The sequence below is a fragment of the Malus domestica genome, chromosome 15 (genome assembly GCF_042453785.1).
Source record: "Malus domestica chromosome 15, GDT2T_hap1".
NCBI lineage: Eukaryota > Viridiplantae > Streptophyta > Magnoliopsida > Rosales > Rosaceae > Malus > Malus domestica.
Window position 1 is genome coordinate 3,162,536 of NC_091675.1, and position 125,579 is coordinate 3,288,114.

The 125,579-nt window shown below is 38.4% G+C and overlaps 15 protein-coding genes and 2 long non-coding RNA genes across 19 annotated transcripts; 9 read left to right on the forward strand and 8 right to left on the reverse strand.

Moving 5' to 3' along the window:
- Positions 1-4,962: 4,962 nt before the first annotated feature.
- LOC103455749 (ubiquitin carboxyl-terminal hydrolase 18-like) lies at positions 4,963-10,224 on the forward strand. Its single transcript, XM_008395336.4, has 11 exons — positions 4,963-5,563; positions 6,180-6,384; positions 6,493-6,581; positions 6,784-6,869; positions 6,966-7,128; positions 7,254-7,377; positions 7,827-7,984; positions 8,117-8,201; positions 8,632-8,844; positions 8,984-9,045; positions 9,231-10,224. Exons 1-11 carry the CDS (start codon positions 5,304-5,306, stop codon positions 9,934-9,936), a joined length of 2,151 nt encoding a protein of 716 aa, XP_008393558.1. The 5' UTR covers positions 4,963-5,303; the 3' UTR covers positions 9,937-10,224.
- Positions 10,225-12,057: 1,833 nt separating this feature from the next.
- LOC103455746 (E3 ubiquitin-protein ligase AIP2-like) lies at positions 12,058-17,097 on the forward strand. 2 transcript variants are annotated; one of them, XM_008395334.4, is made up of 4 exons: positions 12,354-12,481; positions 13,356-16,032; positions 16,202-16,617; positions 16,733-17,097. In XM_008395334.4, exons 2-4 carry the CDS (start codon positions 15,660-15,662, stop codon positions 16,880-16,882), a joined length of 939 nt encoding a protein of 312 aa, XP_008393556.1. In that variant the 5' UTR covers positions 12,354-12,481; positions 13,356-15,659; the 3' UTR covers positions 16,883-17,097. The 2 variants fall into 2 exon arrangements, with proteins under 2 accessions (XP_008393557.1, XP_008393556.1); XM_008395335.4 differs by lacking the exons at positions 16,202-16,617; positions 16,733-17,097 and having other exon boundaries at positions 12,058-12,481; positions 13,356-14,867.
- A 1,423-nt stretch (positions 17,098-18,520) lies between these two features.
- LOC103400083 (putative disease resistance protein RGA1) lies at positions 18,521-19,971 on the reverse strand. Its single transcript, XM_008338772.1, has 3 exons — positions 19,449-19,971; positions 19,046-19,323; positions 18,521-18,925 (listed from the first exon to the last, which is right to left on the reverse strand). The coding sequence occupies exons 1-3, from the start codon at positions 19,969-19,971 to the stop codon at positions 18,521-18,523; spliced, it is 1,206 nt and encodes a 401-aa protein (XP_008336994.1).
- Positions 19,972-30,242: 10,271 nt separating this feature from the next.
- Positions 30,243-30,663, forward strand: LOC114821761 (uncharacterized). Its single transcript, XR_003769547.2, has 2 exons — positions 30,243-30,380; positions 30,472-30,663. It is a non-coding gene; the product is annotated as an uncharacterized lncRNA (long non-coding RNA).
- Positions 30,664-36,448: 5,785 nt separating this feature from the next.
- Positions 36,449-39,339, forward strand: LOC103455745 (topoisomerase I damage affected protein 11). The gene is made up of 2 exons (XM_070814831.1): positions 36,449-37,772; positions 38,996-39,339. Exons 1-2 carry the CDS (start codon positions 36,583-36,585, stop codon positions 39,042-39,044), a joined length of 1,239 nt encoding a protein of 412 aa, XP_070670932.1. The 5' UTR covers positions 36,449-36,582; the 3' UTR covers positions 39,045-39,339.
- Positions 39,340-39,551: 212 nt separating this feature from the next.
- Positions 39,552-42,655, reverse strand: LOC103400081 (probable flavin-containing monooxygenase 1). The gene is made up of 5 exons (XM_070814288.1): positions 42,107-42,655; positions 41,480-41,720; positions 40,788-40,966; positions 40,324-40,673; positions 39,552-40,008 (listed from the first exon to the last, which is right to left on the reverse strand). Exons 1-5 carry the CDS (start codon positions 42,587-42,589, stop codon positions 39,666-39,668), a joined length of 1,596 nt encoding a protein of 531 aa, XP_070670389.1. The 5' UTR covers positions 42,590-42,655; the 3' UTR covers positions 39,552-39,665.
- Positions 42,656-49,220: 6,565 nt separating this feature from the next.
- On the reverse strand, positions 49,221-52,611 carry LOC103415388 (3-ketoacyl-CoA synthase 10). The gene is made up of 3 exons (XM_008353723.4): positions 51,981-52,611; positions 50,697-51,325; positions 49,221-50,140 (listed from the first exon to the last, which is right to left on the reverse strand). The coding sequence occupies exons 1-3, from the start codon at positions 52,407-52,409 to the stop codon at positions 49,573-49,575; spliced, it is 1,626 nt and encodes a 541-aa protein (XP_008351945.3). The 5' UTR covers positions 52,410-52,611; the 3' UTR covers positions 49,221-49,572.
- A 1,169-nt stretch (positions 52,612-53,780) lies between these two features.
- Positions 53,781-57,713, reverse strand: LOC139192053 (DNA cross-link repair protein SNM1). The gene is made up of 10 exons (XM_070813168.1): positions 56,825-57,713; positions 56,599-56,742; positions 56,096-56,494; positions 55,869-55,932; positions 55,447-55,664; positions 55,237-55,350; positions 54,967-55,072; positions 54,564-54,775; positions 54,198-54,298; positions 53,781-54,083 (listed from the first exon to the last, which is right to left on the reverse strand). The coding sequence occupies exons 1-10, from the start codon at positions 57,488-57,490 to the stop codon at positions 53,939-53,941; spliced, it is 2,169 nt and encodes a 722-aa protein (XP_070669269.1). The 5' UTR covers positions 57,491-57,713; the 3' UTR covers positions 53,781-53,938.
- A 94-nt stretch (positions 57,714-57,807) lies between these two features.
- Positions 57,808-67,525, forward strand: LOC139192054 (3beta-hydroxysteroid-dehydrogenase/decarboxylase-like). Its single transcript, XM_070813169.1, has 12 exons — positions 57,808-58,177; positions 58,274-58,363; positions 58,540-58,673; positions 64,152-64,322; positions 64,444-64,569; positions 65,004-65,083; positions 65,214-65,412; positions 65,740-65,845; positions 65,993-66,167; positions 66,287-66,443; positions 66,621-66,687; positions 67,168-67,525. Exons 1-12 carry the CDS (start codon positions 57,946-57,948, stop codon positions 67,311-67,313), a joined length of 1,683 nt encoding a protein of 560 aa, XP_070669270.1. The 5' UTR covers positions 57,808-57,945; the 3' UTR covers positions 67,314-67,525.
- Positions 67,526-74,251: 6,726 nt separating this feature from the next.
- LOC139192589 (probable flavin-containing monooxygenase 1) lies at positions 74,252-77,409 on the reverse strand. The gene is made up of 5 exons (XM_070814840.1): positions 76,848-77,409; positions 76,220-76,460; positions 75,538-75,716; positions 75,075-75,424; positions 74,252-74,821 (listed from the first exon to the last, which is right to left on the reverse strand). The coding sequence occupies exons 1-5, from the start codon at positions 77,328-77,330 to the stop codon at positions 74,407-74,409; spliced, it is 1,668 nt and encodes a 555-aa protein (XP_070670941.1). The 5' UTR covers positions 77,331-77,409; the 3' UTR covers positions 74,252-74,406.
- Positions 77,410-84,896: 7,487 nt separating this feature from the next.
- Positions 84,897-88,530, forward strand: LOC103455761 (uncharacterized). The gene is made up of 10 exons (XM_008395348.4): positions 84,897-85,606; positions 85,731-85,822; positions 85,974-86,076; positions 86,209-86,480; positions 86,658-86,789; positions 86,986-87,108; positions 87,196-87,324; positions 87,467-87,684; positions 87,778-87,931; positions 88,021-88,530. Exons 1-10 carry the CDS (start codon positions 85,378-85,380, stop codon positions 88,237-88,239), a joined length of 1,671 nt encoding a protein of 556 aa, XP_008393570.1. The 5' UTR covers positions 84,897-85,377; the 3' UTR covers positions 88,240-88,530.
- On the reverse strand, positions 88,519-99,281 carry LOC103455760 (endoribonuclease Dicer homolog 3a). Its single transcript, XM_008395347.4, has 25 exons — positions 98,990-99,281; positions 98,687-98,876; positions 98,470-98,583; positions 97,834-97,968; positions 97,652-97,721; positions 97,419-97,483; positions 97,164-97,295; positions 96,909-97,061; positions 96,404-96,533; positions 95,901-96,006; positions 95,632-95,824; positions 95,380-95,540; positions 95,009-95,227; positions 94,670-94,920; positions 93,979-94,250; positions 93,341-93,870; positions 93,169-93,263; positions 92,366-92,592; positions 92,066-92,275; positions 91,483-91,959; positions 91,012-91,281; positions 90,196-90,522; positions 89,575-89,809; positions 89,054-89,165; positions 88,519-88,917 (listed from the first exon to the last, which is right to left on the reverse strand). The coding sequence occupies exons 1-25, from the start codon at positions 99,079-99,081 to the stop codon at positions 88,719-88,721; spliced, it is 4,965 nt and encodes a 1,654-aa protein (XP_008393569.2). The 5' UTR covers positions 99,082-99,281; the 3' UTR covers positions 88,519-88,718.
- A 713-nt stretch (positions 99,282-99,994) lies between these two features.
- On the reverse strand, positions 99,995-108,982 carry LOC103455759 (pentatricopeptide repeat-containing protein At4g33170-like). Its single transcript, XM_070814531.1, has 7 exons — positions 108,734-108,982; positions 107,252-108,110; positions 106,549-106,996; positions 106,380-106,450; positions 105,756-105,880; positions 104,937-105,237; positions 99,995-103,173 (listed from the first exon to the last, which is right to left on the reverse strand). The coding sequence occupies exons 2-7, from the start codon at positions 108,023-108,025 to the stop codon at positions 100,051-100,053; spliced, it is 4,842 nt and encodes a 1,613-aa protein (XP_070670632.1). The 5' UTR covers positions 108,026-108,110; positions 108,734-108,982; the 3' UTR covers positions 99,995-100,050.
- Positions 108,983-109,782: 800 nt separating this feature from the next.
- Positions 109,783-113,022, forward strand: LOC103455756 (uncharacterized). The gene has a single exon (XM_008395344.4). The coding sequence runs from the start codon at positions 112,285-112,287 to the stop codon at positions 112,699-112,701; it is 417 nt and encodes a 138-aa protein (XP_008393566.1). The 5' UTR covers positions 109,783-112,284; the 3' UTR covers positions 112,702-113,022.
- Positions 113,023-114,974: 1,952 nt separating this feature from the next.
- LOC103455755 (copper transporter 5.1) lies at positions 114,975-116,037 on the forward strand. Its single transcript, XM_008395343.4, has one exon. The coding sequence runs from the start codon at positions 115,413-115,415 to the stop codon at positions 115,869-115,871; it is 459 nt and encodes a 152-aa protein (XP_008393565.1). The 5' UTR covers positions 114,975-115,412; the 3' UTR covers positions 115,872-116,037.
- Positions 116,038-116,566: 529 nt separating this feature from the next.
- LOC103455754 (G-protein coupled receptor 1-like) lies at positions 116,567-119,870 on the reverse strand. 2 transcript variants are annotated; one of them, NM_001293831.1, is made up of 9 exons: positions 119,564-119,746; positions 119,158-119,189; positions 118,885-119,054; positions 118,585-118,679; positions 117,902-118,003; positions 117,750-117,806; positions 117,396-117,539; positions 117,169-117,239; positions 116,911-117,016 (listed from the first exon to the last, which is right to left on the reverse strand). In NM_001293831.1, the coding sequence occupies exons 1-9, from the start codon at positions 119,744-119,746 to the stop codon at positions 116,911-116,913; spliced, it is 960 nt and encodes a 319-aa protein (NP_001280760.1). The 2 variants fall into 2 exon arrangements, with proteins under 2 accessions (XP_070668718.1, NP_001280760.1); XM_070812617.1 differs by lacking the exons at positions 117,750-117,806; positions 117,902-118,003 and having other exon boundaries at positions 116,567-117,016; positions 119,564-119,870.
- On the forward strand, positions 119,108-119,743 carry LOC139192322 (uncharacterized). Its single transcript, XR_011576392.1, has 2 exons — positions 119,108-119,332; positions 119,523-119,743. It is a non-coding gene; the product is annotated as an uncharacterized lncRNA (long non-coding RNA).
- Positions 119,871-125,579: the final 5,709 nt, after the last annotated feature.

Genomic DNA, 125,579 nt, shown 5'->3' on the forward strand with positions numbered 1-125,579 from the left:
ATCAATAATATACTTCATCTGAGATAAGTAAATTCCAAAATTGCTTCTCAACACCTCAATCCCTAGAAAATATTTTAGGGATCCAAGATCTTTCATCTCAAATTTTGTAGACAAGTATCCTTGCAAGGCCGCACGTTCTTCTGGATCATTCCCTGTTACAACCATATCATCTACATACATAATGAGTGCAGTAAGCTTCCCATTTTACCATTTCAAAAAAAAAAAAATTAAACAGAGTATGATAGGAATTACTTTGTGTGTAACAAAATGCTCTTATAGATTTTGTGAATCTTCCAAACCATGCTCAAGGGGACTGCTTCAAACCATACAAGGATTTCTTCAACCTGTATACCTTTCTTTTGTATTTATCCGGAGCACTACATCCTGGTGGAAGATCTATATAATTTTCTTCTATCAAATCTCCATGCAAGAAGGCATTCTTCACATCAAACTGCTGTAAGGGCCAATTAAGATTCGCAGCCAATGACAACAAAACACGAACTGTGTTGATCTTAGCCACATGGGCAAATGTATCTGTATAATCGATTTCATATTTTTAAGTGTACCCTTTTGCTACCAGTCTTGCCTTGAAATGATCCACTGTCCTCCCATCAGCTTTGTACTTAACAATATAAACCCATTTGCATCCCACAAGTTTCTTGCCAGCTGGCAAGTCCGTGATCTCCCAGGTAGCATTCTTCTTCAACGACTTCAATTCTTCATTCATTGTTGCTTGCCAACGTGGATCAGCTAAAGCCTCATGCACACTATTAGGAATAAATGCAGTAGATAATTGAAACACAAATGACTTATTTGATTCTGATAGGTGGTTGGTAGACACATAATTATCTAATGGGTAAAACACATTAGATTCTTGGTTAGGTCTATTCACCGGGTAACTAGTTCTGCATTTAGGGTCAGCTTCGTAAGTAAGTTTAGGAATACCTTGGTTGACACGGTTAGGGAAATGACGTGGTGATGCATCTGGGATCAAAGATGATTGATTATGGTTATTGAGGCTCAAAGGTGGTGAGATTGACTGTGAGTTAGCTAGCGACAATGAGATGTCCAATGGTGAGGAGGCTGGCAGTGAGTTGTCCAACGGTGAGGAAGGCAATGAATTTTCCGACGTTGTCGGTTCATCAACATTGTTTTCATGTGAATGATCACCACTTAACTCCAATGCATTACCACTTAATTTCAAGTCATTCACATCATTATTTTCTTGTGAATCATCACCACTTGCTTCCAATACATCACCACTTAAGTCCAAATGATTCACATCATTATGTTTTTGTGAATCATCACCACTTGTTTCCAATACATCACCACTTAAACCCAAATGATTCACATCAGGAATAGTATAATCAAGAGTTTGAACTTCTGTCTGATTCTCCTCGGCAAAGTACATATCGTTTTCATGAAATGCAACATGCATAGTGACAAACAACTTTTGTGTCAGAGGATGATAACAACGATATCCTTTCTGATTAGAGGCATACCCCACAAACACGCACCGTAAAGCTCGAGGTTCAAGCTTACTCATTTGCTGTTCATGGAGATGAACAAAAACCACACAGCCAAACACGTGAGGTGGAAGATTTGGAACTGCAGGAGCATCAACATGTGAGGAAAGAGCCTGAAAAGGTGTTTGAAAATCAATTGATTGGGATGGAACGCGATTAATAAGATACGCAGCCGAGGTAAGAGCTTCTCCCCAATAGGATAACATGAGACGCCCCTCTAGTAAGGAAGCACTGACAACCTCTAGAAGATGACGATTCTTGCGCTCTGCAACCTTATTTTGTTGGGGAGTGTATGGACATGTAGTTTGATGAACAATACCATGTTGATCCAGAAAGGCACGAAGTTCAGAGTTCACATACTCGCCACCATTATCACTCCTGAAAACCTGTATTTGTGACATATATTGTACTTGCACCATTTTGTGAAATTGCCGGAATAAGGAAGTAACTTCACTTTTTGACTTCATCAAACAAACCCAAGTCATACGCGTGCAATCATCAATAAAAGTAACGAACCAATAAGCACTACTAAATGTAGCAGTTTTAGATGGTCCCCAAACATCAAAATGGATTATCATAAATGGAACATAACTTTTTGTCAAACTGGACGGAAATGAAGTACGATAACTTTTAGCTAGTTCACAAACACCACATTTAAAGCTAGAAACGTCATTCTTAACAAAAAGGCTAGGAAACAACCTTTGTAACTAACTGAAAGAAGCATGTCCAAGTCGACGATGTCACAACCAAACCTTCGAAGCTTTATTCCGCCCCTCCCGAGATCCTTTGACAGTAAGGGCTTAAGTCAACATCTGGGTATTGTTCGATGTCATCTCCAAGTAGTAAAGCCTCATTTTTCTGATACCATAACCAATAGTCTTGTGAGTTCGAATATCCTTAAAACACACAAAAAGAAGGCCAAAAAATAACAAGACAATGTAGGGCGACAGTTATTTGAGCAACCGATAATAAATTATAATCAAGAGAAGGAACAACAAGCATGATATCAAGATTAAGGGTATCTGAAAAAGAGACAGTGCCTTCCCCAATAATGGGGGCATGATTACCATTGGCAACACTTACAACAGTTTCGATGGATGGTTTTAAGGTTAGTACTTGTCTAGAATCACAGGTCATATATTCAGTAGCATTGGAATCAATTATCCATGTATTATTCGTAACAGATGCAAAAACCTTTAAAGCTTTACCATCGTTGTTTGTATGTTCAGAAGCTACCTTAGCTTTGGCAATCAATGCACATGACTCATTACAGCGGGGATGACGAGTCCAACGTGTCATTGCTCTGCGTGAGTTGAGTGCAACGTCTGAGGTGATTGATAGGGCCAAGATTCCAAACCAACTAGGTCAACAATGTGAAACCCTTGGAAAACATACAGTAGCCCAAAAAAAAGACAATCTATTTTTTTTCCCTTTTGTTTCTTTTTTCCTTTTTTTATTTCTCCTTTTTATCTTTTATCTTTATCTTTTTTTCCTTTTTCCTTTCCTTACGCCTGGTTCTTCTTTTTCCTTTCCTTACGCCTAGGGACTTCATTCGAAGCAAACTTCTTTCGAAACAAGACAAAGAAAATTGCAGATCACAAAAAAAAAAGTTTTGCAGAACACGGGTTGGGTTGCAAATTGGTAAGATGGTTAGCAACCGTTTCGCGGGTCTCGTCTCTGGTACAAATAGAATTGCAGACACATGTGGTGGTTCTCAATCGGGATTTGCAGCGATAATGGGTTTTGAACCTCGGTTAGTGGCCACGTGATGCAACAATGGGTAGTGGTGGGTGGTTGCAATGTATGCTCGGTGAACTCGGGTCAGCAACAACGACGTCGCTCGCTGGTCTGGGTGGATGCGGGAATCGGCTTGGTGAACTTAGGTCAGCAATGACGGCGTCGCTTGCTGGTCTGACGGTGTGCTGGTGGTTCTCGGTTCTGCACACAGCGCGCAACTTCTCTATTTTTTTCTAACCTAGGCTCTAATGCCAAGAAGAGAATGCTCTTTTGGAATAATTGTGTGTTCTTTTCATCTCTCAAGGAGGGGTTTATAAGATGTTACAATCCTATCAATAAGGAAAGAAATAATTTACATAAAAAACATATTAAACTAAGAATCCCAATATTACAGGAATATACACAAAAAGTCAACATATCCAACAAAAGGAAACTGGCTGGATCGATGTTTGGCGGTGGTAGCATCTATAACTTGAACCCCCAACCCAATTATTCAATCAAAGGTTTCATCATTGAACCTGACTTCTCTGCCCTCCCACTTCCCATCCACTCTCATCCCCTCCATTTGTGCGATCACGGTTAAGCTACGTCAACATTTTATATTACTATTGCTTTTTGTCTTATTATCTCTATAAAAAAATCAATATAAAATATTAACGTGATTTAACCGTGACCGCATAAAATAAGAAGAGATGAGAGTGTATGAAAAATGAAAGGGCAGAGCCGGGTCCTTCTTCATTCCCTTTTGCTTTTTGCCATATCTGTAAAAAGCTGAAAAGTAAGACAATGAATCCACGTCTTTTGCTTGATCAGTGAATACATGCCTTCAAATGGCAAGTCCCAAGACGCACCAATGTTCAAACCTAAATGTCCACGACAAGTAATCAAGTTAGAGTTTGTCTAGTTGATCGATCGAAATTCATGACCAATGAATCCTTCATCAATTGATACTTTATGGACTCAACAATCATAAATATGATCTTTGTTTTGGGCATGTTTTTATTAGAATTTTTTATTAAATTAATCAAAATATTAATAGCATTAGCATCATGAACAACATGTTAGTAGTCGCCAAGTGTTAATATGATCATAATTATTAAAAGGTTGAACACACTGCATAATTAAAATATTAAATGATCGAACAAGCTATGTGATTAAAAAGACTAATAAAATAACATATTCCAATTTTTTTTTTTTTTTAGAATTTTTTTTGCTGACACCATAATTGTAATGTATGCTCTCACCATACACCTATCCATTTGACAGTTTTCTTCTATGTTATTATTTTTAGGATTGTATTGGTGTCATAAATGGAGTGCATGTTGAGGCTTCAATACCACATCCGGATCAATTTCCATACATTGGTAGGAAAGGAATGCCGACTCAAAATGTTATGGCTGCATGTAGTTTTGACATGTAATTCACATTTGCTTATGCCGGATGGGAAGACACTGCACATGATACAAGAATTTTTCTATCTGTGCTATGGAATCCAAATTTAAACTTTTTTAAGAGTCCAAATAGTAGTCTTCATCCAAATTTAAACTTGTTTATTCTAGAAAGATGATTCAAGAAAAGAAAGAGAGAAAAATTGAAGTTTCTTAAACTTTATTCTTGATTGGGTGGAATAAATAAATAAAGTTTTCATCTTTTTAAATTTTTGAAAATTTTATAATTTTCTCCAAATTATTGTTAACGTAACCCCGAAGTTAGAAGTACAAGAAACACAGAAAGGGAAAGAAAAGCAGCTCTCTCTCTCTCTTCTCTCTCCCTCCATAAAATAAAGCAGTTGCCTTTGTCTCCTCTAAACACTCTCAAATTATCAATGATTTTAAAACCCAAATTTCTAACCCTTTCTCTCTCTCCGCTGCTCCAAAAAACAAAAACCTAATTTCCGTTCGGGCGAAGTGAGAACGAAATTGCGAGAAAATCCCCAAATCGAGCTGTGAATTCACTGAATTGCGTCGATTACTGGATAAATTATCGATGAGAAGAATTGAGGTTGCGGAGGAATCTGAGATCAAAGCTGGGGAGGCGTAGATGCATGTCGCGGGAGTGAGCTTGGATCTGAATTGGTTCCTGCACTTCATATTTACGGTGTTTATAATCGCCTTCTGTTTGCTGCACCTGGTGAAGAACACGGCCTCGAAGTACTTTGAGGTCGACGCCAGCTTCGAGGGAGGAGGTGACGGTGGTGATCGGACCCCAATTCCTGGCGCGCTCATGGAGGATCCGGTTTGTGTCGTCTGTGGGAATTCGGGTTCCAGGAGGTGCTCTCGCTGCAAGGCCGTTAGATACTGGTATTGTTCTTCAATTAACTTGTTAATTTTTGTAGTGAATTTATGTGCCGCTTTAATCATTGTATGTAAAAGTTGCGTCTTTGCACTTAATTATGGTGATTTTAGTTTCGTAAGTATTGGTAATTTAATGAATTAGGGGCGAAGTTTTAATCTTTGGTGAAATTTATACGTTGTCGAATATAATACAGTTAGTTATTTCCATTAATCATGTTGTCTCGCAACAGTTATTTCTTAACTTCTTTTTAGTTAGGCTTTGATCCCATGTATGCTATTTGATTCGTGATGTTCAGTGTTATGCTGGCAGTCAATGTGTTGCAAGCATCCTATGTTTAGGCTCGGGATTGATCCCTAACATGGATAACTTTGTTTTCGGTGTTGATACTTGCAATGATATATGGGGCTGTTTACAGGAGACACATGAAGTAACAATATTGAGATGTTAGAACTTTGCTGAATGAGTGATTTGGTGGTATCAATCTAATGTTATAAAAGTAGTGGTTTAGTATTATCAATTCAATACTTGTATGATGGTGAATGTTTTTCAGACAATGGTAGAGATTCCTATAAGCGTATATTCTTCCATAATAATTTGGTTCTAACGTTTATAATTTTTCAGCTCATCGAAATGCCAAGAAAAGCATTGGAAGTCAGGGCATAAGACTGAATGCAAGGACTTTCAACCATCTGGCAGAGTGAATTCAGCTCAGAACACATTGACTAATCGGAGATTTAAAACTTCTGGTGTTGGGGGCAAAACATTCCCTGGACTTGCTCTTGTTCCTGCTCATGGAATTTCTAAGCGTATCAAGAAGCCGAAAGAGGTGAACTTTTGTTTAGTTTTTCTTTTTCATAAGGAATGCTGCTTACAGTTTTTTTTGTAATTCTTATCTGATACATAGAAGTAGTAACAAATGCTTAATACTTTTCAGATTCTTTTTCCCTACGATGAATTTGTTGAACTTTTCAATTGGGACAAGCCAGGGTTTCCTCCTTGTGGACTCTTAAATTGTGGAAACAGGTTTTTCTTTACCTTTTTATGGTTCATTTTAATACCACTAATTGGGTGCTTCCATTTGATCAAGCGGCAAACTTGACTACAGATGTCTTCATTCTTTATACACGCCTCTAGCCCGCGAGCACTCACACTTTCACTGACGTTCCTATCATACTTGTACTACCTATGATTTTGTTTATGCTTCTAATTTCCCTTTTATTTGCAGTTGCTTTGCCAATGTGGTTCTACAGTGTCTTTCATCCACTCGACCGCTTGTTGCCTACTTGTTAGAGAAGGGCCATCAGAGAGAGTGTACAGTCTTAAAACCATTCAGTGCTACTTTTTTAGGATAAAGGTGCTTAAGCAAGTCTTGACTCATCAAACAATTATTGTCTTTTCGTTTTTCAGGCATACGTGAAGACTGGTGCTTCCTTTGTGAATTCCAAATCCATCTTCAAAGAGCAAGCCAAAGTTCGCAGTCCTTTTCACCAACCAACATTATCTCTAGATTACCAAATATTGGTGGTAATCTTGGCTATGGGAGGCAGGAGGATGCTCATGAACTCATGAGGTTTCTTTACATGCACTTGATCTAGTTTCTGTATTTATCTACTGGGTGTTCTATTGAATACATTGTTAACTATCTTTTTGAATTCTTGTGGTATATGATGGTTGTTGAATTTTATTGTTTTGTAGGTTTGCCATTGATACAATGCAGTCTGTCTGTCTTGACGAGTTTGGTGGAGAGAAAGCTGTGACTCCAAGCTCTCAAGAGACAACGTTAATTCAACATATATTTGGTGGCCAGCTACAATCTCAGGTTATGCATGTTAATGGTGAAGTGTAAATTCAGTTCTGACATCAATTATTTCTTAATTTTTGTGGCCAGCTAGACTGATGCTTACAATCATGTCAAATTACATATGTTAAATGGAATGTCATAACAGTTTTGTATTCTATATCTAGATAAGTTGTAGAGCTTTACCTTTTTGGTTCTGGTGTCGTTACTTGGAATATTTTCAACATGCCTAACCTTCAAACTTTGGCTATGGCATATGCCTGTTTTGGAATTTTACATCCCTTTTGGGGCTTTCAATAGCGAGTCTATTGAGTTTTGTTTAAGTTATTCTTTCCTTCATTGAACAACTGAGCCAATTAGCTGGTATGAATTTTTTACTTATTTTTTTTGGTAAAAGATGTTTAATACCATTCTTATTTTCCCCATCAGTTCCCTTCTAATGCATTTTCTCGTTTTGGAATATTTTTCAGGTGATTTGTACAAAATGCGAGAATATATCAAATCAATACGAAAATATGATGGATTTAACTGTTGAGATTCATGGGGATGCTTCATCATTGGAGGAGTGTCTTGATCAATTCACCATCAAGGAGTGGCTTCATGGCGATAATATGTATAAATGCGATGGGTACGATCTCTACTTTTTCTTTTTTCAATTCCATTTATTATATTTGTTGTCTTTTTCAGTTCTGGATTGTGTAGTTTCTTCTCTGTTGTATGGTCTCCTATGAGGTTTGAGATACATTGTTTCTGTTAACAGGTGCAATGACTATGTCAAGGCTTGGAAACGTCTTACTGTTAAACGGGCTCCAAACATACTCACAATTGCCTTGAAGAGATTTCAGGTTTCAACTATACTCTTTTTACATGTTGCTTTGTTAACTGGTGCTCATGTTACAGTTAAAGTGGATCCATCTGTAAATTAGAATTGTTATCAAGAGTTCTTATATCACAATAAGGAAAACCTTTTCTTCCAACTCGTTAGATGCTAGGTGTTTTCAGTTGGAATTACGTTGTGTACATATCTAGAAATTCTTTGAGTTATTTACAGATTCTTATTTATGCTGGATTACTGTATCTTTAGTGACTAATAACACATCATCTTTAAGTTGGTTCACTAACTGTTTTTGGGACCTTGTCAGATTCCTTCTTGAAAATGTATGTACACACACTCATATATTTGATATTATATTTCACGTAATTGATAATGAAGTTGTACTTATCTATCGTTACTCTGACGATTCCTGAAATTGTTATGTTGGCAAAACTTTTCAGAGTGGGCGGTTTGGGAAAATTAACAAGAGAGTAACATTTCCTGAAACATTAGATCTTAACCCCTACATGAGTGAAGTGGGAGACGGTACAAATATCTATAAGCTTTATGCCGTTGTGGTCCATATCGATATGCTAAATGCTTCATATTTTGGACACTATATCTGTTATACCAAGGATTTCAGCGGAAACTGGTACAAAATCGACGACTGTAAGGTGAGAATATCTCTCTCCCTCTCATAGTTATGGCCTTCCCTAGTGCAGACTTTTAAAATGGTTCTGCTAATTCTATTTAATATGCACATTGTAACCAAGCAACTAATTTCTTCTCCGACTTATTTTGCCATTTTCACAGGTTGGGACTGTAAATTTGGAAGAGGTACTTTCCCAGGGAGCATATATGCTATTATATAGCAGGTGCGTATATGTGTGTACTCTTACGTGTCATTCTCAAGTTTCTAAATTAAATTGTATATAGTGGCTTAGACGAATGCAATGTGTGTGACTGGACCCTAGTTCAAACTGGTTTGCACATTTTATTTTGGGCGAGAAGCATTATGTGAGATACTCTAAAATAATTTTTGTTTCCTGTTTCTGCACAGGGTGCAGCCACGAGCATCATGCCTAAGGACCGAACCTCCAAAGAAAAAGGAGGAAATGATGAATGGTGAAGTAGAGCCTTGCCAAAAGAAACAACATAAATGTTCCGTCGCTGAGTCTGCAGATCCTACACACAATTCTGGGTCTGTGCCATCTGACACAAGTTTGCCACCACAGATTCCAAGCTGTGTAACAGACTCGGCTGCTGTAATCAATGGTGAGGTTACAATTGAACATTCTGATAGTGCGGATCTCAAGCTTAAATTACTTCCAACTGTTTCAAAAGAGGTTTGCATGGTTGAAAATGGTACTGTTAATTCCCCATCTAGTCCATCTGTTTCAAGGGAGATTTCTATCTGCGAGAAGGACCCTGCTGGTGAATTGGATTTGGATACTGTAAGAGGTGATTCAACTCCAGCTCCAGCTGGTATCGATTTGTCTAATGGTGAGTCATGTTGGCCTGTTCTGGACGATGTATCAGCGCGCTGCGTGAAGGATCTCTCTTCTTCAGGTCGTGAAGCTGAAAATGGCGATTCCCAAGATATGGATATCGGTCATTGTGAGTCAAGTTCATCCCCTGCAGAGGACATTGAAATTTACCGGAGCAATGGGCCGACGACTCATGCAAATGGAACTGATTACCCGGTTGTGAATTCTGGTATTCTGAATGGGAACGGAATCCACATAATAGAAGTAGATGACGGCTAAATAATCGAAGGTGGATTTCTTAGCAATTATTATTTTGTTCATAATTCTTTAGATCCCCTCATCGTCGCCATAAGGAAAAAGATCGAGGCTGGGAATTTTGGTCCGGGGTTTCATTATTTGCAGAGACCTCCGATTAACATTTTAGTTGGGAGAGTCATTAGTAATTTAAGGTGACAGAATGTAGTCGGAAGCATAAATTCATAAGAAGAGCTGAAAGATTAGTTCTTTTCTTTGTATCCTTATTTTTCAGTTAATATTTATTATTCAAGAACCACGAATCTTGCAAAATGCCGTCTTACAGTTTTGAATTTTAGCTCATTCTGTGCTTTGAAAAAAAATTGTTTTTGCTGTGATGTGAGAATAAAATTATTTTTGTTGCTTCACGTTTTCAGCTTTTTTTTTTCACCTAAAATTGTGAAAATAAGCTGTTTTTAAGTGTTTATCAAATAACTTTTTGAGCTTAGTTTTTTTTATATCCACTTTCTATAAAAGCACGTCAGTACCAAACCAGTACTTACCATGTCAATAAGGAGAGATTTTTTCAATTTGATTGGCACACGAGGTGGTATATCATATGTCATTATACAAATAATAAAATATGTGTTAAAAAGTTAAACGAATGATGTACTATCTGTATTCTTATCATAATAAAAAATTTCTTGTCCTAAGCGCTTTTGTTAAAAACGATGTTATTTGAGAATACGTGTTTTGTGTCTTGAAGCAACTGGCAAGTGATTGACCTGTCCCACAAGCGTTTTGTTGTTGTTAAAACAATCTCGTGAACGTGCTATAAGATCGTTTCTTTAGAATATTAAGTAAGTTCATTGAAGATGCCAACTTGAATTTACCAAAACAGTGAAAGAACGACGCCAACTTGGAGACCCGAGCTTGGTGTGAAGTGATTGAATGCATCGAGATCTCTGCCATGGCAGCCGGCCTCGAAGGCCTTGGACTTCGGACGGATTTGAGAGAGAGAGAGAGAGAGAGAGTGTGGATAAAAAAGTGAAAAAAAGAACGTAATCAGCGGCTTTCTCTCTCTCTCTCTCTCTTGCTTTGTCTTTTATTCCTTGATTTCTAGTTTGGAAAAATGCTTGCTTCTGGGACTCGAAGAATGTGGTCTGGCCATTGACTTTGAAGGCTCACGAGCAGCAAGATTCCGCAACGAGGCAAATGCAGAAGCCAAAAGCATCACTAAAGTTACTGCTTTTGCTTTTGCAAACTGCAAAAGTCAGCTTCCAGCAGCAGCAGCAGAAAAATGACAAAGCCAAACTCTTTAGGCAGTTTGAGCCTTTGACAATGTCGTAATATTATTCTTGGCATATATTGTATTTCCCAACCGTGTCGTTGTCTTTCTTTGCAACCATGCTTGGATGCTCTTTTTCTTTCTTTTGTGTCTAAAATATTAAAAAAACAGACGACCAATTTAAAGTGTATTCAGTATTGCTTTGCATATATCAACGACGGAGAAAGATAAAAAAATTTGGTGTTAAAAAAGCATGTTATGGAAAAATCCAGAACATAAATTTAGCCTATTCTCAAGTCAACATCTAAATTTCACTCCATATAAATAGTTCAGTCAACCCCCTATGTAATTTCCTAGCTTCATCGTTGGTGTATACCAATGCTTGACTAACGTGGGACAACATCAAAAGAACATTTTTGACTGTCTATAAGGAAATCACACATTGATACGTTTCTTGTCACCATAAAGAGTTACTTATATTTTAAGTCAATCACGAATTGTTATACATTATATATACCTAAAATGTCATCGTGCTTATATCTCAACTTATCAAACTAATTAAAAACCGCTACGTGTACCCCGTGATTTACTTGGAACATCTTCATATAATTCTTAGGCATAGGTATGTTTGTTTTGGGAAAAGGATTCTCGATCATTTTCCTGAGGATCCAAAGGATTCCGTGATCATATTCGTTCATCGTACGTTATGTGGTCAGTTTTCTTTAAATACTATTTATATATATTTTTAAATTTTAAACGATTTTTTACCCACGATGTACGATGAACGAACATAATCACGGAATTTCTCGGATTCCCTAAAAAAGGATCCTTTTCCCTTGTTTTGTGGTCAATACCAAATCTACTCTCAAGTGCAGCCATTTTTGTTTGGGGCTCGGGAATCCAAAGCCAAGAGCTGTGAGAGCAGGGAGTCGACTACTCTCTCTACTTTCTCACTGAATATTTATTCTCTCTCTCTCTCTCTCTCTCGTTTTATACATATTGGGTTGAAAAGAAAGAAAAATTAACCACCAACCAACCCCTCGTGTGTTTGTGTGTGTTTTTGGTCGTCAACCCCTACAAAAGGAGCTTCCCACGAAGCTTCCCACCTTCCTTCCTCCATAGCTATTTTTCTCCTTCCTTTCTTTCCCTTTCTCTTTTCTCCCAAACACTGCCCAATTTAAAGACGAGGACAAAGACCCACCAACCTCACTCCGTCGCTCTCACTGTCTTCCATTCAGAGCTCACGGCAGCACCACCTTTGAAGCAGCAGCACCGCCGCTGAAGCAGCCGCAGCAGGGGAAGGTACATTTTCTTTCTGTGTTCATCTTCTCTTTTGTCTTCTTGTTGTTCATTTTTCTGCCTCAATTTTATTGGATTTTTGCTGTTAATCTGTCTAAATGTGACATTTTGATTGATGGGTACAACGTTGTTTCTACTAACTCCAAGTCCAACGATTCTTCTACTGTGATTTGGGCAAATTTTATGACTTTGTGGCGAGATCTGTTGCTTCTGGACATACCAACGGTCCAATTTCATCTTTTGGGTCTGAAAATTTTGACTACGTTTCCAAATTCTGGTTTTTTTGAGTCCCAAATTATGCATTTTCTTATGGGTGGTTTCAAATTTCAATCCTTTTTTAGCTTCAACAATCTCAGTTCATACCTTTTCCTCAATGCTTATTTGTCAGTGCTTTCGACTGAACTGTGATTTCTATCCTCGCATTTTTGTTTATAATGTCGAAAGAAAGTCAGAATCTTTACTCGATGGATTGGATTGTTTTTCAACTTCTTCGTTGCTATACGAATTGTTTGATCAACAACATAACCAGCAGATAGGAAATAGAAACGGAGGGATAGCGGCTGGGATGGCTAAAGGTGGTTTCTAAAAACCAAAAGTGCTTTTGGTCCGTAGAAACACCTTCTTCAGAACTTTTGATAAAAATTCCGACATGTTTATAAACCGTCTAGCAGAAGTACTTGTTAGACTGCTTCCTTCAAATTTAGTCCCAAACGAATCCTAAAACAGTTAAGAACAACATTTTTCGTAGATGTTTGAAGTACCAGCGTCTTTTGATGAGTATTTGATAGCTAGATTCCCATCACATTCCTCATGTATTTGTTCCGAGCTTTGATATAAATTCACAAGTAACGCCTCCTTCCCTTTTTTGTTACTACAGTTGTCTTATTACTAATTTCTAGTTGATGGAGCACAACAATTCCCCAGCTTTTAAGATGAATCGGAAGAGAAAATCCCAAGAACAAGATGATGGCATTTCAAACACATTTTATATGGATGAGGTTAACGAAGACCTTCTTGAAAGGGTACTTTCGAGGCTACCAACATCTGCATTCTTCCGCCTTACTTCGGTATGCAAAAGATGGAAATCAGTTGCATATTCTCCCAGTTTCAAGCTTGCCTGCTCTCAGATTCCTTCTCGGGATCCTTGGTTTTTCATGGTCGATCCCCTTCTTAACCGGTCAATTGTCTTTGACTCCGCTGAAAGAAGCTGGAAGAAACTCAATCATCCGCCTCTCCTCCAGACAAAATCCAACTGCAATTCCATGCCTGTTTCAGCTTCTGGTGGCTTGATCTGTTTCCGCAATTCACAGGGCAACTTCATTGTATCCAACCCTGTGACAGGGGTTTGCAATGAACACCCTCCGCTGGATCCATCCTTACAAAATCTCACATTCCATGCCATTGTGATGAGCTCAAGTCCCAAGTATGATCAATCATCTTACAAGCTTGTTGTTGTCTTTGGCGAGCTTCCAAATTTGTCCTTCCGAGTGTATAACTCAAGCACTGCCTGTTGGGAAGAAGAGACTGCCTTGCGTAAAAACTTCGAGGATGATGATTCTACAGAATCTGACTCAACCGATGACAGTGCTGTTTACTTCCTTAGCAGGGCTGGAAATGTAGTGGCAACCAACATGCAAAGAAGCCCATCCAAGCAATACTCATCCGTAATCACTTCCAAAAAGGGCGAGGAGACAGTCTATTTCCTCAGCTCATCAGGCTCAGTTGTGGCCTGCAACCTGACCACCAAGTGCTTCTCCGAGTACCCCAGGCTACTCCCTGTCTTCTTCGAGTACTCCATCGACTTGGTAGAATGCGGAGGCAGAATGCTGGTGGTTCTTCTCTCAGAATTCTTTGAAAGCGCGAACCTCAGGGTGTGGTGCTACGATGAGGAAGCTCGATCATGGCAACACATCGCAGCAATGCCTCCAGCGATGTCACACGAGTGGTATGGCAAGAATGTGGACATAAACTGTGTTGGTGCCGGTAACCAGATACTGATCTGCTTAAGCTCTGCCGAGATTTCGAGGTGTGTTCTGTGTGATTTGGCTGCCAATGATTGGATTGAATTGCCCAAATGTTTTGTGGATGGTGAATCCATCAAGTTCTTGTCTGCCTTCTCATTTGAGCCAAGGATCGAGGCTTCTGTGTGATTTGCAAATTGTGTTCTTGGATTTATTTATTTTTTGCTTCTTATTGTTTTAGCATTTGTCTTGCATTGTATTTTCTGTATTTGCATTTTTTAGAGCCAAATGGAAAATTGGCTTTGATTTTATTTTACACTGGAAATTATTTTAGATTGATGAGGTAGCACAATGTATATTGGCTTTGTAACTCTTCATGTTCTGGTGGATTTTCTCTCTTTGTTAAATAAGGCAAATGATTATGCTCACCCTTTTCTACTTTCGCAGGTCGTTTCTTGATTTTTCTTTGATTTATTCAATTTAAATGACGGATATCAACATGGTGGGTGGGAGAAGTATGAGGACTTCTTTAAATAATGTATTTTGTCTTGTGTTATATGGGTTATGTTTGGCTACTAGGATTGGATTTGATTAAGCAAGTAGGAATGTATTAAGCTCATAAGAATGGATTAAGAAGGAAAAGTCTACCTCACTAACGTCGATGTCTTAGGTTCGGATCTTGGGTCCACGATCATTGGTATGCCTCAAGCAAATTACAATAGTGATATTAAGTATCTTAACTTTTTTTATATATAGATTAAACGAGAGCAACCAAATCTGTCTAACGTAGATATGTGTAATACTCTTAACCACCTAAACTACAAACATCTTGCTACCTATCCCAACTCTTTGGTAATCTTTTGCTTCATATTAATTTTCGAGCGTCAAACATGGGATTGGATGAACCCTACCCCACTACTTATCCAACCCACCAGGCAACTCAGGCAAGCAACCAAATGTAAAACAAACGACGTTAATACTGGTGTCGTTCGTGAAGTAACGAGAAGGCGTGGGAACGCGGTGACGTGGAAAGACAGTGGGAAACAGGTAATGTATGAGCCGGCGCGCAGACGATCCGTTCCCTCCTTCGTCTCCCACGGTGACCTCCTCGCCAAGCCAAACTCCAGAAATATAACTAATCCGAAACCCAAAAACGCAGAAAAAAAAAAAACCGATACAAATCCGATACGATACAAATCTATTCAACCCGAATCCGAAAAATGGAGTTCAGTTTCAAAGACGAAAAGAAATTGGAGCAGCGATTGGAGGAGCTCCACAAGGACGTTTCGAGGAAGCAGAAATTCGAAGACGCCGTCGCCGCCTTGAATTCGCTGCTCCGCGACCACTACTCCTCCGCCTCTCCTTCGCTCCGGAAACTGTTCTACGGCGTCGTTTGCCGAGTCGCCACGGTGTTGAAGACCCGGTACACCTCGCTGGGTTTCTGGGCCGCCGGACTCGCCCTCTTTCAGCTCGCCCATTCCCTCGTCTCCGACCCCTCCGAGAAGGCCCACTTACTCGCTTGCATCGATGAGGCACGACAGGTCGTTCATCAGGAAAACGACCCCCCGCAGCCGTCGTCTTCTCCAAATCAAGGTATGAAAGATCTTCCCTTTTCTGAAAATTACAGAAACGCTTCGTTCTTTTTATTGATTTTTTGAAAATTTTATGTAATTATTTGGGAAATTTGTTTGAATTTTGGTGGAAATTCACAAAAACCCAAAATTTATTTTCTCCTATTGGAATTGAAATATTGGTTTTTTAGGATATTTGTTTGAGGGGCATTTGACGGTGGATCGGGAGCCGCCGCAGCCGCAGTGGCTGGTGCAGTCGAATCTATTGACGGCGGCCATGGCGGCGGGGTCGTCTTCTGAGTCGGGTCCCGGAAACGAAGAGAACTCGGAAAGCGCGGTGAATCTGCTTCAGTCACTCATCGACAACCTCGACAGCGTTTTGCCGCCGGGGGTTTTGGATGACGTGAGGGCGGCTCCAAGGGTCCCGCCTGCGAGCAAACAGGTGGTGGCCAATCTTCCGGTAGTCACGATCACGGAGGAAGTGTTGAAGAAGCTCGGAGAGGACGCGGACTGCTGCATTTGTAAGGAGAACTTGGTTGTCAATGACAAGATGCAGGAGTTGCCCTGCAAGCACACTTTCCACCCTCCTTGCCTAAAGCCATGGCTGGTAACTCGAATTTCTGAACATTTGCTATATTGTTATTGTGTCTCATTGGTTGCGTTCAATTAGATTTTAGAGTGACTCACCAACTGGGGTTTTTGGGTGGTATTGATTGTGGCAGGATGAGCACAATTCTTGTCCGATATGCCGGCATGAGCTGCAGACGGATGATCATGCGTACGAGAGTTGGAAGGAGAGGGAGAAGGAAGCCGAAGAAGACAGAAAAGGGGCTGCGAATGCGATTCGTGGTGGTGAATATATGTATGTTTAATGTTTACATCTTCAACAATTTGTCAAATTTGCAGCTTCATTCATAAATTCTTATTCAGTTCGTTACATTAAGCATGTCTATGAGTGTGGTTTCCTTTTCTGTAATGGCATTTTCATTTGGGAAACAGACTTTCGAGATTATGACGAAGCACATTGCAGATACCGATTCTGATCGTGTTTATGTTTATCTCCTAGAAAATAAATGTATTATAATCACATGGTATTTGCGTTCTTAACTTTGGCGGAATCAGATTAAGCGGTATGAGCCTGTTTTAAGTGCTTCTAGAATAGCTAAAAGCGTGCAGACAACGAATACTGTTTTAAGTGCGTCGGTCAGGACTATTTTGTGGAGTTTTTTGCTTGAAAATGAAGACTTGGATGCTATATTTCCCTTGAAATACTTGATTTTGTGAGTTTTGAGTGTCCGTTTCGAAAATTTTCGCGGTCTCGTATGCAAAGAGACCTTTAGACAAGGCCATAGGTGATAGAGAGCTAACCATTTTTGCAGGTTCAGGGCTTTTATTCCACGCTGGCCAACTATACTATACACCATTCTTGGTCTAAATAGTAACATTCATATTTTTCTGTACACCATTTTTCTTCCTTTATTAGAAAGAAGTACGATTTTATGAAATAATACATACAAGAGAGAATAGGGTGCACCATTGAAAGGGGTTCTGTAAAAACCTTGTCGGGAATTTTAACCTGATCAAAGGAGAGAAGAGCGCCACACATCAACTTTACACAGTATGACACCTTTCACAAGGAGATATTCTTTTTTGAACAAACGATATTACTACACTAAGGGTGGGGGAGTAAACTACATCTCACAATGGGCTAACAATTAGCTTCCCTATTCACATTATTGTATTTGAACGGTTGGAAAAAGGCCATGAAGGATCATTAAGCACATGTCCAAACAATGAGGATTCAGCAGAGGAATGCTTTGAGGAATCACTTTCCAATGCCTGCAAGTTCTCATGGCATTGTGAAGCTGATCAAATTTCAGTTGAAACTTCGGTAGGGGATGTTGATGGTCAACATCACGCTTTTTGCTTCTGCAGAATTCCTAAATTAATAGATGGAATTTTGATTCAGCAACATCTTTAAAACATTGTCTTAGAATTAAATTTTCTACGAGACAACTAATTTATATGTAGATTAAAGCCAAACAACAAACCTTACGAGAAATCTGAAGATGACGCTCCTTAATTTGGCTCACATCCATTTAGTCTCTCGTTTGCTGTGCGAAAATTTGAGCAACTAAGATTAGCGAATTCCTGCACCGTGGAAATTTACTATTGAATGTGGCACGTACATATGAATAATTATAAAAAAAACGCATCATAGATTAGCAAGATGTGTGTAAAAAGTTAAATAATCATTACTAATTTGATATATATAAAAGAAGAGAATTACCTTTCCAAAGAAGATTATTCTATACTCCTAGCTTGCAAGTCACTACTTGATCCACATTGCTCATGTCCTTTGAAGATCATTTGAATCCTGAAGAAGAAAAGAAGCAAATTAAACAAATATGATGATAGCATTTGAATTTGATACATAGATAAATGTGTAATAAGATAGAGCTCAATTACCAGGATGAGATGTTGATGTTTGGGATTTGAGAAATCTTGGGTCACTCCTCTCCACTGCCTTGTTCACAGCGCATTGAAAGTGTCGAACATTTGTAGATGGTAAGCTCCTGCAGAGGTGTTTTGCAGAGGAAGTCTGGCAGTGTTGTTAAGCTTTCGCAGTGATGGATATTTAAGGAGGAAAGGCATGGCATGATTGAAATTTCAGAATCCTCTTTGTGCCACCTTTCCACGCCTACTTCCCACTCTTTCAACGCCGGCATGTAGGCGATTTTGAGTTCTTTCAACTTCAGGAAAAATGAGGATGATGATGATTTCAATGACATTTCATCTTCTTCGTCGACTATTCCCAAAAATTCACTACCAACCTTTTTCACCTTCTCCATTCCCCATAGAGTCAGGTTTTCAAGGTATGGCAACTTCCCAAGAGGAGGCAAAAACTTGCATTCCTTCCATCCCAAAAGAAAGATGGTTCTTAAGTTGTGCAAAGACATCATCCAACTTGGGCAGGTGTTGCCTCAATGACCAAAAATGTATAAAGATTCCAGATTTTCGTGCAGTCATAAGACATTCAGTATCTCAACAGTGCTGGTTGTCTTCTTGTAACGATCATACTCACAATTAATTTCGAGATGAAAGAGTTGCTTCATGTCCCACAACTGTGCTTTCTCAATCTCCCTCTCATCTTTCACATTCCACTTCAATCTTACGCTGAGACTGCCCTGGAGGTTCAAGAATTTCAGATCTCCCAATCGTAATGTTGCTGTATCATCATCACCACCACAAACCAAAACACACTCATCAATAGTTTTCAAGTTTTTAATCTCAAAATCCCTTTTGGCAAGTACTTCAGCTTATGACAATACTTAACATAAAGGTGCTTTAAGCTAATCAACTTTCTCATGTTGTTAGGTAGTCTTTCTAGTGAAAAACAACCATAAAGGCGCAAGGTATACAAATTGTACAACTTACTGATATTGTCCGGCAATATATTCAAACCACCATTCTTTGACAAATCAATGTGCCTCAAATGTATCAAATCACCAATTTCCCTTGGGACTTTGCTTATGCCATTATTTCTCAAATTTAACGTGCTAAGACATTTCATTTGTAAAATGAAATTGAAGTCTATTGTCGTAGGACTCGATGAACAAAGAATACTGAGTGTACGCAGACTTTGGCAGTTATAATATGCATTAGAAGGTGGAAGTGGCTCACCAAGTTTCAACCTTAAGGTCAAATGGTGAATCTTTTCACCCGAAACCTCTATCTCATTGCCAATATCCTTAACGTCGATGATCGAACATTCATTCTTGGTGAGAGATTGCACAAAGTCATAGACAATATCATGCATTTTGCAACCTATAATTTTACCACTGACGCTATCTTTCTTCAAATCTTGAAAAAAAGATTGTGCTACTAAGTCATCAAAAATAGCATCACCAGTGTCGCCCTCATCCTCATTCCCTTTTGCATTAAGATAATTTTGTGTCATCCAAAGATTAATCAAACATTCTCTCTCAAACTCTTAATCTTTAGAAAAACTAGCACAATACAAAAGGCAACATTTAATGGATGGCGCCAAATCATAAAAACTTAGTAATAGCGGTTGGAAAACTTTTTGCTCCACCTCTTCTCGATCCCATATATTATTGTTCAAACACCTAACCATTCCCTTCTTGTTCTCTTATTGTGCATGAGATTGCCTATAACTTTTGCAGCAAAAGGCAAACCCTTACATTTTTCTACAATTTTATTACTAATATCTTCAAATGCCTTAGACTCCTCTATCAAAAAATGCCATGTGATTGAAGATTGACAAACAATATTTTTCACTCAAATTCTCCCAAATTAATCGTGTCACTTGTTGCTCTCATCATATCAACAACCTCATGCTTTCTTGTGGTCACCAATATTCTACCACCAAGAGCAGCATTCTGGATTAATGGTGCCCTTAATCGTTCCCACTTTTCACTGTTGTAGCTCCGCACATCATCTAGACCCTAGGGCAAGGAGAAACCTTTTTCCTTGGAAAGATCTTGACATGCACTGCAAGACACGGTCCAACTTATTTGAACTTGGAGCACCATCACTGCTTATGGATTTGGCAATCTTAACCTCATCAAAAGGGTCTGAGACACAAACCCACATTCTCTTTTCAAAATAGGCTTTAACCTTGCCATCATTATAAACTAGTTGGGCCAGGGTTGTCTTTCCCATTCCTCCCATCCCTAGAATAGGGATGATAGGGAGCCCCCTCCGAATCCGATCACTCAACAACTTTGTTATCAGAATGTCTTTTTCCCTTTCTCGACCAAATACCTTTGACATGACGGCAAAAGATGGGAGTCTTCTGTCGTTCAGGGAATTCTTGAATGCCTCTTTTTATGTGTTGAAACTCAAACCTTTTTCTTTGCTCATCAATCACACTTAACTTATCGTTCAAATCTTTTATCTTACTCGCAATGTCATGGAGAAAAATTACCTCTTTGGCTTTGTGGAAACAAAAGCAGCTAGGGAAAACAGAGAGTTACCTTCTTCTTCTTGTTAGGAACAAGAGCATTTTCACCTTCTCGTTCTTGCTTCTCAACTAGTTGTCTCAGCATGTCAGTGTTCCACTTGTCCAGCACGTCCACCATCTGGAAGGATATGCCTTTGAGCTGATCCAACCAGATCCTCACGCTGGCCTCCTTGAATTGCCTTTGCTCTGCATCTTGGAGAACGGCTTGAATAGCTTCGAGATTACCAGCAAATTCTTCAATATCTTTATTGATGTTCAAAACAAGTTTCTCCTCTCCGTCCACCTACTCATAAGTTGTTGAAGCCAGCCGATCCAGTAGCATGGAAATGATCCCGTCAGCCATTTGCCTCAAAAATTGGTTGACAGTGGAAAAGGAAATGATGAACAAGAAATGCAGATGGTTTGTGAAACTGTCTCTCTTCTGATCCAGCTTATATGATGATTCCAATTACCAAGTCAATCAATTTATTTATTTAAGTTCGGTCTAAATTTGTCGATCAGTTGCCGTCCCTTCTAAATGAGGTATCTTGTTGGCTTGGCAGAAATCGTTCCCTTCTAAAAACCGTGATTTTTGTGAAGAGCTCATACAATGTCAAACACACGCTACTGGTACGCATGATGTCCCACTATTCTGCATCATCATGCAATGAATGAAAATGCAGCTTGAAGAGACGTTAAAGCCTCGTGTGGAATGTATTGGCGGAACTAGATCTTTTCTTTCCTCAAATCTACGTCATGCTTATGGTGAATCAATTGTGATCATTGAACTGCTTACCACACCTCAAAAACAAGGCAAAGAGCCCGGGAAAACAGATCAAGGAATCACATTTGACTTGTATCTTCATCCATATCCTAATGTGAACCCCTTATCTTATAGGGACTTCATGTCCATATCGCTGCAAGCTATTAAGCAACAGTCGTTTCAGGCTTCCGGCATTACACGATCTGCATTGTCATAAGAAGTTAAGAAATATGCATCTCCTCTCTTTTTTTTTCTTTGGCCTGATCAGGAACCCAGGTGGCAAACAGGTTACTCGTACACTCCAGCAGATGCTATTGCTCGGAGTCTTAAGACGCTTTCGCTAAATGACGTTAGAGTCCTTTCGAGAACTATAAGCGAGTGGTTCAAAGGCTTTGAAGATTGAGCTGCCATGGCTTCTGTGAATTCGTGTTGTTTGCTCCAAGAGGGCACAACATTTTTTCAGCCCAATAGCTTATAGGTTGTGATGTAAAGTTTATGCTACTTTGGAATACATAATTGGGCCACCAACCAGAAGCAGCTCATGTTTTATTGGCGTCGGCTTGTTAGGAGAAACCCAAACTTTTACAAGAATGACTTGTAACATATTTTTCGTGTATCGCATTTGTATTACTTTTTTTTTTAATACAAAAACAATATAAATTTTGCATATAAAATGTGTGATCTCGCATTTTTGTATTTATAATATATTTTGGAAAAAACTATAAACCACCACCAAACCTATTTTTGTGAAATATTTTACCTCAATATAGGCCTTGTAAAATTCGTGGACACTCTAGAAATGTTCTAGCCAACGATCTCCGCTAATATTTTTAATCTAATTTTCATTTTTAGGCTTAAAAGTTCAACAAGAAATACGTTGGTGACCCAATAAGTTGTAGTCGCTTACAAATGGCAAAAAATACTCATGTGGTAATAGACTGCTTCCAAATGGTTTGTGACTTTCTTCTGGTATATTCAGCAAGAATCATGATATATAGAAGCTGCTTGCAAGATTAATATGACCAACTGTCCAACTTTAGGGCAACCTATAGTTTGATTTTGATTCTGTATGCAAATTCTGTTACCTTTTTGCATGCATGTCACCAAATTCTCATGTGCCCACATTTAATTGACTCTGAAGAACAAAAACAAGACTTTCTAGATAGATAGATAGATCATAAAAACTCATCTCAATCATCTTATATGAAAAGCGGTTAAGAAACATTTTGATGATGATAACGATCAATAATCGACGGTGGACAAGTAGATAAATATTATCATATATAAGACTAGTTTTCTCATGAGATTTTGCTCAACCAGAGCGAAAACGAGATTAAGATAATGTTCTTGCATTCACTGTTTTATAATTATTTAGTGATTGTTCAAAATTCAGTAATTTTGTCTTTTCTTTGACTCTACAGCACAAGTGTATATATGATCCTTATAGGTCACTTGTTCGGAAAATGCATTACTTGACTAATAACCAATTGACACGTAATGAACTCATTACATGAAAGAAGATCTATCCTAAAAAAAGAGCTCATATATATACGTGAGTGAATATACACATACACACACGTATGTTGGTATGGTAGGTAACATGAGGATGGAGGATTGGCTTTACTTGGTTTTTATTGGCTGCAACTTGTCGTATGAAACCTTGACTACCAAAGTTAGCTCCTTTGAATTTAGATCTTTTTTTTTTCTTCTGAAAATGGCTATCAGCTTCTCTATACCATTCTAGAACACGAGAGAGAGAGAGAGAGAGAGAGAGAGAGAGAGAGAGAGAGAGAGAGAGAGAGAGAGAGAGAGAGAGGGTGAGGGTTGTAGGTGACGACGGCAGATTAAAAATGTTATGGTCCACTGCCACCCCCACTTATAGCGGAAAGTGACCATACAATTTGGGGTTAAATGAAAATGGGAGATGAGCTGCCTGCAGCAATCTGTGTCACTCAAGAGGCTACCAACAGCAGCAGCAGCAGCAGCTACTTGCAATTGCATGCAGAACTCCTCCCACCCTCTCATCTCATGAGAGGTCCCTATCTAGCTTACCAAGTCCAATAAATGAACAGCTTTCTATTTAATTTACTACATTCAATACCATTCGGCCAATATTTTGTACTTCCCTATATAATTTTGTTATGATAAAGCAAAAATAATTAAAAATAAAATCTATTTTAAAAAATTGAAAGCAAATAAACTCCTCAAGATCACGCGATTTACATTATTTTTGTTATAATTATGACTTTTACACTAAGCCAGTGTTTACGAGTGCTGAACGGGGGTTTCAGGACGCAATAGAGGAGATTACACAAGTTCTATTGGCTTCAATAGCGTTGACGTGGAACTATGCAGATTTTTGCCACCAATTAAGTAAATTAAAGTCAATATATTCTTTTGCAAAAGACTTTTCTGAGTTGTTACACCATTAGGTGCTATTATTTATTTATGTGTTATGATAAAGAATAATATTATAAAATTAAAACATAATGTTGATACATGCACAATTGCACACAATGTGATAGCATGAAGAGATTAATAACATGGCATAGTGAATGACTATCACCATGAAATTTACTCATGGCAACAAATCCACAATCTCACCATGAACTCTTAAGTTTTCAATTATCCAGAAAAAATGATATTTAAGAGGGCTAGATGATGGTTTTGAAAGATTTACAAAAACATTTCATCAAATCACACTTAAAACGTACCGTATAAAATATTTGTCTAAAATTCGTGACGTGGTGGTTGAACAAGAATATGCCTTTTCGTTTTTTATATGGTTTTGGCAAATACCAGGACGGTAAATAAGGTTATTGATGGATGGCGCAGGCTTTTTATGGCCAGGTGGGCCAGGCTCAATTCCTGCCGATTTCATGTTCCTTTCGTTATTTCCCACGTGGCAGCCTCGCTCTGTTGGAGCCTTGGACCTCAACCCACGTGGCATCCACATGTGAGCTCCGCTAGTGGAAAGCCGTTTGATTACGATCCGTCACATCATACCCGTCAGTGCCTTCACGGGCGGTCCCACCGTTCTTTAAGCTGAGAAAAATTTCCGTAATGCGTTGTGCACCTCCACGGTTCCACACTTTCTTCGTGGAGAGGGGAAAAAGGTACAGAAAATATTGTAAATTTTGGATATACTACTAAGGAATTGAGGAGATTATTCAATTCTTTTTCATAAGTGATATTGAAGAAAGAAAAGAGCAAGAATTCTTAATGATTTGAGCTACGATTTGACTACAACCTTGTTTCTTGAACAATAATTTGAAACGACATTGATGTTTAAGAGCAATTTACGTAGAATATTATCATTCGAGCATTGCTAGTATTGTTTGTCAATTATCAAGTCCACTCCTACCGTAATTGCTCTTGCTATAATTCTAACGGTGCTTATGCACATGTGAGTGATTTTGAGAATTACTTATTCTTATGTCGCCTATATATGCACATGTGGATGACCAAGGGCAGAACTAGTCCATGGCTGGGTTGTATAACTCACGGTCACCCAAAAATTTCGTTCTCTTATGTAAATTTGAGTCTCAATTTTTTTATGTAATTGCATTGAGGTCTAGGAGATTTGGGCAAAATCAAATAATGAACTGGCTATAATAAATTAGTATTTTAATTTTTATCAACAAGAGTCGAACCTAAAGTCAAAATTAGATAATGTTAGAGAGAACAAATTTTATAAATCAAATAACGTGATTATTAATAATTAAATTAATATTTAAATGCTGATTAATGTGCTTATTACTTATCAGTGAGTTTATATTTTTTACCTCCCTGGTATTACTCATCAAAATTTACACTTTTAAAACTTATCAATAAACTGTAGAATTGAATGATATGAATTACAATCACAAAATTGCATGATGGTGATAGGGTCACACAAACTTTTTACTGTGTTCTAGGCCATGCCCAATCCATATTAAAACCCTAGTTCCATCACTGCACGGTGATTGTGACTGACATTTACCTTATACTGTTTCTACCCAATTACATGTACAGATAGATTTCTCTTTGAAATGATATTAATTTGGGTCCATTGTCGGCAAGAGTTAGGTCCTTATTTAATACTACAAGGCAGTCAAGTCCAGCGTACAGCCTACAACCCTAATTCAGACTTGAGGGGTTATATATATCTTTGTTAATAGGATAACGAGAGGGCAGAGAGAAAATGGCACGACCAGCAGGGGCCTCCAAATCAAATGCCTTTGCTGCAGTGACTGCAGTAAGGGCAGACAAAAAAAACTGAGCTACTAGTGGGTATGAATGGATTGCACAAGTGCGAGTTCTTTTTCGTGTAAAACCTAAAAGGGTAATATAAAAACTAGAGCTGATGTTACCATTTGACTCTCAAGAGATAAGAAGTTTTATTTTCTCTCAAAAACACAGCGGTGTGAAATGTGAAATGAATGGAATCCCCAGTGAGAGAGAGAGAGAGAGAGAGAGAGGTGTGAGGCGGTTGGTTAGGGTTTTGGTGGGTGAATGTGATTCGTCAAAAGCCATCTGTTTTGTGATTTTATCTCGAAGACAACTGCACCTGCTGCTACGCGAGGGGATTGGTGGAAGCTGGCTGCTTGTCTTTGATTTTATCAGAAAAAAAAAACTCATCAAGTAATCAAAAGCCCACATGTATCCATCCATCCACCCATTCAACTCTGATGTTATCCACAGAACACCGCAGAGCAAAAGGCCTGTTTCTCTCTCTCTCTCTCTCTCTCTCTCTCTCTCCCACCTTCATACCTTCTTATATATTATGCATTTTATTTTTTTATTATTCCGAATTTTTTATGCCACTCATGTCCCTGTACACTTGTAAATCATCTGATGTTGTTCTTCTAAGTTACCTTCTGATATAGTTTGCTGATCTATCTGTATCATGCGTATCTTTTTTACCATAACAATTATTGTTAATCCATCTCATTTGTTTGTGAATTAATCATCTGCTGAAGTATTTTGCTCCAAGATGATATTTAGTTTGATTTATATTTGTTAAAAGTTAGAGGTTTGACTTACTCCAAGTTTCTATTTTGTTTAGAAAAGTGGTAAACTAGCACACTTGTTGGAATTAATGATTTTTTATTTTATTTAGTGACGTTAGTGCTTGCGTAGCATATTTATATTTATTTCTATGGAAAATGCTTCTCTCTAGATTTTTTCTACCTAATCCACCAAGTTCGACGATCCGAACTATTGAAATTTGATCCAACGATTACAAACAGATGCCCGCTTTAAAAGTTATAATAATTTTAGTCGTTAGATCAAATTTCAATAGTCTGGATTCCCGAACTTAATGGATTAGGAGGAAGGGATCAGGAGAGGATCCTTTCCCATTTCTATGGCAAGATTTGCTATGTTCCAATCATGAAAACACCATGTGGAGATCAATTTTAGCCTCTGTGGCATAATTTACATTTGGAATGACCCTATAAATTTTGCTAGCTAGTCAGAAGCTTGTCAAATGATCTACTTGGATGATTGCATTTTATTTAGAACCATATATACTACTCAAAAACTGCTTTTCGTGATGGTATACATTAGAATTTTGGTGGCTATACATCATAAAATTCATGGTAACTAAGATATATAAGTATATTGAAAGAAAAAAAAAATAGCTGATTTTAAAATATTTGCAGTCTTTCAATTGGTTTTCACTCAGTTTAGATGAAAACTTGCTGCCACACCCATCTGTTTACATTGTTGCTCTTTATGCATATAGTCTGGCAGACATTTCTGACATAGTCAAACAATTTAAGGGACTATTTGAACAGATATCATATGAGGATGTCTTCCCTCTCCTTGTGGATTTAACAATTATAACTTCTAGTTTAAAAAACTTTCTCAGTCTATAGCATAGTGTTTAGAGCAGACATTGTCAGTGTAGGATTTTGAAAAGATCTATATCTACTATGTATTGTTGATTTGTTAAATTATCTATGTCGAGAATAATTTTCATACGAGATATGATATCTCAACTTATGATGTATTATTGGCATCATGATATCTCAGGTGCCTATTATGATATATTATATGACTGATATTTCAGATGTAATTAAGTTTCTATCAAACTTCATTTTCGTTGTAATATAAAGTGATTTATACACACTTTATTTCACTTTACGCATATCTCTCTTAATTTAGTCCTTAGTTCTCCTTTATTTTGTTTAATCCAAAAACTAAATAAAAAAAGATATGGGGAAAAATTATTTTTCCCCGCTGTCACGGCTATTGAAATGTAATCTTGTTCTTAGCCTAAGAATATGATCCAGCCCATAGAAAACTCATGAAATGTGCTAGAAAATGCTAGCAAAAGGTTATCGGTGAAGTGATATGCTAGAAAACTCTAGCAAAGTGCAGCAATTGGTGGTATAGTCAAGTCCACCGCCTTATGCTTAAGAAAATATAAAATGTTTTTGTTTGTGGTAGAATCTAGAAACATATTGGCTGAAATTGGAAAAGTGTGCATGATCAATGCGCTAGAAAATTCTAGTGAATGTATAAGTCGGCAAAGTATGCCTATAAATATAGGTATGTGTGTGTGTTGTGAAGTAAGAACTAAGAAGAAGTGAGAGCAAGTAAGAGAGCAAGAAGTGTGAGAGTGTTTCCTCTTGTACTAAGTTTGTGTGAGAATAAAAAATTTTGTATAACACTTTGAGTGTTCTTTCTCTTGCCTATCAATTCCGCTGCATTTCATTCTTCTTTGTGAGATAAACATCTCCAAAGTAGTGAAGCCTTTTTAAGTCCCAACAACGGCTTCTGGTAAACTCTTATATGAGATACAGCACAGCAGCCATGTCTCGTCACCACCAATTAGAGTAAAGAATGACAGTGAAAAAGTTGATTAGAAAAGGCAGTAACAAGTGAAAAGAAAGAACTAATAATTTAAGAGAAGGTTTTGAGGGAGAGATAAGAGAGAGGTATGGAGAATTTCTGTCTGTAACATGCTGTGGCATGCCTTTGCAAAAGCCAAGAGGTCCAAGTTCTTTGTTTCATAAACAGATTCAAATCAAGTTGAACAACTTGTTTAAAACAGAAAATTTATATGGTTTCCTTTCTCCACCAAAAACCAGAAATTTATAATAGGAAGGTTAGAACGGTAGTGGAGATTCTTCTGTCAATCTTTGTGTAGGCTTCTGCTGTGACGTTTTTAGAACCTGGTCCCGTTTTACTTGCAGACAAGATATACTAGAACACCATCCAATTGTTTTATGCCTAAAGTGTCTGTCCTTAATGTCTTGAGTTAATTACTAGAAAAATTACAGTACCAATGATCATCCAGTATACGTGCATTTAGACGAAGGACTTTGAAATTGTATGAAACTTCGATCAAATTGGTTAAGAATGCATTATAAAAGTTAAGATGGAGAGAACTGAAACCGGATATATGCAATACTTTTTAGGGAACTTGTAAGGTGTCATTTAGAAAGTCCTTTGTTTAGCTTCTTTGCAATGACTTTCTAGTTGTTTTTTGGAGTGCAATGTTGACAATTAAAACTATAATTTCTTAAAACTTCTAATCCAAACATAGTATATACTCTACTTACTGATTTCAATTGAATTTGAGTTCTCTTTTCTCCTTTTGCTTCTACATTTTTCTTATTTTCTCTTACGGATTATTTACTAGCATACGTTATACAACAATTGTTACGGAGGTGTCTGTCTATGGACCGTGGCTTGCATATATATATATATATATTGTGTGAATTTGTGTCCTGGTGTTGCATGCATGCATGCCAACTCCATCTGCTATCATTTTCATGGACAATCGTCCAAAATATCCAAAAATCAATTTGTGAAAAATAAACATTTTCGAGTGAGTAGGCTATATATATATTTCGAGCAATGTCCTAGTTGTGCACGGCAAATATCGCTGCATAAAGATATGGTCGAATTTATATGGCCATCGCTTTCACATCAGAATTTGTTCTGCTAGGCTTCCATCCACTGACAATAATTTGGAATAGATTTTGATTCTATCTTAGTGTTGATTTAATGAGTATTAACAAGCTTATTATTCTCATTTCTCTAAATTTATACGACGATTCCAATGTAGGATTTGTATCTTTTTCTTATTCATTTCAAGTCACTTGAGCCAAGATTCATAAACGACTTAGCACATAATTCTATATCACTTGAGGGTAAGAATTATGACCTATTTGTTGACTATAGTAGATGACTTGATGACTTGGCAGCTAACAGATGACATGGTAGATTTGCAGTTAAAGATTGATGACATGGCACCTGTGGTTATTATTGTTATAAGTGTTGGGTCAAGGTAGTTAGAATGGTTAGGATAATCTGTTAGTATTCTCAAGCTATATATATGCTGAGATAACAATGTAAGAAGTGTGGAAAATCATTTCAGAAAATAACAAACTCTCATTTCTCTTTCTCTCTCTAAGCTTTCGAGCCTTTCTTGCTTCCATTGATTTCTTCATTTGTGATTTCTTTATTGATTTCTTCATTTGTGATTTCTTTATTGATTTCTTCATTTGTGATTTCTTTAGTACTGTTATGATGGTATCATTTGCCGAGGTATGATCCTAGGATCGCTTTCCGTTGTGCTTCCTGAAAGGATTTCTGGGTGCATTCATCTCACGCGTTCAAGATTTTAGTGTTTTTGAAGTTCAAGGTTGTAGATTTTCTCAGGTTCATCAGTTCTTGTTCTCTGATTTTTATGTCTATCAAATGTTTGATTAAATGTCTAAGTGAGAAAATTTCAGGGTTTCGCATATATTTTCTTGATGAATTAAAGGCCGATGCCAAAGTTGCAAGGAACATTCAAAGGCCGAAGCCAAAGTTGCAAGGAACATTCAAAAGTTTTCTGTAGTTTTTCTAGGTTTTTCTGCATTTCATAAGGCCGAAGCTGAAGTGTAGTGTTATTCAGAAGTTTGTTTGAAGGAATTTTCTAGGAATCTCTTGTGCTTGGTTTGTAATACATTTTCTTGGTGTTCAACAATGTTTGAGTATGTGAAGATTGAAGGATTATTGGGTATGCTTATAGTGAAACTCCAAGATGATAATTTTGTTAAGTGGAGTTATCAATTCCAATCGGTGCTAAGGGGATATGATATGTTTGATTACTTTACAGGGGAATCACCTTGTCCTCCAAAGTTTGTAATCAATATAGAAACTGGTGTTACAAAAGAAATCACAGCAACATATAAGAATTGGGTAAAGAAAGATTTGGCATTGCTCAGTTTATTGATTGCAACTCTGTCTGATGATGTCATGAAGTATGTCATTAGGTGTAAGACTTCCCAAGAAGCATGAACATGCCTGTAGGACAAGTTTGCATCTATTTCTATGGTTCAAATTAATCAATTGAAGACTGAGTAAAAGGGTGGAGAATCTGTTGAGAAGTTTATGTTAAAATTGAAGGTTATAAGGGATTAGCTCATTTCTACTGGTGAAAAGGTCTATATGATTGATGTGCTATCATGACGACTTGCTGAGTTTGAGATAATCAAGACAATGATTCTTACTAGAGAAACAACTATGTCTTTGAAAGATTTTCAAGCACAACTGATTAGGGCCGAAATAAGTATTGAATCAAGAATGCATTCACTGAGTACGTCCATGTCTACAATGGTGGTATAGGGAGAATGATCTAGTTCTCAGAGATTTCAAGGGTAATATGAACATGGAGAAAGTTCTAATACTTAGAGAAGTCAACAAGATTATAATGGAGATCATTTTGGTTTTCAAGGAGGAAATGGATATGTTAGCAATGGAAATAGGTCTTATCAACAAAGAGGGAATTTCTCTGGTAACAATAGAGATTCAATAATGGGAATCCTAATTCAAAACAGTATTCTGGTAATGGAAATTTTGGCAACATAAATGGAAATATGGATGACAACAACAGTGCACATTTCTCCGGTACTGACAAACAGTCTCACAATGGCAATTCTAATTTTGGAGGTTTATACTTTGGGAATAATGGTTTTTTCTCTGGAAATGAGGGTACAAAAGGCAGTCATTGGAATGGTAACACAGGTTACAAGTCTAGAAGTTCTCTAGAATGTCAAATCTGTTCAAGAAAGGGTCACACTGCACCTAATTGTTACTATAGAACTGATAATGGTGGCTCTTCTCTAGGGTTTATAGTGTGTCAAATATGTGGAAAAAAAGAGGTTATATTGCATTGGAATGCTACCATAGGAATAATTTCATCAAGGGACTTCACCACTTCATTCATTGATTGCAATGACTACACAGGGTAATTTTGAGCAACAAGGACCTACATCAAATGGTCATGGTTTTTCTACAGCTGATACCTGGACCATGGATACATGAGCTACCCATCATATGACAGCCAATGTTAATAATCTCAATCAAGCCACCACATACAATAGGAATGAAAATATCATAATTAGAAATGGGGAAGGTTTGATAGTCAAGCATATAAGCTCCTCAATTATTTCTCCATCATCACATCATTCCTTCATATTACACAATGTTTTACATGTGCCTACAATCACTGTTAATTTACTGTCAGTTAAGAAATTATGTAAGGACAATGCTTGCTGGTTTATTTGTGATGATGTGAACTTTTTTATACAAGACAAGGCCACAAGAGTGATTTTATACCAAGGAATGAGTGATGATGGAGAATTGTTGAAGATACCAGTCAATACATTTTCAAATGGTTTTGCTGCAAAGTTGAGTAATTGTGCTGCTTTTCTGAGAAAGAAGGTTCAAGCTTCAGTTTGGCACCAGAGGCTTGGACATCCATCTGAGGAGATATTAGCTACTATGATTAAAGCTTCAAGTATATCTGTTAGTACATATCTTAGTTCAAGTATGTCTATGTGTCAATCTTGTATCAAAGGCAAAATAAGTAGACAACCATTTCCTGTAAAACATGATAAGGTTAGAAATATGTTTGATAAGATTCACTCTAATGTATGGGGTCCATCTCTAACAAAGTCTATAAAGGGGTATAGATAGTATATGAATTTTGTAGATGAATATTCAAGATTGATGTGGGTTTTTCCCATGGTTTATAAATCGCATGCTTGTTTTCCAAAAATAAATAAATAAATAAATCAGATGCTTTTGCTATTTTTGTGAAGTTTCATGCATTTGTATCAACTCAATTTAATGCATCCATTAAGTGTTTTCAATCTGATGGTGGAGGAGAGTTTATGAGTAAAATGTTTAAAGATTTCTTGGCAAATAAAGGAATTAAACACATGGTTTCATGTCCATATACCTCTCAGCAGAATGGTCTTGCTGAGAGGAAAAACAGGCATGTTATGGAAAGTGCCATCACACTTATGGCAGAAGCTAATCTAGCACCAAAGTTTTGGTATCATGCATGTGCTCATGCAACTTTGTTGATTAACAGAATGTCATGCAAAGTATTTGAAATGAAGTCTCCTTATCAGTGTTTGTTTGGAAGAGTACCTGAAGTTAATCATTTCAAAAATTTTGGAACATCTGTGTATCCATTTCTTAGACCTTTTAATGCCAACAAGTTACAATTTAGGTCAACTTAGAGTGTTTTTCTTCAATGTGCTGCTGGATATAAAGGGGTAATATGTTATAATGGGGAGAATGAGAGGCTGATATTATCTAGGCATGTGATTCATGATGAGACAGTGTGTCTATGTAAAAAGAAATCTGTTTCAGAAGCAAATAGTATGTCACATTCACAGTGTTCTAGATAACCTATGGTTATGGTTCAGTTACCAATCCCAAGTGGCAATGATGTATCCATATCATACTCTGGAATTCTCAAGAAACTCAGGCTATGATTATATCAAATGCTCAACAACAATCAAGTTCATATAGTTCTGGTTCTTCAGAAATGTAAGATTCTTTAGAAAATAGAATTCCTCATCATCATCACTCTATTCCAGATTCAACAATGTCACCCTTGATGCCTATCCATCACAGTTCCCAGTTAGAGGTAATAACTCATGATAACAATACTAGTGCTATTTCAACCTTTGTGATAAATTCTGTTTCAAATCATCCCATGACAACAAGATTGAAGAGTGGAGCAATTGAGAATAAGAATTATGTAGCTTTACTAGCTACATTTCCAGAGCTGCAATCATTACAATTAAGTGAATAAGAACTATTCACAGGGGGTTTCTCTTTTGTTACACAAAATACTGATATGGCAGAGCCATCAAGCTTTAGAAAAGCTTCTAGCATACCACAGTGACTGCAAGCTATGAAAGAGGAGTATGATTCTTTAAGAGCACAAGGGACATGGAGTTTGGTTCCTATGCCTAATGACAGAGCAATTGTGGGGAGTAAATAGGTTTATAAAGTGAAGAACCCCAATGACAGTGTTCCAAGGTTTAAGTCAAAACTAGTTGCACAAGGCTATTCACAAGAACATGGTGTGAATTATTCAGAAACCTTCAGTCCTGTTGTGAGACATACACCAGTAAGAATTATTTTAGCTATTGCTGCAACAAGTCATTGGGATTTAAAGCAACTAGACTTCAAAAATACCTTTCTCCATAGGGACTTGCAAGAGGATATTTACATGAAACAACCACAAGGGTTTGTTGATCCTAACTACCCTAATCATGTTTGTAAACTGATAAAGTCTTTATATGATTTAAAACAGGCACCAAGAGCTTGGAACTCCAAGTTCACAGGTTACCTTCTTGCAATGAGGTTTCATGCATCCTTATCTAATACAAGCTTGTTCATGAGGAATGATGGTTCATACATTGTTATATTGTTGTTATATATGGATGACATAATCCTCACAGGCTTAAATAATTTGAGGATTAATCGGGTTGTTCAAGAACTATCTGAAGGCTTTGATTTAAAGGATCTGGGAAAACTCACATTCTTTCTTGGTCTACAAATACAATACAAAGAGAATGGAGATATCTTTGTGAATCAAGCTAAATACATCAAAGATCTTATTCATAAGGCATGTTTGAAATCTTGTAAGCCTGCAACAACACCTTGCAAGCCTCATACCTCAATGCTTATGACTGAAGGCAATCCCTTACAAGATCTTAGCACTTATTAAAGTATAGTTAGATCTCTACAATACTTGACTTTCACACGACTAGATATTGCATTTGCAGTAAATTTAGTGTGTCAATTCATGACTACACCAATTGAGGTACATTTTGGGGGTAGTAAAGCAGATATTAAGATATCTTCAAGGGACAATTCAGTCTGGAATTTGTTATTCAGCAAATGTAGAAATGAATTTGAATGCATTATCAGATGCAAATTGGGCTGCAGACCTTAATACATAAAGATCAGTGACATGGTATGTTGTTTTTCTGGGAAATAACCCTATATCTTGGCAATCAAAGAAGCAAAACTCAGTTTTAAGAAGCTTAACAGAAGCCGAGTACAAAGCTCTTACACATACTGCTGCAGACATTAGTTGGGTGAGATATATTTTGAAAAACCTGGATGTATTTCTTCCTAATCATCCTCTAATTCAATGTGATAACATGTATGCAATATCACTGAGTGCAAATCCAGTGTTTCATTATAGGATAAAACATCTGGACACCAATTATCATCTCGTGCGAGAAAGAGTTCAACAAGGAGATTTGGAAGTAGTGTATGTTCCAACGGATGATCAAACAACTGATATTTGGACAAAAGGTCTACATAGTCCTTTGTTTGCTAAGCATTGTTACAATATGCAACTAGGAAATCCTAGCTGCGAGAGAGGGGTGTTGACTATAGCAAATGACTTGATGACATGGCAGATATGGTTATTACTGTTATAACTACTCTATCAAGGTAGTTAGAATGGTTAGGATAATCTGTTGTATTCTCAAGCTATATATATGCTGAGATAACAATGTAAGAAGTGTGGTAAATCATTTCAGAAAATAACAAACTCTCATTTCTCTTTCTCTCTATAAGTTTTCGAGCCTTTCTTGCTTCCATTGATTTCTTCATTTGTGATTTCTTTAGTACTGTTGTGACGATTTAGTGGTAGAGTGTGCCTTGTATTTTTATTATTATTTTTAAATATTTTAGTGTCTATTTTTATTCACATTATGTCAAGTAATAAGAAAGAAGATAATGCTAGGAGACCAAATTTATAAACCAAATGATGTGTCACTAATAAGATATAAACACGTTAATCAATACTTAACTAACAATCCAATCATCAACATCCATGTCATTTGGTTTAAAAATTTGGTATTCCTAGCATTACCCTACGAAAATAAATATACAACTTAAGATTAAAAAATTCATCTTGACCTACTAGCTTAATTTGCATTAGGGAATTATTGTACACAACTAAATTTTTGAAGTGTTAATAAAAATTACTTGCATTATATATAACTCATTTAATATTTCAGTAGTGACGAGGATAAAATTCAAAAGACCTTGAAAAAAAAAGATATCATATTTTAACTAGGGAATTGTTATTAGCACTCCAAAAATTTCATTCTACACTTCTCACAAGTGTATTTTCCTTTCTAATTATAGAAAGTTTGGAGTGCCAAATGAGATTTTTGGAGTGCTAATAACAATTACCTTTAACTAATGGGAAAAGAGAAAACGAGGATGGAACCTAATTTATCCTTAATAAAACTGTAACAAATGAGAGGTTTGCCAAATCAGAGAAAAATCCAAGAAAATTTAAAAACACTAGACTGTCCCCAGCTATTTATAACACCCAAGAGCACCTCCGGACTTCTCCGGATCAACCTGTGCTTATCTGTACAGTGTGTACTTTGTTCTTCAGAATTTAGGAAAACACCATGATTCACTCAACCCACCCACCTCCTACATTTCCCACTATTTGCAGCTAAAATTTGTGAGAGAGATGAGGCAGCTGAGTCGATCCTCAAAACTAAAAAACCAAACAATTAATGGAATTAGATAAACGCAGTAAGCTCAAAGAGGAGCCTCATAATCTCTCTGGTGCTTACATCCGTAGCCTAATGAAACAACTCACCTCTTCAAGAACCAAAGAGCCCATGAATCCCAACCAGGACATCGCACTGGGCTGCGATGGTATCTCAAGCCACAACACTGCCAAATTTGGCAACAAAAAATTTGGAGAAACCCAGAAACCCCACCAGCCTCAACAACACAAAAAACAAGTGAGGCGGAGACTCCACACCAGCAGGCCCTACCAAGAGAGGCTTTTGAACATGGCTGAGGCTAGGAGAGAGATTGTTACTGCTCTCAAGTTTCATAGGGCAGCTATGAAACAAGCCAGTGAACAACAGCAACAACAAGACCAACAAGCACTTGAGCCACAATCCCGACCTCGCTCCGAACAAGAAGCAAGGATCGAATTGAGGAGAAACCCTGGGATTTACCCGTCAAGCACGTCAAATTATCAGGAAACTCCGCCCTTCTCATCTGATTTTTCATTCCAATATCCAAACCCAAGTCAATATTCAAATCCATATTCTTGGACTCATTCCACAATTGCACCTCCACTACCTTACGAAAATTTTGATTTCACACTTCCAAACCAAACCCTTGGCCTCAACCTCAACTTCCAAGATTTCAACAACATAAACACAACCCTTTACCACAACACCAACAGCCCGTCAATTTTCTCCACCTCCGCCTCGTCTCCCTCGTCTTCTTCTTCCCCCACTCTCTCTGCTGCCACTACCGATCCTGAAATTCTCTCAGCTGCAGGAGCCTCTTCCTCTTTCCATATTGAGGCGGAGGATGCTCCTGCGGTGGCTGATGCTGTTGACTCCGCTGGGGTTATCACAATCAGTGGCGGAGATGGCATGCATGCAGCAATCGACGACGAGGAGATGGCGGAGATCAGATCGATAGGGGAGCAGCACCAGATGGAGTGGAACGACACCATGAACTTGGTCACGTCAGCATGGTGGTTTAAGTTTTTGAAGGCTGTGGAGCTCCGTGGGGGCCCACAAGTGAAGGATGAGGACGATGGCGATGGATACCACCATCCGTTTGATGAAGTCATGGAACTTCCAGCCTGGTTGAATGCAAATGAGAGCTGTTTTCAGAATGATCATTTGAATGCTTGCTACTCAGGCGACTATTTTCAAGATCCTGCCTTGCCTTGGTAAGAACCCAACAGATTTTTTGCAAACTCGGAAAACTGTTTTTATCTTTTCATCTCCATTTCTTTTTCTTTTTTTTCTTCTGAATTGAAAATATTGTGAGTGAGTGATTGTATGATTAAAATCTGTTCCATCTTGGATTTTTCTGAAAATTAGTAAATTGGATTTTTTTTTTTTTTGGATCGAAGTTGCTGTCATTCGTAGAGCTAGCCATTAAAATACGAGGGAGGCGAAGAGAACGTGTTGTTGCCACGGGTTTTGTTGTCTCTCATCAGCTTCGTTTTTTTCATTTTTCTAGTCAGCTTGATCAATTGAGAGGTTTTTTTCCCTTCTGACCAAAAAAGCTTTGCCGAGAGCTGTGTGAGTTTAATTATGAAAGTACGAGTATGTTAAGGCCTTCAGTTTGAGCGAGAAATGGTAGAAATTTTTCAAGCCACTTACTATTATGGTATAAAAGTATTAAATAAGAGGAGTTAGACTCGAATTTTGTAAATAATGAGCTTGATAATAATTTATTTTTTACTCTGTATTATAAAATATTGTTGTATAAAAAAAATGAACGTAAAGCACAAGGGCATAAAATTATCAAACTTGTGAGCCTTAGCCCAATGGAATTTTTGTTCAAGTCTACATGCCCATGTAAGCTAGTCATAGGCTTTTTCTTTGATGGCTGCATTAGTTTGACGGGTAATGCTAGGGCAATTAAATTTTTAAAGAATATTTTTATTATCATTATAACTATGGTGTATACTCATCATACACCTCATTATCTAACGTGTCTTTCCAACTAATTTTGATTAACTTTTACTATTAAATATTTATTTTCCAATTTGAAAAGAAAAAAAAAACAATGGTTAAGTAAAATGACACGTGTCAGATGATGAGGTGTATGGTGAGCATACATCATAGTTTATGGCGGTAAGCAAAAATGCACCCAATTTTAAACTAAACTTTATAAATCATTTGATGTGGTTGTTGATGATTGAATTATTACTTAAATGTTGATTAACATGCTTATTTCCTATTGACGACACATTAATTGCAAATTTAGTTTAAAATTTTAGTGTATCTAGCATTACCATTAGTTTGACTAAATTAGAGAAATTATTTTCACTTCTTTGAATAATTGGTTGTTACTTTTACTTAGTGAAATCCATATTATTACATGGCCGTACAATTAAAAAACGCAATTTGATAAGTTTAACTAATGTTCATTTTCTTGTAGCATGGACATTGGAGAAATTGAAGGTGTTGACGGGGAGTGGTTAGCCTGAGCATGACAAGGATTGATGTGTTTTTATTAATCAAATCTTTGGCTCTTTTTTTGTTTATTAATTCTTTAAATACTTTTTTTTCTTTTCGGTCTCCTTTTCACCTTTGAGTATTAAGGCTTGCAAAAAAATATATTAGGCAGGCCATAGAGTAAAATAATGGAGTAAGAAAGGAGTATGCCTTTATCTCTTTTATTGGCTTGATATATTGGAAACTTTTACAAATCTTTCCTCAATTAAATCTTCAGTTTTTGTAGGTTTCAGGGCTATTGCATCATATAATATATTTAGAAGATTTAATTTCCATGGGCTGCTCTCTGTGTGTGAGCCAATGATTTATGAGATTTTTTTTTTTTTAACAATATGAGATTTGTATATAGCAATATAATGACAAAAGCATAATTTTATTATTTTATTGAACAAACATCTAAACACAGCTTTATTATAAATAATATGAATATGAAAAAGAAATGCTTAAACCAGCATGTGGGGCGCTTAAGAGCCTAACTCCCCGAACGTACGAATAGCTGCGCTAGTTACATTAATAAAATTTGAAAGGGAGCTGATATTGACGCTTTAAAACAAACTTTGCCCACTTTGTAGTGCAAATTGCATGTTTCGGTTTTAATCTTCTTCTTCGTAGTCTCGGCTGTTATAGGGGCTAAAAGCTTCTGAAAGCCAGTTACTTTTCCGCCAAGATTTCCATCCCATCTCTTCACAAATGTCGTCGCTGTGGTTGATACTGAAAGTTGAAATGCAGTGCCTCTTGTAAAATCGGGTCGTCTTCTTCATCACTTCAGTCTCTCTGCCTATCTGTTCAAGCATTTTTTGGACAGTGGGAAGCTTGAATTTGTTGTCAACCAATCTTCCTAGCCATTTGCACCTCAACTCTGCTGTGTGCAGGTTAGAAACACTCTCTATGAATCCCACAAATGCCATGTTGGGAATCAATGGATGAATCGTACCCCTGAAATAGCATGTGCAATCATTATACAATTAGTTACATATTTTATATGTACACACTACCACTTGTGAGTAATTAGTTAAAAATATAAGGGTACCTACAACTTTGGTTTAATCTCAAAGCAGTATTTGTTCATACTACTTGACATGTTATGTAAATTGTATTGTCAATCTCAACTATTAATAAAATGGGTTTGTATCAGATTTGACAATTTGACAACATAACAATACAATCTCAATTTAAAATAAAATGGAGTGTGTCATGTTAGCGAAAAAAATATATAACATGTCAAATATTTGACGAGTAATTGGGGTTCACCTATACAAGGGCATAGTGCCAGTGGAGTCAACCATGAGGCTGCGGAAAGGCTCAGGCAATATGGATTGGAGCTTTTGCTTTCCCTCATAGCCAGTTGCAAGAATCACAACATCAGCCTGCAATTTGGTATTGTCTTCAAATTCAATTCCTCCGCTCCAAAACCACCACTTTGATGACCTTTTGAACAATATTTTTCCCTTGTCTGCCTCGGCGAAGAAATTCTCCGGTAAAATAGCCATCTGGCATGAAGCATAGTCCTCCAAAAATGGATGATCAGGCTTTAGTCCATACTTCACAAGGGGAAGCTTCCACTCCAAGTACGACTCTATGAACTTTGAAATTACCATCCTCTGGTTAAAAAAACAAGTAGCAATATAGTTAGTAAACGAATAACTAGCAGTACATATATAATTAAGAGTAGTACTAGGGTGTTAAATTAGTGTGTTGAGAAACATGGAATTTACCATAGGCGATGAAAGAAGGCAAAACAAGGCTCGGAATAAGCTCTGGTTTGGCCTTTCGTGGAGGAATTGAGAAGACCTTGTCGAAAAAAAGAGGAAAAATGGAAGCCCCCAAATCCAGTAAGATGGAACTGTCCAATGTAGAGTCCTTATCACCATTGTACATGCCTGCCCATCGGGTCCTTGAATTCACCACAATAAAAAAGAAAGCAAACCAAAATGTCACGTTTCAATGATTTAGAGCATTATATTTGAATAAGCTCACTTGATTGCATGTATGAAAAAAAATTTACCAATTAGCTCTAGTTTTGTAATATTTCTCTTTTAAATGTCGATAGATATCGCAAATTTGTATCAAGCATCCAAATATTGTTACAATGATTTTATTTTATCTGAAGTGGCCATGGTGTACTATAAATTGATGCTCATTATGGGTAAGGCTAATTAAGTAGGTGCTTAAGCCTCAAAGCAAGCTACGATCGATAAAACGGATAACGTGTGGTCAACTGAGTTTAGTACATAATCTATGTTGCTTATGTTACATTTCACACTGACAGTTCCCACTAGGCTGACCATAACTGTCTCCTGAAGTGAAGAAATATGGGGTCCGGCATCATTGTTAATTAGGTTTTGTAATGTTTTTGAAATTTAATATGATTAGGAATTCGGATCAGATTTTTCTATTTTATACATACCTTGGTTTGCCTCTGCGCACTCAACTGCCACGTCAATAGCTGACTTCTTGTAGCCAATAACTGCAACTTTCTTGCCTTTGAGGAGCTCACGAGCTGCTCGTTGGTCAAGCTTAGAGTAATCCAGGGAGTGCAAGACTTTGCCTTGAAATACTTCTTGACCCTTATTGCGCGGGAAACTCGGCATTCTTGGTATGTCTCCATATTTTCCAATGCAAACTACGATGAACTCGAATGCATACCACTGCTAGGTCCAAAATAAAGTAGGAACAATTAGCTAGTAACTAACGAATATTACCAAGACTTAATACGTAAACGTTCACATGTTTATGTGTAACATTTAGTATCATAAGGTGGATTATGTGTACAGAAAATTTTCAATGAATACTACATGAAACATGTGAGAGACGTAATCAGCAATACTATGATCAATGAATTGGATATGATAGTACAAGACTGATCACTGATAATACTAATGCTTAACTACTAAATACATATATAGAAGTTCATATTGATAGCGGATATCTTCATATTTAAGAGTCATGCTTTGTTATTACAGAATTAATCAAGGAGTATGCGTGAACAATATGACTAAAACTTGAGTAAAATCAAATCTTCAAGAAAAACAACCTGAATCATGTTTGGATTGTTGGACATCTGAACAGCGACCTCCCAAACAGGATGGCCATTCAAAAGGTTACCATACTCCCCGGAGATCGAATTCATGGGAAATTGGGTGGTGGTTTGATGGTCATCAATACCACCAACATAACGTATTTCCACCACTTTGGACTCAAACTTGACATATTTCAATAGGTCAAAGTGTGTGGCATAGCCATGCAAGTACTCCAAAACCTCTACATGAGAAGGGAAAGATGAATTGTCTCTCTCAACCCAAGGGTAGTCAGAAAACTCGAAATCGCAACGAGGGGTTTGGAGTTTGGTAGAATTGTAAGAACAGTGTTTCCAAACACCCCCGATGGAATCAGTGGCCTCAAAGACTACCGGACTGTGACCTGAAAGCTGTTTAGCGGCGGCGATTCCGCTAATACCAGCCCCTATAATCCCAATTTTTGATACTGAGTGAAGGTGGTGGGTGTTGGCAGCAGCCATTTCGTAAATTTGGTATAGCTGGCTAAGTAGGACAACAATAAGGTCGCTAGAGGAAAAAAGTATATATGAATACTTTGTAATCGATAATATGCATGTGTTATGGACTTGAGAAATGAGGCCTATTTATAGAGGGTAAGGCTGACCTTTTCTTCAACTAACCTTGTATACTACTATCGATATTGGTATTATATTATATTATAAAATGTTGTTGATGTAGATTCATTACTTAGTCCATTTCTATATCTGTATATTATTTTATATCTGTACCTTCAAACCCCAGCGGTTAAAATTTCATCTCTAGCTTTGTCTTCAATTATGAACCAATGATTTTTTTTTCTTTATTAAAAGACTACCCAGTAGTTGCACATTTGAGTTAGATTACTTGTTAAGATAGTATAGCCATTCTTTTGCATTTGAGTTCGAATTTTCTATTTATAAATAAAAATAATTTAAAATATCACTTTGGATATGATAATTCATTATCTTAAACATATTTTGAAGGAAAAATTGATGACAATGCCAATATTTTGTCTAAGTTAAAGATACTCAAGAAGAAAAAGTTATGCTTTAGTATAATTCTACTATTCTTGTGGGAAATAGTAGGAATAATTTTTTACCTTCAACTTAGACATATGGAAGTTGTTTCTTCTTTGGAAAATTCCTTTAATATAGTAGTAATCATATCCAAGCTAATTCTCTCTAACAACCACTACCTTAGTGTTAGCTCAAAAGCAAATGAAAATGTGATAAGTTATTTTGTAGCATCGTTCAACCACGAAATGAAGAATTAGAACACATACTCTTGAGTATATAAATACTACTCTTAACCACTTGACTTACGAGCCATTATTTGTCATTTCTATTTTTTTTAGGAAAAAAAAATCAATTCACTAATGGAGAAACCTAATTTTATATGGGATTAGTTAAGCATAACAGTGGTTTGACTTCCTTGTGTTCCCATGGATACAAGTTGACGATGCATGTGTGGGTGTTTGTGATGAAATGACAATCAATTTAGGTCAATGCACGTATAGTTAAATCGAGATCTGATCAGTCCACCAAATTAATTGAAATTATTTGAACTCTTCGTGTATCAGTGATTTTATGCTACAAGTGCATGCACTTATTGGCTAATAACAAATTAAGAGTTCATATTGAATGATTAATTTTTTTTTATTATTACTCAGTATAAGGCCGCGTTCACTAACCATCAGGAGTCTTAGTAGCGAGTACGAATAATTTTGCCGCGGCTTAGACCACATGCCAATATATGAGTATCGATATCTGCCATACGGATACGGGTACAGTGTTGCCTTGGCCCCACAAATCAACACTCCACTGTTGTTAGGTAAAATATATCTAAGAATGGCATGGATCTTAGACTAATCAACGGTTAATAGTTATTCATGCATATATAGAAGGTTGTTAGGAAACTCTCACTTCAAGTGCATTTTTTCCAAATTCTTCTCAATATGAGACATTTGTTCTTTTAAGCTTCGAGAAGCTCTCACTTCTACTCAAATTTTTTTTAGCTTTATACTTATTAAGGGTGTAGAATTACTATTTAGAACTTAGGTTTTAGGGATTAATCCTTCAAATTTTAAATTTCATGTCAAATTTTGGTGTACCTAATTAGAAGTAAAAGTTTAAGCTCTAAGAGTAAACTTGTATACCTTAACTAAATAGTCAACTACTTTTTGAGGAACTAGGACTCGAGAAATACAATAAAGCTGATTTCACAAAACCAAGCTACTAGCCAACCCTTGGCATAATTCAAAGGAGCAGACTTGTCCTCAAACCAAATCTGATTACGGAAAAACCAATACAAAAGTACAAACCACAATGAACCAAAGTTTCTTAGTAGAACTTGAAAAGGCTACAAGAAAATTTTTGGAAAAAAATTGTAACACCAAAAGATAGACATGATAAGTTGTAAAAGATCCGCTTGAGAAAGCATGAGACCTTTCAAATCGAGAGTTAACATTTTGCTTTATCAGCAATTTTGTCTTGAAACTTTTCAAATTTCACCATAGAGTGAAAAAAAAACTTTGTATTTCTATTCCCAAAAGATAATGACGAATCCGAAATTTGTCTCACAGACTTGTCAATGGGCTAATGTTTCTTTTGCAAACCTTTCATCAGAGAGACCGAGAGAAGCAATTTCCTCATGTACCACATCGAGTTCACACAAAGAACTATTCACAACAAAATTTACATCACTAAATAATCAACTATGTTAACAAATAAAACTGAGGTTATACAATAGTTTTATCTTATAAATACAAAAATGAGCTCAACCAAATTGGTTAGAGTAATGTGCTCTCCCATCTACACTAAGTTAAATCCTTCTCCCCATACTTAAGAGAAATTCAGTGTAAAATATTATATTGTTTGTAAAAAAGAAAACTCTTATATTAAATATAAAAAAAATCACCTAATTACATGCCATATATTATCAATCAAACAACATATAGATTTATGTAGAACATAAAACTCATCACATAACTTTTTCTTGTTTGTAAACTCAAGTCTAAACAAAAATGGCCCCTATAGTAAACCGTGGCATGGAATTTTTTCGCATAATATATAGAGTACTTTTCACTTCTTAAAAAGGGATCAGCAAGTGGTTTCGTTACGACAATCCATCTTTTCAGAAGCTGAAAAGATTCACAGAGACATTTCAATCTCCCCGACAATCATTGAGTGATTCATTAGCGCCAGAAAATTGAACTCAAGGTCTGCCGTGTGAAATAAAGGTCTGGAATTCGTCTTTAACCTAAAGCTCTATAAAGACATTATTTGGAATTACTTGACAAATCAATTGTGGCGTTCGGTGTTTCTCGTAGCTAAAAATCAACCAATCGCGTAAGAAAATTGGCAAACTTCTAGGCTTCTAGTACTCTGTCTTAAATTTTACATGTTTTTTCTCACTTTCCCATTTATTAAATTTCTAATATGAATTCATTTAACCTGGATTCTCAACAACCATATATATGGTCCTGTCCAGTACATTGCGACTGTGCGGTCAAGATTCAAGAACTTGATTTTCTTCTTTTCTTTTCTTTTTTCTTTTTTTCTTAAGATAAAATATAACCCACTAGTAAACAGGTATTTGACTTGAGAATATACGTAGAATTTGCATAAAAATATACGTAGAATTTGATAATTCTCACATAACATATTCTGGTTTGATGGCCCTTTGGGTTACCTAACTCAGTTGATCATGCAAATATTGTAATTAATTAATACTAAAGTCAGAGAAACTTAAAAAAAAACTACGTCAAAGAAACTAACGTGTTTTTATTCATAATTTTGACCTTAAACCACTTGCTAATTAAACTTCCAGGATCCCTTCCTCGGTTTAATTTTCCAAACAAGGGACCTTTGGTCTTTGTTAACAATTTCCAGATATTCAAGTCCAAGAATGTGCATGAAACACGAGGAGTAGGATCACCAGAGGATGTCTTGGGTCGGACTTGGATTGTCTGCCCTTCCCATCTCATACCCTTTCCATGCATTTCTATTTTTGTAGTCACAGTTAAGCCACGTCAACATTTTATATTTCCATTACTTTTTATTTTATTATATCTATAAAAAAATCAATACAAAATGTTAACGTGGCTTAACCGTGACCATAGAATATAAGAGGGTATGGAAAATGTATGAGATGGGAAGGGTAGACAATCCAAGTCCGTCTTGGGTCGGCTACTACAATGTTCAAAAGGTATTATTTGTTTGTTCCTTTTTCCAAGAAAATGAAGAAACGAGAAATTGTTTTTTATTGGACAAACAATAGTGGGTCAAATAAATGTTAAAGAGGGGGCGGTAGGTATCGAACCTCCAGAGTACGTATGCATTATTGTTATCCAGCATTGCGGTAAAATGTCATATACAAAAGAGAGAAGTTGTCTATCAATGTCATCATCTTTGCATCAAAGAATTTGTAACTTAGTTGGTTAAACGTATTCTCCTTTACACTTGAGATTTTGAGTTCGAATCCTCATTTTCCCGCTTGTGTATTAAAATTTGATCTTTGCTTCATGGTTTTGGCCCTTATTATAATGATTTTAGTGAAGAAAAAAACGGATTCATTGTGTAGGCTCTAGTTGGTGATCAATGATAAGTTTTTGGGGTTTAATTGCGAACTAATCAACAAAAATTGATGTCTTACTACTTAGCACCCCTACCAAAACAAGTTAACGGCTTATAACTAAGGGATTTTTTTGCTAAAAAGTGTCCAACCCTAGAACCAATCGGTAAAGGAGGGAGTGACTTATCCCTTTATAAGGTCTTACAAGGTTTTGTAGCTTTTCAGCATGAGACAATTCTTAGAATCTTTACGGCTATTAAAATCCCTTTATTTCTTTTGTGTCCTTCTTTTAACAATTATGGTAACTTTTTAACGTATGATTGCCTTGAGTTTGGTCAGTGTGGTTTTATTATCAATTTCATCACCGTACTTGATTCCGTTCACAAATCAAGTCCAAATTGACAACTTTCGTCTACCACTATGGGAGGCATATTAATGCATGATTTGTTTCCTATCGGTGCACATGCACTCTAATGTAAGATCAAGCTTGGACCGGTCTAGGGTTAAATTATAGCCCGACAGACTGTGAGCCGTACGTGAGCCTTTTCTGTAAATTGAACTCTCAACCAACGTTATGATCACAATTAATTAGGAGGACATCAGTTTATTGTATTACATAGCTGCATTACAATGATCAATTATTAAGCTTGAGTTGAGAAACCTTATGAATCACATCATCACTAAGCAGCTTGACGTCGTCAAGTTTCCGGCTCAGCATCGTCAGGATGGTCCGATCGACATCTCTCAGCGCAGCTTGGCACATATTATCGAACCTTCCAAAGTGAATCACCATATTCTTCAAAGAATTAGCATCTGTTGTGATGGATGTGTGTTTATTAAGATGTCGAAGCCTCTTAAGCACGCTTTGTGTATCACTTAAGTCGTTGATCAAGCCCACTACACAATCAACTAGCACTGGTGTGTCGATGGTTTGTAGAGTCTTGAGCCGGGGAATGGTGTTGACAAATTTTCGGGTGTTGGTAACTTCATTGACAGTTAATGTTATGGCGTCACGAGCTTCCAACCTCAGTCTCTCGCTCTTGGGGTCCTTATAGTGTGAACCTACTACACCAACTACAAAAACGGTGCTTAGAATCAAGGTGATGAGCCAAGTTTTAGTTGCCATGGTACCGTTTCAAGTGGTGGATTAAGGTTTCTGATGCAAGTGTCGGAATAGTGTAGTAAAACTCCCGTTTTATACTATGATATGTGGGAGGTGTTAGGTTGAATAGGTGCTTTTGGCATGGCCTAAGCTTGTTGAGTATGGGAACTAATCACATAGTTGCAATAAGTGCGTGGCCTAAATTTATGCTAACAAAAAGTAGAGGCTCATAATTTCGTGCCAGAAACAAAGTCCATATCAGTTTATCGTTTAAGGCTTGTTTGGTGGTTAGGATAAGTAATAGGATCAGATTAGTTTAATCCAATCCAATGTTTGGTAGTTAATTGTGAAGAGGGTCGCATTAGAACTGTTAGCCATAATTCCATTAAGTTGATATCAACCCAATTTCATTGGAATGTTTTAGGAAAAATTCACATTTTTTTACTATCTTTCTATGTTAAAAACCCTTTTTTTTGTCGAAACTTTCAATGTTAAAAACTTACCATAGTGAGATTGTGAGGTCACTTAATAGCTAGGGTTCTCATTTGTTATTTTGTTTCATGCCTATTTTACCCTCTATATTTTATTTTATTTTGTCCATCATCTTTCTAATTTAGTGTTATTTATGTGGAACAAATTAATTTTTTTAGCTTAAAATTTTTTATATTTAAATCTTATTTATGGATAATGTGGATGAGCTTAATATCAAATGTGTAGGTATATTGTCCGCAAAATACTTATTATTATTATTATTATTATCATTATTATTATTATTATTTTGTAGTGATAATGTGGATGGCTTTGATACCAAATCTATTGGTAATGTCAATATATAGGTTTTGAAACCTATCGGGGAGGTGATGTAGATAAGATTTGCTCACCTCCGTAAGGTTTCAATTGACCATGTGTTAATGATTTTTGGGTTTTGTTTTGTTTAATAGATATATTATTCCACCTCAACAATAGGTTTATGACCGATAAATTGTTTCTTATGTATTCAAGTTTTTATGACGGCCATTGCAACCTTTCAACATTAAACCCTAACATAGTAAATGCAACGGACATTATTAATTACAAAAATATTTAATTTGGGTCTTCTCTAAAATACGGGCTGTTGACTGAGTCTACATCAAAAGGCTCCTTTTATTATGTGGGTATGTTTACTTGCCGAGAATATAAATTGAGATAACTTATTTGTAATCAAATACCTTAAAATTAAAATCATATCAAGTAGAAAAACTAATTAATCTTATTCTTTTTCCTTCATCTATTTCTATGTTCTCTTATTCCTTCATTCTCCAATTTTTATTAAGCAAACATAATTTTTTTAACGGTAACGCTTTGGATGTTGAATACTTGAAAGGTGTTGACAGCTTGTTAGAAAAAGTAAGTTAATTAAATTGAAGAACTGACTATAATACTTAATGCATGCAAAAATATAACTCAGAAGGAACTTTTATCACAATAATTCAAGGTTTGCATATTCTCCAAATTACTATCTGAAAATCTTTGCAGCAGTGCAAAAATAACACTGATCCACAAAGAAATGCAGAAGTACTGCAAGCCTATAAACATTCAAATACTTACAAATTAAACACTTTACAAATTAAAAGTCCCCACTTGCCAATATCATAATTATTTTTGGTTAAAAAAAAGGTAATTTGAAAAACAAAAACAAAAGCAAATTAAAAGAAAAGGGAAACTTATAGAGTCACTCCAGCATTTTCACCAGATAAATACATTAATACAACCCTAGGCCTCCTCTCTTTAGCATGCATCTCCAAGGTTAGCTTAGAGATTCACTGGGTATTTTTCAATGCAGTCAAGCCATGGATTCCTCGAGGACTTCCTAACGCGGCGCATCGACCGCCAAACGATGCTGTTGCATTTGAATCCAGAACCAAATGACAACTGCCAAACCCTATCTCCTCTCTTCACCTTCTCTTTTGCTTCCAAATAAGCCAACTCATACCATATGCTGCTGCTCGACGTGTTTCCAAAGCGGTGTAGCGTCATCCTAGAGGCCTCCATGTTTTCCTCACTCAGCTCGAGGTTCCTCTGCAGCTCGTCGAGCACAGTCTTGCTCGCTGCATGCACGCAAAAGCGCTCGAAAGCCAGCTTGAAGTCCGGAATGTAGGGTCTCTTGCGTGACGCTAAAGATAACTCCGAAGTGCCTTCGCTGGAAAACAGGTGCCTTGAAACTAATGTGGAAAAGAAGAGGAGCTGCTCAGAGAAAGGCAGCACTAACGGCCCCAAAGTGGTGATGTTGGTTTTCAAGGCATCACCACCAATTTCAATTAGGTCTTTGCTGATCTTCAGCCCCTTCAATCTTTGTTCATCTTCCTCTTGGTACACGCACCTGTTGCATCACATGTTGTGGTTAGGTCAAAACCTAAAAAAGTTAATTCACACTTCACCTATCTAATGAAATAAATTAAGGTGTATATACGTAATTTTTATTGGGGAATACCAATTTAATTATATGTTTTTAACAGAGTCGAAATCAGCCAATACAATATTTACCAAATGTTGATCAAATCTTTATGATATATGAGTATTGTACCAATTGGTACGCGATGCCTTACATTTCTTTCTTAGTACGTCCAAAAGCGGAGTCCTCTCCTTTTGTCATGTCATCTAATTCGTACCCAAAAATGATTAATATATTGAACCAAAATATTATCTGTCATGGGCCAAGTTCAAGTTCAACGACACCTATTAATGCTAGTCCATGAACCACTTTTGTGACATGCAGATCCAAATCTCTAAACCTCTGTATCATTTCTTAGGAAAGATTAATTAGTTTATGGGACTTGGGTCCCAAATTTCAAAGCTTCTATTAAAACGTATTATGACTTGTGATGCAAGTGTAAAAACATATTAATCAGCAAGCAAGATAAATAAATTTGATAAACCTGAAGCTCCGATCATCAGCGCCTTTATGTGTCCGAACAATGTGTTCCAGCCTGTACTTGGCACGGTGATAATCGCGGCGGCGGTTGGAGAGCAACACAGCGGAGCATCCCAGTCGGAAAAAGCAATTCGGAATGAGCATCGACCTGTCACTACCAGGGTACCAATTATACCCCACACTCTCAGTACTCACCACAACAGCATAATTATTAGGGTTGGCTTGAAGCATGTCTCTAGCCAGATCAACGGCTATGATTCCGGCACTGCACCCCATTCCACCCAAATTGTAGCTCAAAATGTTGCCTCTCATTTTATAGTGATTTATGATCATTGCAGACAATGAGGGTGTGGGATTGAAGATGCTACAATTTACTACCAGGACTCCTACGTCCTTCGGACGGACCCTAGTCTTTTCGAAGAGCTCGTCGAGTGCTCCAAACATGACCATTGAGGCTTCAGCTCGGCCTTCTTTCATGGTTGCCGTGTTTTCAGTCGACATGATGACGGATTTTGGGATGTAGGTCTCGTCTCCTAAGCCTGATGAGTTTAGAATTCTCTTTTGGAATTCTAGGCTCGCCTCGTCGAATTTGCCCGATTTTCTTGCTACCTCTATGAATTGTTCCTTAGAGACCTAATTAAGAATATCACAAAGTAACATATACTTATAAATTACTTTCATTTGCAGTAATAAATAAATTGCGCGCGACCCCCTTATAATTACAATTCAATCATTTAATTTGAGATTACTTTCCAATTTACAAATGACCAAGGACATAATAAAAAAAACACCATATGCATATATCCCATGTATTTCTTTTGAAATATATAGCTACCAGCGAGAGAACATAATAGATTCATCTCAACTTCAATTACAAAACACTTTTTTTTTAAATTTATTAAGGAAAAAATAAGCTAATTATGGAAATAAAAGTTAAATATTCTGACAGGTGTAGCGAAATTTAGTATTTGCTTTAATTATTAGAGATTTAAAGTTCAAGTCTCGTGAATATGTCAAATGAAGAAAAATCAAATCCAAAAATGTTTTCCCATATCAAAAAAAAAGTTAAACCAAAAAAACATAAAATCAACAAAAAAAAACACAAATATAAGAATGTTTTAATTAATGATTATAACTTGTCACCATACATAATCAACAAAACCATGAAAGATTAGATGTTGAAATTAAGTCGTCAAAGTCATATATTATATACACACACATGGAAAACCAATGCAAATAAGTCATTGAAAAAGTTACTAATTAATCCATTAATTAAACAAAAACCTACCTTAAGATCGTCATTAGGCCGAAAACAAGCGAAATCAACGAGGTAGATGGATCGAGGGCGTGACATTAAGTAAACAGACAAAGTGAACACAAAAACACCAAAGAACCCTAGCACAGTTGCTAGGTCATAACGTGCATCATCCCAAAGCTTCTTCCACAGCTCCTCCCTACTCAAACTTCCCACCTCAGCACTAAAAACCAGCACAAGCACAGGGATGGTGGCCAAGTATATGGCATGGTTGATGAGGTGGTGGTACCCTAACTTCACATACTTTAGGTTTACGGACTGTAAAAAGTCCGGCAGCCGCCTGCGCACTCTAACGGAGAACGTGAGGGAGCCAGCATTGGGGCCGGACGACTCAACCCCACGGTTGACAATCTCGGTGGACAGGAGATCTTGCTCACTGGCCATGGTGGGTGGGATTGGCATGGACAGGATTGGATTGGTTTGTGAGAGAGATGAAAGGAGTGTTAATATATATGAGCATCAAAAGTGGTGGTTGGAAAATAGTTAATGCAAACGCCAACTAGAACCAACTCGAACAACCATTAGTTGAGAGCTTTTAAGAGCTTTGCATATTCCTTTTTTTTTTTTTTTTTTACAATAATGGAATGGAATTTTTGGAGTGTGCAATTCCAATTCTTCTTCTTCTTGGTTTACTCTATTTTGTAAAAAATTTGATTAACATTTTTTTTTTCTTTTTGTGAACATGGAAAATTAATTGGTTCTGGTTATAGATGATGCGAGTGATAGTGTCACACACTTTGTTGTGTTTCTTGTGAATATTAATGAGTCAAAAACAAAGGAAACTTAAAGAAGGTAGTTGAGGGAAGGGGGCATTTGCCCTTCAAGGCCATTAGCTGGCTTCACCAAAGGAGAAGTTTTTAAGTGTACCAGTAATCAGGCCGTGTTCTCGGTACATCGAAAAAAAAATTCAAAAGAGAGGCTTGTTATTTTATTCATCTACCATGGTCATCACCATTTAATTATATTTATCTGTGGTACGAGAAGTTAATGGAATGCTTAATTAGTGGAGTCCTCTTTACAACTGTTAATATCGGTGGGAAAAATCATAGAAAATGACTCTTCATGTATCACTTGTTAATGTCGAGTGTAATATTAATAATAGTCAGATGCAGTAACAGTTTAGTCTGGAGAATTGCATCTTCAAAATGTAGTTTTAAGAGGCTTATTCGTGAAGAATTCAATTACTAGACTCGACAAAAAAAGAAGAAGAGGAATATGGGTAAAGTTTGCTGAAGATGCTCATTCGGTTGGATAACTCACTTGTTCTTCCTTCAAATGGGGCAACGATATTAATGTGTTGATCAAAATTCATTGGTGCTGCGTCTCAATCTGTATTTAATATTGGTAGTCAATGAGCAAAGTTCTACCTTAAAAACACTTTGAGTGATACCATCACGTTATTATTTGGTGTTATTAAGTTATGTGTTACAATATAAGTTGGCAGAGAATTTATTCGAATGTGATTGTCTCACTACTATGTGATATTAATAATTTATTCATGTTATAACAAGTGAATCTATTTATTAATACTATATCCCAGGTCCAAAACATATTAAACATGTCATCCATCCATGTTATAACATTTAGATTAATAACTTGAGGTGGGAAGTGTGATTTCACGTCAAACAATTTCTCATATTTTACGTAGTATCAATATATAAAACACATTATAATACAAGTTGACTGTAACACCACGACTATGTAATTATGCGATAATCACAACAAAGACTCCAAATTATGACTTGTCTTGAATGCTAGAACTAACACCAACTCTTGGTTCCCAACTGTCAACCTCTCTTTATTACGCATGGGACCTTTGCACAACCAGAAGTTCCATTATTACAGCCCTAATACAAATCACGTTATCCATTACTATTGAGGGTAAAATTACAAAATTTGTAAAGTTAGTGGGAAATAAAATAAATAAAAATTTAAGATGACAACAGGGAAACCATGGCCTTGGCAGAATCTGGTCCGTGATTATTCACACTAGGTATTATTTCCACTGGAGAAACAAGCTTCACAAACTCTTTGAGTTCTGTAAAGCTGGAATGCTCGCTGTATGGCACCTCATACCTGCAGTGCAAGAGGAGAAAGCGGGAGTGAGAGAATCACTACTCTGTAATGTTTGATATAGTCAAAAGTTTCATCTGAGGCAATGTAGTATTGTAGCAGAGAAGGAAATGTCACCTTATAACGGTACCCTGCTGTGATCTTCTTCCTGGGGACTTCTTTCCCTTACCAAAAGTCCAACCAGTTGGAGAGAAAGCAACGATAAGGCTGAATCGACCCTGAGAGTTAAAGAACAAAGCAACTAGTTAAGCACTTCGAAACTTTAGTCTTGCCCTTGGCCTAATATGAAGTGGAATTCGAGATCATGGAAAGGGTAGCTTAATCGAGAAATGTAAGTTCATGATATGATGCTACTTCACAAATCTCAGAGTAAAAAATTTCATTATATATCTACATGAGTTACATTTATTCTTCAAAAACACATTTCTCTGGATATGTCTACATACCAAGGTAACATAATAAGGAAAAGGGTAAATCCCTCACCGAATATTGATTGGAAATATGCTTCAGTCGCTTGAAGCTTGCAAGTGTCCACATAGGGACCACATGGATATGGCTTTCCTGTTCGTTTAATGTAAACCACTGCATATCTTCTTCAGGAAAATCCAAGCATTTTAATGTATGCAGCTTTCCTGCATTAACATAAATCTTTTTCCGGAGCACACGAGCAACCTCCAAAAAAAGTCGTTCCTTTCCTGTTGCAAAATGGAGACAAAACACATGGATGGGGAGACAGAAATAAATGAGCTGGGGGTTAAAGAGATAACAGAAATGAAATACAATGACCACTTTATGGAGTCATCCAATGATATAGAGCAACACATTGGAATGGATATGTAAAAGCAAAAGGAAGGGAGATAGAAACGAGATAAGCAGTGAACTCTACCAATAGTGTAGCTGCCGATCAGAAATAGAGTTTTAGGGTTGAAAGTTTCAGCTTGAATGGCATCAATGACGAACTGTATTACAGCCTCCTGCTTTGGAAAATCATACTGCAAAGCATAATGAAATGAGAGTAAACGTCACTTCGCTTCTAAATTTGTAGTATGCAGTATATACTTTCCAACAACAAAATGACGAGCAATCTATTTTCAAAGGGGATAAAGGAAAGACATGAACTTCATAACATATGCCGTATTCTATGTGGCTGGCTCACCTGTGGATTACAATAAGTGGTATCAAGGATGAGAGTATGGATAGAACATGCTTGCAAAAAAGACATGCTTGCTGCGCTGTCGCTATAGCGAAAGTCCCCTGTATGCAGAACAGCCTAGATACACATGGAACCGGGACCATTATCCAACAAACATAGAAAAGAAAACAAGAATACCATGGAGTGAGGTTAAAAGGTAAGTTTGGACCACACCTTACTGTCGGGTGGTTCGAAAAGTATAATTATCGAACCAGGACAGTGGTTTGCATCCAAGCAGGTCACATTAATACCAGCAATATTCATCTTTTGGTTGACGGGTACAACCTGTATGCTGTCCCATGGAATGCCAATCTTCATATTTACAAGCTTAGCTGTGATGGAGGAGCAATAAATCTTTCCGTGACAGAAGGACTTCGTTAGACCTTGATAATCTGCAGTAACAAATGCAATCATATCGAACCAGATAACTTTGACCCACAAAGGTCTGCAAATAACTAGCCCTATGTAGTAGCTTCCATCATTCCAAATGGGGTACATTTCCGGACAAACATCATTCCAAATCAGGTACATTTCCGGACTAACAAGCAAGATTAAATATAAGTTTTAAATGGAAAAATTAGAAAAAGCATTCTTACGATCCATATGAAAGTGAGTTAGAAACCAATGCGAACAATCCCGTCTAAGATATTTGAAAGCGTCCTGCAAATGGGAACAAATGAACTTGTCAGAAAATCAGCCTCAGGCTTATAAATGAAGAGGATGAAAACACCATAACTTATGCTAAAGCTGAAGAACAATACATAGTACATACTAAAAAGTGTAGTACACAGTGACATTCACAATCGCCTGCAAGGCCTCTTACCACTCGAAATGGTGTTCCTGGTATGCAACACCATGAGGGAATATCCCTGAGTTTCCGATTTGTGGCATTATTGTTCGCCACACCACGTTTCTGACCAGAACCTGACACCCGTTTTTCTACCCTTTGCTGTTCTCTAGAGGTGGTGCAAACTTGCTTCCTAGCAGTTCCAAATCCCGGGAAGTAATCTGTGATCAATTTGTTTGCAGCTGTTTTACTAACATCATTAACTGGTGCTTCTGAAGCGTCATTGGGCATATCGACTCCATTGGCTCTCTTTTTTCTTGGTTGTGCTTCTGTTGAACTAGTAGTAGTAGTAGTGGCACCTTCTCTAAGTTGAGCAAGGGCATGCACAATCTTCTTCTGCGGACCAAGTGCAGTAATGCCTATGCTAAACAAATCCTTCACAGCAAATAAAAACCAACAAGAAAGAGAAATTCAATCCAAATCCAAATCAAGTAACCAAAAGGGTGAGTTAATAGGCAGACATATCCTACGTTCTATACCTCTTCTGTGAGCCATTGTAGAGTGTCCCAATCAATCTCTTCTCGAACAAAAACATCCTTGTACTTCTCTAATCCCAGGCTGCCCAGCCACTCAAGAACTTGCCCGGAATTTTGATGCTCCCTTTCCTCATCGGGACGCGGAGCCTGCTCCAAGCAAAACACTACCACAATTAGCATTCACAATCAATAGCCAAAATCTTCAAAAAGATTAATACTTTATACTTACATCTTGCGTTTGAACTTCCTCTTTGTCAAGACACTCATTGCTATGGACCTGCCTCTCTTCGTCGCTCAAATCCGAAATGTCAGCCCCACACAGAGGACACAGCACCAAACCCGCATTTTCGTCCTCCACAATTCCAAACCCTTCCTCCATTCCATTGACGCCAACACTCTCTCCTCCTTCTGCTCGATCGCACAGCTTCAGCAGCACATCGAGCTCCTCAAAATCCTGGCTTTCGCCATCACCCGAACCGAAATCCCAATCGGGTCGAGGCTTGATTAACCTAGATTCGATTGAATTGCACAGATATCCCCCTTTGGATTTCAACCCCTTTTCCTCGTCAACGCACGCAGAAGAAGAAGCGAGACCGCCACCGTCGAGCGTCCCGCAATCGAAGCTTGCGGGTATCGAATCCAAGCTGCAGTCCTCGAAAACCGAGGATTTGAAACCCTGGGTCTGCTCCAAAGTCGAGTCTTTGCTGCCTAAACAATTGGGGGGAATATTCTCCTTGCCGCGATAGACGGGTTTGGAGCGCTTCAGCTTTTTGGAAGGCTTGGGAGCTGTGGCTGTTTGGGTGAGTGGGATCTGAAAGTCGTCGTCGTCAGCGGCGGCGGCGGCGATCATGGAGTTGAACCTGGTGGAAGAGAAAGGCTGCGACTTTGAGGACATGTTTAGCTCCTCTTCTCCGTTGAGTATTCTGTGCCTATCACTGCTCTCACTCCGTCGAGAGAATGTGTGGTTCTCTGTAATCTGCCGAGTAAATGTAATGTGGAAGCAGAAAAGCTGAAAAGGAATTACTTTTGGGGGGAGCAATTTGAAATTTGTTTGGAGCAATGGAAATGGGAGGGAAAAGCAAGCAAATTTGGTTCAAAATCTATTATTGGGCCCAGCAGAAAAGCCCAATTTAATTTTTGAGCTAAGCCCAAAAAAAGCCCAAGTTTCTGTTGGGCAGATTGGCGGGTCTAACCGTCAGGTAGATTCCTCTGGTTTTCCATCTTTTACATCTCACTCCCACCGTAAATTTCTGTTCACCTTCTTTGCTGACTATCTCACACAGTGACACTTCCACTCTCTCTCCGATCCTCGTCACCTTCACCTCCACCGATCGCCGCCATCTTCCTGCCATGTCCGGCGACGAAGAATGGTGCGTGGTCACCGGAGGCCGAGGCTTCGCGGCGCGCCACTTGGTCCAGATGCTGATCCGATGCGATGTGTTCCGGGTCCGAATCGCCGACCTCGGCTCCACCGTTGATCTAGAACCTTCCGAAGAAAACGGCATTCTAGCCGAAGCCCTGAGCACCGGTCGCGCCCAGTACGTGTCCCTCGACCTCCGCAGCAAGAGCCAAGTTCTTCAAGGTCATCTTTCTTTTTCTCGCAGTCTTGAGTTTGCATCAATGGCGGCTGATTTGTGTGCGTGATTTGATTTTCTGCATTATGCATTCAATCTTGTAGCGTTACAAGGCGCGGAGGTTGTGTTCCACATGGCGGCTCCGAATTCGTCCATCAACAATTACAAGCTCCACCACTCGGTCAATGTAGAAGGTATACAATCAGAATTGTGCTTTTTTTGCTTCTTGTTTTTGATAAGTTTAGTAAATAATTTCGTAGTTCGGGTTCAGTCAATGGATATGATTGATGTTTGATCCTTGGAGTTTTTTTGGGGTTTTATGCAAAGTTTTTTTCTTTTTCTTTTGAAACTTTGCTTTGATTTTGTTCAGGAACTCAGAATGTGATTGATGCTTGTACTGAGCTCAAAGTAAAGAGACTTATATATACTAGCTCCCCTAGTGTTGTTTTTGATGGGATTCATGGCATTGTTGACGGAGATGAGTCTTTGCCATATCCACCTAAGGTACTAGTATTTCCTAATGTATTTACAGTGATGCAAGATGAGGATATCCGGGTAAAGTAGGAGTAGCCGAAATTGAAGGAAAGATGAGAGAAAATCGGTTACGGTGGTTTGGACATGTGCAAAGAAGGCCTACTGACGCTCCGATTAGAAGATGCGACTATGGGACAGAGGTTCAGGGCCGAAGGGGTAGAGGAAGACCTAGGAAAACTTTGGAAGAGACTCTAAGAAAAGACTTAGAGTACTTGGATCTAACGGAGGACATGACACAGGATCGAGCACAATGGCGTTCTAAGATTCATATAGCCGATCCCACTCAGTGACTTGGATTTTCCAAGTCTCCAATCGAGAAGTTTTCCTCACTCGGGAAATTAAGGGAACACTACCCCAACCTACATGCTCCACTCAGAAAGCTTCAACATACAAGCTTCAACAAAAGAAAATTCAAAGAACTTAGCGAAGAAGGCTTTGGTGTATTTAACACAATACGTTGAAATGAAGGAAAACTTATTTATTGATATCCCCGATCAGCTACAAATATGTACATATACATGAGTCAAAATAAACACACAAGACGGAGCCTTCACAAAGGTTGCTTAGGAGAAGTTTCAGCAGTCGGTAGAGCCCCAGAAAGAGAAGGCACCGGAGGGGGATCATTTGGAGCCTCAGTACTGGACAGAACCCTAGAAGGAGGAGGCATCAGAGGTTGATCATTCGGAGCTTCATTACGCGGTACAGCCCCAGAAGACGAAGGCAATAAATGCCTTTGGAACAAACCCACAAATCTCTGATGATCAAGTAAAACCTGACCATCAGTTTCCTTCATCTGGTCAAGCTTCCTCTTCATGTTTGTAGCATAGTCATGTGCGAGCCGGTGCAACTGTTTATTCTCATGCTTGAGCCCTCTAATCTCCTGTTTGAGACTCATCACTTCAGCCGCCAAGGATTCAACTTGGCGGGTTCGAGCAAATAGGCGTTGGGCCATATTAGACACAGAACCTGCACACTGAACACTGAGAGCCAACGAATCCTTAACAGCTAACTCATCAGACCGTTTGGAAAGTAGTCTGTTATCTTTGGGAGTGAGAAGGTTCCTGGCCACCACCGCAGCGGTCATATCATTCTTCATCACGGAATCCCCAACGGTAAGAGGACCAGTAGGGGAGACGAAGGATGGGCGCCATATGTTGTCTGGAGAAGGCGGGGCTGCCTCTTCAACAAGGTTCAAGTCAAAACGACGGTCGGAGGGGCCAGACATTTTCAAAGGTGTTGAAGAGAGAAGAGGTCGGACAAATCAAGATCTTAGAAGTGCAAGAATGAAGCTTCTACTGGTGGAGATTCAAGTGTGCTTTGGAACTTAATGTCAGCCTCTATAAAAATCTGCACTCGACGGAGCTTCGGAAATCGAAGAAGCGCCTGCTCAGAAATCGAAGAGGCGTTTGCTTTCTCAAAAGCTGGGCTGCTTAGAGATCACGAGGGTTGATCTCAGAAATCGAAGAGGCGTTTGCTTTCTCAAAAGTTGGGCTTCTCAAAGACCACGAAGGCCGATCTCAGAAATCGAAGAGGCGCTCGCTTTCTCAAAAGCTGGGCTCCCCAGAGACCACGAGGGCCGATCTCAGAAATCGAAGAGGCACCTACTTTTCCAGCCTTGTCAGCACCCGTCACACGCACACTCAGCTTTGCAGAAATTATGGGCATTCTGTCGAAGACTTCTGGGGAAGTAGAAAACACATGAATCTTACTGTTCAATCACCCACTTCCCACACGCAACAATAGCTCATGGGTACCACAGATAACTTTGCCAAAGTTCTCTGCCAAAGTTGAGCACGTGAAGCTTGCAGCTCCCACTACATCGCTCTGACCAAGAAGGGTAAAAGAATAGCAAAGAAACAGCACTAACAAAGTTTAGACCCATAAATTTTGAAGGTCTAGCTACCATATTATTACCCACAAAGGTAAAGGAACAGTACTATTGCTGGATAATTGGAAAGTCCCTGTGTGTCAACCTCTGTGCTTCGTGGCAAGGTAGACTAGCAAACATGCCCAACCTTTACTCACATTCAAGAAAACACTCCCAATAAGATTGCTTGCTCCAAAATCGAAGAGGCACCGTCCTCCGAATCTCGAGAGCCAGACTCCCAACATGACTACTTTCTTAAAAATCGAAGAGAGGGTAAAGGAACAGTACCATTGCTGGATAATTGGAAAGTCCCTGTGTGTCAACCTCTGTGCTTCGTGGCAAGGTAGACTAGCAAACATGCCCAACCTTTACTCACATTCGAGAAAACACTTCCAACAAGATTGCTTGCTCCAAAATCGAAGAGGCACCGCCCTCCGAATCTCGAGAGCCAGACTCCCAACGTGATTACTTTCTCAAAAATCGAAGAGACACTGCTCCCCGAATCCTCGAGAGCCAGACCCCCAGCATGATTGCTTTCTCAAAAATCGATGAGGCATCGTTCTCCGAATCAATCGAAGAGGCGCTCGCTTTCTCAAAAGCTGGGCTGCTCAGAGACCACGAGGGCCGATCTCAGAAATCGAAGAGGCACCTACTTTTCTAGCCTTGTCAGCACCTGTCACACGCACACTCAGCTTTGCAGAAATTATGGGCATTCTGTCGAAGACTTCTGGTGAAGTAGAAAGCACATGAATCTTACTGTTCAATCACCCACTTCCCACACGCAACAATAGCTCATGGGTACCACAGATAACTTTGCCAAAGTTCTCTGCCAAAGTTGAGCACGTGAAGCTTGCAGCTCCCACTACATCGCTCTGACCAAGAAAGGTAAAAGAATAGCAAAGAAACAGCACTAACAAAGTTTAGACACATAAATTTTGAAGGTCTAGCTACCATATTATTACCCACAAGGGTAAAGGAACAGTACCACTGCTGGATAATTGGAAAGTCCCTGTGTGTCAACCTCTGTGCTTCGTGGCAAGGTAGACTAGCAAACATGCCCAACCTTTACTCACTTTCGAGAAAACACTCCCAACAAGATTGCTTGCTCCAAAATCGAAGAGGCACCGTCCTCCGAATCTCGAGAGCCAGACTCCCAACATGACTACTTTCTCAAAAGCGAAGAGAGGGTAAAGGAACAGTACCATTGCTGGATAATTGGAAAGTCTCTGTGTGTCAACCTTTGTGCTTCGTGGCAAGGTAGACTAGCAAACATGCCCAACCTTTACTCACATTCGAGACAACACTCCCAACAGGATTGCTTGCTCCAAAATCGAAGAGGCACCGCCCTTCGAATCTCGAGAGCCAGACTCCCAACATGATTACTTCCTCAAAAATCGAAGAGACACTGCTCTACGAATCTCGAGAGCCAGACCCCCAGCATGATTGCTTTCTCAAAAATCGAAAAGGCATCGTTCTCCGAATCTCGAGAGCCAGATACCACAGACCACTTTTTCAAAGTGCTCTGACAGAGTTAAAACATGTGAAACTGGCAGCTCCCACTACCGTGCTATGACCAAGCAGGGTAAAGGAATAGCATTACTACTTGTTGTTAGGGAGACTCCTATATATGTCGACCTCCATCCCCAACGGACAGGCAGACCTGCAAAAATGCTCAACCTTTCATCATATCTGAGAGGGCACTCCCAACGAAGCCTTTCGAAATATTCAGCTTTCTTTCCCCCCGATAATACCTCTGCAAACAAGCTATACTAGAGCAAGAATATCTCATATCATCAGGGTTAAAAGCAAGAGTATCCCATATCATGCTTTTTCCCTGTCTTTTCCTTTGGCCTTGTTTTTACCTGCAAGACAAGGAGAAAGAGAGCAATCAGTCAGCACTTGGATCAAGCTTCCAGCCAGGAACTGACTGCCTGGAACCCCTTACCTGATTACTTACCTGGCATTGCTCTCGTGTACTCATCTTCAACATCTTATGTTTCCAGGGAAGATTCCGCATCTGCTTGAGGAACAGATAGGGCAAGTGCGAAGGATACAAGGAAGCATGTGGAGACAAGCGTAACAACACACGTGCCGATACACCCATTACTCTGTCAAAAGCAAAAGTATCCCATATCAGCAGGGTGGAACGTACTCTAGATTTGATGGACTTGTTTTGACCCTCAAATTCTTCAGTCGGCCTTATACTCTGGAGGAAACCAGAAAACCCTCCAGCTCAGTTCAAGAATAAGCCTGTGGAAAGTTACTTCTTCAAAAGCAAAAGTATCTCATATCATCTCTTCTCATTTTTCTTCTCTTTATCCTTCATGCTGCTGCAAGATGGGGAGAAGGTGAACAATCAGTCGGAGCTCTGATTGCTTACCTTGTCTGTCACCTCTTTCAGCAGACCCCCTAGCTCGGCGACTTGGGGGACTCCTACTACATGGTTTGTATCGCGCTTGACCAAGCCTGAGACTACAAGTAAGCTTCAAGTGAAATTGATACATTACCTTGTGCATCTCCACCAGTTAAAGATACCACCCCTGGATGGAGGAAGAGTACTTCCAGAGAAGATGCCACATCTACCTATGAGACAGATAAGGCAAGTCAAGACGACACCACACTCCGATACTTAGAAGTTTCGTGATTACGAGATCATTCTCCCACAATATTTCCTAATGTCATTTGTACTAAATCATTCACTTGTACTCACTAAAGGAGAGCTTGAACCTATGTACTTGTGTAAACCCTTCACAATTAATGAGAACTCTTCTATTCCGTGGACGTAGCCAATATGGGTGAACCACGTACATCTTGTGTTTGCTTTCCTATCTCTATCCATTTATATACTTATCCACACTAATGACCGGAGCAATCTAGCGAAGATCACAAAAAGCGACCGTTTTCGCTACCTAGGATCTATCTTGCAAGAGAACGGAGAATTAGATGGAGATCTCAACCATAGAATACGAGCTGGATGGATGAAGTGTAAGAGTGCATCCGGCGTGTTGTGTGACCGTCGTAGGCCACTGAAGCTCAAGGGAAAATTTTATAGGACGGCAATAAGGCCAGCGATGTTGTATGGCACAGAATGTTGGGCGGTGAAGCATCAACACGTACACAAAATGGGTGTAGCGGAGATGAGGATGCTTCGTGGGATGTGTGGGCACACGAGAAATGATAAGATTGGGAATGAGGATATCCGAGGTAAAGTAGGAGTAGCCGAAATTGTAGGAAAGATGAGAGAAAATCGGCTCCGATGATTTGGACATGTGCAAAGAAGGCCGACTGACGCTCCGGTTCGAAGATGTGACTACGGGACAGAGGTTCAGGGCCAAAGGGGTAGAGGAAGACCTAGGAAAACTTTGGAAGAGACTCTAAGAAAAGACTTAGAGTACTTGGATCTAACGGAGGACATGACACAAAACCGAGCGCAATGGCGTTCTAGGATTCATATAGCCGACCCCACTTAGTGGGAAAAGGCTTTGTTGTTGTTGTTGTTGTTGTTGTATTTACAGTGATGCAAGAATGTGCGCGGATGCAATTTTAAATACGGAATTGTTATGCGTTGCAACTTATTTCAGCACAATGATTTCTATTCTGCAACGAAAGCCCAAGGGGAAGAATTGGTCATCAAGGCAAATGGTGTTAAGGGGCTTCTCACTTGTTGCATTCGCCCTAGCAGCATTTTTGGACCTGGCGATAGGTTGCTGGTTCCATCATTGATTGTTAATGCCAGGACATGGAAATCCAAGGTAAGTAAGTTGGTGGTCCCTGTTGCTTTAGTCTTGCATCTCCCTTACACCATTATTAGTTAAGTCCTTCTTTCACAATATCTGATGCTCATTGTTTCTCCTCTTTATTTCAATTGAACAGTTCATCATTGGTGATGGCAACAACATTTATGATTTCACATATGTTGAAAATGTGGCACACGCGCATATATGTGCAGAGCGAGCTCTTGCATCAGAAGGGAAGGTTGCAGATAAAGCTGCGGGGCAGGTACCAATATATTATTAAGTTTTTTGACACCTGAGATAAATACAAGATAGGGTGGGTGGTGTTAAGTATAAATGTATAATAGATGATGAAATAGGATTGAATTATTCAACTGCCATGATTTATTTAGTACCACAAGAAAGATTTATTGGATACTGGTTCGATACATGTTCTGAAGTTCACGGGAGATGCAAAGGTTTCTGGGGAAATAAACTTTCAAAGATGCATTGAATAATCTGACTGTAGATGTAATAATAAGATGCATCTTTTCTACTGAGTCATTCCTTCACGTTTTGTTACCTTGAATTTGCTCTAAAACATGGGATAGTCATGCTTTTGAAACTTACTTTGCATGTCTGATTGATGTCAAGCTAAACTATACGGAGACAGATTGTGGCATTTCTAGCTAAAGGCCTAAAATGATACTGCTTTTGCAGGCATATTTTATAACCAATATGGAACCTATCAAGTTTTGGGAGTTTGTCTCACTTATTCTGGAAGGTCTTGGCTATGAAAGGTACTCACTTTTCGTAATCCTTTCGTTTTAAGCAGACCTTAAATGTAATCACTGTACTCCTCAATGCCTAATATAGTGATTGTTCAATGTCCATTCTCTTTTGTTTTCCCTGAATGAATGTTGTTTGCAGGCCAAGAATAAAAATCCCTGCCTTTGCTGTGATGCCAATTGCACATATGGTGGAGTTGACATATAAGCTGTTAGGTCCATATGGGATGAAGGTTCCACAGTTGACGCCTTCAAGAATTAGACTCCTCTCTTGCACCCGATCTTTGAAGTGTTCGAAAGCTCAGGATCGAATCGGCTACACACCCATCGTATCACTTCAGGTTCAGTATTTTTTCATAAAAAGAGTGATAAGTCCTTTGGTTAATAACTTAATACAAGAGAATTGCACTTAGCACTCCAGTTGGCAGAGCGTCCAACATTTATATTTTTCTCTTTCACAGCTTCACCGCCTTGAACATTTGAACCTGTGATTAGGATGTTGTTTGTGCTATTTTGGAATACAGAATGTGTAGTTAAACTTTATCTCTTATTGGTAAGCACTTAGGAATTAAAAAGGTCTAAGCACTCTCATCATGTCATTGTACATTTTGTGTTCAAATTCTAGATAAGGTGCTTTCTTGTGACACTGTGCTATTTACTTTCTTCAGGAGGGTCTGAAGAGGACAATTGAGGCGTACCCACATTTGAGGGCTGAACATCGACCGAAAAGAGAAGGACCATCTAAAGCGTCAATATATCTTGGAAGCGGAAGGGGTATGAATCCTCAGTTTCTACTCATCTTACTTTGATGTTTCTTATAAGTTAACTTAAATCAGGCATAATGACATCCTTATGATTGACTCAGTATGTGCGAAATAACAGTATATGTGCACTCATGTATTGCACTTGTGGTTTTGACAGTAGCTGACACATTACTATGGAAGGATAAAAAACAGACGTTGAAGGCGTTAATTGTTTTGATTGCAATCTACTACAACTTCATTGTACCTGAATCTACAATTATTACTATGCTTTCAAAGGTGCTCCTGGTAGCTTCAGTATTTGTGTTCACTCATGCCGGTTTACCTGAAAAGATGTATTGCCTATGCCCTTCTTGTATTTATATTCCTTAGCTTCTTTGTTTGAAACCTGCTGTTTTCCTCAGCTCTCATTATTAAGTGAAACTGACTACTAACAACAATTTCACTGCTCCAGATTAGGATACAAAATTGAGAAGCTTCAGTCATCACATTTCCGCTTATCAGAAGAGACGTCGCAACAAATTGCCAAGTCTCTGGCTTCATCATGGAATGCATCTGTTAAAACTTTGATATCTCTTGCCAAGGGATATGACGGGATATTGTTCCTTAAGGTATTTCTCTGCCGTTCCCATCTTCTTTTGCGCTTCCAGCTATATATTATTTTGATAGTGTATAAGTTCACGGAAGAGGTGCAGAATGCACATGCTAGCAAGTTATAGAGTTGCATCTCTCTTCCTTTGTTCTCTTCTTTTCTGATGTTTACTTAATATTTACTGTTGATGTTGTAGGTTGTTCTCACCCTATTGGTTCTTAGCTTCCTTGGAGCGTTTTCACTTCAGAACTTATATGTTATAGGTATCTTTCCTCCATTTCACTCACTCACAGAATTCAACACATCGGGAGTTCATTTGAACTTTGAATAATATTAAGATCTGACATTCTGAAAGTCTGTCCAATTTTATAGAGAAAATCATTAAAATTCATGCACAAAATAGAAGCAACTTTGGGAGTCTGAAAAATTGGTTTGGGTAATTAATGAACAAACCAATGTTTAGGACTTTTAATTTATAGTATTTAAATTTCTTCCAATTTCCTGTTTTTGGGAGAAACCGTTTGTATTGGGAGTTTTCGTTAGTTTTCCTAAAATTTTAAAGAACCCATCATTTGATATTCTTACACCCTATATTTCAGCCGTTTACGGACTTGATTGGATTGGTCACTGGGTACTCTTATTTTCCATTGGACCGGCATTACTCATTCTTTTAGTAGTTGCATCAAAAAGTTCGATTTTGCCCCACCTTGACTCTTAGTTTTTTTGTTCTCTTATTGTTCCAGGAGTTCCCACTGCCTTTATAGTTTTCTACGCGTACGAGAAGGAGCAGCAAAAAATTGATGACATGGTCCTAGAAGCTCTCTCTCGTGGATGCAAATTGAAATCTGATGTTGTCAAAAAGTTCTGTACATCCAAGAAGATTGAGTGACTGAATGCTGATAGCTACCTGCCACTGCTTGCCTGAGAATCGATATAGAATTGCGGTGTTTGATACGTTTGTTGTGCCCTGTATTCATTTCTCTTCAACCCGAACGTCCCTAAAAATATAAGAAACGAAGAAAGATCTTATTTGATTTATTTTTTGTAACTACATTGTATGATTTTGTGTATTATTGCTCTAGTTTCTCGCTATTTTTGACATATCTTGTAATTTTTAAACTTTTTAACTTGACGTTACATTTAGTTTCTCGTTCATTGTTCTCTTATTGATTATATAATGTCACTCTCCGAGCTTAAATGCTTGGGTTAGTAGCGCACGAGCCCACGGAGGTTGATCTTGGCCATTATATTTGTGGAACTTGTTGATGCACACCATATATTGGGCCTCATAAAAAAATACTTGGGGGACCTAGCCTATCATTTTTTGTATTGAAGAGCGAACTTTTATTCTATAAAAGGGACTCCTTCACCCTTAAACGCCACAAGTCGAGCCAACCAAAGCAACATAAGCCACAAACAGAGTAGCCTCGCAACATGTGCTACTTCTGGTTAAGCATCATTTCACTTTGAGCATTGTCTCATATCAAGTATTAGTTCAAGACGACATCTAGTTACTTTGGCCCACACATAGACTGAATTTCAAGTCTCCAGCCAAAAGACTCTCTTGACTGAAGACTTGGGGGACTATTGTTTGTACCATACTTAAGGTCTCCGTATAAATACTCGAGGGACTCAAATGTAATTATGTAATAATGGAAGGGGCAAATATGTAAAAAGGGGATGAGCCCTTATTCTATAAAAGGGTCTTCTCACCCTCATAAACCGAAAAGGCTCAGAAGCCTCCTCACATCCCCTAAGCTCTAAGCTCTCTGAAAGCCCTCATTCTCATATTCAGAGCTCTCTCTCCCTCAGAAATACAATATAAATGTGGACGTAGCCCAAACATTGGGGTGAACCACGATACATCTTGTGTTATTTACTTTCTTGCAGATTCACGGTCGGATTTACGTTATTCTAATACCTCCAGTTTTGTGCATCAACATTTGGCGCCGTTTGTGGGAAACGACACGAAAAGCTGTGTCGGTTTCTCTCTCACTTTTTCACCTCCGCCGTGGATCTGCAAAATCTGCAAAATCCAAGAAACTAAACACCTACAGAATGGCAGAAGAGAACCCGAATATTTAGGGGAGATAAGGACCCAGATCTGCAAATCCACCGAGACAGAACCTCTCTCTCTGTCTCTGTCTCTCTCTCTCTCTCCCCCTCGTATTAGCATATTGCAGCCACAAACCAAGTACTTCCATAATCCTGGGCCGTGACTTCACAATGGAAACCAAGTATCAGACCACAGAGGCTGACTCGGCTTCGCTATATGCGCCAAGTGCTGCGACTCCAGCTTCACCACCAAGCTCCAGAAGCCTTTCCTCCTCGACTCCCCTTCCATAGCGCTCTCATGGTCCGCCTTTAGCCAGCTAAGGCGGCTCCTGCCAGCAACGGAGGCCTCTCCGTCTCCACGTCCGCCAACGGCTTGAACTCCTCGTACGACTTGAGCGCCTTCAAGTTCGACCCCATCAAGGAATCCATCGTCTCCAGGGAGATGACTAGGCACTACATGACTGACATGATCACTTACGCTGACACCGGCATCGTCTTAGTTGGTGCTGGCTCCGCCGGGCTCTCATGCGCCTATGAGCTCAGCAAGAACCCCGACGTTCAGGTCGCCATAACAGAGCAGTCCGTCAGCCTCGGTGGCGGTGCATGGCTCAGTGGCCACCTATTATCTGCCATGGATTCGGATCCCAAACCCCATACGACTTCCAGGCGACCCGCGAGAAAATCCGGTCAATCGACCCAGAACCCAAAAGCTTTAATTATTTTCAGAAAACGAAGGAAACAATGAAGGGTAGAATGAAGAAGTATAGCCAAGTGAGTCCGAAGAGGGCGAAAGTGTGGACTGAGAAGTCACCCAGGTACCATCAGAACCGCAAAGTTCCTGTGGTTTACTATCTTTCTCGAAATCGGCAACTTGAACACCCGCATTTCATGAAGGTTCCTGTAACCTCTCCCCAAGGGCTCTACCTTAGAGATGTGATTAATAGACTTATTTGTGACTTCGATCCTCACCAGACTGCGGTCGCCGCCACCCAACTCTGGTAGGCCCAAACCGAGTCTGGCTCATCTCGGCGCCTCTACAAGTCTCCCGCCCTGGCAGCAATACCATCATGTAGAAGCCAGAGTCGGTCAGAATTCAGCAAAGCAGCAAGAGCTGCCGAAGCTCTTTACCTCCTCCGAGACACCTACTTCCCAGCCGACCCGGATGACATATTCTCCAGATTAAACGCTGATTCCGATCTTGCCCTCAGCCTCCTCGATTCCATACCTCTTGGGAAGATCAAAAGGGGGATGTGGGTTGTCGAATCAGTGAGGACTTTATCAAAGAGTTTTCAAGTTAGAAAAGATGCTCTACACATTGAATTTCGTCGAATGTGCTCTGCACATCGTCTTCACTTTTGGCTGGAGAATGGGCTAAACGTGGGCTGTGAGAATATTTAAGAAAAAGAAAAAGGGAGGCTCTCATCGAGAGCATATGGGGGACAATGCAAAAGAAAAAGAAAGGGAAGACCTAGGAGGAAGATAAAGTTTCCTTACTTTAAAGTGATGTAATTTACTTTTCTTATCTTTTGCAGACATCTGTATAAACCCCATCAGAGGGTAGTAATAAAAAATTAAAAACAAAAAACGGCAAGCCCAAAATAATGGACAGGAATGTTATGTGGAGGGCGAAGGCCCATATGCCCAAAAGAGCCAAACCCTCTATTATCGCCAACCAAGTGATCAAAAGTACGCCCAGTACTTCAAATTATACATGAGCATTACTCATGTCAATCATACATAAACATTCATGAGCATTATTCATATCAATCATACATAAACATTCATGAGCATCACTCATGTCAACATTCATGAGCATCACTCATGTCAATCAACATAAACATTCATGAGCATCACTCATGTCAATCAGCTTCAAAAGCTTCATTTACAGAGCTCTAGCTTCAAAAGCTTCATTTACAAAAGCTCTAGCTTTAAAAGCTTCATTTACAGAGCTTCAGCTTCAAAAACTTCATTTACAAAAGCTCTAGCTTCAAAAGCTTCATTTACAGAGCTCTAGCTTTGAAAGCTTCATTTACAAAAGTTATAGCTTCAAAAGCTTCATTTACAGAGCTCCAGCTTCAAAAGCTTCATTTACAAAAGCTCTAGCTCTAGCTTCAAAAGCTTCATTTACAGAGCTCTAGCTTCGAAAGCTTAATTTACAAAAGCTCTAGCTTCAAAAGTTTAATTTACAAAGCTTCAGCTTCAAAAGCTTCATTTACAAAAGTTCTAGCTTCAAAATCTTCATTTACAGAGCTCTAGCTTCAAAGCTTCACTTGCAAAGCTTCACCTACAAAGCTTCAGTGCAGGGTATGCAAATACTGCATCTGAACAACCGCCACTTCGGCCCATACATGGATTCAATTTGAAGTCTCCAGCCAACAGACTCTATTGACTGAAGATTTAGGGGACTACACTATATACCATATATTGGGCCTCATAAAAAAATACTTGGGGGACTTAGCTCATTATTTATGTACTGAGGAGCGAGCCCTTATTTTATAAAAGGGACTCCCTCACCTTCATTAGAGAGCATCGCCGCCAGCTGAGCAACCGTCTCGCCGCGAGCATCATTCCTAACCCATCACTTATGTATTGAGGAGCAAGCCTTTATTCTATAAAAGGGACACCCTCACCATCATTAGAGAGCATCCCCGCCAGCTGAGCAACCGCCTCGCCGCGAGCACCAACTCTAGCCCATCATTTTTTGTATTGAAGAGCGAACCCTTATTCTATAAAGGGGACGCCCTCACCCTCACAAACCGAAAGGCTCAAAAGCCTCCTCACATCCCCTAAGCTCTAAGCTCTCTCAAAGCCCTCACTCTCATATTCAGAGCTCTTTCTCTCTCAGAAATACAATATCAGTGTGGACGTAGCCCAAATATTGGGGTGAACCATGATACATCTTGTGTTATTTACTTTCTTGCAGATTCATGGTCGGATTTACGTTGTTCCAAGACCTCTGGTTTTGTGCATCAACATAACTCATAAGTTTGGATCAGCTTGCAAGTGTGAACGATTGATCTTATTACTCATTTTATTTTTGTTTTATAAGAACAGTCATCCATAATTATAAATAATTTATAGTCAAAATTATAATTAGCTAATTGTTTAACCTAGAGGTTGCCATCAAGGAGTCAAGCCAACCGTGAGATTATTTATTTGGTTGCATGTTACATCTCTAGACTTAATTTCATATTAGAGTTTAGTTAATAAAAAATTAAGTGTCAACTTTTTGGTTACCCAGAGCCAAAGGTGTCATTTAATTCATGGAAAATGATTGACTTCGGAAACGACAGCTATTGAGTTTTCAATAAAATGTCCACATTGTTTTTTTTCAATTGTGGCACCATTTGGCAATTGCGATGCATTGTGCTTAAGTTTTTATATACAATTTTGTGGTATTCCCCACCAAGTTCCTAATATCGAAATTTCGGTAAGAGATTCAAACCCAAGTGCAAAGAAACGGATATATTGTCCAAATGTCTAGTGTCAAAAGCAAGTCATTCAACTAAGAGATTCGAACTTAGGTGCAAATAGACAGACATATTGTCTTAATTGAGCGACTTAACTTATATTTGCACATCAAGAAAGTTAACACTAACACGGTAATAATTAGAGACTAATTTTGTATAGAGACACAATACTTGATAATCATATATCGTCTTGATTGACTTGATCTTGTTATCAACACGTGTCACTGGTCTCATCACAATTAAAGGGGTCATTGTACCGTTGGACTACTTGCTTTGGTTAATTGATTGAGACTACGACATTATTAAAGCCCTGTGCAAATTAAAATGAGTATGGATCCATCGGATGTCCCCATGAATAATGAACAACATTTGCATTTAAGTTAAGAAAAATAATTGGTGCATCTTGTTACAAGAGAATTTATCTTTTCTTTGATATTTCATATCACAAATGGAAACTTCGAAAGAAATTTATTACACATAAATGACAAAATAAAGATATTTTAAACGAATCAAGCATTGTTGTGGGGATTTATTTTTCCTCATGACAATGCAGAACTCGAAGAATTTATGTTCAAAATAATGTGTCTTGTACATGTTTGTGGCCCCACGGCACAAAATTATCAGTCAAACACTAAATTTCTCATATTATACTAATTCTGTGACATCTACACGGAAAAACCCAAAACCCATAAAACAAAATCACAGGCCCAATCGAGGAAACATAAAGCGTTTGACCAAAGTCTGTCTGGCACTTTGAATTCACTTGCATTGCGACTCCCGTTTCTCTTCACTCTTTTTGTTAAAAAAGGCAAATAAAGTAATTAAAATCTCAAAATCTCACACAAACAGCCCGTAATTCAAAATCTCCCTGCTTTCGCTCTCTCTGTCTCTAAGGAATCCATCTTTTTCAGATTCATTCAGTCATTCATTGCTTAACGGTCTGCATCGCCCTCGAGCAGGCCTTCATACTGAACTCAGTTGAATATCAGAGTGCGCAACGAACGAGACTAACGAAATAATAGGAATATTATTAAACTAACTGAGAATGCCGGAACGGCTACAAAACCCTAAGAGACTACATTGTGAATAACTTTTTCTCAAATGAATAACAAACATGCTATTTATAATAAACTAACCCTAATCCTAAAATGTAAGAAATCAAAACCCTAATACTAACGGGCTAAGCCCAGAAAACCAAACATTCAAATAAACTAAATACTAATATTTTCCAACAAACTCTTATTCAAGGAGAGAGGAGTGCACTCCTTGGGACCTGCATGGACCTCTCGGGTCTCTGTTGCCATTGAAAACAACATGCCCAAGGAGAAATGGTTCACCCCGAACCCATTTTTGGCCGAATCGGGCATCTCCTCATCCAAATGGTCAAACCATCGTTGTGGGTTCCCTCTGATGAAGGATGAAGGATGGACACAATGGATAAATGAGCTCGAGCCAACCTTCAAGCAAAAATGGATGAACAACGGTATCTATGAGCTGATAATGCTCTCTAAGAACACCGTGATCGTTAAGCCTGAGCTTCTCACTACAGGCATCCTCTTCTGGAACTCGGGCACGAATACCTTTGACTTTAGGATGGGTCTAATATCCCCAACTATCCTGGATATGGCACAGGTCTTTGGGCCAAGGTCCTCGGGTAGAATCGTGGATGTTACCCACAATTGGGCTCCTCCCTCTCGCCCGACCGTCGAGAGCTCGGGCAGCTCTACCCCTTTTCTTTAATTGGTGTATAACTCTGCGACCTTCAAGAGTTATGGAACTTCCTTCACGGGTTTTATCCCGTTTGCCAAGAAGGAGTTTGGCCCCTCTTCTTCCAACGCCAACAAGGACCAAGAGCATATGTACTTTCTCCTGTAGTGGCTCAATAAACATGTCTTCCCAAACAAGTCCAACAGAGTGAAAGTTGAATGGATCCCTCTAGTGGAAGCTTTGCACAACTTTGATGACGTGGCAACGGGCCCCTTTCTCCTTGCTCATCTCTATCATCTCCTGTATGAGATTACCAAAGGTGAACCATTTGAAACCAACCTGAATGGGCCAACTTGGATGATTCAGCTTTGGCTTCAATGGTATTTTCCTGAGCCTTGGGCTGCCAACCTTGAATTCCCCAAGAGTGTTGCTCCTGCCTGAATTCTAGTCGAAACTTCTCCAACCAATCACTCTGCATTCGCTTGTATGATAAGATATTTAGAAGATTTGATTTCCATGGGCTGCTCTATGTGAGCCAATGATTTATGAGATTTTTTTTTTTTTTTGAACAATATGAGATTTGTATAGAGCAATATAATAACAAAAGCTTTATTTTATTATTTTATTGAACAAACAGCTAAACACAGCTTTACTATGAATAACGTGAATATGAAAAAGAAATGCTTAAACCAGCATATGGGAGGCTTAAGAGCCGAAGTCCCCGAACGTACGAATAGCTACGTTAATTACTTAATAAAATTTAAAAGGGAGCTGATATTGACGCTTTAAAACAAACTTCGCCCACTTTGTAGTGCAAATTGCATGTTTCGGTTCTTGGTAGTCTCGGCTGTTATAGGGGCTAAAAGCTTCTGAAAGCCAGTTACTTTTCCGCCAAGATTTCCATCCCATCTCTTCACAAATTTCGTCGCTGTGGTTGATATTGAAAGTTGAAATGCAGTGCCTCTTGTAAAATCGGGTCGTCTTCTTCATCACTTCAATCTCTCTGCCTATCTGTTCAAGCATTTTTTGGACAGTGGGAAGCTTGAATTTGTTGTCAACCAATCTTCCTAGCCATTTGCACCTCAACTCTGCTGTCTGCAGGTTAGAAACACTCTCTACGAATCCCACAAATGCCATATTGGGAATCAATGGATGAATCGTACCCCTGAAATAGCATGTACAATCATTATACAATTAGTTACATATTTTATATGTACACACTACCACTTGTGAGTAATCAGTTAAAAATATAAGGGTACCTACAACTTTGGTTTAATCTCAAAGCTGTTTTTGTTCATACTGCTTGACATATTTGATGACATAACAATACAATCTCAATTTAAAATAAAATGGAGTGTGTCATGTTAGCAGAAAAAATATATAACATGTCAAATATTTGACAAGTAATTAGGGTTCACCTATACAGGGGCATAGTGCCAGAGGAGTCAACCATGAGGCTGCGGAAAGGCTCAGGCAATATGGATTGGAGCTTTTGCTTTCCCTCATAGCCAGTTGCAAGAAGCACAACATCAGCCTGCAATTTGGTATTGTCTTCAAATTCAATTCCTCCGCTCCAAAACCACAACTTCGATGACCTTTTGAACAATATTTTGCCCTTGTCTGCCTCGGCGAAGAAATTTTGGGGTAAAATAGCCATCTGGCATGAAGCATAGTCCTCCAAAAATGGATGATCAGGCTTTAGTCCATACTTCACAAGGGGAAGCTTCCACTCCAAGTACGACTCTATGAACTTGGAAACTATCATCCTCTGGTTAAAAAGCAAGTAGCAATATAGTTAGTAAACGAATAACTAGCAATACATATATAATTAAGAGTAGTACTAGGGTGTTAAATTAGTGTGTTAAGAAACATGGAATTTACCATAGGCGATGAAAGAAGGCAAAACAAGGCTCGGACTAAGCTCTGGTTTGGCCTTTCGTGGAGGAATTGAGAAGACCTTGTCGAAAAAAAAAGGAAAAATGGAAGCCCCCAAATCCAGTAAGATGGAACGGTCCAATGTGGAGTCCTTATCACCATTGTGCATGCCTCCCCATCGGGTCCTTATTCACCACAATAAAAAAGAAAGCAAACCAAAATGTCATGTTTCAATGATTTAGAGCATTATATTGAATAAGCTCGCTTGATTGTATGAAACAAAAATTACTAATTAGCTCTAATTTTGTAATATTTCTCTTTTAAATGTCGATAGATATCACAAATTTGTTTCATGCATCCAAATTAATATTGTTACAATGATTTTATTTCATCTGAAGTGGTCATGGTGTACTATAAATTGATGCTCGTTATGGGTAAGGGTAATTAAATAGGTGCTTAAGCTACGATCGGTAAAACGGATAACGTGTGGTCAACTTGAGTTTAGTACATAATCTATGTTGCTTATGTTACTTTTCACACTGACAGTTCCCACCAGGCTGACCATATCTGTCTCCTGAAGTGAAGAAATATGGGGTCCGGCATCATTGTTAATTAGGTTTTGTAATGTTTTTGGAATTTAATAATATGATTAGAGATTTCGGATCAGATTTTTCTATTTTATATATACCTTGGTTTGCCTCTGCGCACTCAACTGCCACGTCAATAGCTGACTTCTTGTAGCCAATAACTGCAACCTTCTTGCCTTTGAGGAGCTCACGAGCTGCTCGTTGGTCAAGCTTGGAGTAATCCATGGAGTGCAAGACTTTGCCTTGAAATACTTCTTGACCTTTGTTGCGCGGGAAACTCGGCATTCTTGGTATGTCTCCATATTTCCCAATGCAAACTACGATGAACTCGAATGCATACCACTGCTAGGTCCAAAATAAAGTACGAACAATTAGCTAAGAACTAACGAATATTACTAAGGCTTAATAACTAAAAGTTACACATGTTTATGTGTAACATTTACTAGCATAAGGTGGATTATGTGTACATAAAATTTTCAATGAATACTACGTTAAACATGTGAGAGATGTAATCAACAATAATGTGATCAATGAATTGGATATGATTGTACAACACTGATCACCTATAATACTAATGCTTAACTACTTAATACATATATAGAAGTTCATATTGATAGCGGATATCATCATATTTAAGAGTCATGCTTTGTTTTCAGAGAATTAATCAAGGATTATGCGTGAACATTATGACTAAAACTTGAGTAAAATCAAATCTACAGAAAAAACAACCTGAATGATGTTTGGAATGTTGGACATCTGAACAGCGACCTCCCAAACAGGATGGCCACTCAAAAGGCTACCATACTCCCCGGAGATTGAATTCATGGGAAGTTGGGTGATGGTTTGATGGTCATCAATACCACCAACATAACGTATTTCCACCACTTTGGACTCAAACTTGACATATTTCAATAGGTCAAAGTGTGTGGCATAGCCATGCAAGTACTCCAAAACCTCTACATGAGAAGGGAAAGATGAATTGTCTCTCTCAGCCCAAGGGTAGTCAGAAAACTCGAAATTGCAACGAGGGCTTTGAAGTTTCGTAGAATTGTAAGAACATTGTTTCCAAACACCCCCGATGGAATCAGTGGCCTCAAAGACCACCGGATTGTGTCCTAAAAGCTGTTTAGTGGCGACGATTCCGCTAATACCAGCCCCTATAATCCCAATTTTTGATACTGAGTGAAGGTGGTGGGCGTTGGCAGCAGCCATTTCGTAAATTTGGTATAGCTGGCTAAGTAGGACAACAATAAGGTGGCTAAAGGAAAAAAGTATGTCTGAATACTTTGTAATCGATAATATGCATGTGTTATGGACTTGAGAAACGAGGCCGATTTATAGAGATTAAGGCTGACCTTTTCTTCAACTAACCTTGAATACTACTATCGATATTGGTATTATATTATATTATAAAATGTTGTTGGTGTAGATTCATAACTTAGTCCATTTCAATATCTGTATATTATTTTATATCTGTATCTTCAAACCCCAGTGGTTAAAATTTCATCTCTAACTTTGTCTTCAATTATGAACCAATGATTTTTGCTTTATTAAAAGACTACCCAGTAGTTGCATGTTTGAGTTAGATTACTTGTTAAGATAGTATAGCCGCTCTCTTGCATTTGAGTTCGAATTTTCTATTTATAAATAAAAATAATTTAAAATATCTCTTTTTCAAAAAAATACTCAATACTTAAAAACGAATTTCTACTGTAATAATGTACAGCTAAAATAGTAATCTTGCAAAATTAAATTTTGAAACAAATATCTTATTACTTTCCATTGCACTCAACTTATACCACTTGATTTTAATAATTATAAGCCCGGTTTCATTTCTCAATTTGTTTGTGTAAGCTGGAATAGTAATTATGCTATAAGAAATTTAGATGGTGTTTGTTAAGAGGATTGACTTGGATATGATAATTCATTATCTTAAACATATTTTGAAGGAAAAATTGATGACAATGCCAATATTTTGTCTAAGTTGAAGATACTCAAGAAGAAAAAGTTATTCTTTAGTATAATTCTACTATTCTTGTGGGAAATAGTAGGAATACTTTTTTACCTTCAACTTAGACATATGGAAGTTGTTTCTTCTTTCGAAAATCCCTTTAATATAGTGAGTAATCATATCCAAGCTAATTCTCTCTAACAACCACTACCTTAGTGTTAGATCAAAAGGAAATGAAAATTTGATAAGTTATTTTGTAGTATCGTTCATTTATGTTATGAACAATATTAGGGAATATGACACATAACCACAAAATTAAGAATTAGAATACATACTCTTGAGTATATAAATACTACTCTTAACCACTTGACTTACGAGCCATTATTTGTCATTTCTATTTTATTTTCGGGAAAAAAAAATCAATTAACTAATGGAGAAACGTAATTTTATATGGGATTAGTTAAGCATAACAGTGGTTTGACTTCCTTGTGTTCCCATGGATACAAGTTGACCATGCATGTGTGGGCGTTTGTGATGAAATGACAATCAATTTAGGTCAATGCACGTATAGTTAAATCGAGATCTGATCAGTCCACCAAATTAAATGAAATTATTTGAACTCTTCGTGTATCAGTGATTTTATGCTACAAGTGCATGCACTTATTGGCTAATAACAAATTAAGAGTTCATATTGAATGATTAATTTTTTTTATTAGTACTCAGCATAAGGCCGCGTTCACTAATCATCAGGAGTCTTAGTAGCGAGTACGAATAATTTTGCCGCGGCTTAGACCACATGCCAATATTTGAGTATCGATATCTGCCATACGGGTAGAGCGTTGCCTTGGCCCCACAGATCAACACTCCACTGTTGTTAGGTAAAGTACATCTAAGAATGGCATGGATCTTAGACTAATCAATGGTTAACAGTTACTCATGCATATGTAAAAAGTTGTTAGGAACATTGAACACTCGCTTCAAGTGCATTTGTTTCCAAATTCTTCTCAATATAAGATATTTGTTCTTTTAAGTTTCGACAAGCTCTCACTTCTACTCAATTTTTTTTAGCTTTATACTTTTTAAGGGTGTAGAATTACTATTTAGAGCTTAGGTTTTAGAGATTAATCCTTCAAATTTTAAATTTCATGTCAAATTTTGGTGTACTTAATTAGAAGTAGAAGTTTAAGCTCTAAGAGTAAACTTTTATACCTTAACTAAATAATTCAAGGGAGCAGACTTGTCCTCAAACCAAATCTGATTACGGAAAAACCAAACGCTCAATACAAAAGTACAAACCACAATGACCCAAAGTTTCTTAGTAGAATTTGAAAAGGCTACAAGAAAATTTTTGGAAAAAAATTATGACACCGAAAGACAGACGTTATAATAAGCTGTAAATGACCTACTTGAGAAAGCATGAGACCTTTTTAAGTCAAGAGTTAACATTTTAATTTATCAACAATATTGTCTTGAAACTTTTCAAATTTCACCATAGAGTGAAAAAAAACTTTGTATTTCTATTCCCAAAAGATAATGACGAATCCGAAATTTGTCTTTCAGAAAAATTCATGTAATCTACCTAAGAGCCTCACAGACTTGTCAATGGGCTAATGATTCTTTTGCAAACCTTTCATCAAGAGACCGGGAGAAGCAATTTCCTCATGTACCACATCGAGAACACACAAAGAACTATTCACAACAAAATTTACATTCCTAAATAATCAACTATGTTAACAAATAAAATTCAGGTTATGCAATAGTTTTATCTTATAAATACAAAAATAGGCTCAACCAAATTGGTCGCACTTGGTGCGATGGCAAGTGCCTTCGCCCATGAGCGGTAGGTCTCGGGTTCGAGACTTGGGAGCAGCCTCTCCATAAATGGGGGTAAGGCTAGCTGACATTCACCTCTCCTAGACCTTGCGTAAAGCGGGAGCCTTGTGCACTGGGTACGACCTTTTAATGTGCTCTCTCATCTACACCTAAGTTAAATCCTTCTCTCCGTACTTAAGAGAAATTCAATGTAAAATATTATATTGTTTGTAAAAAAAATAAAAACTCTTATATTAAATATATATAAAAAAATCACCTAATTACATGCCATAGATTATCAATCAAACAACATATAGATTTATGTCGAACATAAAACTAATCACATAACTTTTTCTTGTTCGTAAACTCAAGTCTAAACAAAAATGGCCCCTAGCTATCATAAACCGTGGCATGGAATTTTTTTCACATAATATATAGAGTACTTTTCACTTCTTAAAGAGGGATCAACGAATAGTTTCGTCACGACGGTCTATCTTTTCGGAAGCCAAAAATACTCGCAGAGACATTTCAACCTTCCTAGCAACCATTGAATGATTCACCAGAACCAAAAATCGAACTCAAGGTCTGCCGTGTGAGATAAAGGTCTGAAATTCGTCTCAAACTAAGCTCTATAAGTTATTATTTGGAATTACTTGACAAATCAATTGTGGTGTTCGGTGTTTCTCGTAGCTAAAAATCAACCAATCGCGTAAGAAATTGGCGATCTTCTAGGCTTCTAGTACTCTGTCTTAAATTTTATATGTTTTTTCTCACTTCCCCATTTATTAAATTTCTAATATGAATTCATTTAGCCTGGATTCTCAACAACCATATATATGGTCCCGTCCAGTACGATGCGACTGTGTCAAGATTTAAGAACTTGAATTTCTTTTTTTTTTCTTTTTTTTAAAATAAAATATAACCCACTAGTAAACAGGTACTTGACTTGCGAATATACGTAGAATTTGCATAAAAATATACGTAAAATTTGATAATTCTCACATAATATATTCTGGTTTGATGGCCCTTTGGGTTACCTGATTCAGTTGAGCATGCAAATATTGTAATTAATTAATACTAAAGTCAGAGAAACTTCAAAAAAAAAATAAAAAAATAAAAAACTACGTCAAAGAAACTAACGTGTTTTTATTTGTAATTTTGACCTTAAACCACTTGCTAATTAAACTTCCAGGATCCCTTCCTCGGTTTAATTTTCAAAACAAGGAACCTTTGGTCTTTGTTAACAATTTCCAGATATTCAAGTCCAAGAATGTGCATGAAACACGAGGACTAGGATCACCAGAGGATGTCTTGGGTCAGCTACTACAATGTTCAAAAGGTATTGTTTATCAGTTTGTTCCTTTTTCCAAGAAAATGAAGAAGCGAGAAATTGTTTTTTATTGGACAAACAATAGTGGGTCAAATAAATGTTGGAGAGAGGGGGCTGATTGAGATCGAACTTGCACCAGAATACGTGGACATTATTGTTATGCATTCAATCTTGTAGCGTTACAAGGTGCGGAGGTTGTGTTCCGCATGGCGGCTCCGAATTTGTCCATCAACAATTACAAGCTCCACCACTCGGTCATTAATGTAGAAGGTATACAATCAGATTTGTGCTTTTTTTGCTTCTTGTTTTTGATAAGTTTAGTTTTTAGTTCAGTAAATAATTTCGTAGTTCGGGTTCAGTCAATGGATATGATTGATGCTTGATCCTTGAGTTTTTTTGGGGGTTTTTTTAAGTTTTATTTTTTTTCTTTTGAAACTTTGCTTTGATTTTGTTAAAAAACTCAGAATTTGATTGATGCTTGTACTGAGCTCAAAGTAAAGAGACTAATCTATACTAGCTCCCCGAGTGTTGTTTTCGATGGGATTCATGGGATTGTTGACGGGGATGAGTCTTTGCCATATCCACCGTACTAGTATTTCCTAATGTATTTACAGTGATGCAAGAATGTGTGTGCATGCAATTTTAATTACGAAATTGTTACGCGTTGCAACTTATTTACAGTGATGCTAGTAAGTTATAGAGTTGCATCTCTCTTCCTTTGTTCTCTTCTTTTCTAACGTTTACTTTATATTTACTGGTGATGTTGTAGGTTGTTCTCACCCTATTGGTTCTTAGCTTCCTTGGAGCGTTTTCACTTCATAACTTATATGTTATAGGTGTCTCTCCTCCATTTCACTCACTCATAAAATTTGAGGCATCGGAAGTTCATTTGAACTTTGAATAATATTAAGGTCTGACATTCTAAAAGTCTATCCAATTTTATATAGAAAAACATTAAAATTCATGCACAAAATAGAAGGAACTTTGGGAGTGAAAAATTGGTTTGGGTAATTAATGAACAAACCAATGTTTAGGACATTTAATTTATAATATTTAAATTTCTTCCAATTTCCTGTTTTTGGGAGAAACTGTTGGTACTAGTCTCAGGCTCTCAGCTTGATATGGTGTAAATTTTAAAGAACCCATCATTTGATATTCTTACACGCTATATTTCAGCCATGTACGGACTTGATTGGATCGGTCACGGGGTACTCTTATATTCCATTGGACCGGCATTACTCATTCTTTTAGTAGTTGCATCAAAAAGTTCGATTTGCTCCACCTTGACTCTTTATATTCTTTGTTCTCTTATTGTTCCACGAGTTCCCTCTGCCTTTATAGTTTTCTACGTATACGAGAAGGAGGAGCAAAAAATTGATGACATGGTCCTAGAAGCTATCTCTCGTGGATGCAAATTGAAATCTGATGTTGTAAAAAAGTTCTATACATCCAAGGAGATTGAGTGACTGACTGCTGCTAACTACCTGCCACTGCTTGCCTGAGAATCGATATAGAATTGCGGTGTTTGATACGATTGTTATGCCCTGTATTTACTTCTTTTTCTTCAACCCGAACATCCCTCGAAAAATATAAGAAATGAAGAAAGATCCCATTTGATTTATTTTTTGTAACTACATTGTATGATTTTGTGTATTGATGTAGTTTCTCGCTATTTTTGACACATCTTGTAATTTTCAAACTTTTAACTTTACCTGACGTTGTATTTAGTTTCTCGTTTATTGTTATCTTATTGATTATGTAATGTCACTTTCTGAGCTTAAATGCTAAGGTTAGTAGCGCACGAGCCCACAAAAGTTGATTTTGGCCATTATTTTTGCGGAACCCATAAGTTAGGATCAGTTTTCAAGCGTAAACGACTGATTCTAATACTCATTTTATTTTTGTTTTATAGGAACACAGTCATCCAAGACCATAAATAATTTATAGTCAAAATTATAATGACGTGGCTAATTGTTTAGCTTAGAGGTTGCCATCACGGAGTCAAGTCAACCGTGAGATTATTTATTTGGCTGCATGTTACATCTCTAAAATTAATTTCGTATTAGAGTTTAGTTAATAAAAAATGAACAAGACTTGGTTGTTGAATTTTCAGCAGTCACACCCAATTCCGGATGAACAATTGTTCAAATTTTGATTTTTTTAATCAAACTTTGGACATGTTCAGACAAAATTAGGTATAAGTAGAAATAGCTGTTGAATTGTTCAGCAGCGAAGTTAATTCCATAAAAAATTAAGTGTCAACTTTTTGGTGACCCAAAGCCAAGGGTGTCATTTAATTCATGGAAAATGATTGACATCAGAAACGACAGCTATTAAGTTTTCAATAAAATGTCCACATTGTTTCTTTCAATTGTGGTACCATTTGGCAATTGTGATGCATTGTGCCTAAGTTTTTATATACAACTTTGTGGTATCCCCCACCAAGGTCCTAATATCGAAATTTAGGTAAGTGATTCAAACTCAGGTGCGAAGATACAAATATATTGTCAAAATGTCTAATGCCGAAAGTAAGTTATTTAGATAAAAGATTCGAACTCAGGTGCAAAGAGACGGACATATTGTCTAGATTGAGTGACTTAACTTATATTTGCACATCAAGAAAGTTAAACACTAACAGGGTAAGAAAATTGTTACTAACGCTTAACAATCATCCTGCCCTTTGCAACCATCTTGCCCTCTTTTCTAATAAAGAAAGGTAAAGAGATGGAGGAGTTTGTATGATAACTATTTTGAAGCGTTAATAATTAGAGGCTAATTTTGTATAGAGACACAACACTTGATGATCATATATCGTCTTAATTGGCTTGATCTCGTTGTCAACACGTGTTACTGGTCTCGTCACAATTAAGAGGGTCACTGTACCGTTGGACTACTTGCCTTGGTTATTTGATTGGGACAAGGATTGTCTGCCCTCTAATTTTCCATACCCTTCCATGCCCTCATGTTTTGTGTGGTCATGGTTAAGCCACGTTAATATTTTATATTATTTTTTTATAAAGATAATAAGACAAAAATGAATAGTAATATAAAATGTTGACGTGGCTTAACCGTGACCAAACAAACAGAAGGGCATGAAAGGGCATGAAAAAAGGAAGGGCAGACAATCATTGTCCATTTGATTGAGACTACGGCATTATTAGAGCCTAGTGCAAGTTAAAATGAGTATGGATCAATCGGGTGTCCCCATGAATAATGAACAACATTTGCATTTAAGTTGAGAAAAATAATTGGTGCATCTTGTTACAAGAGAATTTATCTTTTCTTTGATATTTCAAGTTTCAAATTGAAACTTCGACATAAATTTACTACGCATAGATGACAAAATAAAGACATTTTAAGCAAATCAACTACACTGTTGTGGGGATTTTGTTTTCCGCAAGACTAACGTTTCTCGTACGTATTTGTGGCCTCAATGCACAAAATTATCAATCAAACACTAAATTTTTCGTATTATACTGTTACCGTAACATTTCAGATACTGAAAATCCCAAAACCCATAAAACAAAATCACAGGCCCGATAGAGGAAACATAAAGCGTTTGACCAAAGCCTGTCTGGCACTTTGAATTCACTTGCATTGCAACTCCCGTTTCTCTTCACTCTTTTTGTTAAAAAAAAGGCAAATAAAGTAATTAAAATCTCAAAATCTCACACAAACAGCCCGTAATTCAAAATCTCTCTGCTTTCGCTCTCTCTGTCTCTAAAGAATCCATCTTTTTTCAGATTCATTCAGTCATTCCATTTGTTTCGTTTTCGAAAGCCTCTCTGAATCTGTCTCTCTTCCTCTCACTGCCTGCCACTTTGTTTGCTTTATCTTCTTCCCTTTCCAATAAGATTCTTATTCCTCCATCTCTGCAAACTTTTCCTCTTGTCTTTCTTCGATTTCTGCTTCTGGGTCGCATCATTTCTTCCATTTCTCAATTGAGTTTGATCAATCTTCACTTCATTAAGAAACCCTTTTCTTTTCCCGCGCGCCAATCAAATTCTTGTTCGTTGTCCTTTTCTTTAATTACCCTTTTGAGATTTTTCAGAGTTTTCTCTGATTTCATGGAACGCTGGTGTTACTTTCACCGTCTGTAATGTTTATTTTGTAATTGTTTTATCGGAAAGTCGAATGGAGACTTGGTGGGTAATGGTGAATTTGTAATGGGGGGTGGTGGTGGTGGCGGTGGGGGTGGGACAGTGGAAGTGGTGAAGAGCCACGGTTGCTCTCGGCTGTCTGTTGGGTTACCATCTCAATCGCCTTCCTCTAAAGCTCTGCAACCATTTGAGCCTGCATCTCCGGCCGCATCCCCTATTGGATCGGAGGCGGTAGCTCGATCAGGCGGCGGACCCTTCGCCGGCCTTGTTATCTGCGTTACTGGTCTATCCAAGGGTAAAAGAAGACAAAGTTTTAACTTCTGCCCGCTAATTTTCTCTGTGATGAAAGTGCTTTTATATATAATATATATAATATATTTAATTTGTAGCTGTTCATATTTGTCATGTTGTTTTGGCAGAAGCAAGGAAACAAGTCAAGGAAGCGACTGAGAGATTAGGCGGCCAGTACAGCTCTCAGTTGCATCCTCAATGTACTCATTTGGTGGTCCAAATATCCTTGATATTCGAAATTATAGTACTTTGTTTTGTTTTGTTTTTGGTATATTAGTATATTGGGGAGGAATTAATCAATGTTTTGATACATTTGGTGTTATTGTTTATGTAAATTGCAAGGCTTGAGTGCAATCTTTAACTAGTTTTACAGCTTCGGCGGACACAAGTTCGAGCATGCTCTGAAACATGGATCAAAAAATGGTCTGTCTATTGTTACCATTGGATGGTTTGTAGATAGTGTAAGGAAGAATGGTAAGAGAGACCATCTTATATACATGCTACCTTCATTTCTTAAGTTTTACATTGGTTTGGCTAGAAACGCTCCATTGGTATTGGTACATATTACTTGATTAATCTAAATCAAGTTGCTTTTGTCTGTTTCAGTGAGGCTGAGTGAATCACTTTACAGTATCAAGAGTTTTGGAGAGAATGGTATGCGTTTGGATGAGTTGAATAGGCTCGTTGGGTTTAGTGGCACCGAAAATTCTTGTCTGCCTATTGGTGTTCGTGGAGCCAAGCAATTGGACACGAATGACGAACCACGTGTATCTTTTCGTGGAAGGGAGGCTATCAGAAGTACTGACTCTAGTCACTCTACTTTGTCTGGTCACTCCATTTATGTCGACTTAGACATTTCATCTGAACTGAGGAATAAGGTAAAGTTATTTCTAGGAAAAAGTTGCTTGTTTTTTTCAAAACACAAGTTTGTTATCCTTGTTTTACTTTTAAAAGAAAGATTTACTAGTGACATGTATTTTCCAATGCCAGAAAAAATAGATAAGGGTAAACCTGTCTTTCAGTTTGTAACGTTTATCATTGTGTCTGTTTGGTAGGTTACCGAGGCTGCTCGTAGAGAGGGTGCCACATTTGTAGATCAATGGTTTGTTGGTTGCAAAGCCAGTCATGTAGTGTGTGAAGGGTCTTCAAGCCGTAAATATCTTGGCCACTCTAGCAATATTGTTACAGTGAGTCCTGCAAGGCATTCTCTGGTTTACTTGAATCAGCAAGCGCTTATACGACAATAACTTTTTGGCTGTCTTCATATTGGTTGTCCTTGTATCGTAGACAGCTGATGAAATCACTTGCAATGTTTGAGATTAGGGAGTGCTCTGTGTATTTATTGTATGCCATGAAATTTATTTGGTGTTTGATGTATCGCAGCCACTGTGGGTTTTGAAAACAGCCAAAGAGAAGTATGTGCAACGGCTTGTGCACATGTCTGCAGATTTGGCCAGGCAAGTTGGTACGATGCTTGAAGAGTTGCAGAATGGCATTGCAGATGGGGTATCTTTCTACACGATGGATGAGTAGTCATATAATTTTGGTATCTATAAGTTCATATTTTAACAGTATTTTTTATTTATCTAACAGGGAACTGATGAGGGAAAAGTCCCCAAAGATGTTCAAGCTTATAGAAATAAAGCAAGCCATGAAAAGAGACTACAGATTGTGAATTCTGCTAAAACTGGGGTTAGAAATCGTCGTGGTCTTCGTATGCAGGTAATGATTAATTTTGTTTGATTCTCTGTGGTGTTTGATCAATCTATGGTTCTTCTTTTGTGCCTCATAAGTGAATTCGTTACATTTGTTGCGAAAAGTTTTTCACAGTAAACCATCTTATTTATGTGCTTTGGTCTTGCAGACTTGCCAAACTCCAATGCGACCAATAACCCCCAGCAGCCTTTTGGATTCAATCTGCTGGTCAATTTCTGAACCAACATCAACGGCTTCAATCTACACCGAGAGTGTAAGTGCCGAAGATGGTAGTGAACATCATGCATCTGTATTCTTCGATGCAAAAGGTGATGGCAAGGATTCAGAAGCGTCGTTTGCAAACTTAACTACGCCGCTCAAGGAAAGGTTATTGAACTCTCTTCCTTCCTATTCCCAAAAACGAAAAATGATTGCCAAATGTTATATCATCTCACACCTCTTTTATGTATTTGTATGCAGTGAGAAATCTGAATTGATATTCAAAAACCATTTTCTTACCATCCTGTTCCCTGTCGATCGATTTGCTGAGATGGGGCCATCTTCTAGGACATTTTTCAGCGACAACGGGTTTACATGCTTGCAAGTGTTGGATCATATCTATACATTTTATCAGGTACAAAATAAAGACATTCCCCTCTCAGAATCCTCTGTCATCGGCTTAATGAAGGGAGGGTCGTTTAGTCTCGTGTACTTATATTGCAGGAGAACATGTCAGCCCATGAAATTGAGGCTGCAATCCACACCGACTCAAGGCATGCTGATCGGCTCCGATCAGTGTACTCCAGTAAAGAAACAGCAGAACGCGGGTATGCAATTTTCAGGCGGATTGAGTTTCTAGGCAGTCGTAAAAGTTTTGAAATGTTGAAGCGCGTCAACGGAGACAACAACAGCAATGTGTATGAGCTGTTAATTGGAGCCTAAAGATCATCTTCTTCCCCTCGCTTGTTGCAAGTCGAGAGAGCATGTTTTGTGATATGGCAAACTCTTGAAGGAGCTCGAACTCGAGGGCTTAGAACTCCAAGGCCATGATTTCGAAACTTCTACCGTCTTGCTACAAATTTTCCACTCGTTTTTTTTAGTAGGATTTTAGGAGTTTATAGCTACTTCAAATGTATAAAATTTGTGTGCATAACGATTTTGGGTGAGTGAATTCCTCAACATTTTTAACTTTACCGAAGAAAACATATGAATTGATACATATTTATCCCAAAATACCAAGTTTCATTACCTTGATTGATTTTTCTTTTATGAAAAGAGTCTGATACACTACGTATCGTTGCCACACTTACTATCATTTTGTATAGTCGAAAGATAACTGGGATGGTGGATTCGAAAATTACCTAACCCTTCGATTTCTATGATTATGAAACTAGCCAGCAGAAGATAGATATGTTGTCTCATCACCCGCCAATTATAACTCTTCCCTGCCGTTGAAGCTCGTAAAACAAGATGATGGCTGCAGAATCTTCTGAACTCCCCTTATCGGGTCTAGCATCTCCTGAGCAGTCAATGATGCCGGAGTTGGGTATGTGCAAGGTTACTTGTGCGACAAAACTGTTGAAGTACTTGGTTGAGCTTTCACCAAATCTGATTGGAGTTCTACGGGAAGAAAGACGGTTGTGAGGCCAAAAGTTAACAATTCAAACACAATTTTGTAGTGGCCAAGTTCTCTAGAATCTTGAATCAACAAAACACAATTTGTTAGTAGATTTGTAGGAGTTGGTTATGGACTAACCTTGACTGAGTTCCGGTTATTTGAAAATCCGGCTTTGGCCACTGCAGTTTCTTGCACAGCTGAAAAAGAGCAGATCGAGGTCCTCCTTTCTTTATGTTGATTGCTTCAATGACTGCATAAAAGCACCCGCAGACGCAGCACGATTAAATGATAGTATTGCTTGATAATAACATAGTATAAGCCAAGGCTCCTATCCGAATCTCTACAGAAATGAAGCCACTTAAAGCAATTTCCCGTGATCTTGTCAGCGAGCATGAAGCAGATTAAGAAAAACAAATGCTTTTTGCATTCCAGTGATTCATCAATGCACCATTTCATTTGTGAAAAAACAGTTTTGAACATTAATTGGAACACATTTCACCCGTTTGAAAGGAAACAGGAAGAGGTTATCAAGCTTCTAGACTCTAGTCGTAGCCCATAGGGAGTACAAGCGAGGTTCGCAAGGAGAGTAAAAGTAGGTAGAGTGTATAAGCACTCAATCATGCAACTAGAGAAAATGAGAACGATAAAATGGTGCAAACCTGGGGCGGCATTGTTGGGGCTAGAGGTTTTCCAGTCAATTACTGAAGGAGAAACTCCAGTTGTCTGTGCAGTTAGAGGCATTTCAGTTATCTTTCGCCTTTTATAGACCACTACCCCTGAAGAATCTTTGACAGTTACTTGGTCGCCGACCTTATGGTTGATGTCACGGGAAGTTGAATCGCCTACTTGGTCAGCATCAAGTTTCCTCTTCTTGGAAAATGAAAAACCTTTCTCCTGTTCCATAACAAAACAGTAGAGCTTTAACAACATTTAGTGATGGGAACTTAACAACCAGAGAGATGCAGCAGAATACTCGTTAACAACAATTTGGGACCTCAGATCTGAACCAAGGTACGTGATCAAAAATTCTGGACCCCAAACAGTAGCTCCGGGCCCCAGAATTCCAAACCTAGAACTCATGAACCCCTGGTTTTGACCCTAGAACCCAGAAATCCCAAAACCCGGAGCCTCAGCTTGAAATGTGAGCCCAAATTTCCAAAATTGAGATCAAGTTACAAAAAATATTAGAATCAATTTCATTTTTTTCTTAATCCCTTTTTCATTTTCAGGCCCACGACCAAATAATAATGGACAGACAGACATTTAGAGAACCAACAAACCTCAAGTTTCTTAAGTAAACGACGAGCTGCTTCTCCTTTTGCACCTTTTTTAGTCCGATTGCACCCCTCTCCAGTCAACAGAACATCTTTCAGCTGTACAGTAAGCTCGGCATGAAACATCTCACCCTTATTGGTACACTTCTCTTTTCTATGGTACCCAAGCGAGTCGCATAGTTCAATCAGCTCCCGTAGTGGAGGCAGCTCAAGTTTGTCAGGAGTCACAATTGGAGATAATAATGGTTCAAATATTCTCCACACTTCATCAAGGTTAAGTTTGGTATCAATTAGAATTGCCCCTGCAATACTTTCCACCATGTCTCCGAGAGCCTGCAGAGATACTATTCAGATCACAAAAACAATATATAGTAATAAACAATCATATGAACAAGGATAACAAAGTGATGATAATAATAGGAATTTTAGTCATGATATTTGGTAGATGGTGGAAGCTTCTCCTTATATAAAAGGTGGCCTGCCAATAGTAATGAAGTATCAAGCTAAGGGGAGAGAGCTTAACAGTCAAGGAACCTACAGAACTGCACATAGTTTAAACTCTAAAGCAATGATAGTTTTTAGTCACGGCAAACTATTTACTTGAAGAGGAATTATGGCTAAAATACGCGGGAAGTATACAAAAGCACCACGCTAGAACAGAAATTGTAAATTAGAATGCTGAAAGAACCAAATAACGATAAAAGGATTGCAGCCAAAAACAAGCAGACAATCAGTCTTTTAGAAAAACCTGAAAACAAAAGCTCAAGCTAATCTTTCAACACTATTGAAGAGAAAAACAGTTAACATTGAGCAAGATCTTACCTTAGGACTCTTTGTGCCTTGAAGCGTGGTACCACTGTCAGGTTCTGAAAGAGACTTCACATATTCTGTTATCTGACTTAGAAGTAACATAGAGGCATGCTGTAGATGCTGCTGAAGATCACGTCTAACAGCAACTTGTGCAAAACTTTCATTATTAACAGAAGCTGAACGCAAGTCAGTTAACTCGCCTGGATCAATATCTGTGTGGCTATGATAGAGATGCCTTGTAATAAGCAGGTCCAACACAGAGTCACCTAGAAATTCTAGTCGCTGTTGAAAATCAAGAAGTTAAGAAAAGTAAATATATGGAATTTTCACTGTTTGTTCTATACTTGGTAATTTATTACTTCTAGGTAAAATGAATAATCTATCAAACATTCATTTTCATAGTAGATTAATTGGTCAATTTCTGTTTCCAAGCTCACAACAATTTTCCTTCTTATTGTTGTTGGAATAGAACTCTCAGCATACCTCATAACAGTAGCCACCTCCTGATTCTTGATCAGATGCATGTGTTATGGCCTCGAGTAAGATACCCTTGGTAGAAAATTCATAGTGAAGCTTTGACTCCATGATTGCAATCTCATTAGCTTTCAGGGTGTACGAATGAAGAGACGCCATAGTAATTGCATCAGCAACCAAGGAAGGCTCAAGTTCTACATCAATATAAAGCCACTTCATCATATAAATTGCAGCAGGCAATCCACCAGCAACATAGTATGCTCCTATAAGGGCTTCAACACAATCAGAGATTGTTTTGGAACACATCCATCTATGGCCCTTATCACAGCTCTTCCCAACCACAACTTTAGGGTCTTCAGTTTGGAATTTTCCATCTACGGGTACTTCTAAAGTCTCCACTCCACAATTACAAGGAATGGGTCGTAGAGAAATCTGCCCTGGAGAAACCCAACGACATGGGTCAAACGCACAATCACGGATGTATCCCTATTAAAAAAATGCAAAGCCATTATTACAAGAGCTTGAAGCCTTGAACATCAGTACCTGAGTGAATACATATAAGCATAGATAGCATGTAGTACAAGGGAAATACCTGTAACTTGCGATTTATGCCCAATCTATGTAGGTTTGAGTTACAGATAGTCAGGGTGCGGCAACTAGTTAATTGTCCTTCATGCTTTTTGGGATATTTGAGAAAGAGGTGGCAACTCACAGTATATTTTAAAACTGAATCACCGAGCAATTCCAAGCGCTCCATAGAAAATTCATCATTGCATCTTAGTGTTGTAAGTGCTTCTAGAATCTGATCACAAAAACACATTCAGATAAATCGTTTTTTTACTCTATTAGAAAGATAAATGGGCAAGTCACGGAGTCTAAAAGGATGACATACCAATAAGCTTGATATCCGAAAGCTGCTAGAATGATAATTTATCTCTTCTCTAAGTTGACTGGCTAGCATCAAGGACTCCAAGCGATGAATCAACGATGGTAGTAAATAACATGACTTTAGAACGTCTCTTGGGATACCAATAGCAACTAGAAGCTCAGGTGGCATGTGAGCATACATAATCTGCTTTCCAATAACAACGCCAGATTGCAATGTCTTACCACCACCACCTGCCCAGTTGAGAGAAAATATTAGCAACCAAACATAAAAAATGAGATTGTATTGCCAACATAGCTTCAACAGCACGTAACTAACACTGCAACGAGTCAATTACTCACACCCACAACCTTTTGTCATCTCCATTTACTCTTCAACAACATGCATCAAATAGATTTATTAATATAATTGTAGAAGGACCACATGCTCAATAAGTCAAACACCCAATCCCACTACCCGCACAACCACAACTTTCAAACAATACAATTCATAATAAATTAATAATATCGAGTACCATTACTTGCAAGAAACCACGGAAGCAGCTGTCTGATTTGAAGTTTTAATAACTAGAGGGAGTTGAAGATGCAAAACTGAGATAGTATTTTCACTTGAGTACATAATACATATATGCACTGTTAGGCCAATTTTCTCCTTCAATCAATGTTATAACATAGGGAGATACAATAGAAGGGTCATGAACAACAGTTTCATGAAAAAATTTGAAGATACAATAGAAAATTATAGAATGGGTGCTTAACAAAAAGGAATAAGCCATATTGCTAAAAGATCAAGCATGCAAATCAACAAACCTTCACCATTAAAGTTCACAAGAAGGTTGTGCGGATTATGACTTTGTTTCAGTTGCAACAGAGGCTGACCAGGATACCGGAGCACAATCCCGTATCTAAACAGAATTAGCATCATTAAGAAAACTGTACAGTAATATCACTGAAACATCACACAAGGCATAAAATAACTTACTTTTTGTTGAAGTACTCAGAAAATGAAGTATATTGTGATGATACATTGTCTTTCTTTACATCAAAAGGACTCTCAGCAGAAGTGTTACTCATAACCTCATCAACAGAGTAGATTCTTCCAGTATGGATAGCCACCACCACCGTATCTTTGAGATTTTTTACATCAACAGAGCAATTAGCAAAGTGAACTATCCCTGCACTGTTGCACTCAGTCTCAGATGATACAGTTCTTGGAACTGAGTTCCCTGTGTCAACGTTACACTGGTGACTGCTCAAAGACGAGTTTCTCTTTAAGAACTCTACCACAGAAACACAAGAATTGATCCCTGCCCAATTTATTCTCCAAGATTCATCTTTTGAATCATTCAATGTCTCAACTGGAAGAAGCAAATATAAGCATGATGGGGTCCACAGTTTTCTTGTTTCTTTCTCCAGTAAAAGTTCTCTACGTTTTCTAGCTGATTTGGTTCCATACAATTTCCCAAACAATCCATTAAAGAAAAATTCCTGAAAGCACTTTGCTTTTTCCATCTGTTAAGAAAATACTAGTTCCAGTAAGTACCACCCCAAAAAGATACTAGTTCCAGTGAGTACTACAAAGAAAAAACATAAATTTGCGTTCAAATGCTTAAGATGTACCTGTTCCCCGTCTAAATGAACCTCCCCACAGAAAGAAACAGAAGCCTTAACTGTTTTCGAAATCAGGTAAAGGTCCAATTTGAGATTCCCCACATCATCAGCAAGCTTCGACTCAATGAGAAGAACAAATCCAGAATACAACTCACTGGCAATGTTACAGGAGAAGTCAAACTTATATGCCTGAAAAATGGCAGCATCAAGTTTCTCCCCCCAAGTTCCAGATAGCATACGAATGCAAGTTGTACCATGTAGTTCCTTCCTTTTAGTAGTTCCTTTAAAGACCAAATACAATTATTTATATTACAAAGATGAAAACCAAAAAAGAAAAGCAGGAACAGAAACTGCATCAGCACATAGCCACATGGAATATGGGGTGCCAAAACAAAAATCAAGATGTAGTAAGACAGAGATGATAAAGCTGGTTTAGAAAGTGAATTCAGATGTGATAACCAAAACGTTTTGGCAGCCCTGTTTATATCATTCAGCAGTTAAATTTCAAAGCAAATGACACCCAGCATTAGGCCAAGGAACAGTCGTTAACTTTGAGCCACAATCGAAAATAAATAGAAAGTGATTATTCATAAACATATATCAAAGAATGACCGACTCATAAAAAGCAACTTAAGTTCATTGTGCATCAGCGAACACTCAGACACTGATTTTCTCAAATATTATGTACAGAACAACGTACCTGCACCAGAAGCTTGCTCTTTTCTTTTCACATCAGGCACATCAACGACTGGGAGAAGATGGTCATTCAGGGCACCCTTTTGATGTAGCTGCTGACACGCTTCCAAGCAGACAAGCTGCTTTGCTAAAGAAGATTTCTTGCATACAGGGCCAACTAACGTTTGGAAAGCTGCATTTGGAGGCAATGTGATCTTACACTCGTAACACTCTCCAAGATATGAGATATGAAAAGTTGGCTTTGGAGTGAAGTACCTAAACACGGTAATCAAATAAGGGTTCAATAAGAATTAAAAAAAAAGTAAATTCAAGAAACAGTAGTGAATAGTTTACAGATGCATACTTATCCCTTGGCAGCGTTTCACAATATTTATGTACAAGACTGACACTAGAATCTGCAGTGACTGAAGCTCCAGTGGAGTCCACAGTATATACATTTGTTTGCTCCAAAGGACATGCTTTCAAAATGCATGCTTCAGGATCTCTTTTCATAGCTGTATCTGTCATCAAAAACTCACTCCTGACAATCTCATATAGTTGATCCCTTTGTTTCTTGTTTCCCCTGTACTTTATGAATATTCAGAAAATAAGTACACTTGATAAACGCACAATAGGGACACCTATAGAGAAAATCTTCTACTCACTGAACAATCACACTATATATATCCACTTCCCATATGCTGATAAAGTGAAACAATAAAGACATGGCCTCACCTCTCCAGCATTGTGATGAACTGAGAGTTATCTTGCCGAGCCCGTCCCCTCGACTGGACGTAACTACGAACTGTCTTTGGCAGGTCAAAACGTACCACACAGGAGCAGCTCGGAACATGAATTCCCTCCTCAACTACATCGGTAGCAAATAATAAATTGACCTATCCAGAAGGGGTCAACTGAGTATCAGGTTTCCAATGTCAAAACTTCTCATGAATCAGTTCCTTTCCTACAATATAAAAGATCATATACCTCCCCAGAGCAGAATAACTCCAATGTCTCCCTTTGTATTTTTGGCGCCAGAGAGTCAACTGATGTAGTGCTTCCAGTCAAATAGGAAACCGTAAAATGAGACAAAGAAGTAACCTTCTTCATGAATCTTTCAATCACTTTAGCCGTGATGATTCTATCAACAAATATGAGGCACCGCACTTCCCTAGATCTTCTGCAATAAAAAATTATGGATGATAAGCAACTTTGCAATGATATAAAAAATTTGACCAACAAAGTTATTGTCTTACCCAAAAGAACGAAAAATTTGAACAAGTTCATTTAATTTTGGAGATACGTAGCCCACATCTACTGCCTTCAAATGGTCAAACCCGAAATCCAAGAAATTTTCAGAACCTGACGAGAGAAGGAAATAATAGCTCATTTTACTAAAACAGAATTGAAAGTTATAGGCATCATCAAAACTATATGGTGACAAAAAGTATGTTGGCAAAATAAGGCATTATTCATCTACTCTCAAGCATCTCAACGATAAAACACTATCAGAAATGAGCAAAGTGTTAAGTCCTTATTAATTTGAACAGATAACAAAGTGTCAGAAAAGATAAAGAGAGACGGAGAGAAAGACATGATATAAATATATATATATATATATATATATATAGAGAGAGAGAGAGAGAGAGAGAGAGATTTCACTACATTATTAACAGCCGATTTTTAATACATAAAGTTAGACCTGAGTGGCATAGAAGTTGATAAAAGAGTTATGATAGATAGCTACAGAATTGCATACCATGCAGAAACGATTCCCTAATTATACCAAACACTTCCTCAAGAAAACGTCTGCACTGCAAAGAGCCCTCTCTATAAAGTTCACACGCCTTCGCGCATTTCGGAGCATTCTCTAAACAGATCTTAACAGCCTACAAGAGAATAAGGTTATATATTCTCATAATTAGAACCAGAAGGAAAGACCATAAAGAAACTAGAATTGGAGAAGACCAAAGTGACCTTTCTGCTGCATTACCATCTTAAGATATATCTGAGACTCTCAGTACATGGCTATATAAGAGTGCTTATAATCAGAGTCATAAAAAGCAAAAAGCCTCAATAATGTGTCACAGGCTAACAGCATGTGTATCAGAAGTAACTATTTGGCGTGACCTGAAGCTCATTAAGGTTCACCATCATGCAGTTAGACCTGCTTGAATTTGTATAAAAGTCTGAGGGTGACTATCAATCGGTTGTTTATTTCCTAGAAAAACCACCCTTCATCCATGCATTATACTTAGTCATACCTCGTAAGTACATATGAGACCAAGCTCGTCAAGGCAATACAAGATCTTTGTGTAGTCATTAGACATTCGTTTCTGCAATGTCTTAATTTTATCATCCATGTCACTCAGATTACTTTCTACTGATACCTGCAACTTTGATAATGAAGCATCAACCTGTACATGGAAGTTTTTTTTAGTATTCACACAAGTTTGACACATGAAAGTAAGGTAACAATGAACGATAAATTTGTTAACATACATGTACAGCAGAAATACCTTGGACCAAGAGGCTTCCATCTTTTCTTTCAAATCCGAACTCAGAAACCATGCTTGGCCATAAAATCGACAAGTTTCTTTTGCAGAAGGGACACATACTTCCATCTCTGTTATGTCCTCAATAGTATAAATCTGTGTAAGCAAATTTAATGATATTAAAGCATCACCATCAGTAACTGATATATGTATAGTAATCTAAATCACCATCAGTAACTGATATATTTATAGTAATCTAACTGGAATATTTATGTATACCTGAGAATCTAAAATGCTTTCAAGTTCTGATAACTGGCCCTCACAATCCTTGGTGGACGAGACACCTAACACACAATGTTGTATATAAATATGCACATATAAGATTTATAATAACAGTAGGTTTGGACTCAACAATGAACATGAAAAAAAAGCGATTCTCTAGACATACAAAAACCACAGCAACGGGTTGAAAGAAGAGAGAGCACAAATAATAAACAATAGCTATAGATTACCTTTTTTTATAACAGGTGATGCCGTCAAGCCAAAAATCTTTGGCTTATTACCAGACTTGTGATAAAACTCCTTCACCACAACAAACAATTTGTCAAGATGACCCTTGACTATAAAATATATAAAGAAGACGAAATGCATAACAAAAATGAATTGGAAAAAATTCCACCAAAGTGAAATTAACCTTCATTATCTTTGTATAAGGATGGTTTCCAGTAGCCCGATGGCACTCGTCAATAATCATCAAGCATACTGCTTCCAAACTCAAGAATGCCTTTCTTAAGGCATCCAAAAAAATCTGGGGGGTCATAACTAGCACCTAGAGGATAATATATAAAACAAATATGCATTAATTTAATAGCCTCTGCCAAAAATAAAAAATGAGAAAACTATTTTATTACAAGGAATCTAACATGACTATCACAGGTTGAGCATGAATGCAAATCTTTCGAGAATTCTAGCTTACATAGTGTAAGTAAACAATGTAATAATGTCATGTTATTAGTTAGAAAGATAAGAAGGCTCAAATCCTTGGAAAGAAGAGTAAACTGATACAGATTGTGATAGTTTTCAATATTACTCAACAATCAACATGAACCAAAAAGTACACTTAGAACATTACCCTTTTTTACATCTTGTTCTGTGTTATGGATTTATGTACTTAATTAGTTTTTTCTCATTGTCTTGTAATTGCCAATTGGTGGCTTTGTTTCATCCGGTTTTGTTCTCTTGAAACTCTTTAGCTCAATGTGTGATACATTGCAGTGAATCCATAAAAAAGACGAAAACTTTCGACCAAAAAAAAAAAATGAAAACTTACATCATGCTCATTCATTTTCTTTTCCCAGCGCTCCATGGTCCACGAATCAACTCCCAACGCACCATAATACTCTCCTACGTTATAATTTGTGCTTTCTTTAATAACCTTAAATTGCTGCAATCACAAGAACACATAATCCCAATGGGTTACAAGACCACCAACGAGCCACATTGCATAAAAAGCACAAATTTACAGGAACAAAATTAGGAAATAGTACCTGGTGAACAAGATGAACAGTTGGAGCCAAAAAGATGATCAATTTTTTGGCACCACCACTTGAATTATTAGTTTGGCAGCCTTCATAGTCTCTGATGAGCATCACAGCTATCATCGTCTTCCCGGAACCGGTCTCCAGCACCGCTATCGTGTTCCTTCGCCTCGCAACCTCGTACACCTCCGACTGATACCTAAAAATTCAGGCCGGAGAAATTCACATCGTCGAAAACAAGCCTTTAAATTTAGAGAGAGAAAGGATTAGAGAGAGAGAGAGAGAGAGAGAGAGAGAGAGAGAGTGAGAGACCGTCTGGGACTGAAGTTCTTGGAAGATTGCGGTGACTGATCATCATCAGCGGCATGATCGAGTGGGTTGGAATTGGATTCTTCTACTTCCATTCCGTGAAAAGCTCCGTCCTTTGATTCTGACTCGGATTCCAGCCGAGAATGCAATGCCAGACGAAGAGGGGGAGAAGGTGAAGAACACGGAAATAGTGAGCCCAAGCAAAATGGTACTCTCTCTTAAGTGCTTCATCAGAGTAACGTACAGTGGAGAGCTGACACTCTCTGTACTCTCTGTCTCTCTCGCAGCTCTGTGCGGGTTTTGCTAAAATCCGCCAACGGTTACGTAGCGGGAGACGACCTCGTATTAGACGGTGTCGTCTTGTGAGTTAGTGGTGTCCCGTGCTTTAGTTGACAGGACAAGTCGCTCAGGAAATTGTTATGACGGTGACCGCTTTCCAGTGCGGGCCCTCCACAGGATTTGGTGGGAAAATCGGGGACAGAAAACTTCAAAGGATTTTTATTTTATTTTATTTTCAAAGTTCAAAGGATTTTTATTTGTTGCGTCACAAGCATAATATTTTAATCACCTGATGAAGTAAATATTAGTTAAATTAAACGTTTGAGGTATATAATTGAGTTCAAAGAAATTGATGGACATTATGTTTATAAAATCATAAATTGATGGTCCAGTGATATTCTTATTTACTTGTAAGAGGTCTAGGTTCGATTTTCGCTAAAAGCAAATTTAAACAACATTATTGCTAACTCATTGTGAAGTTTAGCCCACTCTCCCATTGATGGATATTATCGTTTATTCAAAAAATAATAATAATAAAACATAGAAATTTTATCGTGACAATAAAATATACAATTGGTTTTGAAATAAATTGATCTTTTGTAAAGATAATCTATAAATAAGAACTTAAAAAATAAACAATTCGAATGGTACGGGTTTCATACGAAATTTGCTTGAAGTGAAGGTGGTCGTACGGAATTTGCAAAACCCTAAAATGTAATGTTCGTAAAGTACTTAAAGAAAACTTGTAATTAATTGATAAACAAACGAATTTTGAATTTATAATGTCACCAGTAATCACCGCAAGAACAAGTTCCATCCTTGAACCGATGGAAGCGATTTGCATCTCTCAAAACAATCTCTCTCTGATAAACCTTTGATATGTATTTCACTGCATTATGGCAATCTCCACAAACTCTCAGGTTTTTTATCACCCGAATGGCGGCCGACGGAGGAGTGCTTATGAGTCCATACGCTATTGCTAGCTTCTCACTGTGGTAGTACAGAGACCGCTCTTTCTCCTCTTCTTCCACATCCACCAGTGCAAACTCCGTATCCGGGACGTACCCTTCTTCCCCGATTCGCTTTATCATCTCCTCCACCTTGTCGTGTATGACATCTGCTTGTGGATGGGATTTATCGTCTACCACAAACAAATGTACCTTGTTCTTCACGTCTATCCAGCTGAAACCGGGTTCTTTCTTTACATTCTGTTTCTGCATCATTGCTCTGGCATCATTTACGACATTCCATTGGTTGGCAGCCGCATAGATGTTGGATAAAAGCACGTAGGCGGAGGAGTCAGATGGCTCCATGGCCAGGAGCTGTGCTGCAACTCGTTTTCCAGTTTCGGTGTCCCCTTTAACTCTACAAGCACCTAGAAGGGCTCTATACATTGAGGCAGAAGCTTCAAAGGGCATTGATGCTATCAGCTTTTCTGCCTCTTGGACTCGACCTGCACGGCCAAGGGCATCAACTAGGCAAGAGTAGTGTTCAATCTCAGGTTCAACACCGTAATCTTTCTGCATTGTAGAAAAATACTCATAAGCTTCGGAAACTAAACCAGAATGGCTGCAAGCAGAAAGGACTCCAATGAAAGTAACTCTATCAGGCTCGATGTTCTTCATTTTCATGACTCTGAAAAGGCTTAGTGCTTCTTCAGCATTTCCGTGCTGAGCTAAACCGACCAACATGGCATTCCACAGGGCGACGTTCCTAACATCCATCCTCCTGAATAAACGATAAGCATCTTCTATGTTGCCACACTTGGCATACATGTCAACAAGTGATGTCGCGACAAAAGGGTCCGAGGAAAAATCCAACTTTATAGCATCAGCGTGTATCTGTTTTCCCTGTTCTAATGCTGTCAAACATGAGCTGGCTTTGACAAGGGTGGCAAAGGTATATTCATCAGGCTCCACTCGTGACTGCCTCATCTGATGGTATATAGAAAGAGAGAGCACTTCATCTCCATTTTCTACACATCCTGAGATCATAGTTGTCCATGCAACACCATCGGGTGCAGGGATGTAATTGAAAACTGTGTGTGCACTTCCCATGTCTCCACATTTGATATACATATCTAGAATTCCGCTGTTAACACATAAATCCAAAACAAACCCTGTTTTTATGGCATGAGCATGAATTTGCTTTCCCGGTCCCAAAGCTACCAGGCTACTAGCAGCCTTACCCGCAGTTGTTAAAGATATCTCATCCGGCCTGTGTCCACCTTCGTGCATCATCCTCATAAGGTCCAATGCCTTGTGACAGTCATTACTCATTATGTATCCGAACATCATTGCATTCCAAGACGCCAGATTGAATTTAAGTTTGTTTCCAAGGAGGACCTCTGCATCCTCCATGTTTCCACTTCTAGAATAAACATCAATAAGAGCCGTCGAAACAAAACTGTCAGCAACAATGCCGGATTTTGTAGCATGAACATGAATCTGTTTGCTGGCTGACAACCCTTCTTCAAGCGAGGAGCAAGCCCTTAAAACACTTGCAACAGTAAATTGATCAGGTCTCAAACCATCATGTAATAAGCCCATAAACAAGTTTACCGCTTCCTCTCCTAAACCACTTTGTGCACAACATGATATCATCGAGTTCCAGGAAATTAGGTCCACTTCTTTCATGCGATTGAACACTTTTCTTGAAGAATAAACAGAACCAGCCTTTGAATACATGTTGATAAGGCTATTTGCAACAGAAACAACAGAATCAAAATGTGATTTCAAAGCAATGCCATGAATCTGTTTCCCCAAGTCCAAGTCATTTACACCTGCAACCGCAGACAGAATAACAACTAATGTTACACTGTCAAGCTCTACTTTTGATCTTACAATATCTATAAAACATTCTACAGCAGCCCAATTTTCACCAGCTTTAACATACTCGGACAATGTCTTGTTCCACGAATATATGTCCAAAGATTCCGACTTAGTATCATACAAAAACAATTTCATTGCATATGCTTGAACCTGCTCCATGTGCCTCTTGCCTTCAAAATAATCAATTCTGTCAATCCCACTGAGAACAGAGCGCACACTAACATCATCAGGACGGAATCCACTTCGATGAAAAGCAGAGAAGAAAGAAAGTCCTTCCTCAAGACCCATTTCCACATATGCCTTAAGCATTGTATTCCACAACACCACATCCCTTTCCATCATCCCATCAAACAACACACGGGCAGCCTTAATTCGTCCGAGTTTAGAATATATATTCACAAGAGCACCAGAAACAAACTCATCCCACTCCAATCCAATCTTAACAGCATACCCATGAACCGCCTCCGAAGCCCAAACATGCCCTGAGAGCAAACACAGCTTCAAAACCGGCGCCAAAGTGAGCCGACTGGTAAAAACAACAGATTCACGAAGACGCCGGAAAAGGCCAAGACCCACTTGAACATTGTCAGCATCAGAGCCCGCAGCCTGCGCATAGGCCGCTAGAATGGAGTTCCATGAGACAAGGTCTCGGCCGGGCATTTTATCGAACACGCGGCGTGCGGTTGACAGACACCGGCATTTGGAATACATGGTGATGAGGTTGTTGGTCAAGAAATGACCCGGGTCGTCGCCGGAGGTTATAATCAGCGCGTGAACGCGCTTCCCGAGCGGCAAGTCTGCGGCGGCAATGGCAGCGCGGAGGACGGAGAACCATTGAGAGGAGGAAGAAGAAGACGGGGAGATGGGAGAGGAGTGAGAGAGGGGAGTGGAAAGAGAAGAGAAGGCGAAGAGAGAGAAGAGAGATAGTGGGTGTGGAGAATTGGTGAGGAGGGAAATGGATTTGGGACGGAGGTGGGGTTGCAATTGCATTATCGTTACTTGGTTGCATTGTCTGGTTTTCCCTCCGAAACTCAAGATTCTGGTATTTGTACTTCGGAAGACATAACTCAGAGGTGTCTAAAGTATTTATTTCACGAACATATGCACAAATAAAAAGGGAAGGGAAAATAAGACAAACATATCCCATCACCTACTTAGAGATTTCGAAATCAAGTGCAAGAGGAGCAAGCGCATATCTCATGACCAACCGGACTAACTCATTTGCATACAAGTTACAAACTCTGACTGTTAGATTCATTTTATTGTCTTAATTTAAATTTAAAGGGAATGGAAAATAAGACAAAAGAGTGAGAATAGCAGCACTCAAAATAAAACTCAAACACTCACCAACAATAAAGAAGCACTAAGGTTATCTCCAACCGAAGGCTGCCTAGATGATTAGTTTTAGCCCTCTAACACTCTAAGAAATTAATATTTTAATTAACAGTATCGGGTCATATTTGTCTCCGTCTCCAACCAAGAGCCAAAGGGCCATAGAGCTCGTTTTAGCCCTGTCACAAAAAACCGTCTCCAACTGAGGGTCATAGGGCCAAACATAATTTATTATTTAAAAACTACAACTTAAATTCAAATTCAACGGCTAAGTGACGTCACATGGAGTATGCGTTTAAGTTTTATGTTGTATAATGTTGTTTCATGTTACTTAATTTAATTTAATGTTGTATAATGGCTTAGGAAGTTATAGGAAAAAAAATAGAATTTAAAAAATATATGAAACATAATTTAGAAAAAAAATATAAAACAAATTTTGTAAAATAGAAGTTATAGGAAAAAAATTGTGTAAAAAATAAAATAAAATAAAAAACTGTAAAAAAAAAATTCAAAAATAACGGTTAGCTGACAAGAATGCTAGAATTTCTGGCCTAGCCTAGGGCTGGCTGGATTGGGCCAATCGGTTGGCCCTTTGGCCCTTTCAGATTTCGTGGGGCCCACAAGCTATATGGCCTAACCCTAGGTTGAAAACAGTTTTCGGACTATTTTCGACCTTTTGACCCTCTGAACCCTTCGGTTGGTGATGGCCTAAACCATAATTTGCATACGACTTATTGTCGATTTACTTGCTAGCATCAGTTAATTTCATTGGAGGTATGGTTGTGTCACAACTTAAAACTTTAGAGCTTGGTTGTTTTGTTGTTTTTTTTTTTTTTGATACATCAATATTTTCACACTAAAAAAAAAGAAATTTGGTTAAGCCACTCAATAGACAGCCTAATTTGGTGTCGATTTCGCCATCCACGAGATTCGAATATAAGACATTTCACTTCCAAGTGAAAAGGAATAAAAAATGCCTTAGAAAGGATGTGAAGATTTCGCTTGTCAAGAGGTACATAGCTGACGAAGCCGGTCGAACTCCGGTAAGCCGGGAAAGGAACCGGAAAAGGGAAATTAAAAAACCGCTCCAGATCGATGGGGAAACATGTAGTTTCATTCAGAATGGCACAGGGTATAACTGGCAAGGTGAATTGTTCTATCATGTAATTCAATTCTATCAGTTACATCTGAGGATCAAAAAGGAATTTAACAAAGAAATAAAATTTTAAGATACAAAAAAGGCAAAAGATTTAGGATCATTTTGGCTACAGAAAACGTAATCCCTCGATCAACTACTCCAACTTTTTTTTTTTTCTTTTCGTTTTGTCGGAATTTTTCCCTCTAAATTTCCGATCCTTCTCTTTGTTGTTTTGTTTTTTTCGTTTTTCAGACTTGGACTAAACTTGTTTTCTTCCCATGTACAGATACAAGAATCGCTATGACGACTACGGCTTCACGGACTGTGCTGTGCTAAAAAACTATACCTCACACGTCATCTTCGTGGCTCAGTATAACAGAATTCGGAGCAGCCCTGGCTGTGGTTCAGTGTAGTCAATGCCTTCTTCTTCGAGTAGGTATCGCTGTACAGCTATTGGGAGCCTTGCCGGTGTGCGAGAGCCCCTGGTGTGGTGGCCAGTTCCCACACATATATAAACCAGAATACCAGGCTCTCCTGCTCTGGCAGCGTTCCTCAACACGCTCAGCTCGTGCTTCAGGACATGAAGGGCTTCACTTACATGCAGCCCGTGCAGGTCTATCATCCTCTCTTGTGACCTCCCATTGCCCTGCATCTCTGGAGAAACTGGGTTCCTGTGTTTTCAGAAAACGGTACGCAAGAAGAAAAAAAAAAAAAAAAAAAAAAGACAACCAATTAACTTACCAAAAAACAAGAAATAAACATGAAAACTAAGGTCGTTGACGTTGAATGAGGAAATTGGTCAACAGGGTTAACTCCGTTATCAACTCATGCTCAGTATGAGTAAGTAGCACTCTACTCGTCGAGACCCTTGTTCAAGTTGTCTCATACAAACACAGAACATCGATGCTAAGAACCATTCTCAGATCAAAATAACTCCAAATTCAGGAGGTGGTAAAATGTCAAACACGATATTCATATAAAAGGTCGTACCCAGTGCACAAGGCTCCCGCTTTACGCAGGGTCTGGGAGAGGTGAATGTCGGCTAGCCTTACCCCCATTTATGGGAGAGGTAAAATGTCAAACACGATATTCATATATTCCCTAAAATTTCAATCTTATCCAAACGACAAAATTAATACTCAGGGCATCCTCTGCCCAGAGGAACCACAAACAGTGGGGGATAACAAACCTCTGACGATATATAGACTCTTGAGCTTTTTCATGAGCTTCCTTCATATGCATGTTGTGCAGCTGTCCTTTAACGCTCAGCTCCTTTGCTAGAGCCTTGTTTCCAACAAGGTATGCTTGCCGTGCCTGTTTATTAATAGGAACAATCAGGGTAAATTTGGTTTCACAGCAACTTTATGTGAAAAATTAGTAGCAGGGATTGGAGTGAACCCACAAATCTTATGTGGCTCAACATTCAACATGCATAGTAGAAAGGAAAAACATGAAACTGCAGTGCCATGCCGGCATGACAGTATCACGTAGGAAAAACACTCCTACAAATACCTATCGGTTATATACACATTTGTTTCAAACCCATGGAAGGTGCACACCCCCCATGTGCTGCTGTGGTTTGTTTCTTGGCCACATATTTTGATTTTCAATGTTGACATCGAACTTAGCCAAACAGCATTGCTGGTCAACTCAAATCACAATAGAAAATTAAATCTACCAAGATGTCCATATGCCGCACCAACACAATTTTTAACCAATTTAAGGCTTCACTGTTAACGTAAAGTAAGAAGGATGTGGCAGAAAGGGACTCGCGTTTACAGAAACAGACCATTTAAGAACATCGAGTACAAACCTGCTCAAAGTATGCATTACGTAGGCGTGCATGGTCCCGAGCTTCATCCCGCAGATCAGAATACATATTTGCTGTCACCTCAACAATGTTAAAAACATATAGATCGGGAGGGATGTCCATAACTAAATAGACATAAACAGAAGTAATTTGGTTGACCAAGGGACATTACCAACTGCATCTCCAGTTTCAAGCCAAACAGGCGCAGTCCGAGGTGAACCACGATTCTGTGACCTGTCGCTGTACATGCCTCTTCCATGTCCAGTACTGTAAGTGCTATTCAAAAGCTGGGAACGTCTGCTTGAGCCAATAGCAGCATCAGCAGAACCGTTTCTCTCATACTTCCATCCAGAATCCTGGGTCGCCAATTTCCTGACAGCTGAAGCAAAATCTATTGCACCTCTAGTAGGAATTGATGAGCTAGACTTGAACAAAAGCATGTTGTCCTTGTCAGAAGATCGATAAGGATTGCCGCTTTGGAAATCATCATCTCCGGCATATTTTGAATGACCATGCTGACCATCTGTTGGTGTAAGTGCAGGGAAGTCCATTGAGCTAAGATCGGGAACTGACAAGGTCTTTGAGTTCAGATTCTCATTAAAACCACCATCAACTTGAAGCTACAATTCAAAACAAAAATATCGCATCAAACACTTCAACTCACACACAATGAAAAGGATATATAGTATATACAGAATTAGCATGAACAGTTTCATAAACATGTTTTCTTAGACTGGATTTTTTGAAAAACACAATATTTAACTTTAAAGAGAACTATTAATTGACAACAATCCAATGTAACAGAAGGCATGCAAGCTGCATTGATTCGAGGCCGAAAACTTATTCTTCAATTCGACTAACAGACACAAGCATACCTCCAACTGAGTTAACATCTCAACAGTCAGGTTCAAGTCACAACCATTGGCAAAGTAAACTTCAGCAAGGCTCTGAGCAGAAAAGCCGGGGAACTGTGAAGCCAAAAACTCAGCAGGGTTAATATCCGCACCTTCCACGATTGCATGCTCACCCAACATATCATTCATGAACCCGTGTCTAGACATGCCATCATACGGATACTCCTCCTGACCATTGCTGACAAACTGATTGCTGTTCAGAATCTGCTTATCCCAAGGCTTAGGTGACATATGAAGGAAACTGGCCGATGAAAGATCCTCCCCCCCAAAGGGAGGTGCAGAAGCTCTCAACTTTTCAGAAAAGCTATTGCCATTAATATGTGACTCGTTTAATAAGTATCCACTGCCCGTAGAGGCAGGAAACCGTGTTGCTTCAACATCTTCGTGTAAGGACAAACCCGCTAAAGAGAGGTTCCCAAGGCCTTGCGACTCATCTTCTCCCATGACCTTAAAGTCAGGGGTAATATCATCAGGGAGCTGGTGGCGCCAATATTGGTGCGCCTCATCATCGGAATTATTTGATGTGGAAGATTCTGTTCGATCTAGTACTGCTTTTCCAAATGTTCCAGAAGAAGAAAACTTTGTTGTGGCCTGAGCTGCGCTGGTGCTTCCAGATGACGGGGATCTGAGGGAAAAGGGAACAAACTCTGCTGCATTGGGATTCAATGCAGTTGCCTTGTTTGCAGTGCTTAGTTTGGTGTCGTTGGTAAAGGATCCTTTCTTGGACAAGCTCATTATTTACGGAAATGGAAATAACTAGAAGTCTACAACAGCTTTGAATAAAAAATCAACTTGATTTACATTAAGCTTCAACCAAACCCTGCAAAACCGTCCATCAAGTGTTATAATTAGTCCATTGACCCCAAACTTCCCCTTCCTGAAAACCAACTCGCAATTCAGCGAGTCCGTCACACTCTGCGAAAAGTTAAGCTATAAAGCAATCGAGAATAATATCAAAACAGGAAGAGAAAATCTACTTCTTTTAAGAATTAAATCATACATATATCACCATTTTCAAATATACAACAAACCTAAATTATTGTTCAGAAAAACATGCTTAAACCCCTAAATTCAATTTGATTAAAAAATCAAACAAAAAAGTTCAATTTTCAGAGCCACAGTATAACACAAAAAATAAAATCTCAGACATTAATTGTATCCAAAGCTCAATTAATTAAGACCTGATTTGGACACTACTACCATTTTCCACTGCAAAATCTAGACAAAAATCAAGATTTAAAAATAAACAATAAATCATGACTACTTAATTACTCAAGCAACCAAATCCCTAATGACTCAAGCAACCAAATTCAATAGATCTCAACAAATTCAACGCCATTAAATATAAAAATAAAATAATAATTAGAGAAACGAAAACAATAAAGCTGCAAAATTGAACAGAAGAAGCTCAAGATCCGATTGAATGAAGTAGCAAGAGTATACCTTTTCGTACCAAATCGAAGGGATCCATCGGCTAAAGATTACACCAACTAAAAAAAAGAGGAGAGAGAAAGTTCGAGAGAGAGAGAGAGAGAGAATCGAAGATTTGGGGGTTTTGTACGGAGAGCTTGGAGAGCTGTGTCTCCTGTATTATCTTCAAGCTTTCAAGGCTACCTCTCTCTCTCTCTCTAGTTTCTCTCTCCTCTCTGTGTTTTTGTTTGAAACCCTCTGTGGGCTAGAAAGATAGAAGAGGAAAAGAAAAGGGCTAATTAGAAATATCACCACTTCCACCACCACAGAAACTTGGAAAGGACAACCCAAACCCTTCGCCACTCGATTTGACCTCTCTCTCTCCACTTCCTCTCTCTATCTCTGTCCAAATTGTACGCATTATTGCTTTTATTTTAATATTTATTTGACGTAATTGGGATTCGGAGGAGGGGATGAGCACAACTTTTTTAGCTCTGTATTTTAGTATTTTTTTTTTCTTTATTGTTAGTGTCAATTTTGAAAAATGGTTAGGACTTTTTTTTCAAGAGACTTGGCAATTCGCGTTTGGTTGTTGGGTTCGTGTTGACACGATACATGAGATTAACCCGACAAAATTATTTTTTTTATGAAAAATTGACTAGTTGGTGGTTTAGGAGTGCATTGTGAAATAAATATTGAAATTCGTTCCTAAACACTGAGTCACATTTTGATGATTAACCTGATTGATTATAAACTATGTTGTTTATTTCAGATCCAACACTCCACGATTTTAACACGTTACATGATAAAGAAATGATGAAACTAAGTTCTATTTTAGCGTGTTATATTTGAGTTGACCCAAAACTAGTTGATGCGATTATGATTTGAGCATAATTATAGTCAACTGAAACCCATTTATTTTTGTCATTTTCTAGTCGAGTTAGGAGGCGTTTGTTTGCCCTCACTAAGTATGACTGAACTAGACTGGACTAAAAGTTAGTGCAATATTGTGTTTGTTGATCACAAGGACTAATATTAGTGGGATTAGGTGGGACTCATCCCGGCTAGAGAGCTCGCTATAGAGTCTTAGCTAGACCCTCCAAAATGAAGTGGACTGCTAAGACCTTCACTTTTCGTGTCGTCTGCTTCATCTGCTCGCATCGTGTCCTCTTCTTGCTCCATGACCTTGCCGTCAAATCCTCACAATCCTTCCCCGCACGAATATTCCTCTCTCTCCCTTGCTCTATCTTTGCACTAACAACCCCACCCACCACCTAAATTCCAAAATTCGATTACCACCCACCGATGGGTCTGCTCGATCCGAGGGTGAAATTGTTGTTGGCGCCACCCACTCCTCTTCTGAAGGTTATCTCCCGTTCTCTATCAAAGTCTCAACGATGGCTACCACCGCCGCATCACCGACTCGGCTGTCTCAAAAGGAGGCTAACATTCAGATGATGTTGGCCGTTGAGGCCATCTAGGCACCAAAAATTGATAAAAAGATGCAAGAATTGTATGCATCAGATCTCCTCCCTAATTTTTCTTAGATTTACTTATTTTTTTGGTAAATATAATATGAAATTTCATATTTTTGAAAATGTTTTGTTTAGTGTGATGGTGTTTAAAATGGTGGGTTCTTTCTAATTTAAGATGAAATGGTCAATTGCATCGTTCGATATACTGGGTTTGCATACACACACACACATATATATTTGGCTGAGTTTGTATAAATGTGTATATTTTTGCTTGATCTGGTATACAACTTTAGCATTATTTGTTCTTGTTGGTACATTTTATATCCTTATTCGCAAAATCCACTTTGATTATTTTTGTGTGAATTTAATTTATTTTGGGAAAATTTTTTATGGTTGCTTTGTTGTGGATGGGTTTTCATAATCATGTTTTTTAGTCTAACACTACACCAAACGCTTCACTAAGCTAGTCCAGTTTAATCTAGTCTAAGTCAATCCAGCTTAATCCCTGCAGCTAGTCAAGTCCGAGACAGTCCGGTGTAACAAACACACCCTTATAGTGTTGAGTACTAAATAGTCATCTCTAGAGTACAGCTTCTAACTTTTTATTATCAAAATATCAATTATTAATTCTCTAAGTACTTGAATTTAAATTCATGTTGGCAAATCTTATTTTATGCTTTAATATATAATTTTATTTGTTGGAATGGTCTTTAAACTAAATAATCAAAGAACTAAATAAAAAGTAATTAATGTCAGCTGGTTAGTTTTTTATTTTATGATAATTGGTGTATTTGGATTTTGACAAGTACATCAAGATACAAAATGTTACATCCCACATCTTCTAGTGGAGTGGATCTTGTAAGCCTCATATTTACATTCTCATCTCTACATAGCACAAGGTCTTTTGGGAGCTCACTAGCTTCGGGTTCCATCAGAACTCCAAAGTTAAGCGAAATTGCGTGAGGGCAATCCTATGATGGGTGATAACAAAACCATGAGGGCATGGACATGGCCCAAAACGGACAATATCGTGCTACGGTGGAGTTGAGCTCGGAATGTGGTGGGGGCTCGAGTTAGGATGTGACAATTTGATATCATAGCTAATCCCTGACCAAATGTGTGCCGACGAGGACTTCGGCTCCCTAAGGGGGTGGATTGTTACATCTCACATCATCCAGGGAAGTGGATGTTGTAAGCTTTATATGTATATTCTCATATCTACCTAGCACGAGGCATTTTGGGAGCTCACTAGCTTCGGGTTTCATCGGAATTCCGAAGTTAAGCAAGATCGCCTGAGAGCAATCACATGATATGTGACCCACTGGGAAGTTCTCATGTAAGTTCCCAGAAACAAAACTGTGAGGACGTGGTCGGGGCCCAAAACAGATAATATCGTGCTACGGTAGAGGGGAACTAGAGTGTGGTGGGGGTTGGAGCCGGATGTGACACAAAACTAGCTAGTCAACAATTGAAATATGCTTTTTAATTATAATGTTTCGACGATAAGAGTTGAGTTAAAAAATACTAGCGGATAGATACGTTTATATTTAGGGTTTTATTAGAAACGATCTTTGAAATTGACCTCCCAAATTAAAATAGAATTTAAAATTGAAAATCGATGGACGAAATCCTTGAATACAGGTGCTGGAAGTTAATGTCATCCTTCCCAAGTATTTACCCCGAAACTAAGCAGTAACAAATTGACGAAACATATACGAAAGGCCCGAAACTGAACCCGAAATCCAAATCCACTGAGAAATTTAACGCGCCCCAAAACACGCAAAACTGATTCGGGAATTGGGAATCCAAAAATCAGGAATCCAAACCCGAGAAGTGTTCGGTTTCGGAGTCCAAATCCGAAAAGTGTTCTGTTTCGGCTCCGAAACAGTTCACGATAAATGCAGAGCCAATCAAGCCACTCTGCAAATTCTCACATTAAAATTTTCAAGTCTCTGAGATAATCTCGCCGTAACGTAAAAAATCGCGTAGGAAAATTTTCAAACTTTCAAATTTCGCATTGATTAATTACATAATTAAAACTTTAAAATTGTTTGATTGCTGCTTGTTCAAATTCCCAATTTTTTTTTTCTATCGAGAGCATTTGTTGTTATGGAGTCGGCGGAGGCGAAACGGATTTCGGAGCCGGACGAGGAGGAGGTGGAGGTGAAGTGCTACTGCTGCGGTTTGACGGAGGAGTGCACGCCGGCATACGTAGCGACGGTGAAGGAGAGGCACCAGGACCGGTGGATTTGCGGGCTCTGCGCTGAGGCGATCAAGGACGAGAACTCGAGGTCGTCGAGGAAGATCAGCACGGAGGAGGCGATGAAGCGGCACGTCAGCTTCTGCGAGGAGTTCCGGATGTCGAGTCCTCCGGCGAAGCCGACGGAATATCTTATATCCGCGATGAAGCAACTGTTGCGGCGGACTAAGGATTCGCAGAGGAGGGAGAGACTGGGTGGCTGCCGGCCGGGGATGGTGAGGTCAAAGAGCTGCTTTGCGACGGTGGGGAAGGCGCAGGGAGATTGATTGCCCGAGAAGCAAGATTAATGGAGTTTAGGAGTTGACTGAGAAACTAATAATGAGGATTAGTGATGAGATTAGTGGGATTGGTTCAACTGATACGGTAAGAATATTTTTTATTTTTTAGTTTTTGACTCGATTAATTAGATTTAAGTGGTTTTTGTTTTGATTAATGTTGTGGATTAGTTCTGATAATTGACAGACATTGAGATTGAGTAGGGACGGAGAGAGCAAGTTTTCCATTCGTATTCATTAATATTATCAAATCTACATGTACAACTTCTTTCTCCAAGTTCCTTTACATATATGTTATTTTCTTTTTTCACATTTTATAATTAGAGTATGTGCGTAAGTGCTTTTAAAATGATTGAAATAGTTTTTGATGTAAATGTTTGTGGAACAAAATTCTTAGTAAAAATACAAATGAACCCTAAAAAAGCACTTAAAATGTTTTTGGAAACAAAAAAAACATTTTATTTACAAACGTCTTTAATCATTTTAAAAACACTTTGTTTGTTTTTGGTAATTAAACTAGAATCACAAGATACAAGAGAGTGCATTGGAGTGTAAGTTCTGTGGCCAAGCAAAGTAAGTATTTTGGTCGGTTTTGTTACATGGTGATTTGAGGCTCTTGAGTCGATGGTTTGTATACAATTATGTACTTATTTCTCGTGTTTTCATTCAATTACTTTTTTATATCCAATGTTTGATTATAGGGATGAGTTATTCATATATATTTTTTTTACTTCTCATTCACCCTATTAATTTATGATCGTTGAATCGAAAGAGGTAAAAAATGTTAAACGATATAAATTAACAATGAATGTATAAGAAATAAAAATAAATGTATCGATAACATGTCCCTTGATTATAATAAGTCATGTGATGATAACGATATACGAACTGATGGTCATTGGGTACGAGTTAAGCATGGTCATCTGATGCCGGGTGGATTGGTGGTTGTACTCATGTAGGCTTGGAGCATTATTTTCCATAATAATATACAATTTTAAGACTAAAATAAATCCTAATGACACTCTTAGCGGGCCCCCAACCTTGATTTGTTGGAAGAAATCATCATTGAAATGGAAGGATAAACGATGGAGTGCTGTCCTTGTCTACGGCTTTGCTTAAGGTATTGTTTTTCATGATGGAAGATTTGGATAGTGGATATTCCTTGAAAATAATTGCATCGAACCAACCAAACTCGCATGTGCAAATCATAAAATCCTACCACACAATCGTATTGATTCTCCTCTAAAAAAACGAATTTAAATGATATTATTATAGTTAGTTCATTATAAAATTTAACTCGCATAAGATGCATAAGTATAATTGTTTTCTCTTGTCTATTATGACACGTTTATGCACCTGTAATCAGAATCAATTTACGGAATAGATTTTGATTACGGAATATATCTTTGTTTAAGTAATCTTAGAGAATCAAAATACATGTGGGATCCACACGCATTAAGGAATCCAACTCCTAATTTTGGAGGAATTGGACTCCCTACATGAGGGAGGTATTTCAATTCCTTGACACTTGAGGAATTTGGAATGAATTTCTCCTACCAATTATGTCCTCACTTGTTTCTGATTATCCCAACATTGCCCTTCATTTAACTCTCATTATGCCATCTTTTAATAAATAAATAAAACCTATTTACATATTTTTATTATATAAATTTAATTAATTAGTATGAAAATAATTTATTTATGTAAGGGCAATACAGTAATCAACCTAGTTTTCATTCCTATAGAAGTGAATTAGTAAACAAATTATATGGACTCAACATCATTTCTACTTCGATTCCAGATAGTTTTAGTAAACAACTCAAATAAGAATCTGATTCTGATTCTACCTTATTTTAATTCCTGATCAATTTAATTTGATTACGGATTAGTAAACTGGCATTTAGAGAGAGAGAGAGAGAGAGAGAGAGAGAGAGAGAGAGAGGATGAAATGAAACTACTTTGGGCCTTTGTTGGGGGTGTTCCGTAAAGTGTACTGTCTGCAGTACAGTCTTTAGCATCTTCGACCCTCGTACAGTCTTTTAGCATCTTCGACCCTCGTACTGCAATTTGGGTGTTTTTGCTTAGGGGAGAGAGAGAGAGAGAGAGAGAGAGAGAGAGAGAGAGAGAGGATGAAATGAAACTACTTTGGGCCCTTGTTTGGGGTGTTCCGTAAAGTGTACCGTCTGCAGTACAGTCTTTAAGCATCTTCGACCCTCGTACTGCAATTTGGGTTTTTTGCTTAGGACAAAATTGCCATCAAGCCCAAATCCATATCATAATTAATTAACTAATTCCAACCAAAATATTGCAATAAATGAAAAATGAAAAAACAAACAACAACCGGTCAAAATCATTCTCGCTGGGGGTTCGTTTTTAACCCATGTTTAGCGGGGCCCCACTGTTACAATGTATCGAGACACTAATCATGCGCAAAATAAAATAACGGACTCCAGATACCCACAGAGATAAAACCGTAAATAATAACAACTCCGAGGGTACATCCAACGCACGTTGGTACCAAACAATATAGTTGTACTACGCACCAAACGGATCGAAATTTCCATCCAATAATTTTTGTTTTTGTAAATTTCTTACCCATACGCCTCTCGCAAGTTTTCTTCTCCAAAATCCCCTTAAAATTCTGCTGCTCCTACTTTCTCTCTCTTAACTCTCTCGCTTTCTCTCTCTAGAAATCGCAGAAGATGATGCACATGACCTTCTACTGGAGCCGGCAGGTCACGCTCCTCTTTGACTCGTGGAAAACCAACACGTGGACGAGCTACTCCCTCACGCTGCTCGCCTGCCTCATCGTCCCGGCCTTCTACCAGTACCTCGAGAATCTGCGGGTGCGGATCAAGCGCGCAGCCTCCTCGTCTTCCCCGAAATCGGAGTCCGACTCGCCGATCCGGACCCCGCTGCTCGCCGCCAAGCTCGGCGGTGCCGGAGGAAGGTTCTCGGCGTGGCGGCTGGCGGAGAGCGTGCTTTTCGGAGTCAACTCGGCGATCGGGTACATGATTATGCTGGCGATCATGTCGTTTAACGGCGGAGTGTTCGTGGCCATCGTTGTGGGGCTGGCGATTGGTTACTTGGCGTTTCGGAGTGGGGACGATGACGTGGTGGGTGCGGTGGTGGAGACTGATAATCCGTGTGCGTGTGCTTAGAAAATTTTTGGGTGGATTTGGATTTTTTTAGATACGATTCGAAGGGATTAGCCATGTGTCTCTATCGACATGTAATTGTCTGATCTTGTATGATTGTGGTTGTTTGTAATTTATGCGTTGCTTTGTATTTAATGGTAAGTCGGCAGATCTGCTTTCATTTTGTTCATCTTTTTCTTTTCAAATTTGAATTTTCAGATCGGCTGTGCTGATGATGTTGGTGGCGACGCCGTCGTTCGGCGGGGCTGTGGTTTTGGCGCCGGCGGGTTTTGATCAGTTTTTCCGGGTTTTAGCGGGGGATGAAGACGTCGCGCTTAATTGTTGTTTTCGGCCTTCTGTTGTCGTTTCTGTTGTCGTTTGGTAATAGTGGGCCTGAAGCCCAAACAGAAACTAAGTCGTTAATAACACACGCAACCGGGGTTTATAGTACGTTTTCCGGAGAGATTTTTCGAAGTACCCAGTATTCAAACAGACACTCCACGTGTCACAATACAAGCAAATACTCCATGTGTTATAATACAAGCCAAGAAAGGATATGCCTTTTCATGTCCGTCCATATGTCATAATACAAGCGAAGGCTCAAGGTCAATCTTGAGCCTTCCTTGGATCAAGACTTCTCTCTACATAAGCGATACTCCACGTGTCAATAAGCGAAACTCCATGTGTCACAATACATGCAAATACACAAGCCAAGAAAGTTTGGGAACAACATTATGAAATTCCTAATAAGCGATCAAATCAGGACTTCTCTCTACACATAAAATGTACAAACTTGACAAAGCCACCTTTGCATAATCACAACTTCTACACCAAACCATCTCTAACCAACCCGTCTACCACAACAATTTCAATCAGTCTCAGTATGGAACAAGTAGAATTTGAAGATGTTAGTCACATCGGAATTACCGTGGAGAGGAGGAGCGCAATCGACTCTCTGCACTGATGTACTTCGCTCTGTTCGTTCCTCTTCCGTTCATCCATCCTCGGTTAAGTTAATGGGATAATGTCGAAAAAATGGGCGAGTCAAAATATGTCCAACTGGCTAGTGCTCATCTTCATTTGTCAGCGCCACTAGTTCACTCTCTTGCTGTTGGTTCCTAAACTTTGAACTGTTGGGGAACCATCTTTTAAGCCTGTCTGGCCAGAACCTAATGGTTTACAAACACAACCATTCACTTAAGTAAGAATAATGCATCCTAAACCCGATATCTAAAGCTCAACAATAGTGATCGCAATAAAATCCGATCTTAAGTATTGAGAGATTGATATTGGAAAAAAACACAAAGCAACTGTGGCTTACAAATCCAATCTTTCATATATTGCCCGTCGCACTGAGGAGTTCAAGCCATAGGCTATGGAGTTGAACAGGCCCTGTAACAAGTATAAAAGTAATAAATTTTCATCAGGATAATAAAAAAACTAATAAACTAGAACCCATTTAGATACGAACAATGTTCTTCGAAACATGAATTGACCATTGTACCAAAAAAAAAGAAACTAACTTGCCGTAGAAAATTAGTAAGTTACCATGAGTGCAGCTGTCCCAACATCAAGAACTGAGAGCCAAAATATTTTATGACTTGGTTCAATAAAGTCATGAATGCGGTTGATTGTGCTAAAAGCCCATGATCCTATCAGGATGAGCGGATAGTACCCCCACCGGTTCAAAGCCTGTTGAAAGCAATGGAATACAATTAAGATGAACAGTTGAAGGTACTCTTTTTTAAAGAGAAACTATTGAATGTACAGTTAAACAATCTAACGTACATGAAACATGAGACCGCTAAAACATCATAAATATAAAACTTCCACATTTCTGTGCCTATATATACGAACTCAGTCTGAGTCTGACCCCAGGAAACCAGTTGCAGCACAAAATACCTTCATTTCTGCTCTAGAATCTGATTGGTAAGTCCGATCTGACATGCCAGCTGCCATCTATAATTTCCAAACCAGAATAATGATCTCAACAAGTGTAAAAGTGAGTGGAAATTATTTGTTCGAAAAAAATAAATGCAAGCGAGAATACATACACGTCTCGCATTCTTCAGCATGCTTATCACTTGAAAATATGTAAAACCATTGTAAAGAATTGCACCCCAAAGTGGCATATAAAATGTTACAAGGTGAAGCGCCTGTAAAAATGGGTGGAAAAATTAGAGCACAGAGAAGAAAACTTAATTACATCACGAAGCTATAGTCAGAACTCCAAATGAGCGGATTGTGTAATAATGACTTGAGGTAGTTCTAAATTCTAATACAAATGATGCTTAGATTTGTAAAGATAAAACTTGTTTAGAATCTACAACACATATATCAAGAATTAATGAAATACAGCTATCAAAATTTAGAACTATGACATATTAAAACATTGATAAATCTTCATGATCAACTTAGTCTCCGTGTAGAGATTGCTGTTCATGCAGTTACACCATGAGTAGGGCATAGATTTTACTCCATTAACAATTTTACATTTTTAATCTAAAGTTATGGTATCTTGCCAACAAATCGATAAATACAGCATCGATGACAGCAGCTTCCACATTCCAAATTTTCTCCTAGACATCATAAAAAAATCTTCAATTCCCCTCTATTTTTCATAAAGCACGGTGCACTACAAAATAAGCACACGACCAACTTTTTTACAAAAGAATTCTAGAAATTCCAATGGCCTAGGAAACTAAAACATTTCAACTAATAGGTACTATGTCCTTACCTTTCCAGTACGCCCTGATTGTGACCAACACCATGTACCTAGGTGGCTATGGTTATTCCCAATAGAGCGCACAACTGTCACAACTAATGAAGTCCCTGTGAAGAGGAGAAAAAGAAGCAAATGAATTCTAATGAGCCTCACAAATTATACATAACGAAAACCAAATTTATCATATAGAAAATAACTCCTTTTTCTAAAACCATTATTCTATCTCTCATCGGAGGAACAGAAGAAGAAGCTAACTTTACATCACTAAAAGTAAAAAGAGAGATCTTTTGGCAACAGGTAAAAAGGTCATACCCCAAACATACAAATGAAACATTGCCTCCATATCTTCAACATCAGTTTTGTGTCTAACAACTGTGCGGTGGAGTGTAAAAGCGATCGTGGTAGTCCATAAGAAAGACGCTACATAGAAGAAATGAGTACTGTAGCCGTGCAAGTAACAGAAAAATCCTCTGGATGGATCCCTGCGCACGAAAGCAACTTACTTTATAATCGCTTAGAACCCGAATCAGATAAAATTGTGGCATTATCCAAATGCACTTGTCTGGGAGGGAAAAGTGAGCTTACCCAACCATGCTGAAGAAGCTACAAAGCATATCCTGCATTCCAAAATAACAATAGCAATAAAATTTCCAACCTTTTTTTTTACTCCCATTTTCTTCAAAATTTAAGTTAAACACTGAAGAACAACAAAGCCCTAAACCCTAATTTATCTTGAATCCTTCAAGCTCAAGTCATCAAGGTAAATCCACTATACAAAGCCAAGAGCTTCAAAATTTTCTAGCGCTTTTCAACTAAAAATTAAATCCAAAATTTTGTAGATTTTTGTTCAATTTCCGAGTTTTTACAAGTTTGCAGAAATAGAACCCACCCCGCCACCGGAAATCGAGCAATTAGATCTAACGACGCAATCAATTCTTATCATTTTTCAGCAAAGTTAAGAGAGAGAGAGAGAGAGAGAGAGAGGACGCACGGAGAGCGCGAGGTAGAAGACGAGCTTGAAGGAGAACTTGCGGAGCTCTTTGAAGAGGACGTAGCAGAGGACGATGAACCCCGACCCGACGAACGATAGGCTCGCCGCTCCGGCGTTAACTGCCGTCAAGACTTCGCGATCGTACGCCGTCAGACCTCCGGCGACTTGCCCCGTCTCCCCCATTTGATCGCGCCAATAGAGTCTCAAATACTCGTCCTCAGAGAAACTTCAAAACGCTCCGTACTGTGTTTTGGTCGCTTCTTGGGTCTGCTGCATTAATTCCGCGTGACAGACGAAGGAAATGACTTGTTTTTTACGTGTTTAATTACAAATTTAGACCCGTAATGATTTGTATCCAACATGATTCCCGTTGGCAAATCTGTCAATTTGAATTGTATTCTGTTCATGTTTGAGGCCCATTAAATTGTTTTTATAACGACTAAAAGTATTATATTAAAATAAAAATATTTTATAATATTGTTTGATAGAAAAAGTTATAGGCAGACAACATTTAACAAAAACGTGGTCCAATCCAACTAAAAAGCTCATGCATAATTATTTTTAATAATTTTGTTTGAATTGATTTTAGAAAGACTAAAACACTTTCTAATTGCGTTTCCAAAAAACTAAAAGCACTTACAAATTATAGAATTGCTTCTGGAAAAATTACTTTTCCATGAAAAACATCTATTAGATGCTTGTTAGGGAATCACTTGAAAGTTTAATAAACATTTTAACGAGTTTTTTTTCTTAAATATTTATAGAAAAAATATTTATGAGCAGAAGTATTTCTTATAATAAAATATATTCAAACGAACCCGAGATTTCACCATTTTAGACCTCTGAAAGGGAATATATACACTCAAACTTTGTTTGTCATCTCAACTGGTCGTTAACCAATTCTTCAATTTAGTTCTCAAAAGTATATTCCTGCCTTCTGAAGGAAACCCAAGATAATTTCTAACTAATGTTATAGTAAATACTAAAAAATATTGAAGTTAGGGTCCCACTTGGAGATGGACCGTTTTCAAGCAAGGAATTGTTTGGGGCAGTTGTTAAAATTCCTGATTAGGTTTCTGTCTATTCTCAATCAAGTGTTTTATTTCCTTAATCCAACCAGATGGATCATTAATTTAATTATAGTTTGTGAAAAAAAAAAATAGCATTTTTTTTTATAGCAAACCACAAACTAAAGTTTGACACATGTGCATAAATTTTTCAACGAGTTGACTTCATTGCGTATTTATGATAGTTTATTATTTGGAACGTGTCGTGTCAGTCGTGTTCGTGTCGTTTTCGTGTAACACCTGTTATCTTAACGGGTCGTGTCGTGTCACACCCGTTATGACCCGTTACGAAAAATTTTTTTTTTCTTAAATTTGCACATACCACACATTGTCACATCAATATTACTTCAAAACATTAAAACACATTTGTCGTTTAAGTACTACATCTACACTCGAAAATAAGAGCCTCATAAAAAATATATCTATACACTACTAATCTATTACAAATATTATGTGCAAGGATATGCAAAATGAAAGCGTTTTTGTTTTCAATGTTGTGAAGCCTTTCTCAAAAGTTTAAACATTACCAATGGAACTCAAAGCTTAATGAAAGTGACCCACTAGTGTGTTTATTCGTACTTTCATTAAGTATAACATAAGATTTTGTGATATCCACTTGTGTAAATATTTTAAATTGAAGATCGAATTCATTCATTGTATTCATATAGGGTCAAGGAGTGTAGTTGTAAAAAATCATCAAAATCGGAGTTAAAATAGCCGTTAAATTGTGATTTTTCGTTTATAACCGTCGAAAAGTTTTATCCCATTACTTAATCTTTAAATGTTTGTTTTTTGCAATTTTTGGCGTATGCGATCTCGAAGCATATACAAACAAGTATGACGGTTAGATCATTGAAAATAGTTTCGTAGAATGCGTATCTCATAAAAAAAATAGATCCACTAACACTAAAGAGTTTATTCTTACTTTCATTAAGTATAACATAAGATTTTGTGGTATCCACTAATGTAAATATTTTAAATTGAAGATCGAATTCATTCATTGTATTCATATAGGGTCAAGGAGTGTAGCTGTAAAAAATCATCAAAATCGGAGTTAAAATAACCGTTAAATCGTGATTTTTCGTTTATAACCGTCGAAAAGTTTTGTCTCATTACTTGATATTTGAATGTTTGTGTGAACACGGAAAATTCCTGAAACGAAAGAGACAAGAAACGACGCGCACAAACAAATATTATGTATTTGAAGATTTTGGGTTACAATCTCTCTCTAATTTGATCCTCTGATTCGATCTCCGTAAGGTGTGTATTTGTGGATGTGTGATTGATCCAATGGGCCGTTGGGCTTGATCTAAGGATGAACGTTCTTCAAGGGCCGTGGACTTGATCTTGAAGGTGGATTTGAGCGGATCTTCAAATGGGCTTTTGGGCTTGATCTTTGAAGAACAGTGACGAACGGATCTCCAAGGGCTTTTGGGCTTGATCTTGAAGAACAGTGATGAACGGATCTTCAAGGGCTTTTGGGCTTGATCTTGAAGAACGGTTGGATGTGTGGATTTGTCGACGTTGTTGATCCAAAGGGCCGTTGGGGCTTGATCTTGGATGAGCGGATGATGAACGATGGTGCTTTCTTCAAGGGCCGTCGAGGCTTGATCTTGAATTGGTGGATGGTTGATCCAAGGGCCGTCGGGGCTTGATCTTGGAAGAACGATGAACGAAGAACGAATAACACTTTCTTCAAAGGCCGTCGGGGCTTGATCTTGAATTGGTGGATGATTGTTGATCCAAAGGGCCGTTGGGGCTTGATCTTGGAAGAACGATGAACGAAGAACACTTTCTTCAAGGGTCGTCGGGGCTTGATCTTGGAAGAACGATGAACGAAGAACGAAGAAGGCTTTCTTGATTCTTCCGGAACCTGGATGCTTGAGAGCTTCGGAGTTTTAGAGCTTCAGAGCTTCAAGGTGTCATATGAATTAGTTCCCCCTCAAATGAATGAAATAGGCTTGTATTTATAGAATTTTCCAAGGCCTAATTTTGAATATAATATTCCAGATGAAATAAGTCGTTTCTGCCAGGTGTTGACACGTGTCCTGTTTGATGACTTTTCCAACTATTTCGATTTTTGTTTAGACACACGCTACGTGTAAAATTTATGTAATACATGAGCGTTGAAACTTTGATTTATCGGTCAACATTTATTTACCGAAATTTCGATGTCTACAAATGCCCCCACTTCAAGGCGCGTCGTATACATGTGCTTGTCACGTGTAAGAGATGCGTTTTGAAGTCCCTTACTGTAGATGTCGATCCAAGGGCCGTCGAGGCTTGATCTTGAATTGGGCTGGAGATTTCTTCAAGGGCCGTTGAGGCTTGATCTTGAATTGGGCTTGAGATTTCTTCAAGGGCCGTTGAGGCTTGTTCTTGAACTTTTGTTTGAAATTTCTTCAAGGGCCATCGAGGCTTGATCTTGAAGGTTGAAATTGGACCACAAGGAGCTTCATGTGGTAGATGATCTTTGGCTTTGGTAGTGGGTGAATCGGCACATATTTTGTTGCGCTTGTTGACTTTCCACAGCTTTGATCTTGAATTGGGTTGGAGGATTTTCTGGATTCCTCCAATTGTTGATTTTCCACAGCTTATTCTTGAACTAGGTTTTGATTCAAGGGTGGTAGACACTTAATCTTGAATCGGACTCGTGATTTCCTCAAGGGCCGTCGAGGCTTGATCTTGAATTTGGCTGGAAATTTCTTCAAGGGCCGTTGAGGCTTGATTCTTGAAGGTTGACTCGAACATATAGCAAGCAGGCACGAGGTGAAGGTGACGACCTATTTCTTTGTTCAATCTTTCTAATTCACACATGAGCAGTTTGGTCAACGGTATGATCTTCAAGATTGATGAACTCTTCGATATCTGGGATTGGCGCTTTAACAAATTGCCCGTGATTTCCGCAAAGCTGAATTTGCGTGTGACGGGTGCTAACGCGTCTGGAAAAGCAAGATGCTTCTCCGATTTCTGAGCGTGCCTCTTCGATTTTTGAATCGGCATTTTCGAACTCTGAGCTCACCTATTCGATCTCTGAAATCCCGTCGAGTGCTGATTTTTTTTATAGAGGCACGCAGTTCGTTTCAAAGCACACTTGAATTTTCGCTTGTAGAAACTCCCTTCTTGCACTTCTAAGGTCTTGATTTGTCCGACCTCTTCTTTCTTCAACACCTTTGAAAATGTCTGGACCCTCCGATCGTCGTTTTGATTTGAACCTTGATGAAGAGGTAGTCCCGTCTTCTCCAGATAACATATGGCGCCCATCATTCATATCCCCTACTGGTCCTCTTACCGTTGGGGATTCGGTGATGAAGAATGATATGACCGCTGCGGTGATGGCCCGGAACCTTGTCACCCCCAAAGATAACAGACTACTTTCCAGGCGGTCTGATGAGTTGGCTGTTAAGGAGTCTCTGGCTCTTAGTGTGCAGTGTGCGGGTTCTGTGTCCAACATGGCCCAACGGCTATATGCTCGAACCCGTCAAGTTGAATTGTTGGCGGCTGAAGTGATGAGTCTCAAACAGGAGATTAGGGGGCTCAAGCATGAGAATAAACAGTTGCACAAGCTCGCACACAACTATGCCACAAATATGAAGAGGAAAATTGACCAGATGTAGGAATCTGATGGTCAGATTTTACTTGATCATCGGAGGTTTGTGGGTTTGTTCCAACAACATTTGCCTTCGTCTTCTGGGGCTATACCGCGTAGTGAAGCTCCGAATGATCAACCTTTGGCTCCTCTTCTTCCTGGAGTTCCGCCGAGTGGTGAGGCTTCAAACAGTCAACCTCCAGCGCCTCTCATTTCTTGAGCTCTGCCGAGTGGTGAGGTGGCACTTGATCGTCCTTGAAGATCCCTTCTTGTAAATTTGATTTGATTTTTTTTTTTTTTTTTGTATGTACAATGCAAATTTATGTAAAAATTTCCAGAAAGAAAATAAATAAAAACGGACTTTATTTCTCTCGATGCATTTGGTTTTTTTTTTTTTTTTTTTTTTTTTTTGCTGTAAACATACATATATTATGCACACGTACATACATATTAATTTTTCACGTGGACTGATCCACCATTCTTTTTTTTTTTTTTTTTTTTAATTTTTTCACATGGTGCCAGAGGCACCAAGACTCCGCCAAATTTTTTTTTATATTATTTCTCCTTCTTTCCGGTCTTGGCTTTAAAACAATCAAAACACAGTAAGTGGAGCACCCAAAACCTTTACAATATATATATATTTTTTTATTCTTTTATTTTTTTCTTTGCACATGGTGCCTAATGCACCCCCCCCTTTTTTTTTCACGTGGTGACAGCACCACTTTGCTTTGCTCCACCCTTTTTTTTTCACGTGGTGACAGCACCATTTGCTTTGCTCCACCACTTTTTTTTTTTTGTATAAATTAGGATGCTTGGCTGAGGGATTTTGTAGGGAAGGACGAACACGGACGGAGAGCTGGAGTTTAAGGAAGAGCTTCTCGGCCGGCTAGTCGTTTGACAGCGGTCTTTGAAGTTGGTGGCAGCTGCGAGTCAAGAGACGGAGGAGGGTGCAAGAGAAGAGCGGTGCAGCCTTGATGTCGGAGACTTTGCCGTCGCCGTTGCTGCTTGGAACTGATGGCAGAAGGGGAGAGCTGCAGAGTCCTGCTCGCGACTACCGCAGCTGTTGTGACGATGGTTGCCGGTCGTGGCAGAGCTGGAGTTGTAGGCAGCGGCGCAGTGGTGAGGAGAACAGAGGAGGACGTCGCCGCCGCCAACGAAAACCACCAAGTGTTCATAGCCTTAACACTTGTTCCTTCGCTGCAACTTTAGGCTTCGCCGGAGCTGCTGCTTTCTTCTTCTCATCTCCTTTGAGAGTCTGACCAAAGCTAGAAGCAGCCGCGGAAGGTTTTGACGAAATGGAGCTCCTTTTGCGGCAGACAATGATGGGTGCAGTACACTTTTGCTTAGCAAGCAAGGACTC

Bases quoted from the DNA above. Each gene is read 5' to 3' on its own strand.
- LOC103455761 (XM_008395348.4), top strand. From the start codon at position 85,378: ATGGGGGGTGGTGGTGGTGGCGGTGGGGGTGGGACAGTGGAAGTGGTG. The intron at 86,077-86,208 runs GTAAGAGAGACC...TGTCTGTTTCAG, and splicing joins AGATAGTGTAAGGAAGAATG to TGAGGCTGAGTGAATCACTT. The intron at 86,481-86,657 runs GTAAAGTTATTT...TCTGTTTGGTAG, and splicing joins CATCTGAACTGAGGAATAAG to GTTACCGAGGCTGCTCGTAG.
- LOC103455756 (XM_008395344.4), top strand. From the start codon at position 112,285: ATGGAGTCGGCGGAGGCGAAACGGATTTCGGAGCCGGACGAGGAGGAG.
- LOC103455749 (XM_008395336.4), top strand. From the start codon at position 5,304: ATGCATGTCGCGGGAGTGAGCTTGGATCTGAATTGGTTCCTGCACTTC. The intron at 8,202-8,631 runs GTTTCAACTATA...AAAACTTTTCAG, and splicing joins TTGCCTTGAAGAGATTTCAG to AGTGGGCGGTTTGGGAAAAT. The intron at 9,046-9,230 runs GTGCGTATATGT...GTTTCTGCACAG, and splicing joins TATATGCTATTATATAGCAG to GGTGCAGCCACGAGCATCAT.
- LOC103400081 (XM_070814288.1), bottom strand. From the start codon at position 42,589: ATGGCTGCTGCCAACACCCACCACCTTCACTCAGTATCAAAAATTGGG. The intron at 41,721-42,106 runs GTTGTTTTTCTT...TGGACCTAGCAG, and splicing joins ACAATCCAAACATGATTCAG to TGGTATGCATTCGAGTTCAT. The intron at 40,967-41,479 runs GTATGTATAAAA...GGTGAATTCAAG, and splicing joins GTGCGCAGAGGCAAACCAAG to GACCCGATGGGCAGGCATGT.
- LOC103455759 (XM_070814531.1), bottom strand. From the start codon at position 108,025: ATGAGCTTGTCCAAGAAAGGATCCTTTACCAACGACACCAAACTAAGC. The intron at 106,997-107,251 runs GTATGCTTGTGT...TTTGAATTGTAG, and splicing joins AGATGTTAACTCAGTTGGAG to CTTCAAGTTGATGGTGGTTT. The intron at 106,451-106,548 runs GTAATGTCCCTT...TTGAGGTGACAG, and splicing joins TGAAACTGGAGATGCAGTTG to CAAATATGTATTCTGATCTG.
- LOC103415388 (XM_008353723.4), bottom strand. From the start codon at position 52,409: ATGCCAATCCCACCCACCATGGCCAGTGAGCAAGATCTCCTGTCCACC. The intron at 51,326-51,980 runs GTAGGTTTTTGT...ATTCTTAATTAG, and splicing joins GGCCTAATGACGATCTTAAG to GTCTCTAAGGAACAATTCAT. The intron at 50,141-50,696 runs GTTTATCAAATT...GTGATGCAACAG, and splicing joins GCTGATGATCGGAGCTTCAG to GTGCGTGTACCAAGAGGAAG.
- LOC139192054 (XM_070813169.1), top strand. From the start codon at position 57,946: ATGTCCGGCGACGAAGAATGGTGCGTGGTCACCGGAGGCCGAGGCTTC. The intron at 58,364-58,539 runs GTATACAATCAG...GATTTTGTTCAG, and splicing joins CCACTCGGTCAATGTAGAAG to GAACTCAGAATGTGATTGAT. The intron at 58,674-64,151 runs GTACTAGTATTT...AACTTATTTCAG, and splicing joins CTTTGCCATATCCACCTAAG to CACAATGATTTCTATTCTGC.
- LOC139192053 (XM_070813168.1), bottom strand. From the start codon at position 57,490: ATGTCCTCAAAGTCGCAGCCTTTCTCTTCCACCAGGTTCAACTCCATG. The intron at 56,743-56,824 runs GTAAGTATAAAG...TGCTTGGAGCAG, and splicing joins AGGAAGTTCAAACGCAAGAT to GCTCCGCGTCCCGATGAGGA. The intron at 55,933-56,095 runs GTAAGAGGCCTT...TCCCATTTGCAG, and splicing joins CAGGAACACCATTTCGAGTG to GACGCTTTCAAATATCTTAG.
- LOC103400083 (XM_008338772.1), bottom strand. From the start codon at position 19,971: ATGACACAAAATTATCTTAATGCAAAAGGGAATGAGGATGAGGGCGAC. The intron at 19,324-19,448 runs GTAAGTTGTACA...CATAAGCTGAAG, and splicing joins TATATTGCCGGACAATATCA to TACTTGCCAAAAGGGATTTT. The intron at 18,926-19,045 runs GTCTTATGACTG...TTGGGATGGAAG, and splicing joins GCACTGTTGAGATACTGAAT to GAATGCAAGTTTTTGCCTCC.
- LOC103455745 (XM_070814831.1), top strand. From the start codon at position 36,583: ATGGAATTAGATAAACGCAGTAAGCTCAAAGAGGAGCCTCATAATCTC. The intron at 37,773-38,995 runs GTAAGAACCCAA...ATTTTCTTGTAG, and splicing joins CAAGATCCTGCCTTGCCTTG to CATGGACATTGGAGAAATTG.
- LOC103455746 (XM_008395335.4), top strand. From the start codon at position 13,381: ATGGAGCACAACAATTCCCCAGCTTTTAAGATGAATCGGAAGAGAAAA.
- LOC103455754 (NM_001293831.1), bottom strand. From the start codon at position 119,746: ATGGGGGAGACGGGGCAAGTCGCCGGAGGTCTGACGGCGTACGATCGC. The intron at 119,190-119,563 runs GTGCGTCCTCTC...TTTGGAATGCAG, and splicing joins TCTTCTACCTCGCGCTCTCC to GATATGCTTTGTAGCTTCTT. The intron at 117,017-117,168 runs GTAAGCCACAGT...GTAAACCATTAG, and splicing joins ATATATGAAAGATTGGATTT to GTTCTGGCCAGACAGGCTTA.
- LOC139192589 (XM_070814840.1), bottom strand. From the start codon at position 77,330: ATGGCTGCTGCCAACGCCCACCACCTTCACTCAGTATCAAAAATTGGG. The intron at 76,461-76,847 runs GTTGTTTTTTCT...TGGACCTAGCAG, and splicing joins ACATTCCAAACATCATTCAG to TGGTATGCATTCGAGTTCAT. The intron at 75,717-76,219 runs GTATATATAAAA...GTGGTGAATAAG, and splicing joins GTGCGCAGAGGCAAACCAAG to GACCCGATGGGGAGGCATGC.
- LOC103455760 (XM_008395347.4), bottom strand. From the start codon at position 99,081: ATGGAAGTAGAAGAATCCAATTCCAACCCACTCGATCATGCCGCTGAT. The intron at 95,541-95,631 runs GTATATGATCTT...CCTTCTGGATAG, and splicing joins AGTTATTCTGCTCTGGGGAG to GTCAATTTATTATTTGCTAC. The intron at 89,810-90,195 runs GTTTGTTGGTTC...GTTATGGAACAG, and splicing joins GTTTACTTAAGAAACTTGAG to GAGAAAGGTTTTTCATTTTC.
- LOC103455755 (XM_008395343.4), top strand. From the start codon at position 115,413: ATGATGCACATGACCTTCTACTGGAGCCGGCAGGTCACGCTCCTCTTT.